Source organism: Microtus oregoni, unplaced genomic scaffold (assembly GCF_018167655.1).
Source record: "Microtus oregoni isolate MIOR12 unplaced genomic scaffold, Mior012 000005F_ref0000423, whole genome shotgun sequence".
Lineage (NCBI taxonomy): Eukaryota > Metazoa > Chordata > Mammalia > Rodentia > Cricetidae > Microtus > Microtus oregoni.
In genome coordinates, this window is record NW_024543064.1 from 6,721,178 (window position 1) to 6,863,765 (window position 142,588).

Consider the following 142,588-nt stretch of genomic DNA (forward strand, 5'->3'; position numbering starts at 1 on the left):
CGTCTCCTTCCCCACCACCCCACGTTTGACCTCCTTTGTCCAAAATTAGGTTCCCATAGCTTTGTGGCTTGATTTTGACATCTTCTGTTCTATTCTATTGGTCTAAATGCCTGTTTCATGCCAAATCAAATTGTGTTTGTCACTGTAGCTCTGTAGTATAATTTGAGATCAAGTATTGTGATATAACCAGCTATGTTCTTACCGCTAAGGATTGCTTTGGCTCTTTGTGATTTTTTTGTGGTTCTACATGAATTCTTAGGCTTTTTTTTCTAGATGTGTGGAGAATGTTGTCAGAGCCAGGCATGGAGGCACACCTCTTTAATCCCAGCACTTGGGAGGCAGAGGCAGGTGGATCTCTGAGTTCGAGGCCAGCCCGGTCTACAGAACACAGAGCGAGTTCCAGGACAGCCAGGGTTACACAGAGAAACTATGTCTCGGAAAAAGAAACGTTGTCAGAATTTTAATGAGTACTGCATTGAATGTCTGCTGCAGTCTCTGCAGCCTCCGTGGCTAGCAGAGTGACAGTCTGTGGGATGGGCAAGAAAGCAGTTTGGTTCAACATGACCAAATAACCAATTTGGGTTCAGACTTCAGAAATCTGACCCCTAGTGGTTTATTTTAGGCGTATTTAAGCACAGCACAATTTGGTGAAAACTTTTCTGGTGCTAATTAACTTAGCCTCACATGTACACATAAATCTCTGACGAACAAAGTAGGCTAAATAAAGACCAGACATGACTACATCGAAACTCTTTGTGAAGTACGTGGGACACCGGCCATAAAGATAGGTTCTATAGATTGACTGGGGGAGAAAAACCAAGCTCACCATAAGGATCTGGGAGGTTTCAGTGTGGTCTTGGCCACACAGAGAGAGCAAAGGTCACCAAGCTATTTAAACCACATCCACTCCCAGCCTTCTGGGTGGATAACAGAGTATGCATCCATTACTTGGAAGGAACAACCCTGCCACAAGTAACATTCCCGGTTCGCCTGGTGCTTAACTGTGAGCACAGGACTTCTGTACCCGCTATAACGATCTAGGTTAATTTTGGGAGTAGAGCCATTTTCATTACATTAACACTGCCAATCCAGAACCGTAGGTAGTGTTTCCATTATCCAGTTTCTACTTCGTTGGTTTCTTTTCTCACTTTTCCTTTTTTGTTTTGTTTTGAGATAGGACCTCTTTATGAAGTCCTAGAGATCTGTCTACTTCTGCCTCCAGAGTGCTGGAATTAAAGGCTACCATCCCCAGCTTTGGTTTCCTTCCCAATATGTTGAAGTTTTCAGTGTGTGTGTGTGTGTGTGTGTGTGTGTGTGTGTGTGAAGGAACACAAAGTGTGAAGACAACTCATGGAAACCTGGTTCTCTCCTTCCACCATATGAGTCCCAAGAATTGAACTCAAACCATTAGGCAAATACCCACCAAGTCATCCAGCCCGGTCTGATGTTTTCCTTAGTCTCTAAGGCCAAATGCTTAAATGCCTTCTGGTAGCTCAAAAATTCCACGGCTGCCACAGCCGCTCTGCTCTTTACCCACTTTTGATTTCTTATAGCTGTGTGTCTTCATGTGCTGCGGTAGAGGAGCTTCACAAAACCCTAAGATGCCTGGGGGGGGCAGGCTATGGGTGTCTTAGGTGTAAGCGACAGGGCGAGCTGGCCAGTGCAGGTGTGAGACGTAGGAGCTCCTGGAGCCCGACCTCGACCTCGAGTGACAGAGGCAGACGGTGCCCCTTCACACAGCCCCACTGTGGGGAGTGTCCAAGAAAGGATGTTCCAGGGACAGACAAACGGGCTTCCCCTCAATCATTTCTTGCTCTTCCCTCAGCTCCCCCTCCCCCTTGCCCATCTGCAGTCTCCAGGTGTCCTATCTCTCTTCTCTTCTCACCCCAAATGTCACTCAGTGGCTTCCTATAAGGATGTGTCCCCAGGTACCAGTCAGCTCCCTCAGGGTACCTGGGTCTTCTGCCCCTGCCCCAGGAGTTAGTGTTAGTGTTCAGGCATCTGCACTGGACTGCCCTTGGGGTCCTGACAGGATATGTCCTCAGCTGTAGTCACTAAGCGCACGTTTATTATGTTCGCCTTTAAAAGGTAGGCCTTGCTCTCTCTCTCTCTCTCTCTCTCTCTCTCTCTCTCTTTTCTCTTTCTCTCTTTCTCTCTTTCTCTCTTTCTCTCTTTCTCCCTCTCCCTCTCCCTCTCCCTCCTCCTCCTCCTCCTCCTCCTCCTCCTCCTCCTCCTCCTTCTCCTCCACTTCTTCTGTTCCTGTCACCAGAGGCTGATCTCCCCCCTCCCCTCCCCTCCCTTCCTTCACCTCCCCTCCCCTTACTCCCAGCCTTTTTCCCATTCCCTTTCCTCCAATAAAAACCCCTCCATGTGAGTTCCATCATATGGTATACGTGTTTCTCTCTTGTGCCATTTTTTAAAATTACAGTTTTAGTGAGTATATAAGAGAACAGAAGAACACACCCTCTGGCTCTCCCCAAATCTGAGTCCATGCCCTACAGTGTCCTGAGTGCCAGGCGTTGAGATTGCCTCATTCATCCCTTTGACTTATTTATCTGCCTTGAGTGAAGATGAAGGAAGAGAGAGAAAGGATAGCACTACAGACAGGAAGAGAAGCCTTGTGTCAGGGAGTATAGTGGCCATGGCTTTGACTTCCCAGCCCCCTTTCTCTCCCCTGATTTCAACTCTGAGTCCTTCTCAATAGGGTGGAAGCCCTAGGCCAGTTATATTTGGATCTTCTCCCCTGACCACAGATACCTAGGGAGAGGGGGTAGCAGCAAGCTGCTTAGCCTCCATGGGTGTCCTGCCCTGCCCTGCCCTGCCCAGTAACTTTCCCTCCATCCTGTCTCAACTGGATCTGAGGGAAGCTGATCCCACAAACAGTCCTTGGCCCTAAACAAGGTTTGAGCCATCGGTGGGCATCTGTCCCGTGCAAGTCTGCTCCCTGCAGGTCCTTTCTTTATTTCAGAAAGGAGAATAAGAGGCCCCAGCACTCCCGCCCACCAGACTCCCACCCACCAGGGCATTCCTATGAGGCCTGTGCCAAAGGCTGAGGCCAGGACTGAGCACTGTCCCCTGGCATTTTCTACCCGGAGTTGGGAGGGAAAGCGCATTTCTCTTTTTGACTAAGAGCTGGTCCCGTGTTTCAAGCCTGAAGAGCAGGCAGGCAGTCTCTTTTCTCCCCCATTGATTGCTGGGCCCAGAGAAGGAAGCCCAGCAGACAGGGGGCCTGAGGTCTCCAGCCAGCCTTTGGTGCCCAAGGCTCTGCCCACGCCTTCCCTTGCCTGTAAACCAATCCGTCCGGCTTCTTTCCCAGCTTAAACTGCTTTGAACTGGATTTTTTCACTCCTAAGGAAAGAACCCCTGGACAATAGAGCAGACAGACACAGAACAGAACATATCCCCAGCCCAGAGCAACACCACCAAGACACAGGAGAATGTTCGGGACTTAGGGTTCTTCATATCCATATTACATTGAGTTTATGTATTTATTTATTTTATTTTTGCAGGGTTAGGGGTTAACCCCAAGGCTGTGTGCATAGAGAAAAACAGATTTGTTGTTATTGTTTGCTTTTCAGACAGGGTCTCACACAGCTCAGGCTGGTCTTGAACTCACCATTTTCAGAGTACACATCATAGACACAGGCAACCACTCTTGTTTATGCAGCGTTGTGGATTAAACCCAAGGCTTCTAGCCTGTTGGGCAAGCATTCTGCCAACTGAGCTGTATCTCTAGACACGGAAAAACAGGATTCTAGTTTCTGTCTTAGAAGTCCAATGATAGCCGGGCGGTGGTGGCGCACGCCTTTAATCCCAGCACTCGGGAGGCAGAGGCAGGCGGATCTCTGTGAGTTCGAGGCCAGCCTGGTCTACAAGAGCTAGTTCCAGGACAGGAACCAAAAAGCTATGGAGAAACCCTGTCTCGAAAAAAAAAAAAAAAAGTCCAATGATATGGTGATCCCAAAGCAGGGCGCTGGCCACAGAAGGAAGAGGGGAAAGAAAGGTTGTGTTCTGAAGACCCCTGAGGTCCCGAACTGCTAGACAGGGTGGTTCCAGGTGGGCAGCTTGGGCTACGGAGGCTGAGAGAGGACAGACCCATACAGCCTTGAAGGCTGTTCAGTCCTCTCTGACCGGGTCTCACCCATAGGCTTGGAGACATGAATGTACAAGGGATGGGGGACCGTCTCCCAGACAAAAACCGTATCCAGAGTGGCTAGAAATGACTTTGCCCTAAAGCAGTGCTAGAGCGGCAAATGAAATTCAAATAGGCCTGGCAAGAAGGCTCACCATCGGTCAAACCTGACAGTGTTGTGTTCCCTCTCTGGAACTCGTGGAAAGGTGGAAGGAGAGAACTGACCCCACAAATCTGTCCTCTGACCTCCGCACATGCAAATAATAAAAAGTAAAATACAAAAACTGTATCAGAAAAACCAGCCTGAGAACTTGCCGAACACGCCACATGTGTGAAGGGATGATGTAGCCTCCCTGGACACTTGACACTGAGATGGGTGGTCCCCCTGACCTGTGATCTCACCCCTGATGCGTGTCAAGGGACTAAGAGGCAGAGAACTTCCTACTGTCCCCAGGGCTCCAGCTCAGCTCAGTCCCCCTGCTTGAGTCTGTCTGCTGGGTCACCACATTGCCGCCCTCTATCCCGTCTTGTTTCTGTGTCTCATGCCCACAGTCCGATCCTCTGCAGCTCAACTCCACTCTGAGGTGGACCCCCAGCAGCTCTGTGGGCCGCCAGCACCCCTCTAGCTGGGTTCATGAGCATCTTCTCCTTGGGGCTGAAGGAGCATGACTCAAGAGAACTGGTTGAATTTATTGCGACATTGTAGGAAGATACAAACATGTTTGGGGATGTTTGGGGCACGGCTCGCTTACACCAGGGGTCCAGCCCATGCAGCTGCTGTACGAATGCTCCGGGATCCAGGGGCGAGTGATCTGCCCATCAACACACCTTTTATTCACTCATTCATGGATTCCTCCCCCTGGAACTCTTCGGTTCAGGCGCAATGGCAGATGCTGGGTCCCTGGCTTTGAGGAAGCGGGCCAGGCCCTCCGTTTCTTTGCCACATTGTGACAAATCTCCCCAGTTAGGGGCAAAGGCCTGCTGTTTCTTGTCACATAACCTCCCTGGTGTGCCGTTGGGCACTCAGAAAGTGAGTCAGGCCTTTGGGCCAGACCACCATGCTGCCCTTCCCACGAACATTTCCTTCCCATGGGCTTGCTCAGTAGCGGTCTGGCTCATGCTGGGCTGTTGGCACTCCGCCCACACACCCCTTCTCCAGCTCCTGCCAACAGTGATTTCCTCTTCCCAGGTCCACAAGGGAGGATCAGCCTCGGCCGTGACACACTTTCTACGCTCTCCATCGGAAGCCAGGAACAAGGATGTGGGACCCCTGTTCGCAACCTGTTAAGGCGATAACACCTGGTGAGATTCTAAACGTGAAAGGTCAGAGTTCAGATCCCAGCTCCACTCCCTAGCAGTGAATGTCACGGGGTCACGTGACCACTCTGAGGTCCGTTTTCCTCCTCTGTGAACTGGGATAGTTTTTGTTTTTGAGACAGGCTCTCATAGAGTCCTCAAACCCGCTAGGAAGCTGGTGTTGAAGTCCTGATTCTCCTGCCTCCTCTTTCTAAGTGCTGGGGTTAGGGGCATGCACCACCACATCTCAGGCTCGCTCTGAGAGCCAGTGCCTTCAGAGAGCGCTCTGACGCAGAGAGCTGGCTTGTGGAAGCAGGTTCATGACGGAGGCACCTAGCCCCAAGCAGTTGATCCGGTCAGGCGACAGTGGCACCGGATTTCCTACGGGAGGCGCAGCTTCTCTTCCAGCCTTAGCTGTAGCTCTCATGTCTTCCCAAGCCGGTGTGGCCCTGCCTAACCACAGAAGGGCTTGGTGTCTCTTTGTGCCATTGGCCCCTCAGGGAGCAGGAACCCTGTGAAGCCCAGACCTGAGGAGGGCAGGCTGACATCCTGGAACCAGTGCAGCCCCCACCCCCCACCCCCCAACAGCTGCAGAGTGGCTTCTGGATGCAGCCACCGGAAAAGGTTCAGCCCACTCATGGAACGTTCCAGATCCTGGGTGGTCTAGTGTCAGGGACCCAGAGGCCAGAGGATCTGGGTTCAGATTGCCACCAATTTCCTGAAAGATTTTTTTTCTAGGGCTCCAGGCAAACCTACCAGTTGAACAGGAAAAAAAAACAGACCCCACACTTAAAACCAGATGTCAGAATCTCTCCCGAGCCACTCAGAGACAGGAGGCGCCAGCTCACCTCTTCTCCTCTGCAGTCCTCGCTGCAGACGGGGCCTCCACCACTAAGCCACACAGCAGACAGCTTAGCGGGCACCTAAAAATATTGCCTTGTGTTTTCCCCTTAAATAGAAAGGCCCTTCAGCTTGATCCCTGCCAGCCTCCGCCTTCTCCATTCTGGGTGGGCGCCCGAGACCTCAGCCAGATTCAGCGGTCCCCACGCTGTGCTGCCATGGCTCAGAGATGGAGCAGGGTCGGGTGGGGTGAGTCGTGGTTCTGTGGCTGGTCCACTCCTAAGAACTGGTTGGATAGTACAGGGTAGACTGGTGTTTGATTTCCCCGGCATCCCAGAGCATCATGTACCAGAGCAGCCCTATTTCAAAGCCCAGGGCATCCCATAGCACAGGTGAGAGGCAAGGGTTCAGGATTGGGGGGGGGGGGGGGGGGCTGTGACAATGGAAAGGGGACAGAGCAGCCGATGTGCTTATGGGAGCCTTGTCCAGGGCTGTCTGCTTCTTGCGGTGCCAGGGAGAGCCAGGAAGCCGTGCCCTGGGTTCTGAGCTCTGCCTGGCAGGAGAGACCAAGGGATTTTTTTTTTTTTTGGAGGAAGAGCCAACCAGGGGCCATGATAGCTGGGAACCATCAATTCTGAGCCCCAACAGTGCCTCTATCCCCTGACTGGAGCCAGCTCCATGGTCAGTGGTTAGGAGGAAGAGCAGGAGGCCAGTATATGGCTTGTGGCCCCTCCAGCAGAGCACACAGAAGGCCTGCTGCTCCCTGGGGAATGTCCAGGTGACCATGAGAAGGCCACCTCTGGGGAAGGGGACGGTTGGGGTTAACTTTTCTTGATTTGTGCTGTAAGCAGGACAACGCGGGCTGTTGCTATCTGAATGTTTGTGTCCTCACAGATGGGTGGTACCCTCATGAATGAAATTAGTGTCCCTATAAGAGAGGCCCGAGAGACTTCGCACACTCTTCCACTGTGCAGGCAGGTCACATAGGAGGTTACAACTGTCTGGCAAGCATGCTGTGTTTGTTAAGTGTTTGCCACCGTGTCATGAGCTGGGGTCGTCTGAGAAGAGGGACCCACAGCTGAGGAAACAACTCTATAAGATTAGCCTGAAGACTAGTCTGTGGGACAGATGTGGGAGGGTCCAGCCCACTGTGGGCAATGCCACCCCTAGACAGGTGGTTCTAGGCTGATTAAGACAGCAAGCCGGAAGAGTCACAGAGAGCAAACCAGTAAGCAGCGTTCCTTCACAGCCTCTGCCTCAGTTCCTGCCTCCAGGTTCCTGCCCTGACTTCCCTCAGTGATGATTCTAACCTGTAGGCCAGTTAAACCCTTTCCTCCCGACACTGCTTTTGTTCAAGGTGTTGATCACAGCTGTAGAAAACAAAATGAGACACGGGCCTTCCCCAGACAGGGCGATTTGGACTTCCTCCCAGTCCTTCCAGCCTCCAGAACTCTGGGGAGGAAATCCCTGTGGTGTTTTATTATAGACATGAACTATTTAAAATGCATGCAAGTCGTTTATTCATTTATTTGATTCTACAATCCCAGGTATCAGACACGGGGCCACTAGGAACACGACCTAACACTGGGCTATGTTCCTAGTCACAAATACTTATTTATTTATTTATATTTATTTATTTATTTATTTTTTGGATTTTCAAGACAGGGTTTCTCCGTAGCTTTTGGTTCCTGTCCTGGAACTAGCTCTTGTAGACCAGGCTGGCCTCGAACTCACAGAGATCCACCTGCCTCTGCCTCCCGAGTGCTGGGATTAAAGGCATGTGTCACCACCGCCCGGTACAAATACTTTTTTAAATATGAAAAAGATACAAGCAAAACGGCACCCCTCCTCAGTGGTTCCCTGCCCACCCCCAAACCCAGTTGCTACACCCAAGGGTGGCTACTAGAATTTTTTTTTGTTGTTCTGTTATTTACTCTCATATTTTTCAATAGTCTTCCTTGATTGCTCCTTCATAAGGTTTTTTTATTTTATTTATTTTGTGTGTGCAAGCCTGAGTAACGTTTTTGAGGAGGCCACAGGAGGCATCAGATCCCCTGGAACTGGAATGACAGGTGATGGTGAGCACTTGATGCCGGGTGCTGGGAGCGGAGGAACAGTCCGCGCATGCTCTTAACTGCTGAGCCGTCTCTCCAGCCCCACATTTTTGTTTTTGACATTAGATCTCAGGTAGAGACCAGGATGAGGTGCTGCCAACAGCTGGGATGTGAAGTGCCCTCATGGAGCCTTTTCTCTCTCTCTCTCTCTCTCTCTCTTTGGAGGTTGTGGTATCGATGGGGCAGTGGCCTGCCTGGCAGAAATGGGTTATTGGGTAGGAGCCTTGAAGCTGGTATCTGCTTCCGCTTCTAGCCTGAGCTCTCTGCCTCTTGTCCCACCGAGACAGCTTCCATATAAGCTCTTGCCAGCCGGGAACCAACCGATCCTACAGTCCTGCCTTCTCCACTGGGAGAGCCACCGAGACTGGGAGCCCAAACCAACCTTTCCTCCCACGCATTGCTTCTGTGAGGTATTTTACTCATAGGCATAAGAAAAGTTTTCAGTGTCTGTGCTGAATTTGAAGCTAGGTGCTGGGTTCGAAGCCACACTATAAGTTTGTCAGTAACTTGACTCGTGGCTACGCTAGTGATTTTGTCTGTGCCTCCCATTTCCGCATCCACACCAGAAGACTCCTGTGAGGGTTAACCAAATGAGGTTTCCTTTTGTTTTGTTTGAGGCAGTCTTGAACTGCTGATCCTCCTGCCTCTGATTCCCACTGTCTGGGATTGCCAGGTTGCAGTGGCTGGCCCTTTAAACAAGGTTTTTCTTTAAAAATTCATTTATTCTAACTGGGAAGAACCTGGGAACTTCAACCAAGGCTTTAAACATGCCACAGCCCAGAAGCTGCCTCGGGAGTACTGGGCATGGAGATGTCACACTGATGACGTCAGGCTGCTCCCTTCCTTCTTTGCCTGGCTGTCCCTTTGTAGACTAAGCTTATTCAGTTGAACGTCTTCATTAATTCATCCAATACTCTTTGAGTACAGTGGAACTGAGATTGTTAAGGAAAGAGTCACTGTTCCCTCAGTCCCACCCACTGGGGCATCTTCGTCCTCCACCCTGTGACTTCCTCTTGTTCTGGAAGGGAGCAGATCAGAGACTTAAAAGGCATACAAGCTCCAGGTTGTCCTTCCAGGTTTTCTGCCATCAGGACTTACACAGGGTTCCGCTGCCCTTTCAACTCAGGTCCAGGGTTGCTCATCCGTGAGTCAGGCTCAGATAACCCTGGAGCCCAAGGCCAGGAGAACCAGCTCATCCCCAGCTAGTCAGCACACGTGACAGAATAAACGATTGCTCTTATTGCTTTAGCGGCTGGGTTTGGGGGTGGTGTGTTTCATGGCAATGACAGAGATATCATGTGTCACACTTGGACCCAGATGAGCCTTGGGCATTTGTGGGAGGGCAACATAGCCCCTCATGTAAGAGTCCGATGAGATTGGGGTTCATCAGAGATTGCCTCTCTGACAGGTGTTGTGAGGGAGGGCCGGGTGGGAGAGCGTGGAATCGGGTGTGATCAAGCCAAGAAGGGCAGATGGGAGCTGGGAGCCAGAGCAGAGCAGGAAAGGAGGGGATGCTCCTGGAGAGAGGCCCGTGGCTGTCGTGATGGGAGGAAGCAGGAGGATGAAGACATGAAGGGAAGAGTGGTGGGGCTGGAGAGATGGCGAGAGGGTGCCAGGTGCAGAGGGGACAGAAGGCCAGCCATCGAGGGCCTTGTGGACATGGTCAGATTTTGGGACTCTGTTTTAAAAATATTGATTGATTTTTTTAAAGGTTTATTTATTAATTATATATACAGCTTTCTGCCTGTGTGTAGGCAGAAGAGGCCAGAAGAGGGCACAGATTTTAGTACAGATGACTGTGAGTCACCATGTGGTTGCTGGGGATTGAACTCAGGACCTCTGGAAGAAGTCTGTTTTAAAAATATTGATTGATTGTGAGGTGTGTGTGTGTGTGTGTGTGTGTGTGCATGCCCACACATTCATGCATTCTGTGCAATGAATATGGAGGACAACCTGAGGGAATCTGTTCTCTCCTTCCACCATGTGAGTTCCGGGGATCAAACCCAGGCCTCAAGCTTGGCACCAAGCACTTCACCTGCTGAGCCATCCTGACTGCCTTTGGCTCCATGCTAATAACAGAGTGGGACTGTGGAAGTTGGCATTGCAGAGACCATTTCTATTGCTGAGTGATTGAAGGACTGAGTTCCCAAAGGAAGGAGAATGAAGAGCCAGCACCAGACAGCTGAGGGGTGAGGAGGGCATGCATACTAGTTTCCTGTCAGGGCCAAAAGCAAGGCTGTCTCAGGCTCTAGAAATATTCCTTCCTTGCCACTTCCAACCCCATGAATATTGACAGTTTGGGTTTCTTTAGCTTCATGACAAAACAGAGAAAATCACAGCATGTACTTCCTGGGAGGGCCCTGTGGGAGGATACAGGTAACACACGTAATTCCTGGAGGTGGTAAGCATATAACAAGTGTAGCTAGAAAGAGATTTGATGAATCTGGACATTTTAATTACTCTTCTTCCATGCTGATCTTCTCTGGGAAGATTCAGGCTATCTTCAAGGAACATTCTAGAATGTTCTAGGCTGTGTGCAGAGGGTGATGGGACCAATGCTTCGAGCTCTTGGTGTGGGGTAGAACCGGAGCTGACTCAGTTTCATCTTCCATCCTTTTCCTCTTGCTCCATCCAACAAGCTCCCAGCATGCAGCAGGGCCTATGGCTCATGCCCAAAAGTGCCAGTGCTGAGTGAATGAGGAAACTGATTCTTGTTATGTGTGAGGATGAAAAAAAGTCCAGATCTGGGGGTCTGGGCTCATGATCAAGATACCTACCAAACACAGCAAACTCTGTGGTGGGGACTGGAGAGAGATCGAGTCGCTAGCTGCCAGAGGTGTCTTATCGTCTGGAGACCACAGAGTGGCTTTTCTAGATTCTTTATATGGAGCAATGGTTCTCAACCTTCCTAATGCTGTGTTCAGTACAGTTCTTCATGCTGCGGTGACCCCCAACCATAACATTATTTTTGTTGTTATTTACTAACTGTAATTTTGCTAATGTTACAAATTGTAATGTAAATATCTGTGTTTCCAGTTGTCTTAAGAGGTCACTGTGAAAAGGGTCATTCAACCCCCACAGGGGTTGTGACCCATAGGATAAGAAGCACTGATACAGAGTCTTAAAATTCTGAGCCAGAGTCCTGAATAGAGGTGTTCTCGCCCCAAGCTTCTAAGAGAAAGAAAAACAGACCATTGAACGAATACACCTAAAATGAGTCTTTTTTTAAAAAAATGACTTAATAAAAAAGATACAGCTGGGCAGTGGTGGCGCACGCCTTTAATCCCAGCACTCGGGAGGCAGAGCCAGGCAGATCTCTGTGAGTTGGAGGCTAGCATGGTCTACAAGAGCTAGTTCTAGGTCAGGCTCCAAAACTAACAAGAAACCCTGTCTCAAAAAAAAACCCAATAAAATAAAATAAAATTAAATTAAAAAAATAAAAAAGATTCGTGTGTGTGTTGCCTGTATGTCTGAACACAACGGTCAATCCTGGTGCCTTCAGAGGTCAGAATAAGGCATTATCCCTGAACCTAGAATTATGGATAGCCATGAGCCACCACCTGGGTGCTGCAGACCAAACCTGGTCTTAACCACTCAACCATCTCTCCAGTCCCATGAAGTGAGTCTTCATTCTCTCTCCTACTGTCTGAATGATGCTACTTGCTCTGTGTATTTGTACACCTGTGTGTGTGTGTGTGCCTGCCCACACGTGTGTGTGGTGTGTGCTCAGATGTGTGTAACTTGTGTGTAGAGGCCAGAAGTCAACATTGTGTGTTATTTTAAATCTCTATCTTATATTTTGAGACAGGGTCTCTCACTGAACCCAGAGCTCGCTGATCAACGTGCCTGGCCGGCAGGAGCCTCAGGATCCTCCCGTCTCTACATCTCCAGCTCTGGGGTACAGGTGTGCCACTATGGCCCCTTTCTTACCAGGTCTTCATTTGACCAAATGATCCAGCACCCCAGCCCTGAATGATCCCATTGCAGCCTTTCCCGTTTACATGGAAACTCTCTAAAGCCAGGGGCTTGTTCTGTTTTGTTTACCACTTACCAGTGTGCAGAACAGCACAAGAAGGTTCTGTGCAGGGCTGAGGTGAAAAAGCACTGGTTTTACCCTGTGTGATGGATCCTGAAGTTACAATACTGGCCTGCCAGGTAAGGTGTGCCTACTGGTGCAAAGTGGCACCAAGCTTAGAGTAGTAACCACTGCTTTCTGTTTGGACCCGAGGCCTTTTCCTCAAGAAGGAACTCATTTCTGGTTCTGTAAAAAACAAACATTGCAGTAACTATTGTCCCAGGATTCCCCCAGAAGGGGTTAAATTCCTATTCTCACAACTGAATTTAGGTTTCAGTTCTCAGAGAAGGGCAGAACAGGTGTCTCTCCCACAAAGAGCCATTTATCCACGATGCCCTTGTATTCAGGGACAAAGCCTGAGCCAGCCTCACATTGTCGCAAGAACAAATCTAGCAGCCCCTTCTGAGTCACATCCAAACTTGCTCAATTTTGTGCAAGTATGTCCAAAAATGATAAGACGAAACCTCAGTCATTTAAAAATATACTAATATAACTCTGTTTGTTAACTAATCATATTTGAGATGACCTAACTGTTCCCGGAACTCCCCTTAGCTGTGCTTAAAAAGAATCTGCATGTTCCCCTCAGGATTCTTGCCGTTTTGTACTGGTGAACGACCCCACATGCACGCTGGGATATTAATAAGCGCTCTTTGCTCTTACATACTATTTGAGTCTGGGGTCTTCCTTCAGCATCTCCTCAGACCCTACACTCTATTCCTCATCTCTTTAGGATTTTATGTAGCCCAAGCTGGCCTTGAACTCATTATGTAAAGGATTCTGACCTTGAACTTCAGATCTTCCTGCCTCTACCTCCCAAGTGCTGGGTTTACAGGTATTATGCCAGCAAGGCCAGGTTTATGTGATGCTAAGCACTCTGCCAACTGAGCTGAATCCCAGTTGCACTGAATGATTGTTTCTCTATCAACACCTTCTCAGAGTCTTAGGAACTCTTCAAGCCTGGGTACTACCCAAAACCTGGCATAGTTTAACGGAAACTTTTCTCTGAATGTTTGATAGAGCTATACTGCAATCTCACATTCTGCCAGCAGGTGTCACTGTTCAATAACATGTGATGCTGAACCAGCACCGTGTTCAATAACGTGGTCCTGCACCCCGCCCCCATGGAGGAGGTAGGTGGCTGCTGTGATCACTCCAGAATGCTACAAGTCGTCAAACTGTGAAAGGGCTGATGGGAGAGAGCCATGATGATCAGCCAAGGGCAAACACCCCCGAGGCACCGACAAGGCTGCCCCCCTAAATAGTTGTGGACTTAAACCTATAGGGCCCCAGAGCGGCCACATTTCCCCCCGCAGGCCCACCTTGTCCATAGCAGGTGGAAGCATCTGTGATTTTCAAACAAAACTAAACTTATCTGCAACATAATTCCTCTGGCCCTTAGGGTTACATCTTTACCGTGATTGAATAACGAGAGTGGCCACAGTATTTATAGCACCTCCCCTGGCACTTCCCTACCACCCACAGGTGAAGAGTGGGGAAATCTTAGGGGGATTTCGTCCAGACAGGAATGTGAAATCCCCCCAGTCACCTGTGACCACTCTCTTGTGCACAGTGAGGGAAAGAAAGATTCCTTCCAGACTAGAGGTTCATAAAGGTCTGCCTGTCGCTCATGCGGTCCTAAGCTAGGGGTACTGTGGATACCCATGTAACCAGCCCCTGGGGGTTTGGAAATCTTGCGATGCCTGCCTGGCCCGATGGGTGCATAAAGAGTGAGAACAGTCCAGTCGGATCACGAATTGATTCATATACTGCCCGTTTGCACGTAGGCATTACAGAACCTTAAAACTCGGAGTTTAGGGCGGTGGTGGCACGCGCATTTAATCCCAGCACTTGGGAGGCAGAGGCAGGTAGATCTCTGTGAGTTTGAGGCCAGCATGGTCTACAGAGTGATTTCCAGGACAGTCAGGGCTACACAGAGAAACCCAGCCTCTAAAAAAAAATTTTTTTAAATCTCAGCGTTTCAAACGAATTAAGCAAGGTTTTGCTCCTGTGATTATTGTTATAACCTCACCCTGCCAAACGTGCCCCCGCCCCCATTAATGAACCTCAACTCCCCAATGCAGGGCCTGGCACTACAGCAGCCCTCCGCAGGCTTTCCGTTATTACAATCCCGGCTTCAGGCCCAGCCTTTCCCAAAAACTCCTCCAGAGGGATCGAAGCTGTTGCTGCAGACGCCAGGGCAGAGGTGCCTGGCTGCAGCCTCCACCACCCCAGGGAGCCTCCGCAAGAGGGCGGGGGCGGGGGCTGCAGAGCTCGCCCGCCCGCCGCCCCGCCCCGCCTCAGCACCCTGTGCGCCCTGCGCTCTCGGGCGCCTCGCAGCGCTCAGCACTGGGAAACCCACGACCTGGCCCGGAGAGTAGAGGGGCCGGGCGGGGAGAAGGGGCGGGGCACGGCATGGGCGTGGCTGGCAGAAGACGAGAGGGCGGGGGTAAAGGGCGTAACCCGAGGGAGGGCGTGGTGTAAGGGACTCGACAAGGGGCGTGGCGGGCGTACAAACCCCGCCCCTGGCACGTCCCTCTGTCCCTCCACCCCCCCACTTTAGAGCGGTCGGTTGGTTTTTCTTCTCAGTGCACGAGTCGCGCTCGAGCGGCCCGCGCGCTTGCTGCAGGAACCAGCTCCAGGCGCTGGCGCCGGGGCCGCGGGAAGGAAACGATTTCGCTCTCTGCAGCAGCGGGCGCGGCCCGGAGCCCCGCTAGCGTCCAGAGCTCCAGGGGCTGCGGCCTCTCTGCGCGGTAGGTGGCGCGGGACGCCGAAGACCGGGTGGGTGGGCGCACGGTGGGCCTCTGGGACCCGAGGAGGAGGCAACGTGGGGGCCGCCGCGCTATGGGAACTGAGAGGGTGGGCGCGGGGCAGAGCGTGGGTATAGGGTGGGCACCCGGCGCGAAGCGCTGGCTCTGGAGCCCTGTTCGCTTGGGTCCCTGGAGAGGGGCCGGGCGCCGCCCAGCGCGCTGCTGCCTGTGCTGCTGAAGGCGGCTCCTGGAGGCTCCAGGGTCCCACCTGCGGGGGCGGCACTGGGCGGGGGCCTCAGTGGAGCGGGGACTGTCGCGCCGCGGGGATGAGCCGCGGCGGCTGCAGAACGGAAAGAAGCCTGGGGCGCGCGATAGTCTCCGAGCGCCCTAAGGTTCTGTTCTCGAGGCTGACTTTGGTTGCCCAAGTAGAGTGGACCCCTTCTGCACCGAGCATCGCTACCCTGCTGAGTTAGTTTCGCTTTTCCCGCCAGTCTGGGTTCTTATTTGCAGCGGTTACCACTGTCCCGGTCCCCCTCTTGCTGCGGCCCCGTAGCGCCTCTCTATGGGAGACCGCCTGGTGTCACTGCGCTCGGCGCCAGCCACCCCGGAGCCGCCGATGCTTCTCCCGGCAACCGAGGTTATGTCAGGAAATCGATGGAAACAGAGAAACAGGAGCAGCCTGAGTCGCTGGTGGAGCAGCAGGATGGATTGCCCCGCTCCTGCCGAGTGTGTAAAGAGTCGTTAGTTTCCAAGTTTACCAATGTGCGATGGCAAAGGCTCTGAATGTTCGTCAAATGTTGCCTTTAAAGATGCTGGCCGGCCAGGAAGTTGTGTGCTTTTGAGTATGGGCGTGTGTCCTCGTGTGTTTGTGTGAGTGTCTGTCAGTGTATCCTTGTGAATATGTGTTTTCTAAGTGTTCTTGCGTGTTCACATATTTCTGTGGCATGAGCATGTGTGTGTGTGTGTGTGTGTACGCGCGCGCGCGTGCGTGTGTGCCATCTGGGGTAACCAGTGGGGCTGGCCATTGGCTCTCCAGGCTGTGGAGTGTGACCCCCTTGCTTGTTTGGTTCTGGTAAGTGGGGTATTGCTGGAGTGTTAGCTGGCACCCATCCAGGGAAGCCCGTGAGTGCCATCTGACCAGGACTCTGGCTCTTCTTTCTCTCTTCCTCTCTTTTTCTCTGAAAGTAAACTGTGCAGTGTAGTGGTGAGCTGGCAGAGGCTGCTTCCTGAGTGAGTAATATTTAATTAAATACTCTAGTTAGGAGCATCAGAAGCTGCTCATGAGCTGAGTTCTAACAGGTGTTTATAGGAACAGTGCTGTCCCCCATGCGAAGGCTTGGTGTCCTTGAAGATGTGTGTGTGTGTGTGTGTGTGTGTGTGTGTACACACTGAGGTAGGATGGCCTGGAGGGAGTTAGCTTTCTTCGTATTTGTTAGATCTGAGGAGAGTAGACGGCTTTTCTAACTTCCATCCCTGGGAGGTAGAAATCATTACGCCAACATTAGTGGCACAGACAGAAGGAATCATGGAGTCGGGGAAAAACACTACATCACTTAGAGAATATCCAGCTAGACCAGCCCTTTCCCAGTAGAAGCCCAGTGGAGAGGTTGGGTGGCTTACCCAAAGGGCTATGGACCAAGCTCCAAGTCCTGTCCTGGCTGTTTTTGGTTAGTGTCCCCGGCACTGAGGTCATAGGCCAGGCAGCTGCGGAGTGATGAACTGGATTAGATCATTTGAACCATTTCTGCAGGGAGCTCTTCCAGTAGATGGAGGTTATCTGGATGGGAGGTGTGGAGTTGCTGAATCCAGAAACTTTACAAGTCTTTTTCTGACTTAGCCTAGATCCCACTTAAATCAGCCAGACCAAGCCCTGGGGAGAAGCCTCAGCTGTTAGAGTCTCAGGAAGGAGTGGTCTTGCCTGGGGCCCTGGGTGAGGTCACTTAGGGGGTAAATGAGGCTCCCTGAGTGTGAAGTTGTGCCAGCCAGGATGGACACACCCTTCAATGGGTTCCTCACGGCTACTATGTGAAACTGGGCCCCTCGGAATCAGCATAGATGTTGAATTCTCCTTGCTCCTAGGAGGTGCTGCAGCTCACGGAGATGTGGGTGTACCCTTCTAGAACCTGCCATCTTCTCCTTCCTGGGCGGATGAAGCTTGCAGGCAGAGGTATCTTCACTTTGACCAAGTCTTTGCTTCTCACCGGGTTCCAAGTTTAGTCTAGGAATTTCACACCACTCCCTTTCGGAAACAGGGTGTGGCCGGTATGCGTGAATTGATTCATCCTCGTGTTATGGGTGTGAAACACGTGACAGGTGTGCCTCAGTCTGTCTAGGTGTTAAGTGCACAGACCCTGCATTCACTGCAGGCCAGGTCAGTGAGCACAGAGCACATGGCTGTCTGACATCTAGGGCTTTCCGTGCACCCCTTCCCCCATTGGCATCCTCTCCATCGGAGAGTCTGAGTGATGCCCATGCTGCCAGGGCTCTGATACGAGCCTTTGTCTTACTCTTAGTGGGCAGTGGCTTGAGCGATGTCCTGGTACTCTGATTGAAGCCTTTGACACGTTAACTTGTCTACACTTCCCGGGAGCCCTGGACTGTGGGCTCTCCCTCCTTCCATCCCTCTTTGCCCCAGCTGGCAGGTTACGTAGTCAAGATCTGTTTGCCGTTGAATGGTGAAGTCAAAATTCCAGTCCAGACTTTAGTCACCAGAATGGCGTCTCTCTGTTCTGCCTTTCCTGTCCCCTCAGCAAGTTTGTGTTAACTTTTACAGTTTTTATTATTGCATGTTTATGTGTATATGGTGTGTGTGTGTGCGCGTGTGTGTGTGCAGAGGTCAGAGGACAACCTTGGAGAATCTCTTCTCTCTACATTATGTAGGTGCTGGGGATCAAACTCAGGCTGTTAAGCCTGTGTAGCTAGCCTTGTCTGCTGAAACATCTTGACGCCTTGTTAATTTTTTTAATGATTTATTTTGTTGTTATAAAAATAAAAAATCCAAGCATGCATCAGTGGAAAGGAAAATATACTGAATAGGTCCCCACATTCCCTCACCAGTTTCAAGGACCAACACAGGCCCTACATGGATGCCCGTTTGAGCACATGAATGTATACATACATGTTGGGATATTCTGAAGCAGAACTATGTTGTCAGTTTACCAGTAGCTACCTTTTAAGACGAACTTAAGGGGGAGAATCGGTTTTATAAGACACCGTGTCACTCCTTATGAGGGTAAGATTTGGGTCAGTGTGAAGGTGACGTTGACACTTACGTATATTCTGGTCAAGAGGACTGCACAGCCAGTCAGGGCCTCTGGGCAGCATCTTGCTTATTTAGCCTTGTAAATGTTCTGCGCGTTGCCTAATATTAAAAAGAATGAGTCTGAGGGTCATGAGGCAAACCACATCGGCTTAGGCTCCCTCGGCCTCCCTGAAGAGTTGGGCAAGAGAAGCCGCCGAGGCACAGCCAGCTCTGCCTGCTGTGGAGGCCCAGGCCTTGTGCAATGCTGGTGCCGGGGGTCATGGCGGGCTCGGGTGTCAGGGTAAGAGAAATGATTTGTCAACAAATTCTGGACCAGACCTCAACCCAAGCTTAGCTCTTCAGCTGGCAGTGCCGTCCGTGGATGGAGGGGGTCTGGGGGCCTCTGCTTCCTCCATGCAACGTCCGGGAAAAGAAAGGGAGCTCTGGGCCGGCAGGGCTAAGCGTGGAGGAGATTGGGATGTGACCTCACACTCAGAAAAGGACAGCAGAGTGGGACTCCAGCGACTCAAGGTTGGAGAGCCCTGCCCGTGACAAGGTCTCCAGTCTGCCCCTCACTGTGAACCCTGCTTACCAGGTTACCTGAAGCTGCTGGCTATGTTTTGGGCCACCTTGGTGGGTAAAGTTACAGCTTTCTGAGTTATTTTTCTTGTTGCTAAGACAGAATACCGGACAAAAGCAGCTTAAAGAAAGGGTTATTTCGTCATTTTGGGGAAGGTGTGGCGCAGAAGCCTGAGGTGTCTGGTCCTGTGGTGGTCACAGTCAGAAAACAGGCAAAGACGGTGCTGAGACTCAGCTCGCTTTCTCGTATTTCTTCAGCCCAGGAGCATCCCAGACATTGCCACTCACACTCAAGGTGGGTTTCCAGCTTCAGCTATACCTCTTTTGAAATACCCTCACGGCACACCCAGAGGAGCGTCTCCTAGGTGAGTCTAAATCCCATTAAGTTGGCGAGGCAAACTAAATATCATAGCACCCCTATCTTATGAACATCTGTGTCTGCTTCTCACCCCATCCCTAAGGAGCAAAGGCTCTTGCCCTTTGGGTCACCTTACCTGTGCAAGGTGACCTGCCCTCCAGAACAACTTATGTTCGCTGGAAAGAACCCACAAGCCTCTGGGGACGGACTTTGTGGGTATGGGGCCATGGTGGCAGGGGGCACAGAGTTGGGTCTGCTGAACTGATTGGTGCTGAGAGTTTTCATTTATTATTGCAGTTCTGAGAGTTATGAAGGACGCTAACAGGTTGACTGGCTGGCTGAAACATGAAAAGCTGGCACTCTGTGTTGGAAAGGAGATGCCAAATCTCCCTGGGTTTAATGGAGGAAAGAGTCAGCAGCTGGAAAGATTGGAATTCCAGAGGGGCAGGCAGATCTCCCACTTAAACCTCACCGCCCATCCTGGGACGGTCCAAAAGATGAACTTCCCACCAGTACTCTCGGAAATGGATTTGGGAGAAGAGATCCACCACTCCTGAAGTGCTGGTTGCTCTTCTCAGGCCTTACGTGGAAGCCTGAGAACTCTGAGATCAGTGGGAGTAATTGGATGGGGCAGAAGGAGGCCGAGTGGTGGCTCGCAGCCTCCAAAGCCCAGGTGGGTGTAATCAGTAATTATGGTAATGGAGGCGGGCAGAGCAGCAATCACAGGCGTCTGGCTCGTGCAGACTTATGGGGCTGGCGAGTTAATCACCATGTTCCTAGAAGTGAAATAGATGGGAAGCCTGCTGCATTCTTGACCGTGCAAGCAGAAAGCCTCTGGGGTGGGTGAACTGAAGACAGGCCCAAATCATAACAACGGAAGCGTGGCTCCTCCACTCGTTTCCAGCTTGAACCAGTTTTCAGGCCCTGAGCTCAATGACAGGGAGGCCAGGCCTACCTGAGTATACCCAGTATCACTCGCGAAAACTTATACTGTTAATCTTTTGGCCAGGCCTCCCGGAGGCCCTTTGAGCAGGATGACTGTGCACTGGGAGAAAGGAACAGAGTACCCCGGGCCTCCTGGATGTCGCCGTGAGCTAACTTGAGTCCAGGAGACTGGAATTGTCATTGTGGTCCTCCCTTCCGACAGGGGCTGATGGAAGTCATGTGATTCATGGATTTTCAGTTTAGATCCAACTCGGAGGGTGCTGTGGGTCCCTGAACATATCCTGTGGTTATTTTTTTCCCAACCCCAGAATGTAATTGGAGCAGAAAGTATAGCAGCTGGCAGAATCATCACATTGACTCTCTGACCTGCGGAGTCAGGGCCCGCTACAGTGACCAAAGTCAAATGGAATCCTTTAGATATGTGCCCGCCCAGGGAGATCATACATTGGAAGCAATGCCATCCCCTTTAGGGGGATTTCAGAGATGAGCACCCCCGTCAAGGGTTTGAGAGATGCCAAGGGTGACAGTCTCTCCACCCAGATCCCCATTCAACTCAACAAAGGACATGCAGCCTATGCAAAACACATATGGGTCTCAGAGAATAATACTGCCCACCATTAACTGGACCAAATGTCCACTCCAGCTCAGCTGCCATTACAGATGTGACCTTCTTGTTTAAGCAAATGCACACATCTGGTACCTGGTATATGGCTATTGACCTGGCAAATGCCTTTTTCTCCAGACCAGTCCATAAGACCTTCCAGACTTTTCAGTGGGCAAGGCCAGTAATACAATGCGTGGTTCCACCTGAGGGGCAGTCAGCTCCCCTGTGCTGTGGCACAGTTTCTTTCCTGGGGACAGTCCTGCTTACCTTTCCCTTCTACCATACATCCCACCTGGTAATGGTGTTGATAATATGATGCTGATTGGATTGACAGAGCAAGAGGTGAAAACCACCCTGGATTACTGGTAAGACAGCTTCATGAAAGAAGTTGGAAATAAGACCTACTGAAGTTTAGGGGCCCTTTGCATCAATGAAGTTTGTATGAGTTAGTGGTTTGAGGCATGCCAGAACACCCCTTCCTAGGCAAAGAATAAGTTGTTGTGCCTGGCCCTGTCTCCAACCCAGAAAGGAGCATAATGCTAGCAAGCAGACGTTTGGACTTTGGAGATAGTACATTCCTCGGTTGGGTGTGTTACTCTGGCCCATCTATTGAGGGACTCTTCAAGCTGCTGGATTTGAGCGGGACCAGACTGGGAGAAGGCTCTGCAACAGATCCAGGCTCCCCTACCGACTGCTTTTGTGTTTGGGCTGCTTGATCCAGAAGCTCCAGCGATCCTTGAGGTGTGGTGGTAGATAAGGATGCTATTTGGAGCCCTTGGCAGCTCCACATGTGAATCACTGCACAAGTGTTTGGGATTTTGGAGCATGGCCCAGCTGCTATCCCCAAATCACTACTCTCCTTTTGAGCCTCCCTTGGCATGCTGCTGGGTCTTACTGGAAAGCCAACCTTTGACCATGGGCCACCACTTTGTCATTTGATCGGAGCTACGCATATGAGCTGGTGTTATTAGACCACCCTAAGCCATCACGATGGATATGTACATGGGAGCAGTCTATGATCCAGCAAAAGGTATTTATATGAACCTGCGCGGTGCTGAAGGCTCAAGTGTGTGTCTGAGTAGACGGAAGACATATAGCTAGATATATGTGTCCAGGTAAATGGCCCCTAAAAGATGATCTCAATAAAGGGGATGTTAGTGTTCAAGTGGACAGGGATGATTTGTTTTGAAGATAACTGGCCAGCTTCTTTCCTATTGCCCAATGATGTCCTAGAGTAGCCGTGGTGCCAAAGAAGAACGCTGCGTGAGAAACAGAGAAACTGACGCTTGGGAATTATGTATGTAACATGCGTTCATGGTTTGTTTCTGCCTGGTGAAAGGGGCTGGCAGCTCCTGAGGAATGACATGTGAGGTTGACCGCTAGCTCTGCATGCACAGACATGCATGCATGCACACATATATCCATGAAAGTGCACACACGCACGAACGAACACACACGGTGTCTGGTGAGGAGGCTGAAGCTGGAAGGTCAGGGGAGGTAGCTGTCTAACCCAGACCTGCCAGTTGGGAGGTGAGCTGGCAGCACTTCTGGGGTACAGTGGGCAGACTTTGGGAGCTCATTGGACATGGAATGTTAAAGAAGGCTGAAGAGCTATAGTTGTTTCCGAGAAACCCGGCTAATTAGGTCATAGCGGATCCAGAGCCTAGAGCAAGGTCTAGAGACTAGGTCCGCAGAGGCCTTTTTATCCTGTCCTGGTGAACATGACCCAAGTAGACCTGTCCACATAGACAGGAAGACTTGGGGTTAGAGAGAGGCCTGGACTAGCAGCTAGGAACCGGAGCTTCTTTGTAAGGAGGTTTCTCTGTAAATAGATTGCATGGCATGAGGTGAGATGCCATGGGGAGATGGAGTCATGTTGGGCATCTTCTTCCAGAACTGGGCAGACCTGTGGTGGCTTCTCAGGCTGGGTGTTCCCTCCTGGTGCTCCTACTTGGTACTCCATGTCTGGGGAGTGACCACCCTTGAACATCAGCAGGTACTTGCTACCTGATGTGTGTCGGGGCCTCTAAGATGAGTATCAGAGTGTCCGAGAACCCTCTGGAAAACCTTTCTGTTTATGGTTTTATGCTTCTGTTTCCATTTTTAAAATTTTGAGAGAAAACTCTAAAATTGACCAACTTAACATTTCTTTTTTCCAGTCTTGGGGATTGAACCCAGAGCCTTGTGCGTGCTGGGGAAAAGTCTACCACTGAGCCACACTTTCAGCCCCTGGGTTTTTGAGACAGAGTCTTGTTTTAGCTTAGATTGACCTGGAACTTGTGATCCTCCAGCCTCAGCTTCCAGGGTGCTGGAGTTACAGGTATGCTCAGTTTGTATGATGTAGAAATAGAACCCAAGTCTTTGTGTATGCTGGACCAGTACTCTACCAGCTGGGCTAAGTCTCCAGCCAGGGGGAAGGTGGCTTTGTGGTCCACAAGTCTGGGTGCCAGAGAGATATGGCTCTGACTTCTTGGCCTTTAAGCGCCTCTCCAGCCTGGTCCTGGAACGAGAGGAGTAACACCAGTCATGGCCTTGCCTCTATTCAAAGGTCTCTGGACTGTGGTCAACACTCTGGCCTCTGCCTCCTAACTTCCTTTACCGTCCTAACCCCCCTAAGCCTGATCCAGCACCCTTGTTAATAGACCTACTCAGCAGAGGTCACCAATGACCTGTCCCCATGACCCACACATTTGGGGGTACCCTTGCCCTTGGGTCTCTCCTGCTGCTACCAGACCCTGTTTGCATCACTGCTGCCTGGCACCGAGCCCCGACCCTGAGACCTTCCTGTTCATCAACTGGCTTTTGGTTGCTGTGACAGCTATGTGTGAGAAACAACCCAGAAAAAGACAGATGGATTTGGGGCTGGTGGTTTCAGATTTTGTAGTCCATGGTCACTCAGCTCTGCTGCTTCTGGGCCCGTGTGAATTTGCACCTCTCATGAGCAGTAGGGCATTTGACGAGCAAAAGTGCACACCTCACAGCCGCTGGGAAACACGGAGACTGGCGTGCGGATGGCTACACCATCCTCTTTCTATTTCTTCCTGACAGCTTCTTGCATTCTTTCCCTACTCAGTCCGGCGTTCAGTGTGGGCTGTCTGAAGTCCCGGCTTCTCTAGAGATGGTTCTGCTAGAAGTCGGAATCCTTGTCAGGTGCCTCTGCTGGGCTCTCTGCTTGCCTCCCTCCAATGGCCCTGGGAGGTAGATACTGCTGCCCTGTTTATGGGTGAGAAGAGCGAAGTACAGAGATGTTCCCTGAGTGTGGACTCCAGGAATATGTGGAGCCCAGACACGACACATGCGCCCATGAGGAGGGTCCTGCCAGGCTGGGGAGTTTTCTTGGTTGGCGCAGGGAAGCTGGCCCTCATGGAGAAGTCTTAGAAGCGGCTGCATTACTGTATAGCAAGGTGGCATTCTCTGTCAGGCTCAGGTCGTTTGTGGGTGCTCTTGTACCCGTCTTTCACCATCTCACCTCAAGTTGTTTCTGAGATGTGTTGATTGATGGAGTTTTTTTTTTCTTTCTCAACTTGCCTGTTTTACCTTGCATATAAAATAAAACATAGCAAGTGGGGATCCTGGACAGTGTCTCTCAGAAGACCCAAATTCAAATCCCTGCTCCTTCCAACTGGCTGACTTTCCGAGTCAGGTCATCAACGCCCCCTTGGCAGCGCTGCCGTCCGTCCGCCGACCAAGGCGTAGGTGTCACTCTTGCCTCAAGTCTTTCTCTTGTGGCGTCTGTGATGATAAGATACTCCTGCAGCTGTTGTGGGCGGCCACAGAGGAAACCAGCTGTCAGAGGGGTTCGTTTGTTAGGGGATCACAGAAAACCTGCAGACCCAAAATTAACACAGGAGTCAGCGAGTGCTAGACTTCGTGAGGAGTGAGCCCTACCTGTCCTTTGTTCTGTGAAACCCTTCAGGGGTTTCTGAATGAGCCCTGGAGACAGGCAGAAAGCCCGCAGAAACGGAGTCATGTCGCTTGAGTCCTCTGCAAAGGAGGGAGACCTTCACATGCTTTCCGGATCCCAAGCTCTCCTCAGTTGGGCAATTTTAGGGCTCACAAGAACGGTTGGCTGTGTTTGTCTGGGATACAAGGAAATGGGGGAGGGGAGAGCTTCCTAAAGACATGCAGCAGTGTTCAGTTTATGGTAATTACCTATAGGTTATATATGTGTGTCAGGGTTCCTTTGAAAAGACTTTCCTCAGAGTGATGATCATTGCTCTGTCCTATGTGTTGACTCCTATGATCACCCCCCCCCCCCACACACACACACCATTTGCCCTCTAAGGTCCCTCAAAGCCAGCCTTCCTGCCACCAACCTGCTTTCAGGACTGTCTGGAAAGCTCAAGATAAAATGAACCCCTTTAAAAATTCCTTCATCATTCAACCACTGTCTCCTGAATGCCTGCTCTGTCCAGGCCGTCCTGGTGTCTGCACCGAGGGAGATGCCCAGACAGAGCTAACCCGGAGGTCGCGTCTGAGCCGAGCCCGCATGACTGGCTCTCTGTCTTCCCTGTAATGGTCTTGCCACAGCTGAGGTTTGCATTTCGGTCAGATGTTCACCTCGGAGACTGGCAGCCACAGATACCTTTAGTCCCCTGCCCTGACACCAGTGTCCAGGACTCCTGCTCACTCCCTTCTTCAGCAGGCATGGTCATCCTTCTAGGAAGGCCATGAGGTTCAGGAATAGCACTGGGGTTCTGAAAGATCAGAAGGGCTCTGGGGCCTTGGAGGTTTACACCTAGCATCCCCTGAACCTGCGTTTTTGGACACTTTTCCCCAGTTCCTACAGAGTCTTGGGGCCATTTGAACTGGAGGGGGGTACTTGAGCAGTTTAGGGGTCTCTACAAGATGAATTCCTTTTTTTTTTTATTTGAGTGGTAGTTTGCTCCGTTCAGCATGGATTTGGAGTCCATCCCCAGAGAAGCCGACTCTGAGAAGCCTTCTCCCCCCTTCTCTGTCTGAAATGCTTCCAGGAACCTGGCAGGAATCAATAGACGCAAACGATACCAGGGCCAGCCAGGCAGTGCCCTGCTGTTTCTGCAAGTTGCTGGGTGTCAGGTGTGACACATGACTTCACCTGGTGTGATTTGAGGGTGCATGGGGTGCTATGTCTGTTTCTTCCTGAGAAGGTGGGTTTAGAGTAACCCGAGGAAAAAGAGCTTTCTCTTTGGTACTGAGCCGTCTGTCCTTCCCCTCCAGCCAGGTGAAGCAGCTGTACTTAGACCTGGTAGAAACCAGGGCTCTATTTCTCTCTCCTAAGCGTGTCAGTGTGAGTTGCGACTCACAACCCTTCAGGAGGATCAGACTTCCTGTTGGTGTAGCTGGTTCCCTGCTGTCTTTCTGAATATTTTATAATGTGCACAGCGCATGCTGTTAGCACATGCCACCATCTCACAGGGCCCAGTATATGCAGTAGGACGTAGTGCAAGCCGTGGTTCTCAGGTCTTAACTGTGGTGTGATTTATGAGGCACAGTTTGCCTGCTCTAAGTGTCCACGTTGATTTTTAAGACATAGTACACAGGTGGGTAGCCATTGATGCGCTCTCTCTCTCTCTCTCTCTCTCTCTCTCTCTCTCTCTCTCTGTGTCTGTGACAGAGACAGGGTCTCTCTGTGGCTATGGCTGTCCTATAACTAGCTCTGTAGACCAGGCTGGCCTTGAACTCACAGAGATCCACCTGTCTCTGCCTCCCAGTGCTTGGATTACAGGTGTGCATCACTGCACCTGGCTTCATTAACATTTATGAGTCCGGTTTCTCCTCACAATGGCAGCATCCTTGCGAGCGAGGAGAGTCGGGGGAGACAGTTCTCTCAGGGTGCTTGGCCGCTGGCTGCGGTCCAGGTGGGCACTAATGTGATTTCTTGGACAAGCCACTTATGAACTAAATTTCACGTCACTTGAACAGTATCACTTTGACTCATCCTGTAAAAGTGGCACGGCTTTGGAAAGCCCCCAGGGAAAGCTGTCCCCAGGATGTGACCAAGGGTGGCATGTGAAGATTGTCCACGCTAGACCCATTGTGAGTTTGGGGTGGTCCTGGGTGTGAATCACTTATTTCCTTCCTGGGTTTAGGAAGGAGTCCAGTTCTTTGGTGCAGAGGGAGCATCTGTGTCTGATTTCCTTCTAAGTCTTCCCACTAAACACAAGATGCAGACTCTTCAGTCTGTTCACAGACAGCTAAAAACCAGCCAAGTGCTGCACATGGAGGTGCATTGCATGCCTGTCATTCCAGGACTTGAGAAGCTGAGGCAGGAGAATTGTAAATTCTAGGCCAGCGTGGACTACATAGTGATCCTGTTGTCAAAGAAAAGAAAAAAAAAATCAAAGTCGAAAGCTTAATGGAGTCACATAAGAATTCATGCTGACACAGTGATGTGGATGCAAGCAGTCACTGTTTTGTTGTATGTTTTTTTTCCATTTTTTCTGTGTATGTGTTGTGAATGCATTTTTATTGCGCACGCACACATGTGTGTTTGCGTGTGCAGGTGTGCACTCGCGAGTATGTATGCATGTAGAAGCCTCGGGCTGATGTTGGGAGCCATCCTCCATCACTCTTCCACGTTATTCCTAAGTCAGTTTCCTGGTCAAGCCCAGACTGCACCAATCTGGCTAGTCTTGCTAGCCCACTTGTTCCAGGGACTCCCTGTTGTCCCCTTCTGAGGATGCCATGACAGGTGGGCCACCATGCCCATCTGGCATGTATGTGGTTTTGGGGACCCAGGCTCTGATCCTCATACTCCCCCGTCCCCCCTAAGCCATCTTCCCCAGCCCCCCAGTGTGTCCTAACCCTCTGCTTACCACTGAGCTGGAAGCCAGTCAGGATGGGGGTGGTGAGACTCAGTCACTACAGAACCACAGCACAGCCCTGCAGTGGGATGTGCCGAGCTGTGTAGGGAGAGTTTCTGGCGGAGGGAGGCAAAGGGATGGATGATGCACATGACTGGGCCCAGGTTAAGGAGGAGGTGGGAGAGTGAGTAGCAGCGGGTTCAGCTCACCCACTCCCGATCCCCAGTGTGTGGCCCTCAGCAGATGTTGGTGGTGGCCACGTGAGCGACACCAGCATCTCAGAGGGGCAAAGAAAAGATCCCGAGGCTTGCACTTTCCCCAGACAGCCCTGGACATGTTTAGTGGTTCTGCTGGGCTGTCAGCAGATCCAGCCACGTCCAGCGAATCTTCCACATTCTCACGAATACCTAGAGCAGCTGCCGGCTGGGAAAGCTGGAAGGCTTCTCACAGCTACCCTCCGTCCAGAGCTGGGAGCTGACATCAGTGATTTACTCTTCTGCCTGTCTTCTACGTGTCTACAGGGACATCAGCCAGAGGTGATGCGGACTTGAGTTGGTAACCAGGAGGTAGAGGGAAGTGGGGGAGGGAGCAGGGTTCTCACACTTACTTCTGCTCTTTGTCTAAGAATTCACATTAAAACAAAACTGAGAAGATGGAGGCCTCGCCGCTGGGCTTCCCTTGTTAGTGCCACGTCTTTCTCTGAGAAAAACCAGCCCTGAGCGTCAGGCTTTAATTACCTTCCCGAGGGGCGCTTCCTGTGGATATTTCTAGTGATGAGTGGCTGAGACTGAGCTCCTAAATAAAATTAGGGTTTTAACTGGGTCATAAGCTCACATGCTCCCAGAGGCTGGGAAGGGAGGCAGCAGGGCGTCGGGAAGACTGAGGCAAAGAAGTGTGTGTCCTGGCTAAGGAGTAGCTTGACAGTAGAGCCCAGTGGTGAGGCAGCGTTGCCAAGAGTCTAGATTTGATTTTTTTTTTTTTAATAGAAACTTTGACACAGATGATTCAGCGAGTTTTGTTTGAGAAGTGCCCAAACTGCCCTGGTTGGAAATACAGTCTCTACGATGAGATGGAGGACAAGACTGGGGAGCCCATGGGGTCACACAGGGTCCAGGGCAGCTGAGATGGGAACTGTTTCTGCACCTGGTCCAGCCCCTGCCCACTTGCCCAGGTTGCATTGTGGGTAAAACTGAGAACTGACTCAGCAGATCCTCCTGCAAGAGCCGCATGCTGGCACTGAGGGGACAGCTGCCTACTCATGAAGAGATGGTGTTTGTGTGATTGTCTTCCTGGGTACCCTGCACAGAGCCTCTTAGGTCGGGTTCTCTCAGTTTTGGGGATCTAATGCACACCCCTGGTAGATAATCCATTATCTTTACATTGCAGATAAGCAAGCTGTGACCTGCTGAGGCTCCACCCCCTCTGGTGGGTGGGATTTGAGTACAAGTCTGATTCCCCTGTCTGCCTGTTAAATAAGTACGCAGTACTCAGTCTGGTGCCAATGACCTTGCCCCTGGGCCATGGCTGCGTTCTAATTATATCCACTGGCAGGCATCATCACCCACCACTTGAAGAGCACTGGGATTGGAGGTTGAGGCCCCCCTCGCTCCTCTCCTGTTGGGAACCTAGGGTACACAGGCTGCCCCACCTCTGAGGGCTGCTGACTAATTCTCTTTGCAAAGGGTTGTTTCACAGGCTTGCACTTCCAGTAACCACGTGGGTGGATTTGTTTCACTGAAGGGGAAAATGAAACAAAACAAAACATGGAGGGGTTTTCTTTCCCAAGAAGAGGACTCGGTGGCTCGGGGCATCCTGGTGCATTTCTGCAGCCAGCAGGGCCTCTTGGCAGCCCACTCCAGGGAGAAATCGCTTAGTCATTTGCAAGCGGATCCAGGTGCGGGGAGGTCAGGGAGGTGGAGGGGCTGTGGTGCACAAGAGGTCCTGCCCTGCCCAAGGAACCATAACAGCTGGGTGCTCCCTCCTGCTCAGCCCTGCCCCAGACTGCAGGAGGAGAACTGGGCAAAGAAGAAGGTGGCAGGTGAGACAGCCACCCTGACCCTTGGGGCTCATAGCACTCCCAAGGGAGATAGCCTGGCAAGAAGATGCGCTCAGCTGATGCAGGCCAGCTGTAGTTTGGAGACCGCGGGCGGGGGGGGGGGGGGGGTGGGAAGCGTGCCTAGGCTGCTTAGGTTCTGCTGGAGAGTGTACAAGGCAGTTCCAGGAGAGACTCGTGTGTGTGTGTCCACATGGATATTTCCACATAGCTTCATCCATGGCATCACTACACCTGGTTGGGTCCAGGCACTATCAAAGCAGAGCCTACTTCGGTGCTGGTATTGGCAGGATGCAAGGAGCCTCTGCTATGTCCTAAACTAAAGATAGAGCCCCTTTTAGTCGCCCTACAGTGAGGGAGCACAAGTGACGGCAGAGACTGATTGCTTGGGCGGCAGACATGGGAGGTTTGGTACCCTGTAGCACCTGTGTGTCCCTGTCTTAGAACACGGGCATAAACAGGCCGCACAGGGGCCACTCCGAGTGCAGCGGATAGTTGCTCTTCTCCAGGGTGGCAGCCTCTTGTCTGGATGAGGCCACAGGGGAAGCTGGGTTTAGTCTGTGTGTGGAGGAGGTTGATGCTGTTTTGAGCTTGGCTGGGAGTCAGAGCGATGACTGCATTCTAGCGTTGGCACTTCCTGCTTCTGTGACCTGAGTGTGCTGGTCACTCCTCTGAGCCTCCAGTTTCCCCCTGCGAAGTGGGAGTGTCAGAATGCCCCATGGAATGGGATGATACATGTAGGTGAGTTGCCTGGGGGTGCCCTGCCTATGGAATGAGGCAGCTTATCATAAAGAGGGCGGGTATCCAGATAACTCTCCCCAAATATAACACTAGTGGAGGTGGTAAGGGCAAAGGGACCAGCAGGGTTTGAGTTGAATTTTAATGGCAGTCAGGATTTACTCAGGTGACTATGGGAAAGCTATGTGGGGGCCGTGTCTCTGACACTGGGTCTTAGGTCTGAGAGGGCTGAGTGAGGGCCGTGTATATGCAAAATCTTCAGGGGTGTACCTAGGACTTGGATAATTGGTGCCTGAGAAATGTCATCGGAAAAGGCACTATGATGCCTGGATTTTCAATTTGATACTTGGGAGGTACGTGCGTGTGTGTGGGTGTGAATGTGTGTGTCATGTCTGTATGTCCGTCTTTGTCTTTCCCTTCCCCCTACAGGTCGATTGGTTCCTCGGTTCTGAGCTTTTTATTCTTCTCCGACCTCCCATTTATCACACTGCATATTAAGGGTGTCTGTGTGCCAGACTTGGCCATGAACCAGTCCCCTCCCCAGCCATAGGAAGCAGAGTGGACAGTTGTGGGCAGTGACAAGCCAGGTGGAGACAGGAAGCAGCTGCACTCTTTCCCCGTTTCCGGGCAGGTTAGGGAAGCATGGTGATTGTTCTGGGAAGCTCAACTTGGACAGCGCCTGGGTTTCCTGTGGCCAGTGAGGGTGGTGCCTTAGGGCTGAGGCTAGGGCTGGAGGTGGGCGTGGGCATTGGAGGCTTATAGTGCCCTGCCAGACCCTCAGCTAAGGGGGTGGCTGATGGTGATAGATTCCCCCCACACCCATGCCTATTACTGTGCCTTCTCTCTGGCTTTCTTGCTTTCTCCCTTGGCAGCATAAGTCCTGCCTGAGAGGCAGTGTTTGCAAGCTCTCTGAGTAGCAGGCAGGAGAGAATTGAAGTACTGGTGTAGCCGTTCTCTGCCATGCTCTTCTTCGTCTCCCCCTCCCCCCCCCCGCCCCGCCCCGCCTTCCCGTGTCCTGAAAACACTGTGAGCTTTGGTTCTGGCTTCTCACCTGGATCCTGGACAAGTGTCTGTGCTGCTTTGAGCCCTGCCTTCCACAGCTGTTGATAGGGGCGTGAGGCCCTTCTGCAGAACCACAGCTGGACTGAGCATAGACACAGATGTGTGGCTGATGCCTGTGGGCCACTGTACCATTGTTCAGACAATTGTACCTTTGTGAGTTGCTCTGCCAGATTCCAGATGCACAGCTGGACAAGGCAGGGTTCTTGGCCCTAAGGATTGGCCTTCCCTGGTGGGGACAGTCATATGAGCTGGTGATTAGAACACAGTATAACTGTGCAGAAGCCACCCTGGCAGGAGCCCAGCCTGCAGTGGTGCCCTAGAACAGGTCCTAATGAGGAGTCAGGAGCTGCAGAGGCAGAGTCTGCGGGGCAGCAGTGGGTGGACCTATGTAAGTCTCCCAGGCCACTGATCACCTGACTTCATAGCCCCGCAACACCAGCTCCCTTCAAGCTAACCCCACCACTCGGATATTGGAGTGCAGACCCCCTGCTCTCTTTTGAAGCTAAGTTGATATAAGGAGGTGTAGGGGCCCCCTGGATCATGTGGCTCAGGCTTTCTGGGGACAAGGCATAGAGACTAGATGTCCAGGTTGCATCTACTACAGTTTCTTTGCCTTCTTCCTGATCTTTCACGGCAAGAACTTCCTCCTACAGATAGGTGTGGAGATCCACTACTGCTCTGTGTTGTTCTTTGCAGCAGTGTGGGGAGCACTCTGGGAGAAAGACTAGAGGGTCATGATTAGCCATCGCCGTCTCTCAGGACAGGTCTGCCCTCTGCATGTTAGACACATCCACTGGTTTGGTAGCCAAGCCAGAGGCTTAGTTCCCTAGAAGATTTTGCCTCCTCTCAGGTTCCTCCCACCTCTGCCTCACCTCAGGTGCCTATGGGTGTGGGGTGGCCACAGGAGCCCCTTTGTCCTCAGGCATGATCAGTTTGTTTGGCATGCCTCAGTTAGTCCTTATAACATCGAGAAGTAAGTCCCCACTCCTTCCATCTCTGAGTGTTGTATTCAGTGGCACAGTAAGACCCTGGAGGAGCCGAGAAGACCCAGCTAGGGCTGTTGATCACTGTCCCTCAGTATCTGCCCTGAGGCGCCGAAGGAAGGGCCAGAGTACATTTCAGGTTCAGACATGGCTTAAGCACTGTCAGAGTTGCCCATATTATACAGTAGCTGGGACATGGCGGCTGCACATGGTGGGTACATGGTAGAAATGGAAATGAAGGGCTGAGCGAGTGAGTGAGCAAGGCCATCTCTTCACTGATGATGGAAGAGCTAGCACCTTTGATCTAGCCAGGTCATGCTTTATGAATGTCCACTGACTGGCTCTCAGGTGCTCCACCCATCATGTTCTGAAGCTGCTGTGTCTAAAACAGTGTCTGGCTTACCGTGGGATTGAGTCCCTCGACCTAGTACGATGGACAAGGTTGCCTTGGCTCTCTAGCCTTTGCGTTGCCCCAGAAGGATCAGGTCTGTCTCCTTCCTCCCCAAAACTGGCCTCTCCACACACACACATCCCCACCCTCCTCCTGAAGGTGGACTGAGGGAGGATCCCTGCTCGGCTCTCCCCACACAGGCTGACCATCTTCCTCCTGCAGGGCCGCTGTGTGTCTTACTTCTTCATGTGGGACTTTTTGTTTATCTCGCTGGTGGTTTGGAGACCGTACGTACATCCTGGGGTGAAATGAGAGGGACGGAGTTCCAGTAGACTCTCACTGTACAAGTTCAGTGAGGCAGGAGGAACCAAGCTTTACCAGGTTTCAGGGGAAAGCCCCCCCTCTAAAAACAGCCCCCCAATTCCTATGAACTGTTCAAATGTCTGAATTCCTGAGATCCCCACTCCCACCCGCTAGGCTACAGCAAGGGGAGTAACCTTGGCCATGATTCTAGGGATGGAGGCAGCAAAGTAATTGCTGTTACTGGAAGTAATCTTATTTCCTCTCGGCCGGCCTTCTCTGTCCCACTAGAAGAAAATTAAAAAAATAAAAACGAAATCAAAACAAAACAAAAACTTCCCCAAAACACCAAGCCGAAAGAATTCTTAAACCTCCCTAGTTTAGTCTGCGTGGTTGGTTGGGAAGGGCCGTGGAGGGGGCGGGCAGCTTAAACATTTGCATTCCTGGGGCTTAGCTGGCTCTTTGGGTGTAGAGTTTCTGGGTTAGTGGTCCACCAAGATGGAGTCAGAGCTCCTTACAAAGAAAGTGTGTGTGTGTGTGTGTGTGTGTGTGTGTGTGTGTGTGTGTGTTGGAATTTCAAATATCCTGCAAGGCATGGGTGGCCTCCTTCAGCACCAAGACCATGGAAACGCACTCTTGTGCTAGAGAGAGACATGTCGCCTAGTTGGGCCTTCAGACCCTTATAGCACGTTCACTGTGTGTTGGGGGGCACAGCTGAGAAGGGGTGAGAGGCTTTGGGGAAGTAACGAGCAGTGGGAGACAGACACAGTGTTGTTCCTGTCCTATCACATCAAAGGCCATTAGGGTTGGAGTCACCTGATGGTCACTGTAAGGTGCCATTGTCTTCAGGACCAGTCTGATGGCAGAGACAGTAAGATGCAGGTCCCATGACGGAGTTGGAGGGGGGGGAGATGGGCATGTTAGACAGGTGGGTGGTGCTGGACAGGCCAAGGTCATGGGGAAGGATTTTATGGACTGTGGAGGAAGACTATCAACCACCTCTGCTCTGGGTCAAGAGATAGAGTTCCTTCCACTGTAGGCAAGAAACTGTCGTAGGCATGGGGCTGCAGAGCTGGGTGTCTCCAGTGGTGGCCAGAGAGGATGACAGCCACAGGAGCAATGTGCCACCTATGATGCACCCCTCTGGCCTCTTATCCTATGAAGGAGCCTGTCTGGTATCTGTTTTATACATGGGAAAAAGCTGTCCATCTGTCCTTGGGAAATACACAGCCGGCTCATGTTGGACAGACTGGTGAAATGCCTCCCTCTGAACTCCCATCCTGTAGGAGGCACAAAGGGTCTTTATTACCCCCTGAGCCCCTGGGTTTAGCCCTGGAGATGAAGTCTTAACCCGTCCTGTCCCAGTGGCTTGTCTCTCATCAGCTCCTAGTACACACCAGGCTCAGGACTCAGTGGGTGCCCGCATTGTTTCATCCAATATTCAAGTCATTCCTATAAGACAGGGGCTGCTATCTAGTTTTCAGAAAGGGGAAACTGAAGCCCACAATATCACAGGTTATAGCTGACCTAGGGTTGCAGAGCACACTGAAAATTTTAAAGTTCATGAGTCTTTCTGATAATTGGCAAATTTTCCACAGACTCTTATCTGTTCCTGTTTGGAGAACTATCCATTAGCTGGACCCTCTGTATGGTGTGTTCACCAGCTATTAGCAGGTAGGATTGGAAGCCCCCACTGAAAACTGACCAAGAGGAAACATCTGTGAACAGGACCGAGGGGCTGTGCTAGTAAGCTAGGAAGACAGAGTGTAAAGGGGGACTGGGGAGTACTGTGCTCAGGGGTTCCGAGGCAGTCAGGGCACCTGCTGGTTCCATTGTGGTTGAAAATTAGTGGATTATTTTGGAGGGCCGCGAGGAGCCACACGCGGGTCCAGGTATTATAGAGGGACAGTGGTTTATGATGTTGAACCTGACTTTGGTGACTCTGACAGCTAGCAGAAGGCAGAGGTCCTTGGCCTGGAGGGCAGCTCTGGCTTAAGTCACCAGACACAGCAGCCTCTCTCCCTCACCACACCCTTCCCAAGGCTCTTCCCAGACACCTTTTGTTGTCTGGCTCTGACAGACGTCTGGGCTCCCAGGGAGGTTCCTGATGAGGGACCTTAGAAATAGGTCACTCCCTTCCCGTGTAGCCAGCACTGACCTAGATGTGACCTGCCCCGTGTCTCTGTCTGAGTGTCACTCTTTGATGCTGGCAGTGGAGGGGTCAGGTGGCCATCTCTTCCCAGCTTTGGCCTTTGAAGACTTTGTCATCTCAGCCACAGCACTCTGCATGCTCCTTCAGTCAGCCCCTCCTCCCCTCTGCCATATTGGAAAGGGGAAATCCAGCCTTGACCTCTTCCGCTCTCATGAGAGCCCTGGCTGGGCTGGCGGCTCCCAGTCTCTGGATGAAACAGTTCCTGCTGAGCCGAAGCCAAGGGTTGCTGGGGCTTGATATGGCCCCTCTCTGGCCCCCTACCCCTTTGCCTCCCACAGAATCCTGGGGTTTTCCATTTCTCCCTAGCTTGCTTTCTCAGTCCCCCAACCCCCAGGCCTTTTGGCTGGGGCTTTAGGAGATCAGCCCATGGATGGCAGAGACCATTCTTGGAACCATAGACCTTCCCCTGCCTCTCTCTCTGGTCCTAGTTCCTGAGGACCAGAGAGAAAGCTCAGGGGGCTTTCTTCTAGCAAGGAAAACTGAGGTATGAACCCCAAGGAGGGGGTTACTTTATCTGAGCCACAGGATTCCTCCCAGGGTATCTGGTGGCTCCATCTTGGTCATGATTTTTCTGTTTTCTAGGCTACTTCTCTTCCCTTCTTCTAGTTCCTACCTGTTTTATGTAGCTCTATTAGGACTTTTATTTATCCCTCCCCAGACTGTCTCAGCTTGTGGAGTGTGTGCGTGTGCGTGTGCGTGTGTGTGTGTGTGTGTGTGTGTGTAATAGCTTGAATGTGGAGGTTGGAGGACAATTTGCGGGGGGGGGGGGTTGGTTCTCACGTGCTATGGTGTGAGTTTCAGGGCTTCATGCATGCTAGCTTAAGCCCCTACCAGCCGAGTTCCATCCCCAGGCCAAGGGACACTAACTTCCGATAATCTCATCCCTATATTTATCTCAGTCAACCAGTCTGGCCCCCCATGATACAGCTGGACCAGACCCCAAGTGAGCAGGCTTGTCCTCATCACCGTGTGCACCCACTGTGAAGCAAGCCTATGGAAGCCGTGAATGACATTTTCAGTGGCCAGCAGTGTTGTTCTGTCTGCTCTGCTGTGTGCAGGCTCTGCTCAGCACATAGTAGGTCCTCAGTAAGCTTCTAGGGAGTGTGGAGATGCCTAGTGCTGGCTGCATATGCTTGTCTATCCTCAGTGTCTTTATGAGGAGGTGGGGCAGCCTAGGGGGTCTTGGACTGTACCTGCTGGGGAAGCTGGATGGGTGGGTGTGGGGTAGGAGTCAAGATAAAAACCTATTGTGTCCTTGGAGAAAGGCCAAACCTGGCTTTTCCTGACCCTGGATTAGCCAGTGGCCATCCTGTCTTCCCATAAAGAGAACTTTGTGTTTGGCTCCTGGTGGGAGGCAGCCGCTGGTCAGTGTCTCCTAATGACCAGAGACTCTGGAATGGGTGTGGCAGTCTTGAAGCCATGGTGCATGTACCATGGCGATAATTCTGTGACCCTTAATTTCTCAGAGCTGACACCAGGCTAGGCGGTCATGTTTGAGACAAGAGGTCTGTTTTCTCTGTGGGGAGTGGAGGTGGGGGGGGGGGGGAGAGCTGTGTGGCCGGATCCAGCGCAGATGCGTTCTTCTTTCTGAGAAGGCAGGGGCACTGGCCTCTCCAGCTGGTGGATGGGAAGGCGGTCAGGTGCAGGTGCCGCGGTTGGCTGTCCTGTCTGGAAGGAGAGTACTTGCTGGCTGTTGCTCCCAAAGAGAAGGTTTGTGTGGATGGAGGGGATATATTGGGCCTCTTCTGTGCCCAGTGTAGATGTGGATTCTCCAAGCTGGGACAGGGTGCCCAGAAGGACCACACTCTGTTGTCCAGCCCTCAGCTGACACTCTTGGTTCTGGGCCAGGGAGGAGTCAGGGAGCGAGGAACCGAAGCTGCTGCCTGCTCCCTAGGCACAACCAGGTCTCCCCACTAGAGATAGTTTTGGCTGCAGAGAATTGAGTCTGAGTCTCTAGAAATGGGGGGCCTGGAAGGCAAGCTGGGGCTAAAGCGGCATTTACAGCCAGTCAGTTGGGGACAGACAGAGGAATGCAGAGAGAGCCCTTCAGGACAGTGGTATATCTTAGGGAGGTGCTAGGCCCTGCTTTCCTGGGAGTATTGTGCAGTATTTGGGGGGAGCACAGTGTATCAGACAGAAAGAGCCTCTCATTCACCCCACAGGCATGTTTTATTACCACTCCAGGCACTATTCCAGATCCTGGGATGTGGTGGGCAAGATGAACTTCCTGCCCTCGTGGAGTTCCTATTCTGGTGAAGACTGTCTCAGGCTGCTGTCTCCGTGAACATGTTTCTGGAGAAGCACGGGCTGAGCTCCTGAGGTAGGAGGACTGGGGCAGACGTACCGGCAATCCCAGGTGATGGCTGGCAGGCCTCTGTGGTGTATTGCCCTCAGAGTGAGGCCTGATGGGAGAGGGAGAGCCCTCTGAATGAAGGACAACCCTTGGTGGTGCAGAGACTGGATGAGGTGTGGCGGGTGAGGAAGAGCAGGTGATGCGGCCCAAATAGAAGACCTACAGGCCCTGTGAGACACCAGGTCACGCCTGAAGGCAGCCACGGGAGAGTGTGGGCGATGGAAAGACAAGATCTGGTGTAGGAGCCACACAGAAGGACTGTGGCGTGAGGGACCCATGCTGGCCCTTAGAAGGAGCAGAGGTGGGGATAACAACCTGGTTCTTCCTAGACTGACCAGATTTCTGCCTTCAAACTTACACATGATGTGACATCAAATAAGGGTCACCAGGTGGCAGGTGCTCCATCCGGATGATTGTCTGACATGTGCTATGTGCCTGGCACTAACTTTGAGAAGGTTTAGTACCAGCAGTTACTGCACTCCGCTGCTGTGCTGAAGCAGGCACCAGGGGACGGGGTCCACGGCTCAGCACAGACGGGATGATGCGAAACAGGTCAATGACAGAAAGCTTGCAAAAGCCCATGAAGGCACAGGAGCGGTGTCACACGGGGAGACGCTGTAAGACTTTCCACTGTCAAAGGCTCTCTGAGGCAAAATTCTATGAGGAAACAAGATGTGCCTGGTGGAAGAAACTGCATGGGCCAGAAAGTAGTCTTTGTCAAGTTCAGCTTGGAACCATGGAAGAGTTCTCACTCAGCATGCCAGTGGCCCTGTGCTCAGTTCCCAGCACCATAAATAAATAGTTTAAAATATTCATAAGCAAACAAACTGAAAGCCCTCAACCTGGGAAAATGGCTCAGATGTTAAAGAGCTTGCCATGCACACACAAGAGGCTGAGCTTAATCCCTCAGAACTCATAGCATGCACCTGCAGTCCCCAGTGCTGGGGAGGTAGAGACAGGAGGAGCCCTGGGGCTTGTAGCCAGCCAGGCAGGCTCAGTCACTGAGCTCCAGGTTCAGAAGGAAACCCTGCCTTAAGGAGTGAGTAAGGAAGATGCTCAAGGTTGACCTCTGGCCTCCACGTGGACACACATACATACACACACGGGGACACACCCCAAAGCTTAACCTGCTTGTCAGCAGGGACTTTTCCGCATCAGAAGATAAAATCTAAAAAGGGGGAAAAATTGCTTTGGTAAACTGTAAGGTTACTTAAAAAAGAAGAAAAAGAAAAAACAAGGAGGAAGAATCTGAGCCCAGGGGTTCCAGCCCTGGCATCAGCAACTGTGTCCCTTGCTATTTAAGCATCTAATTTCATTCCTTCTGACCTCTTTCTCAGAAGGTCATTTAGGCAAAAGCCCCAGGATTGTTTTGACTGGTCCCCTATCTTCACTGTTCTAGGGCCATGTAAATCTCCTGATGCAGCAGTTTGGGGTCATGTCCCAACTCCCAGGGCCCAGCAGTCAATCAAGGCCTACATTGTGACTAGGGACAGGAGAGTCTTCAAAATCAGAACTGAGGCATATCACCAAAGTGAGACAAAGCAGGTTCTGGGCAAAGACATCAGATGCTCTACCCCCAGCTAAGTGTTGGGGACATAGATCATTCTCATAGGGTAGTCATGAAGGGAGGAAGGAAGGAATCTAAAAGGGATAGAAGGATGTCACAAATTACTGTTGACCACTGTCCTTGAAGTGACCCGTCCCTGGCAGACTTACAAAGGTGATCTACATACTTCATGGGTGACCGCCAGACAGTTTAACATAGGGACATAGGAGACTGCACCACGAAGATGCTGAGTTCTGGGGGCTGTTTGGGAGGGTCTGGGAGAACCTCAAGAGAAGGGCTCAGCACAGTCTACACCCCGAAAGCCGGTTTAGTCTCTGCCCCCTCCTGACACCCGTCTCCATGTGAAGCTACCTGCATCATTTTGGGTGGCAGAATGGAACCTGCCATTAGCATGTCCCCGCAGTCTCAGCATCCTGGAGAGGTCACACCTGGTTTTAACTTTGACATAGTTCATGGAGGATGAGCAGGGCATGTTTCTGAAAGCTGAGCTGCGTTGTCACTTGGGTGTTTTACTTTCTGACCTGCCATTGAATTTTGTTTCTCCATAAATCCTGGAGGGAAGTTAGAGCTGGCTCTCCTTGGCATTCCTGGCTCCTCAAGGAAGATGTCTGTTGTGATGCTCGGAAAGCCAACCGTATACATCTCATCGCAGAGTGCTTGATTTGTCAGGGTTAAAGGTCAATGTATCAAAGAGTGGTGTCAGAGACAGAGTATCTCAAGTCCAACCAGAAAGATCTGAGTCAGATAACTGGCCCAGTCTTATACTGCCATTGTCCCAGCTGTCCCCAAGAGCATGACAGGGCCAGCGGCTGACATCAGGTGGGAGTGTTCCCATGCAGGGCAGAATTTGCTATTCTCTGCTATTGAATGGTTGGGCCTCTGGTGCTCATGGGAAGAGAGTCCCCTAATGGTGATCAGAATCTACTCAGAACACCGCCAAGAGACTAAAGTCTCCCCTGCCACAGAGACACCCATGGGCCACTGAGATTCCACCCTGCACAAATTCTCAAACCACTGGAGGCGCGCACACACACCCTGCCAAGAAGAGTCCGGAATAGTGTCGCACAGTCCGCTCCATTGTGCTTTGCATGGGGGTCAGAGACATGATCAGAATAGATGCAGAGGTAGGAGGAGCTTGGCCTAGATAGCTCTGTGAATGGCCTCCTTGGAGGGCTGTGGAGATCCGGCACAGGAGCTGCGGGAAAAATCTAAGAGTTTTAAGGAGTTGGGATACCCACACGGCCCTGCTGCAGCAGCTGTATCTACTTACCCAGAGAGAGCTGCTGGCCAGAGGCACCCTGCACATTCACCCCCTGGAGATAAACAGCACCCTGGTGTAGCCGAGCAGACACAGCAAGCCCGACTTTCCAAGGGGCTTTCTTCATTCCTAAAGTTTAGTCTACTTTGGTTTATTTCAAAGATGTATTGCTTTTGAGTCAAAACATTAAAAATCCCCCTGGATGCATTATAGAGATTGTTGGCTGTGAGGGAAGAGGGTGTTGGAGGGAGGGGACAACTAGAACATTCTCTAAGCCTTTTCTGCCTGCTGCCCTGGCCAGCTCTCTAGGAGGTACCATGTCCCAAAGGCATCCCTTTCCCCATCTGAGGGTCTTTGCTTTGGGATTGGTGTTTCAGGGCTGGGTAATGGGGTGGTTTCTTGTGTTTAGAGGACTCTGCTGTTGTTTCTTAGCTGAGAGTCTAGCATGGCTCTTGTACACATGTGTAGTGCATCAGACAGGCTGGGTGACCTTCTGTGCCCTCCTGAATAGCCCTCACAGGATGACCCATGGGGGTGGGGAAGAAAATACAGCTTTATTTCTGTATAAATAAACTGTGCCAGTTTAAGTTTCTGGGGTGTGTATGTGTGTGTGTGTTTCATGATGTTTGGACTCTGTCAATGTAGCATTATTGTGACCATAGTATATGTATTAGTCTATATCATCTGTGTGTGTGTTTTGGGAGTAATTGTTTAAAAATGGACACTTTGTCACATAGGTATAAAAACTGGAAAACATGGTGGATTCTGGTGCAAAAGAGGCTCTGGGTAATGAAAGGAATGGGTGCTGTGAGTGGCCTAAGAAATTTGGGGAGATGCTTCTTCTGGGCAAGGGAAGCCGGACCAAGAGAAGGGAGTCTATGGGCAGAGTGACAAACAGCTAGATGCCACACTTCACTGCCAATGTAGCTGGTCCTCCCACTTGAGTCTGGGCCTGGAAGACCCAAGTTTGGGCGAAAGTTTGGCCATCTCACTCAAGGGCCAGCAACTTAGAGACTGGCTTGGCAATGGTGGTCCACCGCCGAGGGCAGCACTTTGTTACCAGTAGATCCCCAGACACCCTGCCTTCTGGGGCTTCATTCTTACAGCACAAGTACCTGGAGTCGAACAGTGTTGACTGGTTTAGTTCCCTGTTCAAACCATGCAGCGCTGGCTCCTGTACTGCCCAGAGGAAGCAGGATCTCTGCCTGCAAGAAATCTGGTGTGTGCACAGTGATGTCTCATTTTAATTTGGGGTTCCCCTGTCTGTAACAAGTCTTTCTCTGTCCCATCAGCCAGCTCCCAAATAATGAGACTTCTTATTAATTATGAAAGCTCAGCTTATAGCTTAGGCTTGTTCCTAACCAGCTCTTCTAACTTAAATTAACTCATTTCCATTAATCTATGTTCTGCCATATGGCATTACCTCTCTCCCACCGTGCATATCCCGTTTCCTCTCCATGTCTCCTTGCACCTCTCTCTGGCCCCTAGATTTCCTCCCCCTATTTCCCCTCTCTGCCTGGAAGTCCTGCCTATACCTCCTGCCTAGCTTTTGGCTGTTCCGCTCTTTATTAAACCAAGCACAGCCATATATCTTCACACAGTGCAAATATCCCACAATACCTGTCAACTTGAGTTTGAATATCTTTTCAAGCAAGTCTGGAGTCTGTTTGCCATTTGTTTTGTTTTTGTTTTTGAGTGGACTATCCACATCCTCTGGCCATACCATGTCTCTGTGTACCAAGAGCCACCCCCTGCAGTAATTTCACAAGCGAGGACTCAGGCGGGCAAAGGGGACCAATTTGAACTGTAGTGTCAGAGGGAACTTGACCCCTGGCCTGTGGTGGAGGGACGCCCAGCGAGGAAAACCTCTGTGTTAGGACTAAGGTGAGTCAGGGGTTGAGGACAGAAACTGACAGATACATAGAGACTGGGAGGGCAGGACGTGTCTGATTGAGTCCTTATGAGAGATATTGTTTGTGGGTAGATATGGAGCCACCAAAACAGAAGGGCAGCAGAGGCCTGCAGCATTGCTGGGGTGGGGCACTGGGCAGCGAGGGTGTGCGTCACGGAGAGTACAGCGTCTGTGTCAAGGACATGGCAAGAGTTCCAGATGAGGTTGAGAAGTATAGCGGAAGCTTTTCTTAGGCCGTTCAATGTATTGATTAGGAATCCATGACCTTGAAGGACAGCTGGACTGGGCCTGAGTAGCCTGCTTCTGTAGGCTGAGTGTGGATGGGAACAGAGGCCACAGGAAATGTGGGCAGCAGGAGAGGGCACTGGGAGCCAGAATAACATTGGCACTCACAGCTCCCTCCTGGGCGCTCTGCCTCAGACTTGACATCAATGATTTGTCTGTTTGTTTTGTTTTATGAAACAGGGTCTCTTGTAACCCTGCCTTGCCTTGAACTCTCTACATAGTGGGAGCTGGCTTCAAACTCCCGTCCATTCTGCCTCAGCCTACCCCAAGTGCTAGGATTATGGCCACCACACTTAGCTTCAGTTTAATTCTCTCCAACAAGTGGGTGTATTGGGCACCAGCAGCACCCAGGTGTCTCCAAGCTGCTTTCCTTATGTGGTCCTGGTTGATACCCTGTCCAGTGTCTCCCCGACAAAGGAGCCCTGAGCTCAGGAGAGATGTGAGCTTTTCACTACTTGAGGCTTGATTTTCAGTGTCTCAATCTGCTTTTTTTGAACTGGCTTCTACCTCCTGCCACTTCTGTCTCCTTGCCTGTTTAGTGAGACCTGCACCTGCACATGGGCTGCCCAGAGTGGCCCAGATTGGACCCAGATGCAGTCTGGGAACCGTGACTGGAAGGAAAGGAGGGTGCAGAGAGCCCCGGGGAACTGGTCACCAGGTGAATGGTGCCCTTCCCTCTGTGCTTAGCCTCCTGTCCTTTTCAGCACGGCTGCTCTTGGGAGGACAGACAATGTTGGCCAATGGTCAGCTTAAAGAGACAGAGGGCACTGCCAGGGGCACATTTCTTAGCAGTTTTGAGCATCTGTCCCAGGAATACCAGGATTAAAGAGCTCTTTCTCCATTGCTTTTAGATTTCTATGCCACAAGTTCTCCTTTATTTTATTTTCATATAAAATATGAAAATATAAAATTCATATAAAATAAAATAAGTGTTTATTGTGGCAAAGATAGATGACCTAAAATTTACTGTTTGAATCCCAGGCTCAAACCCGATGCCACATGCGTCCCAGGCAAGTGCTCTACCCCTGAACCCCATCTCCAGCCCCTAGCCATTTTAAAGAGTAAGCTCAGGCTGGTGAGATAGCTCAGTGGACGAAGGCATTTGACCCCCAAGCCTGATCGCCTGAGCTCAGTACCCAGAACCATGCGGTGAAAGGGGAGAACTGTTTCCCACAATGTCTGCTGACCTTCACAGGCCTGCCTTGGCATGACAGCCCCATACAATACACTAACAAACAAATGTGTGTGTGCGGGCTAAGTTCAGTGGGAGCAGTAATGTGCATGTCATCATGCATCTGTCACCATTGCAGCTCCAGAACCTTCTCATGGTCCCCATTGAAAGTCTGTCCCAGGCAGCCCTCACTCTCCATCTTCACCACCCCACCCTGAGCCCCAACACCCACCAATCTAGATCAGTCTCTGAATTCACCCTCTATGAGGGCCACGTAGAAGTGAAAACATACTACATTTGTCTTTTTGTGACTTATTTCATTTTCCAAAATATCCTCAAGGTTCGTCTTTGAGCAGATGTAGAATTCCCTGCCCTTCTAAGTCTGAATTGTAACTCACTGTACAGATTGCAGTTGTCCATCCATGCGTCCATCATCAGTAGACATACGGGTTGCTCCCACCCTTGGCTCTGATGAGTAGCAATGCCTTGAGCACGACTTTCAGTTCTTTGGACACCGTGATGGTTCATCTTCATTGTCAACTTGACTGGATTTAGAATTGCCATGGAAACACATGCTGAGCATGTCCACGAACGCATCTTCAGAAGAGCTAACTGAGGAGGGAGACCCACCCTGAGTGCAGTAGCACCATCCCGTGGGCCGTGGTCCCGATCTTAGTAAAAGGAGGTGAGCTGAGCCCGAGCATTTGTCTCTTTTAGTTTCCTGACTGTAGATGTGATGTGACTGGCCACCTCACGTTCCCGCCACCGTGCTTTCTGCCACTGTACCCCAATCTGTGAGCCGGAATGAAGCTGGGTTCTAGAAGCTGGGTTTGTTGGGCATGCTGGTACAGCAGCAAGAAGAGCACCTAATTCAGTGGGCTGCTGCTCTTATGCACCCGGTTGGGTGCTTCACAGGACTTGAGAACTAGTGCGCAGGGAAATGCGGAAGAGTTTGGAGCCGTGGGCCAGCATGCTGTAAGCAGTACTGTCCTTGTGGGGGTTTGGAAGAATGCAGAGAGAAATGTGGGCGGTGGAGACCTGCATTAGGAGGTTTCAGAGAGGAACAGATACTCTGTTGGGAAGTAGGCCTGAAGCCATTCGTATCTTACCCTGGCAACTAAAGTTATGTCTGCATTGTACCTGTGTCCTGAGAACCTGACTGAGACTTAGTGAGCCAGTTTATCTGGCAGAAGAAATTTCAAGAAAGGTTAGCATCTTTACACTGTGGCGTGGTTATTACTTCACCGCTCTCATTCGGTCTGCGGGTGGCAGGGAGCAGCAAGTGGAACAGAAAGGTGGGGGAAATGTGTGGATTGGCTCAGAAAGGTGTGTGAGAGAGTATAAAGATGTGTGCAGGGAGGGTGGGGAGAGGAGGCAGCTTTAGTTGTGACAGAGATGACTGCCATCGACGACTGACTACATGTTCTGCGCTGGGACAAGTGGAAACTGGCCTTAGGTGGAGACGCCGCCGCCACCCCTTGCACGTCGAGCCCTCATGTTGTCACAGCACAGATACATTTGAAAGGAGAGACCCTGAAGTGAGAATGCAGAGAAAGGGTTTTCTGCTCCAAATCGGCCACCTAGGCAAGCACTATCCTAGACTCGGCCTTGAAGGCACGCAGAGGCTATTGTGTTTGTGGTCCGAGGGGGTTAGGCTACGCCTTGGACTGACAGCAGAGCCTGGCACCGTCATCCGGCTGGTGTTGGTTTTGCAGTCACGGAAGATTTGAGAAGGTGGTCATAGGGATTTGCACCGAGGTTCCAGAAAGCTGCCGAAGCTAGGCAGTGCGTGGCAGGCTTAGAGTCCTTGCAGGAGACCTCTGGAGCTCATTGCAGACCTGAAAAGGTGAAGCCTAGGTTGCAAAGGAGACCCCAAGTGTGTTGGAGCGCTAAGATCATAGGACATCTGCCAAGGAAAGCTGCAGGCATGGAGTAGAGCTGGTCCGAGAGTCGGTGTGCCGCAGAACGGTAGGAGGGAATGATGACCTCATCAGCTCCAGATGTCAAACGCGGAGCCGCAGAAATAGGCGTTTGCCCTTCTGAGTCTTAGTCTGCTTTGGTCTGGGACGTCCATCCTACTCTCCTTCCTCCCTTTAGAGCAGGAATGTTTGTTCTCTGCCACTCTGTAGTGGACGATATATAACTTGCCTTTTGATTTTATAGATGGGTCTTAGAAGAGGTTTTGGATTTTTTTTTTTTTTTTTTTGGTTTTTCAAGACAGGGTTTCTCTGTGGCTTTGGAGCCTGTCCTGGAACTAGCTCTGTAGACCAGGCTGGTCTCGAACTCACAGAGATCCGCCTGCCTCTGCCTCCCGAGTGCTGGGATTAAAGGCATGCGCCACCATCACCCGGCGTGAGGTTTTGGATTTTTGAATGGTGTTGGCGCCATTAAAGACTATGGGGACTTTTAGGAATAGACTAAGTTCATTTCACATTATAAGATGAAGATGAGACATTGTCGGGGATGGACGAGCATGGCTTAATAGTGATGCTCCTGGGCGCTGTGTGGGCAAAGGGTAAAGTTGTATTGATTAATCATCATTGTAAACTTGACTGGGTTAGACTCACTGTGGGGACACACCTCTGGCTCTGTGAATGAGGGTATTTCCAGGAAGGTTTAACCAAGAAAGGAAAGTCTTCCCTGAATGTGGGTGCCACTATCCCATGGACAGGAGTCCCAGACTGAATAAGGAGAGAAAGCAAGGTGCTTAGGAGATGTCCCCATGGGTAGAAGTACTCAACACAGAAGCCTGAGAGACTTAGCTCAGTCCCCAGGACCTGCCCAAAGGTAGGAGAGAACTGACTCCACAGAGCTGTCCTCCGACCTCATCATGTGTGCTGCGATGCATGGACCCATAACCTAACCCAACATTTCTCTTCCCCTCCCTCCCTCTTCCTCTCTCGTCCTCCCCCACCCACATAGAATGATAAATAATTTTTTTTAAAAAAAGGAGAAGTGAGCTGAGCACCGGCATTCCTCTCTCTGCTTCCTGACTGCAGACGCAGTGTGACGCTGTCTCACGCTCCTGCCACCACGCCTCCTCTGCCACAGTGGCTGGCACCCTCAAACTCCCTTATGTTCCTGTCCTCAGGTGTTTTGCCCCAGTGGTGAGAACTAACTGTAGCCAGTAGCGATGTGTGCCCCACATGGAATTGCTAGAGACCATGGTCATTCTATCTTGAGGTTTCTAATGAACCTCCATAGTGTTTCCCACCACAACTGCATTATACAAAGCAAAGCATTCTAAATAGATGAGCCTTTAAAAAGATGATTTTTTTAAAATTGTGCATATGAGTATGCACATGTATGTAGGATCCATGGGTGTCAAAGAGGGCGCCACCCCCTCCCCCCTGGAGCTGGCGTGAGCCACCAGACATGGGTGCTAGAAACTGAACTCACGTCCTCTGCAAGAGCAGTGCTTTCTCTTCATCTCTGAGCCATCTCTCCAGCCCACGGTCTGACAGACGGTGAGGCAGCTTTGTGCTCTAAGACAGTACTGTTCCTATCCTGCCAAGTAGTTTGCACTAAGACCTAGCCACGTGGATGCCCGGTAAATAACGGTAGCTACCACCTCACGCACAAACACACGTCACAGATTAATGCTCCAAACTGGCCACGCAGAGAGCTGTCTGAGCCTGTGGCACCGCTGGAAGACCTACTCTGTGCTGGGAGTTGTCGGACCCCTGTGCATTCGCCATGTCCTCTGGTTACCTCAGCAGCCTGCAGGGGCTGGGAGTTCATCTTACTTTCGCAGGTAAAAAATGAGGCTGAGCTGCTGATGAGGACCCTCACTCTCAGACTGTTCACCTGAAAGACACTTTCTGATTCATCTTTCCTGGCTCGTGTGTGTGTCCATGTGTGTGGAGGCCAGAGGACAAACTCAGGTGGTTCCTCAGTGGTCAGCTACCTTGTGTTTTTTGTTTTGTTTCTTAAGGCCTCTCTGATGTAGCTGCCCCTGCCTTGCAAACACTGGGATGGAAGGTGAGCACCACCATGCTCGGTGGTGTTTTTTGTTTTGTTTTGGTCATTTATTTTGTGTGTGTATGTTTATGGACACATGCATGCCACTGTGCATGTGTGGAGGTCAGAGTTCAGCTTGCAGAAGTCACTTCCCTCCTCCTACCTGTGGGATCCAGCACTTGAATTTGTGTTGTTGGGGTTGGCAGTAAGTGCCTTTATCCACTGAGCCATCTTGCCAGCCCACCTTCTCTATTGAGATAAGTTCCCTGACTAGCCTGGAGCTCTCCTCGCGTGGGCTAAGTGGCCAGCTAAAAAGCCCCGGGGATCCTCCTGTCTCTGCCTTCCCAGGGCTGGGATGACAAACACATGTTGCCATGCCCAGCTTTTAAATGTGGGCTGTGGGCATCAAATCAAGTCTTCCTGCTTGGAGGGCAAGCACTTTACCAACTAAGTGTCTCCCTAGCCCCCTCTTGGTTCTTAACCTCCTTTCCCCAAAGCATAAAAGAAGGAAAATAGAAAAGGAAAGGGAGAGGAAGGTGGCACATCAGCTGTTTGTGATGGCTTCTCAGGGACAGGTCAGAGTACCAGTCTCAATATGTGAGCTCGATGGCTGGCTGGCAGGTCCCAGCTGCCATGTTTATGGACCTGCTGCCCTGCCCTGCCCTTTGCAACAGGGAGTGTGACTCTAACCGCTCTGTGGGGAGAGGACATGGTTCTCCAGAGTTCTGCTTTCTGGTTCCCACCCAGAAGCCCAGGGGAGCGAATGTACTAGTGGACTTTGTGCTGGGCGCTGTCTTCCCTGCCACTCCCTGGCTCACTGCCCGATGTCCAGTCCCTGCTTCCTGCTGTGATGAGGCCCAATGTCCTTGCCACTGGGCTCCAGACAGGGTTTCATATTCTTGCAACTTCTCCAGGGGGTTTCTGGTAGCTTCTGGCTGGTTGTCCTGGGAATGTGCTGTTTAAAATTTTAGCACAACCGTATCAAAATCTAAACTCTGACCTCCCCCCCTCCGCCCGCTCTTAAGTTCAGTGGCCTTCCTGTCTGTGACTGGGGCAGGATGAGGGGGCAGTGGATCCTCAAGTCCCTCTAAAGTAGCAGTTCTCAGCATATAGGCCATGACCCCTTTGGGAGGGGTCTAACCACCCTTGCATAGGAGTTGCCTAAGACCATCGGAAAACACAGATATTTACATTATTATTCATAACAAAATTACAGTTACGGAGTTGAAACAAAATAATTTTATGGTTGGGATCACCACAACATGAGGAACTGTACTAAAGGGTCGCAGCAGTAGGAAGGTCGAGAACTCCCTGCTCTGAGACAAACGAGGACCAGGGTTGAGTTCAAAGACTTAAGCAGTCTTTCAGTGAGGTACGGCCTCTGCTTTCTCTGAGGCAGACCCCCAGCGTGACTGGTGAAGGCAGTGGCTCGCTTGTGCCCTGAGCCCTTCCTGGGTCATGGGTCGTGGGTCATGGGCACAAACCATCTGGAGGATGAGAGAGTAGGATGGAGCTGAGAGGGGAGCGCGCGAAAGGCGCTGACCTCAGTCCCACCAGACTTGGACTTAAGTACTCCCGCCACTGGCCCCGCCCCCTCGGTTTTGAGGATCATTGCCTTACTATGCTCAGGATGGGGGTCTAGCTCCGCATACACTGGGAGGCCGCGGACACCCTGTGCATCCTCCAACCTCTCTGCCCCCACCTTCATTCTGTTTCCCGTTCCCTGTGCTCTGTCTCTCCCCTGGGCAAATCCCTGAACCCAGAGCAAGGTACTGTTCTGGTCAGAGAAAAATGCAGCTTCAGGGAGGCTACGGAGTAGGGGACCCAAGTGAGCCTGAAGATGGACTGAGGGAATATTTAAGAGCATCTTCCAGGTGTTTGGTGGCTCCTATATGACAAGAATTTGGACCTTGTCCAAGGTTAGAGCCCCTATACCCCCAACACTAGGCGGTGAATAGGGCTATTCTGCCTTCCAAGTCAAAGTGTGGGGAAGAGAAAGCATGGTTCACTAGCATGGGTGCCCGGAACGTAGTAAGGAATCGGGTGGAGGAAGGACAGATGCTTCTCCCTGCATGCTACCCTGCTGCAGGGAGCCTGGAGACTTGGAGAGAGGGTCTGAGGAGGGATGAGGTGTGTCACCCAGCTCTTTCTCGCTCCTTTTCTGCTTGAGCTTCCCTCCAGGGTCTACTTACGGTGTCTTAAGATCCTGGCAGTGGGGTGTCCCTACATGGGAGAGAGCATGCCCTAGGAGAGGCTGATTCTGAAGGGAAGGTTCTGGATGTGCTAGGACAGGAGGAGATTGGGGACCAGCGCCCTGACTGTGCTGGCTGCACCTGAAACCCTACTGCCCAACCTCTGAGGACAGTGCCGAGCCCTGGTGCAGTCCTGGCTGCTCCCCTGCCAAGTTCAGCTAGAGCCTGGTGAAAAGTGCCTTTGCTCCTCTGGTGGTGAGTTTACTCATCGGATGGCAAGCTGCTTGGCCAGGGGTGGGAGGTGGGTGGGGGGGTGAGAGGATTGGTCATGGCTGGCAGGCTGTGCGAGAACTGTGCTGGTCCTCAGCCTGCCCCTGCCTGGGCTGATATTTCTGGTGAGTCCCTTCTTGAGGTCTGATGGATGGGGGCATCACCTCTGCACCTGCCAAGCTTACTGGTGGAAAATGGTGTTGTGGACTTGGCTCAGTGCTCTGTGCCGTGGCCTGTGTTGGCCGGGACTCTGCAGTTACTGGGGTTCTGTGTGTTTCCCTGTCTTCCTAAGTGGGATGACACAGGGTCCCCAGGTCTTGGGAAATATTCAGAGGCATAGGAAGGGAATGAGTTACCTACTGGCCTCCCACTGGCTTGCAGCCTCCAGTTTTGGAGGGCCCTTAAACTGCTGAGCCGATTCCCCTGTAATTGTTCCCAGCAGTGAGGAGGGAGGCCTGCTAGGCCTTGGTGTTTGTTTTGCCTTCTGTGTTAGGCCAGTGGTAACCAAGGGCTGTTTCCCCTTGGTGACGGTGGAACTGGCTCTGGCCAGGAGTGATCAAGCAGCTCAGCACGGCAGGCCGGGGGGCCCTGTGGGGCAGCCACGTTCAGAAGGATCCCCAGGTTTTAGCCGCCTGATGCTGCTTCCATTTTGCTCTCTAATTCTCTCCCCCACCCCCTGGGGTGAAGACCCACAAGACTTTTCTCCTGGCTTTTTCCCAAGGCACTTGCCTGGAACATTCCAGAACTCTGGATTTTGTGGTAGGTGTTGGGAGACTGTGAGGCCACTTGCTGGCTGGCCACATGTGGGCGGGTCTTGGACAGGCTCATGGACTTCAGCCAAGATACAGGGTTGTGACTGACCACATGCCTAGGTTTCTGCAGGCCCAGGGTCCTGAGGTAATCCCAGGCAGAGTTTGGAGGAGATGGCGGTGAGGCAACCGTGGAGGCCAACCAGGGAAGGCTCTATGGAGGAGGCAGCCAGTGTAGACCTGAGAGATGAGCTTCAGCTGACTTGCAGGCCATTTAAGGGCAAAGACTTTCTAGCAGTTGTGGTGCTGAGAAGTCCCAGGGTCTACCTCGCCCACAGGAATCTAAGGGATATCTGAAGTAGGAGGACCTGAACGGACAGCTGAAGCTTGAAGGGTGGGCAGAGGGAGACTGGACCGTGAATAGGGGAGGAGCCTCAGGGTGGCGTCACCACGACTGTCCTCCCACTGCCTTCTGTAACGTCTAGGAACACAGTCTGTGCCCTACCCTGTCTACCTCTATGGGTCTTGCAAAAGGGCTGGCATCTCTGACCCAGGACAGGGAACATTGTCTGCCACCTCTGTCACATGGTCAGTTGTTTCAGGACCAGCTTCCTGGAGGAAGATGAAGCCATCCAAGCTTCCCCCTCCCAAAGAGCCCACACTAACAGTCCCAAGCCACCTGAGCTCATGTCACCTGAGGTCTGTCTGTTGCAGGTCCCCTCTGTGGGACCTTGGCTATGCATTTTCATGGAGCTCTTGGCATGCATATGGGCTTTGCTGGGTGTCACAAGATGCAGGATGTGCCAGGTGACTGGTCCCCTTCTCCTTTTTAAAGGGACAGTGTGCCTGTGTTGTATCCTAAGAGTCAGACTGGTCCACGTGCAGAATCTCTATACTGTCTGGTTTTCTGTTTGGGGGCCTGGAGAGGGTGCTGTCAATCAGGAGAGATGAGTGCAGGGAGGAGGCTTTGCAACTTTCACACGGGTTCCTGCCACCAGCCCAGCTGCCAATACCATTAAGCCTCAGTGATTCATTGTAGTGCACTGTGTTATGAAAACGCAGGTCCCAGCGGCTTGTTTTGTTGGCAGGTCCTGTCGCCTCAGCAGAAAAGAACTGCTTTTGATATGGGAACAGAAACTCAGACAGCAGGAGAGCTCGGCAGTGCCTTCGGTAGGAGCAGGGATTGCGGTCCAGCTCCAGCTGTGGGAACCTGAGTCTGGCAGGAAGGCCTGCAGGGAGGGCCTGAGGAGGGGTCTTCCCACAATTGGTCTGGTGGCAGCTGCCCAGCTGGGGTGTGCCAGGCCTTCCTGCTTGTGCCTGCTTAGTGACATGCATGCTGTTGTCTTGTGTCATGGGAACTCCAGCCGACTGCAGATGTACCTGTCAGAAGTTAGGCCTTGCTGCTTCCAGAGCTCTCTGCCAGCAGGGGCAGAGTATGCCTGGGGCGGCAGGAGCTGGGCCTTCCCAAGGCTGAGCTGGTTGCTGGGACGAGTGAGTGCTCTCCTCTGCACCAGTTGTTACCCTGGGTTGACCCATTAAATGACGCTCTGGCCACCTTCTCCCCATTCCCCTTTGTGCTCTCATGATTTGAGAACTGGAATAGACAGGCCCCAGATCCAAACTGCTTTCCTGAGAAACTTTCCTTGTGCTCAGTCCTTGACTTCCTGGCGTCAGGGAGCAGAGGAAGCATGAAATGAGCATCCCGGGCCAAAGAGATGGCTCAGGGGCTACAGGGGCTTGCTACCAAGCCCGAGGACCTGGGTTTGATTCCTGGGACCCGCATGGTAGAAGAGAAATACCTCCCCGTAACTTTTCCTTGGACCTCCACGCATGCTTTGTGACACTGCTGTGTAGCAGTTTCCTCCAGAGATGAAAATTTAATTCACCAGACACTGGGTGAAGTCCCCAGGGGCTCTGTGGCTGTTACCCAACCTGAGATGGCCCAGAGTAACACAGAGCTAAGTCAGCAGTTTAGGGCTGCTGCTCTTTGCCAAGATGGCTGAGTTTGGGGTAGGAGTTGGTTTTGAATTTGCATGTCTGTGTTGAAACCCTATCTCAGGAGACATAACCCTCCTCTCTTCTTTTTCCTCACTAAATCCAAATACATCTCCAATGTTAGCTATTTAGCTGTTTTTACGTGTGTGTGTGTGTGTGTGTGTGTGTATACAGGCATGTACATGCCTATTGTGTGACAAAACTTTTACTGGGGAGACGCAATCACCCCAGACAGGAAACCCATGACAGACCAAACTGTGGACACCACCAGAGTCCAGCTCCGTGAACTAATGAGCTTTATTGGGTTACTGGCAGAAATATAGGTGAGGAGTCACTTTCAGGAGCAGAAGAGACCCAGCTGCATCCCCAAAGCCCACCCATAGGGTTACAGCTCACAAAGCTGGGAACCTGAAGCACACAGCACAGTCTGCAGGCAGCTCAGCAGGCTGGAGAGCCTTCTTTCCAGGTGCCTCCCTCCGTTGGTCTAAAGCTCTTCCAGGCAGCTCTGCTGGCTTCTGTTCCTGCCAGGCAGCTGCTCTGCTCTCAGAGTCTTCCTTGCAGCTTGGCTTTGCCCCTCTGGGAGGGACTCTCAGGGGGCCTAGTGAATCTGATCAGTTTCAAGGACTTCCTGAAGCTGTTTTGAGTTGTTTCCCTTCCTGCTTAAGGAGCTTCCCTGCAGGGTGGAATGTTTTCATCTCTGGAGGAAACGGCTACACAACAAGACTACAGAGCATGCTTGGAGGTCCCAGGAAAAGTTACCGGGAGGTATTTCCTACCATGCGGGTCCCAGGAATCCAAGGACTCAGGTCCTTGAGCTTGGTAGCAAGCCTCTATACCCCCTGAGCCATCTCTTTGGCCCTGGACACTCATTTCATGCTGAACTTCCCATGAGATCCACATTTTACCCTCTAAGCAGCCAGTGAGGTTGGAGCATCATTGCCTTCACTTCGGTGCATGGGGGACCCAGAGCACAGAGAGGTGAGGAAATAAGGCCACTCAGAAGTTGGTACTTGACAGCCCAGCCCTAGACTGCACACATGGCCTCTATGGTTTGACAGGCACTTGGCTAAACCTTCTCCCTTGGTTGACCCTGTTTTGCAGCCAGCTTTCATGTTTGATGTGAGCCCAGCCCAGCTGGAAAGGGCCTCTGGGAAGTGACGGTACCTGTGCGAGGTGCCTGGGCTGTGCTCAGGCTCTTGGTGGTAATGGTCCAAGAACACATCACTTTGTCCATTAGAATGAGTTTGCGTGTGGGAACAAGCCTGGTTCGTCTGAGCGTGGGCGTGGCAATTCTGTGGTGTAGTTTTGCTGGCCAGGCTAAGACATTAGCAGCAGGGGAGCAAGCAGAAGCTGAGTAGCCAGAGTGATTTCCTGATACATCCCATGCCAGCATCACCACACTGTTGTAGTTTGGCTGTGCTGGTCACCACTCCCGAGTCCTCTGTTTGAGCACAGGCGGGAGACACAGGTACACATTCCGGATTCCACCAGAGAAGCTTGATTCACCGGTGCCTGCTCAAGGATGCAAAGCTGGCAGCCAAGCCCGGTGCTCTTTCCTTTTGCAGAGAGAGAAGTGTGTGGGTGCAGGGCCAGAGGATCACAGCAGGCAGGCTCTAGAAGGCTCTTAACTCCCACATCTTATACCATTAGCCCATTAGCTGTGGCTGGTTTGAAGCATTGGCTGCAAGCCAGTGCTTGGTCAGCCAGGTCCCCTGTAGGTTCTGGGTGTCCTTCAGCCTTGCAGCTCTGACCTACCCTCCTCCTGTGATCGTGAGCATGCAATGTAGCATGCTTTCATTTAGTATGCTTCAGATAGCCTAACATTAACCTGTGTGTGTGTGCGTACATGCGTGGCAGAGTACACGTGTATGTGTGGAAGACACAAGTCAGTCTGTTGTGGTATTATCAGGAGTTAGCTGCTTTGCTTTTGGAGTCAGGGTCTCTCCCTGGGACCAACTGATCAGACTGGACTGGCTGTCCCATGGCCTTGGGACTAACTGGTCAGCCTAGACTGGCTGGCCCCTGGATCCCCAGGGCTCTTTCTTCCTTGTTCCACGTCTGCAGAGCTTGGCTTTGTCCATGGTGCTTGGGGTTGGATGAGGGTCTTTATGCTTGTTCGCCAAGCACTTTAGGAACTGAGCTTTCTCCCCAGCCCACGTTAACCTGTATTTTTAAAAATGTGTGTGTACATGTACATGTGTGTGCCTATGTGTGCACTATGGTATGTACAGGTGGAGATCAGAGGACAACTTGGAGTCAGTTCTCTCCACCATATGGGTCCCATGACCAAACTCAGGTCATCAGGTTTGGTGGCAAGTGCCTTTACATACTATGCCATCTTGCCAACCCATTGTTAATCTTTTTAGAAAGCACAATTCAGTGGTATCTTGTGTACACACACATACACACACACACCCCGCATCCCACTTAGTCCCCAAACATTTACTGGCCTCTACAATCTGCTTTGGTCTATATGGATTCTCCCACTCTGGTCATTCCATAAGATGGAACTATAGGCTGTGTGATGGTTTGTGTCTGGCTGCTTTCACTTAGCCTAAAGTTTTCAAGGTCTAGTCACAGGGTAACATACACCAAGACACTGTTCTTTCATGGCCAAATAGCGTTCTATTGTATGTGTGAACTGCAGTTAGTAAACCTCGTCATCTGTTGATGGGCACTTGGGACCAGTGTTTCTGACAGGTGATGAATAGTCTGCCCATGCACTGGGCAAGAGGTCATTTGTCTCCCTCCTTGCTCCATTCTGCATGGGATAAGCTGGTGCATGGACATTTGCTCCCCAGAACCTTGTCTGAAGCGCCAGATTCATTCGTTTACCACCTTTGGACTGCTGGGGCCTCTCCTCTAGAGGTCAAGGTCTTTCCAGGCTAATGAATGGTCTTGGAGCAGGAAGGACAGGACACGTAAGATGTTCCTGGAGGCCATAGGAACTGAGAAGTTAAAGTTGTTGCTTTTCCCAGTGCCCTTGAGATCAGGGACTTGCCTCTCCGAGGCCTCCTGTTCAGTTCTGTGGACTGGTGCTGCGGCTGCTACCGTTTAGGATCCTTAACTAGTTTGTCGGAAGCAGCCTATTAGAAGTCTGTTTGACAGACTAGCTCAACAGAAACTCTCCAGCATCTTGAGCCTGCCACCCTGCAGTCCAGAGACCAGGAAACCTCTAGGCAAGTTGGGCATCTTTAATGTCTTCTACAAATGATGGCTGTGAAATGGGGGTTCTGAGAGCCAAGATTTTGAGGGTGAGAGTGAACTAAAGGAAATCCTTCCAGGTCACTCTGTTAAAGAAAAAAATCTTAACTGTATATGTGACCATCCTTACAAAGAACCTAGGTATCACTCAGACGTGATAAGCATCTACAAAGGGCTGTTTATACAACCATTAACACATAAAACCAATGAAAGAACTAAGATACGACTAGGAAAAACAACCCGTGTGCTGGGTGTGGTTTGACCTTTGGTTGTAAATGACTATCATTGTATCTGCACTCTAGAATGGTCCAGAAGGCAGATATACATGTCTTATGACTTCTTATATGTGACATTTGAAATAGTTCATTCATATCAAGGTAGAACGAGAGTTTTCTAGAAAGTGAAAGGAGTTGGGGAGAGATGGCTCAGTGGATAAAGTGCTTGCTACACTATCATGAGAACTGAAGTTCAGATCATAGTTACTCCCTGTAACCCCAGTGCGTGGGAGGTGAAGACAGGGTACTCCTGCACATTGGCTACCGTAGCCAAGTCAGTGAGGTCCAGGTTCAGTGAGAGAGACCCTGCACACACAAAGGGATGGCACACACACATACACAGAGGGGGGGGGGACATACTTGAATACATGCAAATCATAGAGCCAGTCCATTGAGATGGACTGGATATTCAAGTTTGATGGTGCACGCACAGCTTTAATTCCAGCATTCGGGAGAACTGGGAATCTGTACGGTTCCCAGAGTCTACCACAGCTGATACCTCACTTTGAGAGCCCCCTCACATACATAATTACAGGGAGCAACCATACAGCCTCTTTTGGGGGTGACTCCCACTGCTGCTGTTCTTGATCTAAGGGGTTCATGTGACTGACTGAATTCAGGGGAAGCAAAGGGGGTGTTATGTGAGGGGTCCTTCAGCCTCCTTGCTTTTTGCATGCCCTGTGCAGGGTCTCACCTCTTGTGTCTTCCCTCTGAGACACCTTCTTGAGAGCTGGGCAACTAGAGTTATCTGTGTGAACCATGGACCTGTGACTTTCCATGAACCCCTGCACTTGGCTTTCAGGTTCCTTGTTTTTAGGGATCTCTTAGTAAAGAGAGCTGGGAGGAGGCAGGACATTGTATGTATGATGCTTCTGCTGTGTGCTAGATAACCTTTTCCAAAGGAAGAGGTCAAGGTATCACCCGCTCCTGTACTAGGTCTTGGGCCCCAAAAGCTGAGTTGTCTTTGCTGTAAGCCTGCAACCTATCTCAGAGCTGTGTTAACCTCTTCTCAGATCAGGCAGCCCTGGAGCCAGCCTGGTGGAGAGCCAGGCAAGAGGGAGCCTAGGGATTGTTCCCCTGGGGAGCCTTCTCACAAGGGTATATAGGCTCTTTGGAGCCACCCAACCTACTTGGGGACTGTAGGCACTTACCTCAGTACCCCATTCCCTGCCTTCCTCTGGAGCTGGTAAGGGGATGGATGAGTAAGGGGCAGCCAGGCATTCTCTGGGCTCCCCCTGCTTCTCTGAGGCTGGATTGGAGGCACTCAGCCCCCTCTGCACCAGCAGTAGCAGCCCAGTCTGTGACTGACTTCCCTGGGCCGTATGGACCAGTAGCCCAGAGTCTAGACTGTCCCCACCACCCCTAAAGGTGCTCATGACAGGGTATGGCTGCCCCTCCTGCAGCGGAGCCTCTCTGAGTGAGCCGCAGACTAGCCCTCCAGCTCTAACTAGACTACAAGCTAACTGTTATTTTAATTTTTGGTCTCTGTATGAATGTCTCCTTGGTTTCCCAGGGGCACAGTGCAACTGCTGTGAGCCCTTTCTGAAAGAGCCGTGAGTAATCTGGGTCCTTCCGTAGGAGTTTGCGGCAGGTGCGTTTTTGCTCTTTTTGAGGCCAGAGGCTAGAGCTCTGGACTATGTGGGATTTTCTTTCCAAAATCGCCCATCAGAACTTCCCAGAAGGGCCTGATACTCTGATGGTTCTAGAGTCAGACTTAATTTTACATCCCTGCCTGAGAAGTCCCCTCAAGCGGGAGATTGGGTGGAGCGGGAGATTACAGCCACATGGCAGGAGTCCAGATGGGGATGGCAACTTCGCCCAGTCACCCAGCTTGTTGTGCATGCCCCAAGCACTCCCTCCTAACCCATCCTAGCACCTGTGTTCACCCGGGGCAGGCGGTCAGACAGCGGCTCAGCCTGCCTGCAGAGGCTGCACTGTGGTAGAATAACAGGCGGTTCTGCCCCAGGCATATTGCTCTTGCCACACTCTATACTGCCACTGCTGCCGTGTGTGGGGCAGGCAGGCCGCAGGAGGGAGGGGCCGGTTTGATCTGCAGGTGAAAGGAGGCTTTTATAAATAGGTCACCTTGTTCCACATCCTGAATTTCATTCTTTCTCCATCTTGTGTCAAAACAATGGTTTTACTGTTCTGGGGTCAGAGGTAGTGAGGGTGAACCAAGCTTTAGGAGGTGGGCATATGTCTGCTTACTCCCTGGTGGCCCTCCTCTGTCCACACCCATCCACTGCCGCCGCCCCCCCCCCCACACCTTGGCAGTGCCTCCTACAGTAAAAGGATAATTTTTCGCAGAGGTGGAACTCTTGAGCCGAGTCATTGGAAGGTCTTTGGGGAACGGTGAGGTCTGCCGGGCCATTCACTGAAGGGATAGGATAGGATTCCCAGTCGGTACTGGCAAGTTCTGAAATCCTGCCTGAGTCAAGTGTTGAAAGTTGTCCCCTCGGATGTCCCTCTCGTTCTTCCTCCTTCTCCTCTTTTCTAGAGTTGGTCTCTTGAGGCCAGAGCAGTCCTGGCTTTTATGAAACAGCAATATGAGGCCCATGATGGGCAGGACATAAGTAGAGCCCACCTGGCTGAGTCGCAGGATAAAGGAGTGGCGTTGGGGCAAGTGGCACTAGACAGCTGCCGCACTCTGGGTGGACAGAGTGAATTGGTGGCTTAGAGTGCAAGCAGCACCCTGGAGAACCAGTTCCACGTACAGTGGCCTAGAGCTTGACCAGGATTCTTAGCCTTACCTCTGCTTTCCTGTCAGTCACAGACAGCAAGGGTCTAAAATGAACGTGTCATGAATTTGCTAGCGCTGCACCCCGGGGTGACTACTGTAAAATATCTGGTATCTATTCTTCTGTGTAGTTCTCTATGCCTGCAAACAGACACACATACGTGAAGAGATTGTTTAAATTCTGTTTCTTTGGAGATGGGAGCACACACTGCATGTTTTATGATCTGCTTTGGAACAGCCTCACAGGACATTTTCACAGCCTGTCCCAAGCTGCCTCAGTCCCAGGACTGCTCAGCCTGTCCCTCTGCCCACTATGGACGAACTGGACTTTACGCTGTGTGAGATGTCTTCACTGCGGGCTCTTTTGTATAGCCTGGTTTGAAGTGGGGGGAAAAGGGGGGGCTCACAGATGAGGCTCCTGAAAGAGTATTTGACACCTGGTTGGAGGCATGCCACCCTACACAGCCCCTGCCAAGAAGGTTGTCCGTTTAGGAGTCTGTCCATCACACTAGCTGATAATTTCCTGCCAAACTCTTCTGTCCTCTGTGATTACGTGGATAGCAACAAGGGGTCCTTGACTAAGAAGAGCACAGAAGGCTGCTGTGGGAAGCTGAGGCTTCAGGAAGTTCCCGTCTTGTTAGAGCCAAGCTGTGCGTTTGAACAGCTATCACATGCCACCTGTAATACCATCATTGGTAGGCTCCTGGTGTCCCGGGCCACTTAATCTTCCGGCATCTAGTAGGGAGTCTGCATTGAAAGCTTTGTCCCTAACTGCTGTTGCCTCTCACAGTGAACCCGGGACTGAGCGATGACCCCAACTCTGTGTGTGGCAGATGTGGGGGGAGGGGTGGGAGTTCTTCCTTAGTGGAAGGCGGAAGAAATTAAAACCACAAGGTTTAGTGTGGTCTGGTGGATGCAGACACCCCTTCCTTAGCTCCTACGCTTCTGCTCTGCTTCACGCTAGCGTAAAGAAATATAGAATCAGTCTGGGGGTGTGTGTAAACAACAGGCGTGTGTGTGTGTGTGTGTAAACTGGCCTCTGTGTGTGTGTATGTGTGTGTGTGTAAATGGGCCTGTGTGTATGTAAACTGGCGTGTGTGTGTGTGTGTGTGTGTAAACTGGCCTCTGTGTATAAACTGGCAAGTATATGTGGGCCTCTGTGTGGGTATAAACTGGTAAGTGTGTGTGTGTGTGTGTGTGCGCGCGCATGTGTAAACCGGCAAGTATGAGTGTGTGTGTGCATGTGTGTGTGTAAACTGGCCTCAGTGTCGCATATCAGCTCACAGGGCCAGTGTTTAGAGTGCAAATGCCTTTGCTCTTGTTCGCCATGGTCCTGACCCTGCTTCTCATGTTGGTTTCCTTCTGTGTTTCTCTTACCTACCCCACCCTCCAGTCAGAGAGGAAGGTCTCAACATGTGCTTGGCTTTGATATTGGGGATTCCCAGGCTGTGACCAATACTGTGTCAGGTGGAGCGTGGCTTGAGCTGGGATATGAGGAGCAGAAGGGTCAGAATTGTGAAATTCTGGGATATCCCACCCATAGCCTTGGGGTTTACCCCAAGTCTGTGGCCCCCTTTTCAGTGTGCTTAAATTCAGCCACACATCCCTAACAAGAGAGTAAAATATACGGGCAATGGCGGGAGCGTGCCTCACCTGCTGTGACCCGTGAGGCTACTCACATGGCATTTCCCGAGTGGTCATCCAGGTAGCTTTCATGGCACACAGCTCCTGTCACTGGTCTTGACTCCAGAGGAAGGAGTTCTCTTCTATGACTCAGTACGCTCTCAGTGTGTTGTTGCGAAGAGTATTCTTTCTCTCGTGCGCAGCCTGCTTGCCCTCTGGTGATGGTTTCCCTGCTGTCCTTGGTTGATCTTTAATCTGATTTTATGTGGAGAAAAGCATTGCCAGGAGAATGACTGGCCATGTTCCCCGCTGCCCAGTAAGAGTGACAGATCTGTAGTTAGAGCTCCTACATACACACAACACAAGCACACACACTCACAGATGTGCACACTCCCTTGGCTGGGATGGGGTAACGACATAGCGTGTCTCCTCCTCTGCTGTCTCTGAGGGGTGTCCCTGATCCTTGGGACTCACCAGCACTGTAATTGTCTGACAACTGGCCGGTACTGTCCTGAGGACTAAGCACAATAGGATGTGTTCATTATTTGGGGTGGCCAAAGTTTCGTAGGGTGAGAGGGGTCCCAGCTAGGACTTTGTTTGGGAGTTGGCTGGCTATGAGGATGGCCAGCAGGTGCTGTGTGAAGGGCGTGGTGGTGAATGCCGGAGTTTCCTTTCTGAGCAGGTGAATTGCTAAGGGACTCAAGTAGGTGTCCAATTTCCAGGCTTCTGTCCTGGCTCCTTGCCTGGCTGACCATTACCATCGCTACACTCAGTGGCGCCCACGTGCGTACAGCATGCATGCCTGTCTGTGGAGGCATCCATGGCTGCCGTGAGTGGCGGAACAAGGTGATGGCTGTCCAGCCCTTCAGCCCTCTACTCAGCCGACAGGAAACACATACCCATTCCCTTCCCTCCCTTCACAGTCTGGTGTCTCCTGGGTAGGGACTAGGGCTGAGTCCTCCCACTTCATAGAGGTCTGCCATCTCTCTTGGTAACCTTAGGCCCTGGCACTCATGTGGCACACTTGAACCCCTTGAGCTTCTGCTTTGTTCCTAGAACAGTAGGAAATGGGGGTGACCTAGAGCCGGCACCTGTACCGGCTCCCCACTTCCTACCAATAGTACCCACTGCTGGACTCTCTGCTGGCTCAATGAAGCCTGTCTCATCCATTGTCAATCACAGCTCTGCAGACCCACCCATGTTCCTGTCACTCAGCACCCATGGATGCCACACACCCACCCCATCCCGAGCTCCATGTCCAGGTGCTTTGGGGAGCAGGTCAGCAGGTTTTCACAGCTTCGTAAGTGGGGTCAGTCAGAAAACTGTGGCCGTGGGGTAAATCCAGCTCTTTGTTTTCTTAGAGTTTTATTGGGACATAGACACACCCATTTATTTACACACTGTCTGAAAAGCCTAAAATGTTTACCATCTGGCCATTCACAAACCAGGCCCACTGAACCTGGCTCAGTAGAGTCCTTCATCTTAGTCCTCTGTAGGATGGCATTCCAGTGCCCAGATCATGGCCTGAGGCAGGGTCCATCTGTTGGGCCCAGGTGCGGTAACCAGGAAGAGCGACTCACAGTGATCTTTGTTCAGTGAATGAGCACATTCTAGAACATCAAAAGGAATATGCCAGTTGTGCCAGGCCCTCTCTCGGACATTGTCTCCATGGAGTTTCAGAAAAGCATGTGACACACAGATGACATTCACGTTATAAATGAACAAATGGGAAATTGGCAAAACCAAGGGTGAATCTTAGCTGGTATATTCAAGGCACAGTCATCCTGAGTGAGTTTGGGAGCCTTGGAGATGGGCCGGGGACATGTCCTTCAGGCCACAGCCCAGGGAAAGGTGAGAATGGAAGGGTACATCTGCCTGGAGTGTTTTTCAAAGTTATGTGTATGTGTGTGGGGCGGGGAATGTGCACATGAGTGCAGGTCCCCACGGAGGCCAGAGGTACCAGGCTGGCACCGCAGTCAGTTGTGAACTGCCTGGCATGGGTGCTGGGATTGGAACTTGGGTCCTCTGTAAGAACAGTGTGTACTTTTAACCTTTGAACCATCTTCCCAGCTCCCTCCATGGGCAGTTTTAAAGTGGACGAGAGAAGGGAAGCCGGATGGCTTTGGCACCCTTGTGTAGGCTAGGAGGTGGCTAGCTATGCACAATAGGACAGTGTCATCTTCAGCCAACAACCTGGACACACAGGAAAGATGAGTCAGGAGTGACTCGAGGATTGCCATGGCAACTGACCACGCAGAAGGTGACTCAGATGACGGGATGGTGGCGCACATACAGCAGAGGGCTTGGACCGTGTCCTCTAGCCTGCCCTTTCACAGGGTCATTTCACAATACTGTGGATACTTTCCCCGGTGTTACCCTCTCCAGTTCCTCCTTCCCACACCTTCCCTCCCATGGACACACACCTTCACAGCCGTTCCGTGCCTGGGGCTCTCACCCTTCCCACAGCTCAGCACAGAGTGGCTGGTAGTGGACTCAGTGGGCCCTACACAGACCTTGAGGAGCATGTGGGACTGACCTGGACAGATTGTGGACGCTCCACCCTCGGGCCACTCTTTCGATTGTTCATCTAAGGCTGCCAGGACATCCTTTCTCATCCTTGCTGCATGCTTGCCTGCTGCGGCCTTTGCAAAACTTCATTCAGAAGAAACAGAGTAAGAGCCATAATCTCGCTGGGGACTGGCAGTCTGTGGGCTGGCCTGTTTTTATACATAAAGTTTTATTGGAATGCAGCCATGGACATTAGTTTGCCTGCCTTTCATAGGTGCTTTTGTGCTCTGATGAAGTTGAACAGCTGTAGTCTGTCCCACAAAGCCCAAGACAGTTAGCATGGAGCCTTTACACAGAAAATTTGCCATTTCTGGTTATTTTCACTTGATCTCTACTGCTATGATAAAACACTCGGACCAGAAGCAGTTTAGGTGAGCAAAGCTCTGTCACTGAGGAATGTCAGGGCCGTAACTCGAGGAGTTTAAAGCAAAAAAAACACAGATGAATGATGGAGCCAGCAATGTGAGACCCTGAGTCATTTAAAGTCTTTAAAAGGTCTGATGATGTCGTCCAGTGGCAGAAGTCTTGCCTAGCGTGTACAAAGCATGGGATTTGTTTAGTTTTTTGTTTTTGTTTTTTTGTTTTTTCCCAAGACAGGGATTATCTATGTGACAGCCCTGGCTGTCCTAAAACTCACACTGTAGACCAGGCTGGCCTCAAACTCACAGCGATCCACCTGCCTCTGCCTCCCTAGTGCTGGGATCAGAGTCTACAAAGCAATAGGTTTATCCCCTGGTATCACAAAGAAAGATGAAAGAAATGAGGATTATTGTACCTAGACATTCTGTGAAGTAGGGTCACAGAATCCACGGGGCTTTGTGGAACCAGTGTAGTCCTCAGCTGCAAAGGGACATTTCGGGTCTAAGTAGATTTGGGCACAGGTCCTGCCTTGTCCCTGTAGAGATGTCTGTGTCCTTGGGATTGGGAGCTAGGGTGGGGTGTGCCGTGTGCTCTCTCTGGCACTAAGAAGGAATGACAGCCACAGGATAAGCACAATGGGCAGACGTGTCCACCTAGATCCATCCCCTGGGACTGAGCCTCCAGGAGACCTTTCCTCCCTGAAGGCAACATTCTCATGGCGGTCTTTCCCAGCTAAGAGGACAGCGGCTTATGCTGGTCCCGTAGTAGACCTGTCCCACCTCCTAGACCTGTGCTCACTGACGAGGACCAGTGCTTTCTGGTCCCCAGATGCTCAACCTGGCACCCCGCAGCCTTCTCACACTAGACTCCTTCCCACTTCTTTCATCTGCTTTATTCGGGCGTCCTAGAGCCCCTTGGGACAGGTGACTCAGCATGACCCTGTTTCCCAACACCCGAGTCTCAGTGGCCCTCACCCATCTTGGCTGATGCTCATTCTGTTAGATTATGGAGCCAGGAGGCTGCCCTCATTATCCTGTTGTTCATAGGCTCCTCTTCAAAGTGGGGAGCAGAAGTCCCTTCTGGAGGCCGAGGAGGGTTCTGTGGGTTTGTAAATATATGTGCAGTGTGTGTGTGTGTGTGTATGTATGTATGTATGTATGTACATGAGTTTCGAGACTAGAGGATGGCAGTGGGTTCTTTCTCACCTCTCCACCTTGTATGTTGAGGGTGTTTCTCTGAATTCACTGCTTTAGCTAGTGATCCAGCCAGCTTGCTCTGGAGGGAGCCTGTCTCCACTTCCAGGTGCACCAAAGTCACGGGGAGGGGCTGCCACAACCACCCAGCTCTTATGTAGGCTCTGAGGATCTGAACTCTGGTCCTCAAACTTGCGAGGCAGGCCCTTTAGCCTCTGAGCCATCTTTCCAACCCTCCAGGTTTGGGCGGCAAAGAGCACCTGCTCATGAGGAGGACCCAGGAATGCAACTGCTTTGCTGTCTTCCCTGATACCAAGCTGCGCAGGGACAGGTGGAGGAGGTGCTGTCAGCTCTACTCTTAGCCTCCTTCTCCTCTCAGTCACCACTAGAGATTGAGTAGACAGATGTTGTGAGGGCTCCCCTCGGTCCCACTTCCCCATCCTCGTTAACAGACCCTGGAGATGATGAAGTCAGAAAAGAAAGAGGCAGTGTGCAGTTAGGCCCCTGCCATAGCATCCCTGTTACCGTGCTGTAGCAGGGAGACCCAAGCGTGAAGCATTGCCCTCTAGGTGAAGGCTGACCTCTAACAAAGCGGTTGACCATCTGCAAGTTAGCCCAGAACCACGTGTGGGTGAGTGGATGAGCCTTGCCCTTCCATGTCCAACTGAGTCCAGGGCCCAGCCGAGGGCCTTGAGGAAAGCCTTGTTGATGGTGCTAGTCTGGGTAGGGTATGGACCTCTGGGCCTTAGCGCCTGGCCCAGTGTGTATGTGCACGCAGTTTCTCAGCCGACCTGCTGTCTGCGTCGGGATTTCCTCCCTTTCAGAGATGACTCCGCTGGAGAAGAGGGGAGGGTGCGCTCGGTGTCCTCATCTGCCTGTGCCGCACTGTGGGTTCCACACAGGGAGGCAAAGCTGTGCATGCCCTCGTCCTGACCGGGTTGAGGCTTACTCCAGCATCTGTGTCACCACTTTGGCCTTCTGGCTGTGAGACACCACCTAGAAGCCCCAATGGTGTCTCAGACTGGCCCAGCACACTGAGTGCAGGTTCCAGTCCCCAAGCCCACCTCTACCTCTCCACACAGGCTGTGAGGCAGATGGCCCCTTTTCCTTTGTGACAATATAGCCACAGGGACGGGGGCATTTCATTCTGCACCAGGGTTCCAAGCTGCTGAGACGAATTGGTGTGTGTAACTCTGTGTTCCTCTTTAATCTTTCCCCTTCTGCACCCCACTCACCCACTCTCCTGTTTTTCTTTCCATCCATTAGGCAATACTGAATGCTTCACAACCTTCGGAGATCGCCTAGCAACCGTCCTTAGGAATTCTGTCGGGCCCTGATCTGGAGTCAAGGCCCCAAGATTGATGAGTTTGCCTTGGGAGTCAGTGAAAAGGTGAAACCAAAGGTCAACATGGGTCAGAAGGTCACGGGAGGGATCAAGACTGTGGACATGCGGGACCCCACATACCGACCCCTGAAGCAGGAGCTCCAGGGTCTGGATTACTGCAAACCCACCCGGCTAGACCTGCTGCTCGATATGCCCCCCGTGTCCTATGATGTCCAGCTGCTCCACTCCTGGAACAATAATGACCGTTCACTCAATGTCTTCGTGAAGGAAGATGACAAGTTGATCTTTCACCGGCATCCGGTGGCCCAGAGCACAGACGCTATCAGGGGCAAAATTGGGTACACGCGTGGACTGCATGTGTGGCAGATCACATGGGCCATGAGGCAGCGAGGCACGCATGCTGTGGTCGGGGTGGCCACAGCGGACGCCCCTCTGCACTCTGTTGGGTACACAACCCTCATAGGAAATAACCACGAGTCCTGGGGCTGGGACTTGGGGCGAAACCGTCTCTACCATGATGGCAAGAACCAGCCAAGTAAAACGTACCCAGCCTTTCTGGGGCCGGATGAGACGTTCATTGTCCCTGACTCCTTTCTTGTAGCCCTGGACATGGATGATGGGACCCTGAGTTTCATTGTGGATGGACAGTACATGGGAGTGGCTTTTCGGGGACTTAAGGGTAAAAAACTGTATCCTGTAGTGAGCGCCGTCTGGGGCCACTGTGAGATCCGCATGCGCTACTTGAACGGACTTGATCGTAAGTGTTCCCTGCCTTGTCTAAAGCGGTGTCCTCCCACACATCCCTGTGGTCCTGGCTAGTTATGGAGTTATTGGACTTAGAATGTCTTCAAATCAATAGCCCAGTGTTTGTGAATCCACACAGGCCGTGTGTCTTAGTTTCTATTGCTGTGAAGAAACACCAGGACCACAGCAACTCTTGGAAAGGAAACATTTAACTGGGGTGGCTCACTTACAGTTTCAGAGGTTCCATCCATTATAATCATGGTGGGGAGCATGGCAGTGTAGGCAAACATGGTGCTGGAGGGAATAGCTGAAAGTCCTACATCTTACAGACAACAAGAAGTCTGGGTGGTGTCCTGAGTATTGGAAAATCAAAGCCCACCCTCACAGTGACACCCTTCCTCCAACAAGGCCATACACACTCCAACAAAGCTACACCTCCTAATATTGCCTCTTTCTACAAGATTATGGGCACCAAATACATTCAAACACCACACCATTCTTGACCTATGTCTGGCTAAATGAGAAATTCTGTCCAGAGCCTGCTGAAGTACCTGGCAGTGCTTCATGAATAAGCAGAGGATGGCTGGATGGACAGATGGACAAATGGATGGATGCATGGATGATGGAGCGGTCAGATGAATGGATGAATATGTCATGGTGTAGTGAGCAGATAAATTGATGAATGGTTTTTATTATTCTCTGATTAACATGCTTCCAGCCTTGAACTGTAGTTGTCCATATTCTAGCCCAGTAGCCAGTGTCACCAAGGTGAGCTTTGTAGCCTTGGGGATGCTCTGGCTTCTTAGATAAGTGAAAGCCAAGGACCTTTTTCAGTCATGACCCAGATTCTGAGTTTCTCTCCCAGAGCTCGACACTCCTTTGCACGGAAGTCCTGAGAAAGACTTGCTTAGTCTCAGAGTGGGAACTGCGCTGAGTCAGCAGTGACTTCTGCCTGTCCTTTTGGAAAGGGGTGTGGCCTTTCTCTGTGCTGAAGTAGCTTGCATGCAGCAGCATGAAATAGCTATGCTGGTGGCGGCAGGTGCAGGTCTGTAATGGCACAGCATGGGTGGGACCCGGAGCTGTGTTAACTGGGGTCCTGGTGCTCCAGAGCCACCTACCTCAGGCCAAGCCCCCTCTCTGGGAGCTCACTTCCTACAGGGTTGTCTCTGTGGTCTGTGTGTTTCATCTCCAGAAGGGGTGAGCCAGAAAGCGCCAACCACCCATGGCTGGTTTTAAGGCAGATTTGCCCGACCCTTCAATTCCTAGCCCCAGCCTGTGGTGAGTGATACATGTGACTCTCACTGATGTCAGGAGATAGTCCTCGACTGGCCTGTCATCTCTGACCCTGCAGGATCCCCAAAGTCTACCTTTGGGAGACACTGGAATGTTGAGAGCACCCAGAAACTTCTTCCTCTTCCTTTCCGTGTTGCCCAGACGATGACAGGGAGCCCATCACTGGGTGGAAGTGTCTGCAGTGCAGTGTCCCCGCCTGCTCCACCTTTCCCTGTGCAGCGCAGCATGAGGGGCATGGCACTCCTGGCGGAGTGGCCCAGCGTGTACCTAGAAGGGAACCTCCCTGAGGAAGTCATCTCAGGCCTGGACCGGGAACTGGCAGAGCCAGTTCTGGGAGTCAGTCTCCCTCGATTACAGAAATAGGTGGCATAAGTCCACAGCCAAATTTGCAGGGGTGGGCGGAGACTGGGACTGCTAGGCGCAGGTGTCTGGGCTGAGGTTCTCAGGGAAGCCTGGCTCTGGGCCTGCCCGCCGCCTCCCTGTGGAGGAGTGGTCAGTAACGCCGCAGGGAGGTTTATACTCCTTCACTGCAGACTGACAGATGATAGATGGAGGGTTGCCGGGCTCCTGTTGTCTCCCAGACGGATCTGGGCTCCATGAGAACTCCCCAACCTTGTCATTTGGGAACAAACAGGCCTGCCAGGGTTTTCATGAACCCTGAGGATTTGCATGGAGGGGCCTGGGGTGTGTTTGCCCTCGGTTTGCCCTCGACAAGCCACACATAGTGCACATGACATTTTCAGCAGTGGTATCCCAGAGGCCCAGACACATGTCCAGTGAGCAGATGGAACTCTGTTTAGCTCTGCATCAGGTGTGGGGGCTGCACGCCAAGCTAGCTCCTTTCCCTGTCGCTGGGACAAACACCCGAGCAGTACAAGTGAGGGAAAGAGCCTTGGCTCACAGTTCGAGGGGTCCAGTCCATCATGGAGAAGGCATGAGACAGCTAGTCACATTACATCCATAGTCGGGAAGCAGAGGAAGGTGAATGCCCGCTTTCTCTTTTTTCTTCAGTCCAGAGCTCCAACCCTACTGGCCGGGTGGGAGTGTGAGAACTGGAGCATCCATCATGGCAGCTAAGATTCAGATAGGCTCAGAACGTCACATCAAGTTACTTCCTGATCAGTGATCACACTCTGGATGCTCTCCAACCTAACTGAGTGCCAGAAAGCACCAAAACCCTTGGCTTCTCCTTTTCCATAGTCCTGGTTGTGTATGTTTGACTCTGGAAGATGCAGATAGGAACATGGATGTGGCCATTTCCTGGGGTGCTGAGCAGGACATCTGAGGGTGGCGTGTTATCATTAGGCCTGCTAATGCCAGGGGAGAGGAGGGAGAGATGGCACCTGCTTACACTGGCACCTCAGGGCATTGTTGAGAGGTGACTCATGCCTTACGAGGATCCCTTGGCTGATGGTAGGCAAGAGTGGCTGCCATGACAGTTGTCTGGTAAGAGATGACTGGGCTTGAGGCAAGGGAAGAGCTGTAGTGATGATAGAGAGAGGCAACCGTATTCTAGAATGCGCACCTCAGTAAATTGTATGTAGGAAATGAGAAAGCTTGCTAAGGATATGACTCCAGGTATTTGGCCTGAGCAGGTCGAAGGATATGTCTACAATCGGAAAGATGGGACATATCCTAGATGGGACAAAGCTAGAGGGAGGACCATGGACAGGTGGACCTACAAGCCTGGAGTTGAAGACACTGGGCGTTCTTCCATATATAGATGGTTTGGGGGAGTTGCTTAAGGGTAACAAGCTTGCCTAGCATGCACAAGGTTCTGGGTTCCATCCCCAGCACACTAAAACAATAACTACACCGTGACCCTGGATGAGAGCACTCAGAGGGATGGGAGAGCCGGACCTGAGGGCTGACGCTGGACTCTGTTAGAAGCAGGAGGCCCAGGAGAAGCAGGCCATGTGTGCAGAGCATCCCAGGAGATGCTGTTGTGTGCCAAGGGAAGGAAGGGTTTCAAGAAAGACAAAGTAATGGCAGGTCAGGAGTGCTGGCAGCTGTCTTGGCAACACCAGGCATCAGCCTGGTGCCTGATGGAGGAAGGATGCTATACTCATTTCCTGGGACTGCCGGAACAAATTACCCTGAGCCAGGCATCTAAAACAGCAGAGATATATTCTGTCACAGTCCAGGAGGCCAGCTGTCCAAGATGAAGTTGTCCAGCGGGGTCCTCGGACCTCTCAGAGGCTCTGGGGGAGAATCAGTTCCCTGCCATCAGCAGGCCTGACTGCTGTTACTCAGTCTGTAGCTGTCCTGCCCTCCCGGCCTCTCTCTGCTCTTGCCCAGTTCTCAGTGTACCCGCTCTCTTCTGCAGCTGCTCTGGCTGCCCCACCACCGTGGAGACTTCTCCTTGCTCTGGGGAGACACGTTACCCTGCCCTGCCAGGACTTCCTTCAGGGAGTCACTCCATTCACAGGAGACATTCTAGTGACTCTCTCAGAAACACTGGCTTTGTGAGGACAACAGGTACTCAGGGTTTGGAGGACAGGGACCAAGAGCACTTCTATCACTTGGAGAGATGTCAGTTGTCCTTCCCTGGTTCCTCTTGTGAGAACTGCTGAATACATTGTGCTGAATAAGCACAATGGCTACTTCCACTCAGAACATTCTAGAATATTCCCATGGGTATTGTCACTGCCAGCTGCTTATAGGAGTGAGCCCCAGGTCAGCCATAGGTACCGTGGGTGTGGGCAGCATGACCTGGAGGCCCCTCTGAATGTGACTTTCCTTGATCCTTAAAGTCATGGACTGGGAACTCAATACTTGCCTTTTTCTTTAAAAATCCCATTTGTGCACGTGCGTATGACTGCTTTAATGTGTGGAGTGCGTGGGTGTGCAGGGGTGCACGTGCGGGCATGCACTGTAGGGTGCACTGCATGGGTGGTGGTGCATTGAGGGGGTGCATGGGTGGTGGTGCATGTGCAGTGATATATTGTGGGGGTGCATCTATTGGGGTGCACTGCAGGGGTAAGTGGGGGGGTACATGTGCCTATGGAAGTCCACGATTGATATCAGGAAGCATCTTCAATAACTATTCCACCTTAATCATTGAGGCAGGTTTCTCAGTCAAACTCAGAGCTCACTGATGTGACTAATCTTTCTAGCTTGCTTGGGGAACCCGTCTCTATCTTCCAAGGCTAGAATTACAAGCAGACTGCGTTTGTCCCGGGGATCCAAATTCTGGGGCTCACATTTGCACAGTGCTTCTCCTGCTTAAGCCGTCTCCCCTGCTAGCCTTGTGTTTTTGAGGCTTCACTTGGGTCAGGTTTTTTTTCAGAGTACCCCAAGAGCCACAGGTTTGGGGCTCTGGGACAGTGCAGATCTGACTAGGCCACTAGGAAGCTGTTCCTCTTAGAAATGCAGAAGTTGGCATGTGGGCTCTTCCAGGTCCTCGACCTTCTGCTCCTGGAAATGGATTTGTTTTACTTCCGGTGTCACTGTTGCACATTCACCTTATCTATTATAAACGATAAATATCAGTGGCCTCCTGAGATAAGTGGCCAGAGGCCCCAGCCAGCAAGACGTACCCACCAGATCAGTGGGACAGCAGTGGACACTGGGCTATGGATGGAGCAGGGAGCAAGCTTGGCCAGAAGTACTGAGGTGGAAAGACTTCCTTGGGTCCTGGTAGTGACCAGCTGAGATTGGTCCAGTGTCTGTCTGCCCAGAGCAAGCTCTGTGGACTGCTTCTCTTACAAGGGAGGGAAATGGGACCTGCTTGTTCTTGTATAGAGTGCCTGTTTCACTCTGATTGTATTTGCAGCTCGATGCATCACCACAGCCATTAGCTGCCCTTCCTGTAGCTGGTCCGTATTACAGGAGCGCCCCACCCCCACCCGCCATGTGCCTCCTTTCTGCGTGGGTGAATGAGTTGGCTACCTCCTCCCGTCAGAGTCCTTGATCCCTTGTCCTTGGGCTCCTGATGTCTGTTTCCCCATCTCTACCCAGGCCCATAGCATGTACTCCACCTCCCATGGTGGCAGTGATGGCAGCTTCAGTGTCGGTCCTGAAACACAGGAGTTGGAGCAGGGTCTTATAGAGTCCTAGTCCTCTTGTTTGGGAATTTTCTTCACGGGGGGGTATCTGTGAGGTGACCTGAAATCACAATGCCAAGGGCTGCATGGTGGGAATATCAGCTGGGCTGGTGAGGCTCTTGGTTCATATTCAGTGACTCCCGGTGCTCCCGCAACAGCCCTCCAACCTGTAGGGAAGCCTCTCTACCTCCCAAGTGGGACTGAGCCACATCCTTCAGGCAGACTACAGTGGGCAGCCCCAGGCCCTTTGCCTAGTGACACCGGATGGTAGCGTTCCCAGGCAGAGGAGGAAGCACAGAGGTCCCCACTGTGCCATGCAGGAGGGCTACCTTGTAACTGCCAGGTCCTGGCCAAAGGCTGCAGTGAAGCCTTCTGGTTTCAGGACCTAGTTGGCCATGGATACATGGAGCTCCTTTACTTCATCCTCCTGCCTCCAGGCTCCTGGTGGTGGTGCTGCGTTGTCTAGGACAGGCTCTATTTCAAAGCTTCTCGTTAAAAACCATTGCTACTTGAGTTTCTCTCCTGAGAAACTGTGGCTGAAGTTTTCCGTGCATGCGTGCGTGCATATGTGCGAGCGAATGAGTGATGTGTGTATGTGTATGAGTGCTGGTACACCCATGCCACCAGATCACACTCCGGTCGTCAAGTTTGCAGCAAGCAGTTGTACACACCAAGCCATCCCATCAGCTCAGGTGTATTCTGTGGGCGGGTGTGAGTGTGGGTGGGTGCGTATGGACACACATGTATGTGAGTGGGTGCATATACACGTACATACATGTGAGTGGGTGCTTATGCACGTGTATGTGGCGGCCAGAGGGCAGCTTCAGGAGTCGTTCCTTGAGTACTCTCCACCTTGCTCTCTTGACCTGGGACTCCCCAGTTGGCTAAACTAGCTAGCTAGTGAGCCCCAGGGATCCTCCCTTGTCTGCCTCCCCAGCACTGGGATTGAGAATGTGTGCCGCCATGACTAGCTTTTCTCATGCGCTCTTGAAACTGAACAGGGCCTCGTTCTTTGATGGCGATCACCTTCTAGACTGAGCCATCTCCCCAGCCCAGTTTGTTCTTTTTCAGAACAGCTGGTGTAAGGTACAGCTTAGGTACCATTCTAATTCATTTGTCCGAAGCACCCAGTTGCTTCACTGCAATCAGCGTCAGACCGTTCTCTGACTCCCAAAGAATCTTACGCCTGTTAGCAGGTTCCATGTTCTCTCAGACAGAGAACCCAACCTTCAATAATGTTTAATGTTATTTATTCATTTGGTGATGAGGTCTGAGTCCAGAGCCTTGTACATGCTAAATAAGCACATGCCCTACCACTGGGCTATGTCTCCAGCCCAAAGAGGGGTTATTTTTTAATGTTTTGAGGAACATTGGTGAATGTTGAAATTCAGAAGAATGCACTTAGCGTTGCGGAAATGGCTGTGTAAAATGCGTGCCTTGCAAGAATGCGGACGTGAGTTTACTGCCCCAGAACACACATAAGACAGCCAGGTATGATGTGTGCACATGTAATCCCAGCACTAGGGAGGCAGAAAACCAGGCAGATGTCTGAGGCTAGCTAGCCAGCCTGTCCACTTGGTGAATTTCAGGCCAATGACTCTGTCCTCGGGAATGCTGGCTAAGGCTGCCCTTTGGCTGTCACACACATGCATGTGTGCCCCCCACCATGTTCATCTGCACACACATGAGCATGTATGTATACACAAAAGAATAAGTGCACACATTGATAAAAGAACCCACTTTTTCAATGGAGTGAGATATGGAGGGGAAGTTTTCGTTTCGTTCTGGGCTTTTTTTTTTTTTTTTTTGGCTCACAACAGACTTGCCATCAAGGGGTGGGTGTGGACCAAACCACAGTCCATTTGTTTGTGCTCTTTCTAGCCCCAGAATCTGGGGGAGCACTGAGCGGTCCCACGTGTGTGTTTGTGCCTGGTCCCAAGCAGAGTGAGAAGGGTCTGCCCACCCCCCGGACGTTCAGAATGCGGGAGAAAGGCTGAAGAACTCTCTGGGGTGCCAGTTGGCCAGGGCCTCCTCTGCAGGACGCGGGGCCTGGGCTCTCAGCGGGCAGGACAGAGGGACCTCGGAGACCACGAGGGGCAGCGGTCTCCTCTTTAATCTGGACCCCGGAAACAGCTCTGACTGGAAAGCATCCTGACTATGCTTGGGGCAGTGTAGGGAGGTGACCTCAAGTACTTTGGTGTTCTAGCTGCAGCTAAGCTGGTGTTTCCAATTTTCCCTGTCAGGCTGAAGGAAGCCCAGAGACCTGGGGTTCCTCCAGCTCTGACCTGTTGGTCACCATGACTCTGAACACCACCTTGGCTCTGCCACTGGGTACACATGACTTTGGCTATCATTTCTTTTTTAATAATTTTGTTTGCTCGTTTGTTTTATTTATTTCACATATGTGTGTACTTTGCACACATGTGAAGGTCAGAGGACAACATGTGGGTGTTGACTCTCCTTCCGCCATGTTCACCCTCCAGAGATTGATCTTGGGTCATCAGACTTGGTGACAAGTCTTTATCCACAGAGTTAGCTCCAGGCCAGTTCTCTGTATGTCCTGGGCAATACAGAACATGGATGCCAATACAGAACACAGGGTGCCCGGAATTGGATCCGAACCTCTACCTTTTCTATTCCGTACCGTCCTCTGCTTTAAAACAAAGGCAAGGACAGTACCTGAGAGGCTCTGAAGGCAGAAGCTAGGTGGCACACAAGGACCTCCCTTCCAGATCCTGCCTGGGGCCCTGGCACTGGAATGAGGGAGTGCTAAGGAGAAGAGACTCTCATTTGCCCTGGAGCCGTTCACACTGAAGGTACCTTTTGTCCAGACAGGGCACAGGTAGCCCCGCATGTGACCAGGCACAGCTCCTTCAGGTCCAGCCCCATCCTTTCCAGCAGGGCAAGCGTAGGCAAGCTCTCTAGATGCTTTCAGATCCCTGTTCTGTAAAGGGAACGTGAGCAGCAGAGGTCTCTCTGGTTATTCCGCTGTAGTTGGTCACTGTCGGGAGAGCAGATGAATCCCTGTCCGCAGAGGGCTTCTGAGGCTACCTGGCCTAATGCAGCTTTCTCTGCAGCCACCACCACAAGTCAAAATTTAAAATTGCATTTGTTAATGATCTGCTTGTTAAAATCCAGTCAGTTCAGTGCTAACCCTGGACATGCTGTAAGGGTTGTCTTGTCTGTTCTAGAACCTTCTTGAACTTTGCTAAGGTTCTCCCTCTCTTTCCTGGTTTTCCCAGCTGAGCCCCTGCCACTCATGGACCTGTGTCGGCGTTCGGTGCGCCTCGCTCTAGGAAAGGAGCGCCTGGGTGCCATCCCCGCTCTGCCGCTACCTGCCTCGCTCAAGGCCTACCTCCTCTACCAGTGACCCACATCCCAGGACCGCCACACCACAGCCACCTGGTGCCAACTCACCGGGCCGTTGGAGTCCACCGACCCCTGCGCCTGGGATGGATGTCCACCCCCAGCCATGGGCAGATGTGTCCTCTCATCCTACCAGCTGCCTCTGCTAGGTGGACCAATGCCAGCGGACTTCTCTCCTCCCTTCCCAACACTGGCTGAAGCAGCAGCATCCAGGCCCTCCCCTGAACAGATGCAGAGAATAAACTTCTATGGAAGCCTCTGTCAGGCTCCTGACTGCTCTCACGGAGTGGGCTGCTCCTACCCTGCAGCCCCCTGGGGGTCCTGGGAGGAGAGATTAGTGGGAGATGCCAGGGCTCCAGGCAGATTCCCAAAGCAGGAATGGCCAGGACAAGGCACTCAGATGAAGCTCAGGATGTCACATACCATGGACACTGAGACAGGACCCCAGGTTGGACCTCCCTCGGGCCAATGTGTGCCCGGCTTCAGTGCCAGCTGTCGGTGCTCCATGCCCTGTATTTATTCTTTAAGCAGTGACAAAGACCATTTATTTATTCCATTTAGAAAGGAAACCTGGTTGGGTCACCTCCCTTTGTGTGTTCTGTTGCTCCCACACACACACACCTGCCACTTCCCAGGAATGTGTATGCCACACCTGTCCCTTTTCCTGGGACATGCCTTTAGCATATGAACTGGCGTGCACAGACACAAGGGTGTCATTGTGTAGATCCCTTGACCCAGTTTCCAAAGGGCTCTGCACCAGCACGAGATCAGGCCCCAAGGAGAATTAGAAGACTGTGCAAGTCCGCACGTCCCCAGGTAGCTGCTTACCTTGGTCGTTCATACATCATTGCATGTGTCTGGGTCTCTTGTCTTCTGTGAGATTTGAATTTCGCACCTGATTTTTCTGGTGTTTCCTATGGGCATCCTTGAACTCCGGGCCTGGAGGGCCATCAGGATAAGCAGGGCGACTTGGGGTGCCCAGCCGCTAGGGAAGCTATAGGCAAAGCAGGATGAAAGAGACCAAGAGCAGAGTGGAGCATTGTGAAACCCCGCGCCTCAAGGCTCAAGAGCCATATGGAGCAGCACTCATGACCCCACCACACACACCCTTGAGTCTCAGGAGTGGGGTGTAAGATGGTAGCAGCTGATGGCTGCCTGTCCCCAGCAGCACCTTATTGGAGCATTCCAGCACCTGCTTCTGATCTCTTGCCCTTTCTTTTACTTTGAAATCAGTTCCCTAAATTGGGAATGTAGCCCAGTTGGTAGCGTGCTTGCCTAGCCTGCAGGAAGCTCAGGTTCCATCCCCCGTACTAAGGAAAATCAGGCATGGTGAACCACCCTTGATCCCAGAACTCAGGAGGTGGAGGCGGGAAGACCAGGAATTCAGCTGCGTGCTGAGTTGGTGGCTGCCCAGGGCTGTGTGAAACTTGTCCTCTTAAAAACAGAAAAAGAAAAGAAACCAACTCCAATCGAGTCTGAGCTTTGCTCATTTCTGCACAGGTACAATAAATGACTTTATGTTGAAAATGTTTAATATATTTACATATATATATATTTGTAAGCATCATTTTAAACAGCTGCTGTAGGTACCTTTTCCCCCCCAGTCTTCCAGTGGAGTCTAATTTTTAAAGCACAAAATTGGTGCCAAGACTAGATAAAGAATGTAAATTATTCCCTTCATATTTTGCAGTTTTGGAGTATTTTTGTTTGTTTGTTTGTTTCCTTTGGGGCCTGTCAGATTGTAAAATTTCACTTGTTCCTATTTTGGAGTGGGTCATGTTCATCTGTACAGATCCCAGCTTCTCATTTTGATCCAGCTGGACCTGATGGACGCTGGTGAATTGCCAGGCTCTCCTGAATCCACCATGCTCCATCACCCCAGGTCGCCACCCTCCCTGCTGTCCCATCAGCATAAAGCCTCTTGGCATGTATAGTTTGAAACCCCCGTTCTGTTCTATTTTATGGTGATTCATAACAGTAACCTAATAAAGGAAAGTTTGTTAAAATATGAAACCATTGAGTCCTTTGTGCCTTGTGGGAGGGGAGAGGGGCATAATTAAGCCCTCAGCTGGCCAGCGATACTGCCACTGCCTACTGTGTTGCTTGCTACTCCTTGACCTGGCCTGAGAGTGGGATGCTTGCCAGAGAGTCAGGGATCATCCTAGGATACACCTCACTTTTGCAGAAAGCTTGTAACCGTAGCAACTCAGCAAGCCTAATAGGAAGTGATTCCACCTGCCGCTGAGGCCCTCTCATTGCCTTGTTTAAAAGCTTAGGGTGGGAGTTGGGGAGATGGCTCAGCTTGTCAAGTGCAGTCACACAGCACGAGGACCTAAGTTAGGGTCGGAGGACCAGCCTAAAAAGCTGGGCTCAGCGGTATGCATCTGTACGAGGGAAGCAGAGGGAAGCCCCTGGAGGCCAGCCGGTGGTGCCAAATCCATGAGCTCCAGGTTCAATGAGAGGACCCTGTCTCAAAAACTAAGGTGGAGTGTGAGTGAGAAAAACATGTGATGTCAGCCTCCAGCCTCTGCCTGCTTATATGTGCACACAGGCAGCTCATGCACAAGAACTAGGAGGAGTACCCCAGTCGAATGGAGCTAGTTAGGACCAGCAACAGCCGGCACAGCACCCGCCGAGTCCAGTCCACAGAGTCGAATAGAGCTAGTTAGGACGAGCAGCAGCCAGCACAGCCCCCATGGAATCCAATCTCAACACTTAGCAGAACATTTTAAGCCTACGTCCCTCACATCCCATCGAGTACACAGTGGCATTGAAAGAACCTTGCCCAGCTAGTCCCTCTCGCCAGCCGCTGCAGATGGAGGCCCTGTGGGAAGAACAGGGAATTCTGACTTATTCAGAGGAACGATGAACAATACCGTGAGCCTCGAGAAGCTCACTGAACGAGCTCATACATCGTAACTGGTTTCCAGAGAACCGCTGAGAGGATGTGAAGCGTGTCGAGGGGATTTTGTCTTGAAGGGCATGTTGGTCTCTAGGGATGCTGTAGGAAGTGCCTGGTCAGGGGGCACAAGCCACTCAGCATGTCCCTTTCTGAGAGTCTCCCGACCCTTTTTCCTTAGATCCTGTGTTGTTAAATACAAGTTTCTGTGCTGCAGTTGTAACTTGGTTGGCAGAGTGCTTGCTTGCCTGACATGCATGAAGCCCTGCATTGGATTCCCCAGAACCATAGAAAATCTAGCATGGGCCTCCATGATGGCCCAGCAGATAAAGATGCTCACTGCTAAGTGTTTCGTCCTGAGGACCCATATGGTGGAAGAAGCTGACTGCCTCACATTGTCCTCTAGTCTCCCAGTGCACACTGCGGTGCCTGCAAAGAAGCATACAACGATTAGAATTGTAAAAACAAAGCACAGCTTGTCATATTGACAGATCCCTGTAATCTCAGGACTGGGGGGGGGAGGAGCTAGAAGAGCAAGAGTTCAAGGCCATCCTTGGCTACGTAGTGATTTGAGGCCAGCCTGGGCTACTTGGGACCCTGTCTCCACCAAAAAAAAAAGGGGGGGGGGAAGGGGAAGAAAAGAAGAAGAGAGAGAGATAGGGAGAGGGAGGGAGGGAGGATGCATAGTGCAGCAACCCGGCCCCCTAGGCTTCACCAGGTCCTGGAACCTGCACTCCCCCACGCTCCCCAGGTCACCTTGCTTAAGGGATGTGCCAATGCTCTTTGGAACTGTGTTCACACTTTCTCTTGCAAAGCTGCTAGGTAAAGGGACTCATATCAGTGTGGCGGCCTCTTGGCCCAGGAACTAGCACATGAAATCCCAGTCACACTGAGGTCCTGACACTGATGTTGTAACCTCAGATGCGCCTCTGTAAAATGGCAGTCACAGATGTAACCAGGGGCCATGGGGCTCCCAGAACAGGGCCTGGCCTCACTGAAGTCCATGTGCCAGCAAGCGCTGTAGAGACTCTCGTTCCCTGAAAGCTATGGCTTCCTATAGTGGGACTTGGTTTCTGGGGAAGCCAAGCATTCCTGATCTAACCTCCTAATTAGTCTTTCTTCTCAGGTAGTCAGCCACAAATCAAGGTGGATGCTGGGGGAGACTTCCACGCCCACCCCGGATGCAGGCAGAGGGAAGAGGGTGGCACTAGAGTTATTTTTAGGCGGGAGTTCATGTCTGGGTTGCAGTTGGAACCTGGGCCTCCCTTGAAAGGATGGCAGGGGTCAGGCATGAGGTAGGGGAGGCATCGGCAAAATGAGGGTCTTTGTGCTGCCAGGAGACTTCTGGGGGAGCCGGCCTTTGTGCTGAAAGGAACGGTTTTAATAAAACCATCTGTGCAGACTTGGCCCATCTGGTTGCAATTAATCCCCTGCCTTCGAGCAGGTAGCCGGCTCTCTGGCTTGGCCATATTGGGAAGCTGCCTCTGTCTCCATCCTGGGCAGCAGCCTCCCTCCCGCTCCTAGGCGGGATGAGGAATGTGGACTCCGCTGAACCGTAAACTATGCTGGGGAAGCTGGGGAGGGGGCTGAGGACAGAGCAATTCGTTCATGTTCCAGTCCAGACACCCAAACATGGTCGGGTTCCAGCCACAAGGAATATTTGAAATAAATGCACTGCGCAGGGCCAGGAGTTTGCTGTGTTTTCTGCATGGGGCCATGGCAACCGGAGAGGAAATCATGAGCTCGGATCAGGCTGGAGGATCAACAGATGATGTCCTGGCCTAGAAAGCCGGAGGAAGCAGCGCATGACTCCTAGGGCTTCTCAGGACTCTGCTGTGGGAAGCCAGGGCTGTGGAAAAGAAAAGCCTGTCCATCTTCCCCACGCACTCCAAGCTCGTGACCCTCTTCTAGACCCACTTCAGCTGTTTGCTATGGCTTTGCTAGGCCACAGGGATCTGCCACTGCCCTGAAGGTCTCAGCAGAGGGGATGCTCTCCGTTAAAACATAAAGTACGATAAAACAGGCTAAGGGCAGTGGCTAGAATTTAGCCGTTAGCTGAAGTATCCTTGGCGCTGACCTGCCCCAGGTCTGTCTTCCAGCCCAGGCCCAGCTGCTACACTTCTGGGTCTATATTCTAGGCAGAAAGGCAGGCTCAAGGTCCCTTCTTCCTCCTGATGCCATCTCATGGTGGACTTATGTCTCTATATATTTATGGGCTCGTATATGCCCATTATAACAGGTCCTAGCAGGGCGTGTCAGCTGAAGTCTCCAGATGCCCCCTTGCATCTGAGTCACCTGGGAGAACTTACTTGGAAAAAAACAGAATCCTAGCAAACTTGCTACGCCAAGACAGAGGATCTGGTGATTCTGATAAGACTGCCCCAGAGTCCCTGAGAACCCAGAATTCTGCACATAGCTTTACCTGAGCAGACTCCTCTGCCAGTCCCCCATGGTCCTCCAGGAAGCTGCAGACGGCCCTGAAGGGGCTTGGTGACACCCCTAGTGCAGAAGCTACTGTGTGAAGACTCTGCCAGGTCCATCTGCTTTGTTCCTGGCTCCTGACAAAGCCCCAGAGAGCTGAAGCTTAAGGCGACGATGCCAGCACCCCACCCAGGCTCAGAGGTCTAGTCTTGAGGATACAGTTAAGTGATCCGTGGGGAAGTACTGGAGCAGAGGTCAGGAAATGCCTTCCTGGAAAGCTGCACCAGGAGCCTGGTGACATTATCAGGTCTCCGAGCCTCTGCTCAGGCAAGGCCTTTCTATCAGGACTGACCCCCTCAGGAGCTATCCTTTTATTTTGCAATAAAGCTGAGGTCACGTGACATTAATTCACCATTTTAAGGTACACACATCAGTGGTGTTTAGCACACTCCCAGTGTTGAATATTAGCCTCCACCTCCATCTAAAATACCTACTATCCCCCTCCCCCCCCACACACACACCACACTCAATCACTCGTTTCCCCTTGCCTGTAGTACCTGGCAACCGGGCACCTACTTTCTGCCTCCGTGGATTTTTCTGTTCAGTGGACTCATGACACCGTGGGACCTTTTGTGTCTGGCTTCTTTTGCTTCCCAATGGCCTGTGAAGGGGCTTTGTCCCTTTTGTCCCCCACGACCTCCCTTATGACTACTCCTTTCTCCTGGGTCCTCAGAAGGGGACAACATTTCCTCGGGTTCCCTTCGGGATTCATGAGCCAGGATCTACAGACTGTTCAGACACTTGCAAGTCTAGATGTAGGAGACTAACGACATGGTTGCCAGCCACCCAGAGTCCCTTGCGCTCACGCTGTGTTTACCTAGAATGGCATCTTTCAGGGTCCTTGCCAGGACCCAGGAGCCTCAGTTTCTCTTTGAAGAAATGAGGACTAACATTAATTAATTAATTAATTAATTATAGTCTGGGAGCCAGGGGCAACAAAGGACCAGGTGATAAGGGCTTCTGGGCCTTGCTCAGTATCTCTGATTCCAGCTTCCACGTTGCATTCATTTCCTCAGGCTATATGACAAAGTGCCCTGCACTGGATAGCTAAAAATATCACATTTCCTCCCACAGTTCTGGAGGCCAGAAGTCTAGCATCGAGATGTAGACAAGGATGGACTCTCCTTGGACCTCCTGTAGCTCCAGATGCTTCCAGACTTCCCATGAACTTCCACTTGGTTTGTGTGTGTATGCGTGTGCATGTACATGTGGGCACGTATGTGGAGGCTGGAGCACAACCTTGGCTGTTGCCCCGCATGAGTTCTTGTTTGTTTCTTTTTAAAAAACAAAGTCTTGCCGGGCGGTGGTGGCGCACGCCTTTAATCCCAGCACTCAGGAGGCAGAGGCAGGCGGATCTCTGTGAGTTCGAGACCAGCCTGGTCTACAAGAGATAGTTCCAGGACAGGCTCCAAAACCACAGAGAAACCCTGTCTCGAAAAACAAAACAAAACAAAACAAAACAAAAAAAAGTCTCTCACAGACCTACAGAGCTCTAAGCAGACAAGGCTAATGGACCAGTGAGCCCCAGAGATCTACCTGTTTCTGCCCAGCTCTGGGTCTACAAGCATGTACCCCACTCCTGGCTTTGGTTACTTACGTTCTGAGGCTCAAACATAGGGCCTCATGCTTCTAAGACAAGCATTTCACTAGCTGAATTCGCCCTCCCACCAGGTGAACTAGTCAGCTGAACGAGACCCCTCACCAGCTGAACTAGCCCCCTCACCAGCTGAACTAGCCCCCTCACCAGCTTAACTAGCCCTACCCCTTCTCTCTGTTCTATTCCTGGCTTCTTTAAACATTTGTCATGGGACCCAAGTGAACTTATCTTAAGTCCTTAACTCAGTAGCATCTTCTGAGACCCCTCCCCTTCCCCAAATAAAGTCACATTCTGTACACATCATTTGGGGCCACCGTTCAACCCTCCTGCTTCTTAAAGACAGTTACTGGAATGGCTGGGAGGGCTCTTCCAGCAGCAGGTGAGAGATGCAGCCCAGGCTAGCCCACAGGGGCTGCTGCCAAACAATTCGGGTTCTCAGTCATCAATAGTCACATTGTCCTCCCTCCCTGACCTCCTAGGCCAGTTCTATGACACCGGGTTTCTGCATACTTGATCTGTATTCCATGATTAGAGCTCAGCGCAGGCTCAGGAGCTGTAGGGCCAGGCTCTTTCCCCTTGAGCCCACTATGCCACCATGGGTTGGAAAGGATGACCACAGCTCAGAAGTCTCTAGAAATAGAGGGTGAGCCTAAGACATCACACTTCAAGTGCCAAGTTCCCCGTAGGGACCTTGAGAGCTCATCTCCCTCCATCTGATGGGACAGGGTTGCCACGTATCCCCACGGCTTTTGCCTCGGGGCTGTGCACTGAGTTGATCCTACAAGGACACGGAATGTGAGCCCCAGGCTACTGGGGGACAGAAGGCACAGCTGGTGCCATGCCAAACTGGGGTGCCGTGGGTCAGCCGGCACCGTTCTCCTCTGTGCACATGGTTTGATTTACAAGAGGCCGCGAGCAGCTCCGACTGCAGACAGAAACTATTTGAAGCAGCTGCCAGATGTTGTGTCTGAGCCGGGTTTTACAACTTGCTTACTGGTGAGCAGCCACCTCCTGCTGGAGTTCAGCTGGCCCCAGCGGGTTCAGGGCCCTGGCGCCAACCCCACAGGCCTCGCTCAGCTGCCTGGAGGCGCCCTCCTGTTTAGGTCTGTTGCGACTCTGAGGGGGAGCCAGGCTGGGAGCCCAGTTTCCAAAGCATCCCACCTTCCTGAGGAGGTATGGCAGGTCTGATTTCAGGATGTCTCTCAGGAGCTCTAAGAATGCTCTGGAATGTTCTGTTTGAGCTCAAGCACGTGGGGCGTGGCTTGAGAGACGCGTACCGACAAGTCTGGCGCTTGTTCTGCTTGTACTGCATCCTGGTCTCTCCCGCTTTGGCCACCTGACATCAAAGGCACAGGGGACCAAGGCTGGAACCACAGCTCAGCCAAGAGCTTCTAGAAGGTTCCTCACGTAGTGCAAGAGAGAGGGAGGTACTAGTGACTACAACCTGTTCATAGAGACAACTGTGTCAAGCCTGGATAGCCCTAAAGGGGGTGGGCAGGCTCTTCTCCAGCATGAGACTAGTCGGGGGTCACCGGAAGTTGGACTGCATTTCTGCACCCTCCCGTCCGGGAGGCTGAGGCAAGAGGTGCAGACTCCAGGCTCATGATCACTTCCTGGGGCCACTAGGAAGCGTTTTCCCAGAAACTTTAGCTGCTCACAGAGCTAAGTGGGTGACAGGGGAAGGGTGGGGAGGAGGAAGGAGACGCATGATTAATCTTGTTGCTGTGAAAGCTTGCTTGTGTCCGTCCAGGAATCCTGGCTGGAGGCCGCCAAAGTGGACAGACTGTTCAGTCCCCTCCTGAAAGCGCCGGCAATGTTTTGTCCGCCGGGAAGGAAAACACCCTTTGCCTAAGCTAGAATTTGGCTCTGCCTCAGGGAGAGGCCTGGGAGGGCTCCATCTGAGAGGAATGTAGCTGAGGACTGGAGGGTTTGGGGAGCCCTGCTTCCCTGAGGTCCCAGGGGTGTCCTCAAGCCTGCAGCGCTCAGTAATGTCCCTCTGCGCTGTTACCCAGCCCCTGTTTTTTCTTCTGAATTCTGCAGAGAATTAGAAAAAAAAGGGAAGAGAAATACCCAACAATTTGTCTCTCCCTACAACCTGTGTTACCAGCCCTGGAATGATGGCGGAATTTAAGATACTCTCAGGCTGGTCCACAGCAGGGACAATGCCAGTGCAGAAGTACAGAGACTCAGACCTAAGATCTGAGTTTGGACTCAGAGCATCCATCATGTGGACCTGTCAGCTTCCCAGGGACCTGCCTGTGCCTTCAATAGTTTGGAGATAATGATGACCTCCAACCAAGCTCACAGCAGTGCCAAGATCAAAGGCAGTGTAGATATGGAGATAGGACCTGAAAAGCCGTGAAACCCACACCCTGAAGCCGGGAGATCATCACACCCCTGATTTCCGGGACAGTGGGAAAGGGGCACATCCTAGGAATGCCCACCACTCCCAGACAGCCCCTCCCTCTGACCCAGCACTTCCTCCTGGATCTGCAGCAGCCCTCCAGGAAGCTGATGGCCTTTCCAGCATTGCCCACCCTGACTTCCTGGAAGGATAGATTAGGGGAGCCGTGCAACCACCATGCCAGGGTCACCCCGAGAACATGCCAGCCTCAGAGACTGGGGGTCCCCGTCGGGATAGCCTACAAAAATGTTGTCAAAGACCCAGACTCCATTATGCCATTTGACAGACAGCTCACAGACACACCTCACCACGGGTCTGTGCCACACACATGTGGACACTAGATAGAGACTCAGAAACCCTGAGCTGGGCACAATGGGAGGACACAGACAAGCAGGGATGGGGGGGTGGGCCCTGCCGTTCAGTTGGGCAGGGATGCCTCCCTGGCATTTGGAAAGATGGGTAGTAGTTTTCCAAATGCACATTTCTGTATAAAATTGGTTGTTACTGAGTAGTTCTTTGTACGCTAATAGAGTTTGGGCAGTGCAGAACTAATAATAGTAGCACTGACAACAACGATGATGATGATGACGTCATCCAAGTACATGATGTCAATGCCTCCCACAGAAAACCCTTTGAAGAATATCAGCCCCACACCCTCAGGAGCCAGGGTCATCTCTGAGGCCTTCTGAGTCCCCTTCAGGTTCTGGCTTTTCTGAGTTGATCCCTTCAGAGCCACTGTCCTGAGAAAGGCCCTGAATTCTGACCCTTTTCTGCATCTGGCCCCCTTGCTCATCGGGGATCCGAGGGGTAGCCATGAGCCAGGCCAGGAAGGCTGTTGTCCCGTGGTGGTGTGTGGGCTCAGGACCGCAGCAGGCTTAAGCATAGCCAAGAGCCAGTGGGAACTTTTTCCTGAAATGGTCCTGGGCCCAGAGCCCATTAGGAGCTGGGGTTGGTTCAAACATGGATGCTAGCCTTAAGGCCTGCATCCTGCAAAGCCAGAGGACCCCTACCACCACACACACAGAGCCCGGACTAGAGACCAAGGCCAGCCACAGTATTGGGACATCTGTGCCCAGGATCACTTGGTGGCTGCTGCAACGAGAAGCTCAGAGGGGCTCAGTGGCTTTAGTCACAGTTCCTCTGCCTTCTCTTCCTCCCCTTTTCTGAGAATTCTAGAACATTTCTGTTTGGCATTTAGAATGACTGACCCCACAGGACTAGAAAGATGGCTCAGTGGATACAGTGTGTCTGTGCAAGCATGGGGACCTGGGTTCAAATCCTCAGCACCCACGTAAAAAGTCAAGCATGACAGTACACCTGTAACCCCAGCCTGAGGCTACACAGAGGCCAGAAGAGTCTGACGCAGAGGTTCTCAGCCTCCCGAACACTGCAACCCTGTAATACAGTTCCTCACATCGTGGCCACCCCAATCATAAAATTATTTTGTTGCTACTTCATAACTGTCATTGTGTTTTGTTATGAATCATAGTGTAAATATCTGATATGTGACCCCCACACACACAAAGATGTCTCGTCCTACAGAGTGAGCACCACTAATGTAGCTGAATCTGTGAGGTGCAGGTTCAGTGAGAGACGCCGTATCAGAAAATAAGGTGGAGGCGCCTTGTTATCAGCCTCCACACGCACACAAGTGTACGTGTCCCTGTTTGTACATGTGCACACATACCAACACGTAAACACACGGAGAGGCACACGCGCACACACAGCCTTAGGGAGTGCTAACAGGATCATTCCGACCTCTTCGCCTGTTGGCTCCCAGGTCTGGGAGGCCAAGCTTTCTGCAGACTGTCTCCTGGGTGTTTTCTACAACCTGTCCTGGGCAAGGTGGTCCCTTCCTCCTGCACTTACAGAGGGCATGCTCTGTTTCCTCCCCAAGGGCGCCTCTGCAGAGGGGCACCAAAACAACCAGGCTGGCCTCCCCAGGGCGCCTCTGCAGAGGGGCACCAAAACAACCAGGCTGGCCTCCCCAGGGCGCCTCTGCAGAGGGGCACCAAAACAACCAGGCTGGCCTCCCCAGGGCCACATCACTCCCTGCTTTCTCCATAAACATTGCTCTGTCCAAGACCAACGAGGACACCTGACCCGGCCGAGGTTACCCTGGTCTCCTGAGCTCTGGGTCGGCTGCCAGCTTATTTTTACGAGCTGTTTAATCTGCTCACTGTCCTCTGTTCCCAGTAGATGAGGACACGCATTCCAGGATGGCCTCGAATGATAACAGCAGCTGTCTAGACAGAGGCTGGCCCCGACACCACCATAAATAAAAGGAGCTTTGTGCTCCAGGCTCCCTCGCGCCTGAGCCCAGGGAGGGGTGAGCAGGCCCCCAGCGGGCTGGCTGCCACAGGGCTCACCCAGCTGCTGTCTGCCCCTGCCCAACACCCTGGGAGTCTAATAGAGTACCTAAGGCCTCCAAGATGGCAGAAAGCAGCCTGCTGGTCTGGGAGGATGGAGGCGCTGAACGTTGACGCTCTCTCAGCTCTGTCCGTCTATGTGGTCTGAGAGGCCGCTTAGACAGTGAACGCAAGGCAGTCACTTGCTGATTTAACTTTGAACTCCAGAGCTTGTGCTCTGCCCACGGCTCCCCAGGCCCAGGCCTCCAACCAGCCCAACCAATCCAGGTACAGCTGGAAGTTTCAATTCCCAGCCCTCACCTTTATTATCCGTGTGCTCCATGGTCCCCTTGCTTCCTGTGCTGAGTGTTCATTTGCTGGTTTGTCTCCCTCTCGTTCCTTGAATGCTACCTGAGACTCAGAGGAAGGCAGGGCTAGACTCGGGTCTGAGAGGAGCTGACTGGGCCCCATGGTTCAGAGAGCTGGTCACTGTGGCCACATGGATCAGATGTGCCAAGGATGTGCAGAAGCGTCCACGAGTATGTTCAGGCCAGCATAGAGCCCACTATTCCAGGTCCAGACACAGTTCCAGGTCCCCAAATCATCCTCTTGTTCTCGTGTAGATTAGTCGGTGTCTTCATTGAGAACAGCACCCTCCTGGGCTGGGCAGTACACGGCCTACCCTATGCCACTTCCCCAGGCCAGGGAATTAAGTCTCTGGAATAAAACGTTGGTTCTTCTCTAGGTCAGTGGCATGTTCCTTTCAGCCCCTCCGAGGAGATAGGAGAGCCGTGGGGTATCATGGGAGATTTAAGAGGACAGAGACAGTTCTTGAATAGAATCTGGATATTCGGTATGGCTGGAGGTGGGAGAGGTGGGAAGGAGACCGTTGGCTGGATTCCACAGACAGATGTCAGTGCGACACTGTGCGTTATACACATGCCTATGGGGTGGACCTTGTTTTCATTGCTAAAGACTTGGGACTAGATCTCAGTGCTCAGGTACCAAACACCCGTTCTTGGGAGCACAGCTTCCCCCGGGGGCTTGGCAGATCCATGCTGACTTCCTGTTCCTGAGCTCACAGGTCTCCACAAAATACGGTTTCTCAGGGAATGGGGCCCCGGGACAGCAGAAAGAGCAGCACCCAGATATAGCATACCTATGATGCACTGGGCCTTCCCCATCCCTCCAGCCACAGCCAGCGCAGACTGGGGGGTCCTTTTGTTTTACATCTTTGTCAACCTATTTGCTCTAAATGGCGTCTTAGAGCTGAAGTTCCCAGTAAGGAGTTCTAAAACCACACCATGCAGGTTCCTCACACTCAGCAGAAAAGGCAACTTTTATTTTATTTCTTTTTTTTTAATTTATTTAACATTATTTTATGTACATTAGTGTGAAAGTGTTAGATCTCCTGGAACTGGAGTTACAGACAGTTGTGAGCTGCCATATGGGTGCTGAGAATTGAACCCGGGTCCTCTGGAAGAGCAGCCAGTGGTTTTTAACCCCGGAGCCATCTCTCCAGCCCCCTTCTTTTTTGAGCTTTTATTCTTCTCTCGTACATTACATACCAATCACAGTTTCCCCTCCCTCCACTGCTCTCATCTTCTCCCCCAGATCAACCCCTCCATCTCCCTTTCTTTATTCCCCACCCCTTACATCCACAGAGAGTCCAAAATCAGGAGAGATTTCGCTGAGCTGGGGATACGGTAACGATGCCTAAGAGTAAAGCTGTGGGGTTACCCACATAACACCGTCCCTGTGATAGATTCCAGCCACCAGACCAGGAGTTCCCTCCCTCACCCATGGCGGCCAAGCAGCTTTGGTCCATGTCATCCCTAAGGCACACCCCCATTCTGGCTACAGGAAAGAGACCCAGAGGCTTCTGAGAGGCCAGAGCAAGTCAGGGAAGGGTGACAGTGCTCTCATCCTCTGGACACTGGTGCACGTACCTGACTTTTAAAAATAGTCCAGGAGAGATGGTGGGTGGGGTTGGGGTCAGCTGGGAACACGTGATTGCTGTGGGGTCCATGTGAAAAGGAAGCATTGACAGCAAGGAAATCAGCCCCTTCCAGGAACAAGGGACAAGGGGGAGAGATGGAAGATTGGATAACCTAGAGAGGACCAGGGCAGGATGGGTCCCTGTGTCTTATTAGGTGATTGGTCACCTCACAAAGGAGCAGAAGGGACGGGTGAGGAAGCAGGCAGAGCCCTTCCTCTGTTTCTGTTTGGAGATACGGTCTCCTGGAGTCCAGGCTAGTCGTCCTAGCTCACTACGTAACAGAGGATGACCTGGACTCCTGACCCTCCACTGTCTCCTCCTTAGGGTTGGAAATACAGACATGCTCTGGCTTGCCAGGTTCCTGCAGCGCTAAACAGTGACCTGGGACTTGGTGCTTGCCAGGCCAACACTCCACCAACCGAGCTGCGTCTCTAGCCCATCTAAATTACACGTGGATGCTTTTTATAACGGGACATGAGCAAACATCTGTATGACAGGCAACAGGAAAGGCCTGCTAGAACTTCAGGCTGTCTGTGCCCCAAGTCCGCTGTGCAGCACCAGGATATTCTATCTGAACCCCAGTGAGATTCTGGAAGGTTGGATTCCCATCATCACTCTACAGGGTAAACTGAGGCACAGAGGGAGGGGAGTCTTGACTCAAGTGTGCCTCGCAGCTGACAAGAGCGAAGTCAGCATTCCAGACAGAGATGGCTCTGATGCCCTGTCGTCTCAGCCCCTCTGTGTCCCGCACCGCCTGGCACTGAGCTGGCACCAAGCGTGTTTATTCAGTGCATGGCCGGGAGAGATCCGAGCCCTCCCCGCCCTGCTCAGAGCGGAGCTTCGTGGGGCAGCTTACCAAACAAGGGTCTGTTGAGGCCACGGAGCAAACAAGGGGATCATTGGACCGGCCACCCTGCCTTCAGGGGCCGCTGACTGGGCTGGACAAAGGGAGACGCCCAAAGTCAGAAGCCTGGCCTCGTGGCTGTCAGGAGCCAGGGGGTGTGAAATGGGGACATGGCCCTTCCTGGCCATCTCTGGAGCCCATCAAAGTCTCCCTTCAAAAAGGTAGTAGGGAAACAAGATCCAGGATGGAGAAGGGCAGTGAGGATGAGTTAGATCCTTTTCGTTAGACCCTTGGTGAGGGGCCCAGGATGCCAGCCAGATCTGCCGTCTGCTCAGGGTCTCAGTCACCATCCCTTGGGAAGGCTTGTGGTGTTGAGATGTCTGGGACAGAATAAAAGTGTGGCAGCCCAGGGTGTCCTAAGTCCGATGGGACATCAAAGAGCATGAAACTTGCCCCATCCCCACAGCCTCTGATCACCCTCTCCTTAGCCCTTCTGACCCTATATTATAGAAGATGAACCCCAGCTGCTGTGTTCCCTCAACACTAGAGTTGACCCAGTAAGCTTTCCTGTGCAACCTGGTTAAAACCACTCTTTCCAAAAGTCTCATCAGCACTCAAGTTTTGGGGAGCTAACTGTCCAGCCTGTGGCCCTAGCCATCAGCGTCTCCCTAAGACCATTGTTAACATCACTCGGAAAGAAGCCTGCTTCCCAGGGGAAGCCTGTAGCGGGATGGATCTCCTAGCAACCTTCTGGGAGCTATCTCAGACCAGCCCCTGTGGTCAGTTCCCCAGTTCTTCAGTGGGAAGAGGAATGGGAGACAGCGGACATGCTCGGTGTTGGCACTATATCTCGGTGTTCCAACAAGAGACAGATGGCTCCTTCGGGATAATTCAAAGATGGTTTCCTCACATGGTATGTGTAGGGCCTCAGAGAAAAAAAGGGGGAAAATGAGGACATCTGGAGCTGGCGACAGCAAAGCTGCCTTCTCTCCACGTTCCAAAGGACAATGGTGTGACCCACAGCTGAAACCCAGAAGAGCAGGCCACTCTGCAGGCAGCAGCAGCTTTCACGCATGGACCTCACCAGCTCACAGGGTCTGGCAGTCGTCTGGACTGAACCCCAAACATCATGCCCACCCAGTGCTCAGAGTATAAGCTGACATAAAAGCTGGCCCTCCTCTCTCTGTGCATGTAACAAGGTAAGTACCGTCAGGTGACGTCAACATTCAGTAACGGGTATCCCCATCAGAAGAGAACGTGGACAGATAGACAGAGCCAAAGGCCATGTGACGAAGGACGTGAAGATGGGGGAGATGCTTCTCCGAGCCCAGGAAGATGAGCCACCCGAAGCAGATCCTCCCAGAGCCTGGGGAGGGCCCTGGGCTTGGGGACGTGACAGTGAACTGTGAGAGCATGCACGTGTGCTATTAGCTCCAGGAAATCGGCGCAGGCCTCCTTCCCTCTGGCCTGTCTTGAGTCTAGCCTGAAGGCAGAGGGCATGAAAGTCTCTTGGTGTGATCTGCACAACACAGTTTCCAGACAGGAAGCAGGGGAAAGGGGGAGCCAGGTCTTGAAGGGTCAGAGGAAGACTAGAGGAGACAGCTGTTGTCCCAAAGGCAGCCGACCAAGATAGGGAGATCTGCCTTCACTGGTGTAAGCAGCACTCACCATGCTCCTGGTGCCAATGACAGTAACCATTTTGGCACTTTGATCTATTCTCTCCTGGATGCCAATCACGTGGGCATCTGCTACTACTAGATCTCCTCAGAGCCCCACCCGCCTGCTCAGCATCAGAGGGGCGTCATAAGGAAGAACAGAGTTCTGCAGCCACTCTCCAGGGAAACATCATGGGGACACTTGGATTTGCCAATGCATGGTGCATGTATGTGTGCATGCGTGTGCGTGTGCTTCAGTGGAAATACACTCGTGGGAAGCCACAGGTAAACCTTGGCATTTGTTCCCCAGGCCACCATCCACTTTGCTTTCTGGACACAGGGTCTTTCACCAGCCTGGAACTCAACAATTGGGTGAAGTCAGCTGAGCAGCCGTCCCCAGGGATCCACGTGTCTCCACTACCTCCCCACAGCAATGGAAGTAGAACCAGGAAGTGTGTGCACCACACCTGCCTTTCTTCTTGGGTTCTGGGGGTTGGACTCAAGGTTTCAATGCTTGCAAAGCAAGCGCTTTACCAATGGAGCCATGTCCCGCCCTGCGTCGGGTTCGTGTCTGGTTGGATATCTGCAGGAGGAATGTGAACTCCAGCACAAAGGCAGGGTATAGGGATCCATTTGGACTAGACAGAAGGACAGACAGACACAGTGAAGGCCACAGTGGAGACAAATGTGTTGGGAGCAGTGAGACCCCAGATCCTGAATTTCTTGTAATCCCCTGATCTGAGTGCCTACAGCTGCTCTGAGCACGAGACCTTCAGGAGTTCCTGGTGGCAGGAGAGTGGTTTCTGGTGGGTTTGGCTGGGGCGTGGCTATCTCTATATAATCTGCCCCTGAACACAATAAAGGGGCATTCTTGGGGAATTCAAGGATGACCCGTGTCACTGTCTCTCTGTCTGTGTGTGTTTGTGTATTTTAACCTCCAGCTCCCTTGCCCGAAGCTCAGTAACTGGGTGCCAGCGCACAGAGCACAGACATGGGGGGCGCGGTGTGCGGCACAAATGGAAGTCCCAGGGACCATAGGGAATCCTCTGCCTATCAGTCCTTTGACACACACCCTGGGTGGTCAGATGACAATGGCAGGGACTGTTTCCATACCAGTGGTAAGTGTCCTCCACTTTCTGGATCCAGGTGAGGGTGCTGCATCCTCAGTCTGTGTTCAGGAAGTTCTTAGCCTGCTCTTCCTGGTATTTCAATGCATCCATGTGCCCATATGTTCCCAGTCTATTTTGACGAGTTCTTGACAGTTTGCTTCCTCCTTTTAGGAGCTAGCCATCCGTCTGCGCTTTGTAGTTGCTGCAGGACGGGCAAGTCACGTCCACACGTGCAGGATGCAGAGTGAGCCTGCCTGTATCTGCACTGAAAAGGAGCCAAGGGCTGCCTGTAAAATAGGGTCACCAAGGACAAGGCTCAGTCTGAAAGCCACCCAGGGGTTCCAACAGAACCGGGGGACTTCTGACAGGAGGAGGGGAAGGAACACCAGGCCATCCCTGTGGGTTTCCTGTGACGACAAAGCTGAGAAATGACCGTGAACCCATGGGTGTGTGACCTCAGAGCTCTGGAGGCCAGACTGATAGAAGCAGGTTTCAGAAGAGCTGACTCCTGGAGCCTGGGAAGACGTTTATTTTCATTTTCTAACTTTGAGCAATGCCTCTATTCCTAGGCTCACACAGTCTCTTCTTCAAAACCCTAGGCGGGAACATCTCTGTGTCTCTTCCTGGCCCTCTGTGCGTGTCTCGTGTCTTCCTGTTTATGTCTCTCTCTCTCTCTCTCTCTCTCTCTCTCTCTCTGACATTTCCTGTCTCTCTCATTTTATATCTCTGTCTCTGACTGACTTTCTGGTTTGTCTCTGATGCTCCTTCCTGTCTGCTTCTAAGGATTCTTTGGTACACCAAGCCTGTCTGGGTAATTCAGGTTGATCTTACCACTTGGAGGTCCCTAATACCATCTTCAGAGTCCTTTGCCCTGTGGAATCATAAGGATGACTTAAACATCCTCACAGGGCAGTTGTCCTGCCCGTGACATCCCCTCTAACTAGCGCCATGGTCAGCCCCACACACTTACGCTGCAGCGCTGCCTTCCTCAGGGTCAGTTCTCGGGCCTCCTCCCAGGGCCATTGCCCAGTCAGCCCCTTGCAGTCGAGGATGCTCCAGCTGACCTTTGACGTGGGCACACGGGGCCCTGCAGCCAGTTCAATGGCAAACCGAGAACCCTCCCCAAAAGTCAACAGGAGTGGTGGGGCAGAGGCCAAACACAGAGGGATTTTGTCATTGTCGATCGCTCACTGTCCTAGCATCCTGGGAAGCCTCCAGAAGGTACAGCAAGGGAGGCCAGGAATGCAGGTGCTTCCAGAAGCTGGAAAACTCCAGAAAACTCTTTTCTCCGCAGGCCCCAGAAGAATTCAGCCTTGTTGACCCCTGCTTCAACCACTGTCTGCAAAAGAGAGAAAAGGCCCCCTCTGTCCTTAGCAACACTTGTGTGGACTTCAGGGGTAAATTCCAACCAGACCCAGTGAAGAGTTTCAAGGTTAAAAGGAAGAAAGAGAAAACCCTGATGTCTGTCCCCATACATGTCTGTAATCCCAGAATTCTGGGTTTTTAGCCACATAGCAAATTCAAGGTCACCCTGAGCTACATGAAGCCCCTGTGTCAAAAGACTAAACAAATATTAAAGGAAGGAGAGAAAAATTGAAGAGAAAAAAAAAAGCAGGTAGCTGACTTGCGGCGGGAGAGTGGCGGTCCCTGCACAGAGCTGGCATCTGTGTGGTTGACATACACCCTGGGGACTGGACCTTGACGACTGTCAATGTAGTCCTCGCCTTCCCTGGACAGTATGGAAGAGGCCCTCGTGGTCAAGAGGCTAGGCTTGCCGACAGGTCCTGGGATGTCCCCAGCAGCTGCCTAGAAGGGGACCATAAGACAAGGGCTGTGCAAAGAGCATGCCCGGCAGTGCTGGTGTCCCCAAGGCTGGCTGTCATTCTATCTCCTACCATCTTGCAGGCAAAACGTCACAAAAGCCCAGGGCCTCCCTGAGCCCTGTAGAACTGGGCTCCGGTGGACAGAGGCCTTCCCTAAGCTTGAGTGGTTGTCGTCACTCAAGCTTCTCTTTGGGAGGGATTCCAGAGCCCCGTGCTCTCTCCAGACCTTGGCCCAGCCAGACCAGAGGCTTTAAATGTTTCTCAATTAAGCCAGGGGGTCTCAAAGCATCCTTGAACACGGTGCACAAGCCAGGGCCCTCTGCGAGCTACTCTCTTGGCACGCGGCCCCTGGCTGAGGCCTGCCAGGCACACCCTTGGATAAGCCAGGTTTTTCCTGAGTGGAAGCCAGGTTCAGATCCATGTGCCCTGTGAGCTCGAGCAACTGGGCAGGCCATCCGGGTCCCACAGAAAAGGTGGGGAAATCTGGCCACTAGCCGGGGAGGGGACAACAGAGGATTCTGAGAAGCTTCCAGGCTTCATCTCCACCCTCCTGAGTCACACGGGAATATTTGAGACCAGGAGGCAGGTGGGTGGGGGTAGGGGGCCTTTTCCCAGCCCCTATCAGGGTCACAGTCCGGGCACCACAGAGGGAAAGCAACCCAGACCTGTGAACGGTGGCTGTGGAGAGGCTGTGGAGAGACAAGCAGAGGATACAGCTGCAGCCTCAGGCTAGACACCACTTCCTCCCCTCAGCCCGCCCTCCTTTCCAGAGATGCAGTCCCCCCCACAGATCTTGTGTTCTGGAAACACTGGCTGATCCCATCCCTGAGTGTGAGGGAAGTATCTGAGGTTCCTGTTCCCAGATGATCCAGGGAAGCCCAAGGTCTTGACTGAAGTGCTCCCTTCACTCCTCACCCCTCCCCCTTCCACTGTCCTGTCCCTGCCTGCAGCTTCTAAGATACTGACACCTTCCCTCATTCTCCCAAAGTCTAGCACCAATCCCAGCATACCCTGGGCTCAGGAAACACCCACTGGCTCTCCTCAGCTTCCCCACACTGAAGGTTGCCGCCCACCACTTTGACCAGCAGACTACAGGTTAGGAGCTAGATCATGGGCAGAAACTGGCAGGAGCAATGAGTCCCAGCAGGGTTACTGCATCCTGGGACCCTGCCTTGCCCCAGCACAGGGAGAGCCTGATGAAAGCCCTCTGAGACAGAAACCACTGCGCGCCAATCTCGGGGCTAGGAGAGTGACTTTCTGCACGCTGGTGTCGCCTCGAAGGTGTAAGAGGACATCAAAGATGTCAAGGTGCCCAGCCACCTCCATCTCTGCCTGAACAGAAGCTGGGACAGGAAGCGTTATGCCAGCTGCTCCCTCACACCAGGGATTGGAGATCCAACAGCTGGGGTTCCTCAGAGATTCCAGGCTAGAGAGCCAGCTCAGCAATGTGGATGTTCTCCAGGTAGAAAGCTTAGTCCACACTGGGCCAGAAGTTGCTGATGACTGGAATCAGCCTGGTCCACCTGGCCAGAGACAACACAGGTCTAAACCATACCAGCCTTGAGGAGTCCAATGGGGAAACGTTGGCTTTGCTATCTCAGGCTCCCATGGTAAAGGGAAGGACTCTTTCCTGCCAGAGCCGGCTTCAGAGGGATTTGGGTAGCTCTGATCCAGTCTCCTGGAAAAATCCCTCAACCCAGATTTGTGCAAAGTGCGTGGTGGGTGCTGAGATGCAGAAAGAGACCCAACTCTGGCTGACCCTGCCCTATAGGATCCTGAGGCAGCCAGGTAAAATCGGGCCAACGTGGCATGTCTGAACCAACATTGCAGAAGCCAAGGAAAACAGTTGGTGGTCAGCCACCTGCAGGAGGGTCCCTGGGGCTGTCCAGATGAGGCTGACTTTGCAGGGAATAGGCAAGGATGCCGAGCCACTTGGAGGCAGCAGCCCAGGCCCTGGCTCTTGGAATCTTCCTGGTACTTGGTGTGCCAGGCCTGGGAACACCAGGCTTGCTTGGAAAGCCTCGGGCTCCATGCCTTGGATGACTGCGCTGCACCTGCCTGGCCTTGAGCCACAGGAAGTGACTTGCCGGTGAGGTTCCTACAGGCAGCATCTCCCAGAAGCACACAAGGAAAGAGCTCGCATGGCTTGTGGCCACTGAAGTCAGGCTAGGTTTGGGGAGGGTGTGAGCCAATCCTGCTGGTTCTGATTAGAGGACTGGCTGCTCAAATGGCCGAAGGGGCTAGGGGCTATGCCAGGTTCACAGAGCAGATGGCAATGTTTTGTACATCGTCTCCTAGCAACATGGGCCACTGTTATGGGGAGGGGGTACCCTCAGGAGCTAGGGAGCCCAGCAGTTAGTTTCACTGCAAGGCTTGTGAATAGCCCGGCTGGGGCACACCTGTCCTGGGCTGAAACTGGGTGGTTCATTCGTGGTGTCTTACCCCACAGGGGGCACAGCTGAAACCTGTATTCTGGGCTAGAACTGCTGGCTCCCAGCCAGGGCTGGTACAGCTAAGGATCCCAAGGTCCTGAGGCCAGAGCCTGGCTGTGCACCTCACCTGAGCATTCTCAAATCAACCAAAAGCAGATAACTGAATCCAAAATCTAGATTAGGCAATGCCTTATCCACAGTCAGTGCCCAAACTAAATATAACCACGGTCAATGCATGGAACTCAGTCTGGGGTAGAGTGGCCTCTCGGTATACATGTTTAAAGAGCCAAACTAAGTGACAGCTAGCAGGCAGTGTCCCGTGCTCACCTATGCTGTGCTATCCCAGGCCCCAGGGTTTCCGGGTTCCTGCCCCAGGGATGCGGGTGGGGTGGTAGGCACGGGTCAGACAGTGTGTGTCTGGCCTTTGAATGCTTTTCCCGGCAGTTCCTCTGATTCACAGCTGTCCCAGGAACAGTCATGGCTGTGTCAATAAATATTGGTGACACCAAGTGACCTCTCCGTCTCGCAGGGCTGTTTGGGCCTTCCTGCCCCTCCAGAACCCTGTCCCGGCCATTGTTACTCTAGTCCGCATGTGAACCTCTGAGCCATGAGCTATCCTGAGGGAGAGAATGACCCCTGCAGGCTGAGAACCCAGAAAGCTGTGTCTGTGTCCCAGATTGGGGTCCCATTTTAAGCAGAAGCTCCAGCCCTCTGAGAGTTCACATCTCTGGGTACATGAGGGTGAGTGACACCAGGAGGTCCTGGTGCAGAAAGAGCTAGAAAGGTACCCAGCCTCCACTGTCCCCACAGCCCACCTCAAGTCCCCTGTTCCTCCATGTTGGTGATGGGGGGATGCATGTTGTGGCCCAACACAGACACTTAGCTGAGGTTAGCTACCTCCTTCCCTGCTTCACGCTCTCCATACTGAGTGCACCCCCTTTTCAGGACGACAGATTTTTAGCAGGAGAGGAAAAGAAATTATGAGCATACAGGATCTGTGTCACCTCCTCCATTCCACTCCAGAAGCATCATTAGTTCGGCTTTCTGTGGGCCAGGCACACTGGGATGTGACAAGCCTGAGCCCGTGTCCTCTCTCCTAACAAGAGCTTGTGGCAGGAGGGGAAGATGTCAGTGAGCAGGCGTGGGGCTCTGGTGGGGAAGCTTGGGGCTGCTGGAGTAGCTAATGAGGACTAACGGGACAAGCCACCGAGCCCTGGGGTTGGGGACTTCTGGCTGGAACCTGTGTTGAAAGCAAAAATAGGGCCAGCGACTCGGTTTTTTGGAGCTGTTGAGATATTCATTGTGGAGAGTGTGTTAACTGGTATTCCTGAAGCCGGGCGTACAAGAGACCGCCCTGGATCCTGCAAGGTGCTTGCTGTGTTAAAGAAGGAGGGTGTCTCACTCTGCACATGGCTTTGGAATGCTTAGGGGTATATGGATGGCGAAGTGCCCGTGGCTGAGTCCCAAGTCACTGTGCAAAGTAGAGAGGGGCTCACTTAGCTGCTGGAGCTGAGCCAGGGAAAGGGCAGAGAGGTTTGGGCTGCAAATGGCCAGCAGACAACAATAGTTCACTTCTCCAGAGCATGGTTGTGAGGTCTGAGGAGGTAGAATCTACAAGGTAGAAGGGATGATGTGGAAGGACAGAGAACTTCTGGTTTCTGATGTAGACCCAGGAAGACAGAAATGACCCTAGCAAGAACAGAAGTCTCAGGGCCAGTGAGATGACTCACTGTTAAAGGTGCTGGCCACCAAGCCTGGCACCCACACGGTCAAAACAGAATGCTGACTCCATAAGCTGTTCTCTGACCTCCACTTCATGGATGTGCCTCCTCCACCCGTAATAAAATATAAATAAAATTGTTCTTTTATTTATATAAAACACTGCTTGGCCCATTAACTCTAACTTCTTATTGGCTAAAAAAATTGTTCTTAAAAGCCCAGCTTCCAAATGTCTGTAGCAATAGGACCTCTCAGAGCTCCAGGAATTTGGAGGTGTGTTGGCCTGTAGCACCATGGAGTGTGAATTCTGTCCTCAGACATGACTGTGGGGGCACCACGTCCTTTGGCAGTGCCAGCCAGGCACACGGGATGTCCCAGATGTAAGGCTCAGTGAGGACAGAGATTGCGTCCTTTCCTCATCTTGATCTTATTTCCCAGTCCTCGCTCTGCCCCTTGGGATAGATGAGGACACTGTTCCCAAGGCACTTGAATCCACAGACTTGAATCCAAGGCCAGAATCCATAGACTTCCCCAGAGGCTCTCCACCTCCTATCCCAGGTAAGACAGGAACAGACCGGAAGCCACGATCTGGGTTTTTCTACATCCCCATTTATTTTGTTCACCTATCATGAGGGTCATGAGAGCAGCTTGGACAAGTAGGAGTGAGACGAGCCTACCTCGGGGGTTCTGAAGATCTGCTCCCTTCCTGGCTACCTGCAGCTGAACCTCATCTGAGGTCATCTACTAGCTCAGCACATAAAGATTATTAAGCTACTGTGTTCCAGGCAGCGTCTCAGATGCCAGAGAGATAAGCACAAACAATACAAGGAGTATGGTAATAATAATGTAAATAACTCTGCACATATGCATAAATATAGATTTGTTCCTCGAGCATTTGGCAAAACACCCAGCGTTCTACCGGGCCCCGGGCCTTCTGTAACCCAAATAGCCAGCTGTATGTAATATTATTCTCTTCAGTTGAGTTAGGACAACAGGGACTCAGAGAAAGGATCCAAGTGCCTGTCCAGGGTCGTGGTTTACAAGTAGCAGGGTCAGGATAAGAACTTTGACCTGGAGCCTGTGATCCTTCATATATCCTCTGAGGGCCTCAACTTACCTCTAAAGATTGGCGGCAGTTAAGAGTCTTGGTCAAGCCGGGTAGTGGTGGCGCATGCCTTTAATCCCAGCACTCAGGAGGCAGAGCCAGGCGGATCTCTGTGAGTTCGAAAAGCTACGGAGAAACCTTGTCTCGAAAATCCAAAAAAAAAAAAAAAAAAAAAAAAGAGTCTTGGTCAAGTCCAGTTCCATCCTTGGGAGCTTGGATCTTGGACTCACTCCATTTTTCATTCTAACCCTGGACCTCTCCTTTCATGCTGGTATCAGCCAGTGGTAGCCAGCAGCCAGTCCATTCAGCACATGGGAGAGGCGCCACAGCCTGAAGCCAGTTCGGGCTGGCTAAGGAATGGAGTTACCCCGCGGTGCAAAGAACAGATGTGCTTGTGTATATTAAAGACGTCCTTGTCATTTACATGAAGTTCAGATTTCTGGGTGCCAGGACAACAGCTGCACAGGCTTCTTATGTGGACCCTAGAGCTTGAACATCGGTCCCTAATGCTTGTATTGTCACTGAGCCATGCCCCCAGCCATCTTAGTGTAAGTTCTGAAGCTCAGTTTTTCTGAGAGACTATGCTCCTTCATGCCAGACTCAGACATCCAACCAGCATTTTCCATGCTTCCCCCACATGTCAGCTGCAGGCTCCCTGTCTCCTGATTCTCTTCACTCAACGGACATGCGGTTATGACATTCGTTGGTGGGGCTTAGCCCTGTGTCCAGCGATCTTGAGATCTGTCTCCGTGATGGGGCTTGTCAGTCTCCAGCTCCATCACTAACCCCAGCCTAGTCTGGAATTTCCAGGACCTGGTCCTTCTGCCTAGAACACGTTCCCTGAACTCTGCCTTTCTTCTATAAGCCCCTCCCCTAAATCCCAACCCTAAATCCCATCACACCTCGTCCTTTTTAAAATATATCTGTATTGATTCTTTGAGAATGTCATACATACATATAATGCATTCTGATCATACCCCCACACACTCACACACATACAGGTGAGCGTCAGATGTGTGAGGGAGGGGAGCAAGCTGATTGCCTCTTGGTGGCCAAAGAGTGGGGACAGAGAGAGAGAGCAGAGAGAAAGGAGGGAAGATGCAAGGGGATAGTGAATAGCTCCCACAGACAAGCACTGAAGGACCTGCTTCCTTGTGTAAGTTCACCTTCCTAAATCTCCATCGCCTCCCAGCAGCCCACCAGATTATTAATTCATCTCTGTGTTAATTCATATCCAAGGTCAGAGACTACCTTCATTGATTGATTGATTAATAAAGCAGTCTCATGTGTCCCAGGCTGGCCTTGAACTCACTATATAGTCAAGGATGATCTTGAACTTCTGATCTTCCTGTTCTGACCTCCTGAGTGCTGGGATTACAGTCACTACCTTACCCAGTTTTTGTGGTGCTAAAAGGGAAAAAATAGGGTTTCAGGAACACTAGGGAAGCATTCTACCAACTGAGCACTCCCCCCGACCTGCCCACTCTGATTTATGACCAAAAACACTCCCTGCAGGGAGGAGGAGGAGGAGAGCAAAGTCCCCCTAGCCAAGAAGCAACATCATGTTCAGGAAAGGAAGGTCAGGGACCACACAGTCTGGAGCGGATGCCTGGGAGATGCAGGCTGAGGAAGGGGCTCAGAGTAGCCACAGCCACAGCTGACCTTGGGATGTTGTCTGAAACTCGGGCGTGGCGAGAACGGGAGGGCTCAGGGAAGAGCCAGAGCAGGCTGCGCCACTTCGTTTACCAGCCTTGAACCCTGAACTTGGGGCTTTTCCTGGAATGGGCAGGGCCTGGTGTAACTCGAAATCTAATTGTTTTTATTTTTTTTTATTTTTTTTTATTTTTATTTTATTTATTTATTTATTTATTTATTTATTTATTTATTTATTTTGGTTTTTCAAGACAGGGTTTCTCTGTGGCTTTGGAGCCTGTCCTGGAACTAGCTCTGTAGACCAGGCTGGTCTCGAACTCACAGAGATCCACCTGCCTCTGCCTCCCGAGTGCTGGGATTAAAGGCGTGCGCCACCATCGATAATAAAAGCCGAGTCAGATATTAGGGGGTGAAAGCTGAGAGATCAGAGAAGCAGCGCAGTCGGCCACTAGAGAGACCTTTTACGTCTACCAAATCCTCATACTGAAGGGGCCATCCTGTCTCCACGAATCCTCAGACTGCATCTCAGATTGTATCTCAGTTTCGGTCTCCTCCCGCCTTATTTTCCTCTCTCTGCCCAGCCATATCGTTCCTGTCTCCACCTCCCTAGTGCTGGGATTAAAGGCATGAGCCACCACCACCTGGATCTGTTTCTGGATCAATCCTGTGTAGCCCAGGGAGTCCTTGATCTCACAGAGATTCCTCTGCCTCTGTCTCCCCGAGTGCTGGGATTAAAGGTGTGCGCCACCACTGCCTGGCCTCTACGGCTAACTGGTGGCTTAGCTCTGCACTCTGATCTTCAGGCAAGCTTTATTTGTTAGATCACAACAAAATATCACTACAGCCTGGAGCCATGGCCTGTTTCAGAGGTACCTGTTCCCTCCTCCACAGTCTGACGTGTGTTTAGCTGGTGCTGATTGTGCCACGTGCCTGAGACCTCCAGGGGAGTAAGGTCCGGATCCTATTTCATGCCGCCCTCACCTGGAGCAAAATCTCCAAGAGGTAAGATCATTGGCTTAGGATTTTTGCTGTTGTTTAGATTTGTTTTGTGTTCTTTTATATGTATGACTTTTGTTTGCAAGCATGTCTGTATACCATATTTGTAACTTGTGCCCATAAAAGCCAAAAGAGGTCATTGGCTCAGCTGGAGCTGGAGTTAGAGGCAGCTGGGAGCCATCAGGTGGGTGCTGGGAGCTGAACGAGGTCTTCTGTGAGAGTAGCAGATGCTGTTAAGTGCTGAGTCATCTCTCTAGCTCCTTGAGGTATTTTTGTGTAGAGTACTGGTTGGTTTTGGAGACATGGTCTTATATAGTGCATGCTAGCTTAGAGCATGGAGAGGGGCCTGCCTCGAGCTCCTGTGGGCTGGGGTGACGGACATGAGCCACCATTCCTGGTGTTGGCATTATTAGCCCAAAACGGTGGCTTGTGCCTCTCATCCTGGCACTTGGGAAGCTAACAAGAGTTGCTGTGAGTTTAAGCATAGCTTGGTCTATATAGTAAGACTTGATCTCAGACAAAACAAGACAGAAGAAAGTTGGGTTTGGGCATGGATTTTAGAACTTGACTATTATAGATGGCTATCTATTAACCCGTATTTCTTAATTATCCATTACATTTTTAAATGAGCTGCACAAACACAACACCTTAACCAAGAGCAGCAATATAACATATAACAAAATTGATTCTAAATTTGTATCAATAAACCAAGATCCATACCATTGCAAAGTATTCATCTCTATATCATATCCCCTTTATAGGGTGTTTGGTCTGCATGTATGACCGTGCACCACATACATGCAGTGCCTGTAGAGACAGAAGAGAGCATCAGATCCCAGGGAACTGGAGCTCCTAATGGCTGTGAGCTGCCATGTGGGTGCTGGGAATTGAACCCTGGTCCTCTGGAAGAGCAGCCAGCATCTTAACTGCCCATTCAGCTTTCCAACCCTCACCACCTTCCCTGGGCAGGGCCTCTTTTTGGTCTGAAATTCTTCAGGTAGGTTATCCTGCTTAGCTAGCAAGCTCTAGGGCTCTGCCTGTCTTCGCCTCCTGCACTGGAGGTCCCAGGGCACGCCATCATACCATTGTTTGTTTGTTTGTTGTTAGGATGAGTTCTAGGATGAAACTCAGTTCCTCACATTTGCAAGGCAAACACAGCCCGAGCTTTCCTTCCCCATCCTTCTTTCTCAGTCTTTAACCACATATTTTAAAGTCCCTTTTGCTGTGACGGTTCCAGAAGGATTCTAGTTTAAGAGACTAGGACAGGGTGGCCCTTATCTACCACGCGGGGTTCCGCTGGCAGATGTGTGTGAATGTGTTGGAGAGCGTAAAGATGCTGAGGGGACCTATGACCAAACCACAGCACCTGATTATCATGTCTAGTACAAGAACTCAGCTTGAGGGGCTGCAAGGATGGCTCAGTGATGAAGAGCACTGGCAGCTCTTGCAGAGGACCTGGGTTCGGTTCCCAGCACCCACACGGCGGCTCACAACCACCTGTAACTGTGGTTCCAGGGGATCTGACTCCCTCTCCTGAGCTCTGCAGCTACAAGGCTGGGAGGAGGAGGGTTTCTGCCGGCGTGGCTTGTTTCAGGACCGCTCACAAATGGGCGAGCCTCAGTGACATAAAGACCAGGCCTCCATCTTCCTGCACAGCAGGAGCCTCCCATCTTTCCGCTCGACAGCCCGAGAGTGTTCCGTGAGCCAGCCTGCACCATGAGCTTGTTCACTAAGGCAGACTTGCAGTCAGAGCTATAGCTGTGTCTGTCTCAGCGATTTCTGAAAGGGCACGAGGAAAGGGAGGGACACTGGGTCTTGGTTAGTCTCACGGAAGCATCGATGCCCATTGGCTGAGCCCCACCCCACATTTGTCTTTCCAGCGCCCCATTCCCTTGTCTCCAAGGAGGCCTGAGTGGGCCTGAAGCCCCAGAGATCTAACTATAACTAATAGCTGGGCCTTTGTTTCCCAACTGGCTTCTCTTTGTCAAGCAACTCTTGTAGGGCTTCAGCTCTGTAGGGCCTTGGTGTCTAAACCATGACTTTGAAAGTGTTCTCGACTTCAAACCAAGGCTTGTTGGGGGTGAGGGGTACAGCTGAGGAAAACCCACTTGTCTTCCCCAGGCAAGAGCCAGTACAAGTAAATTCACTTCCTCTCTCTCTCTCTCCCTCTCTCTCTCTTCCCCCTCTATCCCTCCCCCTTTCCTGTCTTATCTCTATCTCCCTCCCCTCTCTCACACACACATACATACACACAATAAAAATAAATATAATAAAGGTGATTTTTTAATTAAAAGCAGCAATAAAAGCATATTGTACATGCAAAGGTTTCTAGGAGATGCCCTATTTTGCAGGGAGTAGATTTTGGGTTTAGAGAAGAGAGCAAGTGCCTCTGCTATCACTGAATAAAAAAATCCGAGCATATTTTTGTGCCAGCCCCTGGGGATTTAGGGCAGAGAAGGGCTAGCCTGTGGGTGCTGCCAATGACTCCTCAGATGGCCATCCTAGAGCTCCCAACCCTTCCCACCCACTCCTGGCCTGGTCCCCAGGCCGGCCTCCCTCCCCTACCCACGTCCTCACCCCAACCCAACAAGGAGGGCCTGGCCATCCTGACCTGTTTTTGCCTTCTAATGAAACAGGCAACTCTGGGCAGCCCCTGCTGACTCCTGATTCATGCTCACCTCTGACCAAAACAGAAACGCAGCTGTGGTGCAGTGAACTGCGGGGGGCGGGGCGGGCAGGAGGCAGGGTACAGGCAGGGATGGAGAAATTCTGAATCACAGCACTGCACTGGGGGTAGAGGCAGTCATGGGAGTCGAGGGCATCACGGCTGTAGACTGAGGACAGGCCAGCAGAAACAGACACGGGGAGTCCCCGTCCCCACTTCCCCAACCTCAGAATGAGTGGCATTTCTTAGGAATCAAAGGGAGCTATCCCAGGGCCTTGAGGGGGAGCTACCATGGCCTGAAGGAACGAATGAGTCAGTAGCCCAATAGAGCCCCTAGTACCAGCACATTCTCTGAGAGATGCCTGTGGCATTGTCCCCACCTGGACAGGGCAAGCGCCAGCAAGCCCATCACATGCTTGTTAGGGCCCAAACTAACTAACTTTCTTTCTTTCTTTCTTTCTCTTTCTTTCTTCCTTCCTTCTTTCCTTCCTTCCTTCCTTCCTTTCTTTTTTTTCTTTCTATAAAGTCTCACTTTGTAGCCCAGGTTAGCCTTACAGCAGTTCTCTTGCCTGCCTTGGGATCACAGGAATGAGCCACCAAACCAGCCTGATCTTCTATTGATTACCCAACCCAATGATTCCAGACAATAAAGCTCCCAGGGGAGCCAACAGGTGCTGAGTAGAAAAGTCCCTGGGCAGAGTCTGCCAGAGTCTGGGGTAGTTAATAAACTGATTGCATGGAGATTATAAAAGAGGCCAGAGCAGGGCCTGAGGCTGGGCTGGGGAAGCCGAGCCTGGGGACAGCATCCTGGCCCAGGGTCATGAGGTGGTGGGCCCATGTTGGCCAGGAGTCTGAGCTAACAGCAGACTCTATCACTAAAGCCTGGACTAGGAGCCAGCCTTCCCAGGCCACAGGGAACTCCCAGGGAATGGGAACCTCAGAGCCAGGCAGAGCGACTCCAAAATTCCTTGGGATTTTTCTTCCCTAGTCAAGAGACTGTCTATTTTTAGTCGTGGAAATAGACATGCAGGAAGGGCTGGATGGAAACACGAATGCTAGCTTGCTTGTTTTCTTCTTTCCCTTGTTTGTATTGTTTTTGCCAAAAATAGGACATTCGAGATAAAAAAAATATTTTTAAACTATCATTAATCTTGATAGAAGTTATTCATATTTGGGATTTTAAAAAGTGGAAAAAAGAAGTTATCAGCTGCCAGGGTCAGTTAATCAGGAACATTTTGCTGCCCTGTTTTGTTTTCGCTTTCTCCTGTCCTGGGTCTTGGGCGGAGAGAGGTACTTTTCAGCATTGCTGTTGTAGTTAATGTTCTCGCAGAGTTTTCTGTTACCACAAAGCCATCAGTCTTAAAATGTCTACCTAGGGAGGTGGGGAGACGGCCCAGTGGATAAAATGCTTGCTTTGCCACAATGCGGGCCTAACTGTGGATCCTCAGCGCCCACGGGAGAAGCCTGCGGGGTCCCGCACACCTTGCCACCCTAGGCTTGGGGACGAGGACCCTGGAGGCTCGCTGGTGGGTTCGTCTTGCTGAACTGGTGATCTCCAAGTTCAGTGAGAAACCCTGTCTTAGAAACTGAGGTGGGGAGGACTGGAGACTCCATGGTTTAGAACATGTGCTGCTCTTGGAGAGGACCCAGGTTTAATTCCATGTGGTGGCATCGTAACCCCAGTCCCAGAGGATCTGATGCCTGCTCTGGCATCTGTGGGCAGCCAGCAAGCACATGATACACACACACACACACGCAAGCAAACCACTCACACACATAAAATAAAACGTGTTCTAAAATATAATGAAGTCCTGTGACTAAAAGTGTAAGGTGGGTACTGGTGAGATGGCTCCATCAAAGGCCACCTTCAGCTCCACTCGGTCCTCCTCATTCACTCCCTCATCCTGTGCCCTCTCCCAGGGACAATAGAGTGCAAAGGCCCCGACCAAACCAAGCAATTTCCTATATCTGTGATTTCCTGGTCTCCAGGAGCCAACGGAATGCCTCGTGTTTAGAATCTACGCAGCCAGTCGGATTCTATGGCAGTAGCAGAATGGACTAAGACACAGAGTTACTCTAAACCAAGACCCATCTTGACTGAGCATGGCTGTGCACGCCTGTAATCCCAGCACTTGGGAGGCTGAGACAGAGGGTCATGCAGTCCAGACCAGCCTGGGCCATATCTCAAGAACCCATCTAAAACAACAACAACAAAAGTCCCTATTTTTAATCGTGCCCAATGTTATTAAAAGAATGTGGGGGCTATCAAGATGGCTGAGCAGGCCAAGGCACTTGCAAGCCTGGGGACCTGAACGCAATCCCCACAACCCATGCAAAAGGTGGAAGGGAAAAACACTCTATAAAGTTGTTCTCTGGCATTCAGAGGTGCACTGTGCCTCTCTCTCTCTCTCTCCCTCCATCTCTCCAATGTTTTATTCTGAAGAGGAGGATGAGAGGGGAGGAAGGGGATAAGGAGGTTTCTTTGGAAACGGATGGGCATGCGATCTCTCCTGCCTCTGACACGTTCGTACAGTGTGCCTACTTCTTATCGACACAGATCATCTTGCCTGTGGCGCAGCTCCGTCTACATCAAATAGGTGGGTACAGAGAATTGTAAGTCACTTAAGGACAATCTGGGGGTAAGAATTGTAGAAATAAGCAACTTGTGCCTAGATCAAGAAGAGAGCAGCATTTTGTCTCCTGGGGGTGGGCAGACTTCCCGCTGGCAGGGTAGTGGAGGGCACCATCCCAGGGCAGGGGCCTGCATCCCTGGTGGGCATCTACGACCCATCCAGAGCATGGCAGCCAAACTGCATGCCCACTTGACTGCATCTAGAATTGCCCAGGAGGCTCACACTGGGCATGTCTATGAGGGCATATCTGGAGAAGTTTTTCCAGAGAAGTTTTTTCCGGAGAAGTTTTAACTAAAGAGGACAGGCCCATCCCTAAAGTGGGCAGCGTCTTCCCGTAAGCTGGGGACCTATGTATAGAAATGAGAAAATGACCTGGGCACCAGGTTAAATCTCTCTCTGCTTCCTGCCCTCGTCTGCCACCCGCCGCCTGCCCGCCGCCCGCCGCCCGCCGCCTCCTCTGTGTCTGTTCCCTCCACCTATGAACCATGTAAACCCTTCCTCAAATCAAAGCGCGAGGGGAAGGGCCTGTGTGGAGGCGCACGCACGTCTGTTTGCGTGTGTGGAGGTTGACCTCCTGTGTAGCTCCTCGGGCATATTTATCTTGGTTTTTGTTTTGTCTTGTTGGAGACAGAGCCTTTGTTTGGCCTGGAGCGTGAGCACTGACTAGACTGTGCTGACTAACCAGAGAGCCTCCGGGGGCCGTGCGTCTTTGCCTCCCCAGCGCTGGGATTCCAAGCACGCACCGCCACGCCCAGAGCCTTTGTTGTCGTTTGAAAATGAGGGCGCTGTAGATAAACCCAAGTCTCCCTGCTTGTGCGCTTGGGCGACAAACACTTTCCTGACCTAGCGGTCTCTCAGTCCTTCGGTGACTTTTGTCACAGCCATCAGACAAGCCACTGAGATGAGGAGGAACCCAGGAGGGAAGCAGCAGCGGGGTGCCAGGTGGGTCTGAGGAAAATGGCTCACTTGGAGTATCCCCACGTTTCCTCACCTTTTATTCATTAAGCGTCCAGCCTCCAACTCCAACTTGCCTGGGCCCTCTGTGCACAAATGGGAAGCCTGTCCCACCAGCCATGAGGCCTCAGGCCTCCTGTACAGTCAGTGTTGTTGAAAATTCACTTTGACGGGCTGAGGGTATAGCTAATTGGTACCCTGCAGAGCCCTGGCTTAAATCCCAAATCAAAAGCAAGACAGTCTTGATCAAACTAGTTTAAACCAGTACCTTGTAGCTGGATATTATAAATTTAGTGCCACTAAATGAGAAATCTAAGTGCATCTCTCTCCACCTTGAACAGACAGGAAATCTGGGTTTGGGGACAGAGAGTCCTAAGTTCGAGACGCCGCCATGCCTCTTGGCAAGGAGTTTAACCCCTCTGTGCCTGGTTTTCCTTATGTGTATCATGGGGATTATCAGGCAGCTAACGTCTAGGAATGGGAAAATTGAGCCCAAGCTTGTAAAGCTGGCTGTGAGGTGGGTGCTCCCAGAGTCCCACGGCAGAAGAACCAGGGCTTTTGGCATCATCAGGTGGAGCAGTTGGCAGTGCAGGAACTAGACATTGTCCGGGCCTGCATGCCCCTAAGCAACAGGCAGCAGATGTGTGAGTGGCCAGACCTCACAGGACTGTCTGAAATGGTGGCAGACAGTCATGTTCTTGTTGTACTTCCTCATCCGTACCTCTGCCTGGCAGAACTAGGAATATGTTCTAATTCGCCTCCGCTGCTATATTAAAACACTCTGACTGAAAGCAACTTGGGGAGGAAAGGGATTATTTCATCTTATACTCCCAGGTAACAGTCCGTCACTGGGAGAAGTTAAGACTGCACCTAACCATAGGACTGCTTACTGTCCCCATACCACATCGCCTCTGACCAGGTAACTCATTCACGGCCAAGGAAACACACCAGGAACCGTGCAGAACACAGGTCGCTACCTGGGACACTCACACGCTCACTTAACTAGTTTTCTTATACATCCCAGGCTGCCTGCCTGGGAATGGTGTTTCCCGCTGTGAACTGGGCCCTCCTGCATCAGTTAATAATAAATAAACATGTCCCCCACAAGCAAGCCCACAGGTCAATCCTCAATGGAGGCTTTCCTTCCAGGGTTGTGTTAAGTACACATCACTAACTAGGACATCACGATAAAGGCTAACCCCAACCTATACATCCCGGGCCTTTTGTTTATCTTTTGTTGACATAAAATATTGCTTTGAAGGAAATGCGATGGTTCATTCTGAGCTAAACATGCATGACCAGGGCCAGGGAATGCACGCTTTATCGCCTGCATGGGACATGTCACCACGGAAAAGCAGCATGAGCTTTATGATCAAAAGTAAAGAAAGGAGATGGGTTCGTCAGATAGGCAAAACTATATTTTTGGTTGTGAGCCTAGCCTTTAACCGCTGAGCCATCTCTCCAGCCCAGGAGGCAACTATAAAAGGTGGGAAATCCCTTTGTAGGGGTCAGCTTTGCCTTGTTGATGACTGAACCCAGAGCCTTATGCATGCTCACATTAGCCACATGCTAACATGCTAATCACATGCTAACATGCTAATCACGTGCTAACATGCTAATCACACACTAACATGCTAATCACATGCTGTGCCATTGAGTCATCTCTCCAGCCCTCATTTTTCCTTCTGAAACACTGTTTTAATTTTGAGGCAGAATCTTACTAAGTTTTCCAAGCTGGTCTTGAACTCAGGGCCCTCCTGCTTCAGCCTCTTTAGGAAGGATTGCAGGCCTGTGCATCCAGGCTCAGGTGCTATCTTTATGTGAGTTTCAGCTGCAGGGTTGGTGGGAACTAGGTGTCTGTCAGGCTTAGTGAAACCTTCCAAGAGTAGTCAAGACACGCTGGGTCAAGACACAGAGGTGACAGTGCATGTCTATTGTCCTGACCAGCTTATGCCAACTTGACACACACTGGGATCATCAGAGAGGAAGGATTCTCAATTGAAAAAAAAAAATGCCTCCATAAAATCAGGTTGTACGCAAGCCTATAGAACATTTTCTTAGTTAGTAATTGATGTGGGAGGGCTCAGTCCATGGTGGGTGGGGCCATCCCTGGGCTGTGGTGCTGGGTTCTATGAGAAAGCCTTGATGAGCAAGTCAGTAAGCAGCACCCCTCCATGGCTTCTGCATCAGCTCCTGCTTCCTGCCCTGTGTGAGTTCCTGCCCTCACTACTTTTGATGATCAACTGTTTTGCGGAACTGTGAGTGAAACAAGCCCTTTCCTTCATAAGTTGCTTTTCGTCGTGGCGTTTGCAGACAGCAGTGGTAACCCTGACTAGCACAGGCATTAGGAGGGACTGAAGCTGGCCTGACCTACTTCGGCTGTTTATCTGCAGCATTCCATCTCTCTCTAATCTTGATGTTCTAGGCAGCCAAGGTCAGGCTGCAGGCTCTTGAATATAAAAAAAGCTTTGTCACAGAACTTCAGCTCATAATAAGCATAAACATGTTTTTCTTTTATCATTATCATTGTTATTATTGCTGCAGGGTCTTGCTATGTCACCCAGGCTGGTCATACACATCCAGACTCAAGTTCTTCTACCCTGGCCTCCCAAGTAGCAGGGAGTACGGGCAGGCACTATTACATATAGATGGCTTCTATATGCACATTTAAGGGTTTGTTTATTTATTATTTAATTTGTATGTGTGTGTGCCTGATTGTATGTACATATATCACGTGCATGCAGCTGCCCAAGGAGACCAGAAGAGGGCATCAGATTCCCTGAAATTGGAGTTACAGTCAGTTGTGAGCCACCCATCTGGGTGCTGGGATGAAACCTGCCTGCTTTTTAAAGAGCAGTAGGATTCCTAAGCATTAAGTCACCTCTCCAGCCCCAGTTTTATGTTTTTAAAAGATGTAGACATCTGTAAAGTCAACACAAGGCCAACATCAAATCTCTTTGTTAGTTCCCTTCATGGGCAACCTGTTTATTTTAGTCTTGGAATTTTAATTGGCACACAGCAGGAATTCACATCTAAGCAAAAATGGAAATATTGGTTTGTATAACTGTAAAACCCATGGAATAGTCCTGCCTCAGGGATGGCTGGATCCAGAAATTCAAGTAATGTCATGAATGATCTCTACACACACGTACACACACACACACACACATACACACACACACACACACACCCCTCCCAAACATCTTTCCTCTAAAGCCAGCAAGATGGCTACCAGCAATCCTCAACTAGCATCCTATCTAGGTAGGCCAGGTTAAAGGAAAGAACCAGTCCTTTCCAACAGCCAGAAGAGACACCTTGGATGAGGGAGAATCCCCATCATAATGCTCTCATATCTTCTCAACCCCGTGCCCACCAGTGGGTGATAGAGCAGTGGGTGAAGGGTTTGGCCATGATGGGAGATTTGGAACTTGACAGAGCCGTCTGTGAACTCACAGACTTTGAGTCAGCTCATCTTAAACCAGCAGAGTGGGAAGAGCCTGTCCTCTCACCTAGAGATGGAGGCTGGACAGGAAGAGAGGAAGATGGGTGGAGGCTGGACATGAAAATGGAGGCTGACAGGTGCTCGGGTCTGCTGAGTGTGGAGCTACCTGCAGAGGCTGTTAACACGAATCCTGTGGGCTAGGAGGATGCTCCGTCGGTAAAATGTCTCCCTTGCAGACGTGTGGACCTGGGTTGAGATCCCAACACTGTAAAGAGTAGGACGAAGCGCTGGGAACCTGTCATCCCAAGGCTGTGGAGATGGGGTTCACAGTTTCATCTATGGTAAAAATCACAGTTTACATGCTATGGTGAAAATACCCTGCACCAAAACAACAGAAACAGCTTGGTGGAAAACAGGAGAGATGGCTTGCCAATAGAGGGTTTGCTTTTCTCGCAGAGTACAGTTTCAGTACCCACATGGCCCACAATCATCTATCTATCTAAAATCTTCAACTCCAAAGAACTTCATATCCCCTTGTCCCCTTTATGGCCTCTCAAGGACCCAGGCACATGTGTGGTACATATACATAATGCATATATATGTGTGTATGTGTGTGTGTTAAATCTTTTTTTAAAAAAAGAAATTTAGGGGAGAAAGGGTTTATTTAACTCACAATTCCAGGTTCCAATTCATCATCACAGCCACAGTCAAGATGGGAGGGTCTTAGAGTAGCTCATCACCTCCACAGCCAAGGTGGGAGGGGCTTAGAGTAGCTGTCACAGCCACAGTCAAGGTGGGAGGGTCTTAGAGTAGCTGTCACAGCCACAGTCAAGGTGGGAGGGGCTTAGAGTAGCTCATCACCTCCACAGTCAAGGTGGGAGGGTCTTAGAGTAGCTGTCACAGCCAGTCAAGAACAATGACAAAGGGATGCAGGCATGCCCACTGCTCAGCTCCCCATCACCAACCAGTCTTCCACAGTCCAGGACCCAACTCTGTAATGATGCTGCCCACAGTGGACTAGGTCCTTCCGACGTTAGTCAACAACCAAGACAGTCCTCCCCAAATCAGCCTGATTTAGACAAGCCTCATGGAGACCCTCTTCCTGGATTGCTTCTAGATTGTATCCAGTTGATAAGAAAAGCTTACAATTTCAGGACCTAGGCAACTCCAGAAAGTTGTCCTCTGACCTCCACACGAGCCATACACTCACTATAATTAGAAAAGAAAAGCAACCATACAGAGGGAATTCCTGGGGCTCACTGGCCAGCCAGTCCAGCAAACTGATGAGCTCCAAGTTCAGTGAGATGGGGAGTGATGGACATTAGCCTCTGGCCTTGACAAATGTGTGTGTGTGTGTGTGTGTGTGTGTGCATGTATGCACATTTACATGAACTTGTATCATACACACACATGAACATGTATCTCTCTCTCTCTCTCTCTCACACACACACACACACACACACACACACACACACACACAAAACCTTCGATGGTGGTCCCCTCCCATTCCCAGTTGTCAAGGAGACAGGTCCACCCAAGGCTGAACCAAAGACAATCCAGCCAACATGGAGCCTAAGAGTGGCCCATACTTTCCTCTGCTGACAGCCCACCTCCTCTCCCATGCTTCAGTCCCCGCCCTCAACCACTACCCGTCTCATGCTAAGGAAAAATCAAGAACTTCCTGTGCCAGGCTGCTTGCTTCAGAGCCTTCCAGCAAGCCAACTCAGACTTTTCAGCTTGCTCAGCTCTTTTAAGTCAACCCTTCACAAACAGCCCAGAAGTGGGGGCTGCGGCTTGATTCGAGGTTAAGCAAATAGGTTCCGTTTCTCCACTGACAATCTAGGAATGAAAGATTTCTTAAGGCAAATTCCCAAGCTATGTGCTCCATTAAAAAAAAATGCTGCCCCAAATTGCAGGGTTCCAGTCCGGTGTTCTCCATTTTCGAAGATATCTGGATTGGTTTTGCCTGTGCTCTGTAGAGCGCTGGGACCAATGGCGGTGTGGGCAGCCAGGCACAAGGCTTTGAGCTCTGTGTAGCCCCGACCTGGGCTTTTTTGGCAGGCAGCCTCCTAGCCCAGACCCACAGGAGCTCAGAGGGCCTGGAGCACTTCTTGGCATACCGAGAAATGCGCTCATCCCTTCCTTGGAAGGCCTAGGCAAGATGACCAGCTGTTTGGCTGCTCGAGACAGAAGGCTTTTCTCCATATGCAAGAAAAATGGGAAGGAGGAGGAGGCAAACGTGTTAAAATAGTAATGTGTTAGAGCCTCCTGAGAATACAAGGAGAGGGTTTCCTCTTCTCTCTAAGAACCATCCATCCTTGTGCCCAAGCTGGAAATCTAGACCAAGAGTTTCATCTAGGTGTGGTGGCATATACCTGCAGTCCCAACACTCAGGAGGCTGAAGCAGGAGGAATTTGAAGCAGAAGCCAGCCTACACCACATAGCAATTTCCAGGTCAGCCTGGGACACAGCAAAACTGTCCTCTTCATTCCTGGAAGTATCTTGAGAGTGAAAAGATGACTCCCAGGGAAAGTCCAAGACTCCCTCCCCACCCTCCATATCCCCCACCCCTGTGGTTGCCTGCTGGGGTTTGTAAAGAGTCTGGCCAAGGAAATACAGGAGATGTGTGTTCTCAAAAGCCCTGCCTGCCTGCTGGTGTCTTTTCTCAGGCATTGCCCCTATGGAGGTTGATCCACGAGGGATAACTTCCGGGACTAGGGTGATAACTCGGTCAGCAAAGTGCTCGTCATGCAAGCATGGGGACCCGAGTTCGATCCCCAGAACCCACAGGAAAAGTCAGGCATGTATTTGTAATCTGAGTACTGGGGAGATGAGGGCAGAAAGAGCCCTAGGGCTTTTGGGTTGGCCAGCCTAGTGTATTAGGGGAGCCCTCAATAGTTAGAGAACCTATCTCAAAAAAAAAAAAAAAAAAGGCCGAGGCTAGAGATTTGGCTCGGTGGTGAAGAGCACTTGCTGCTGAGGGCCCAGCTTCTCTTCTAGCACACATGGTGGCTCACAGCTGTCTATATAACTCCAGTACCAGAACATCCAACACCCTCTTCTGGCTCTCCAGACATGCACATACACACGCACCCAAACACACAAAAATAAAAAGTGAAGTATCTGTTTGAAGTTGGACAGCATCTGAGGAAGAGTGACAGACACATGTGCTGTCTCCCTGAGTGAGGCGGTGGCGGAAAATTGCCTGCTAACCCAATGGACCTTATAACCTGAAGTGAGGGTGGGAGGGGGAGAGCCTGTTACCGCGTCTAGCCACGCAGTCCCAGGGGCTGTTTGTTACTGCAGGATTGTCTTACATTCTCTGACTGATTCGGCTCGTGGCACACTCTGGGATGTCTGCCACATCATTCACTGAGAGAGAAAGACCGACTTGCATGAGAAAAATAAACAATCCACTTGGTTCTCTTCTGACCAGCAGCCTTCACCCCAAGAGTAGTTTCCAGATCGTGTCCAGGGCCCCCATGATTTCTGGAACACTCTGAGATCTGGGCCCAGTTCTGTGCTTTCCTTTATGTTTCCCTGCTGTGGGTGAACATTAAGCATGTTGCTCAAGGGGATGTGAGACAGGACAGGCAGGAAGGACCTACTCTGTCTTTCTTGAACAGGGTTTCATGGATCCTAGTTGGCCTCAAACTCCGTGAAGCCAATTGGGGTAATTAGCTGTCATTAATCCTTTACCCTGGGCTCACATACTCCCGTGCTACTGTGTCTGGATGCTTCAGACAGATTCACTTCATCTTCCCAGCTTCCCCACTATTCGGTTGTTGTTTTACTAAAAGGAAGAACAGAGGCTGAGAAGGACGAAGTGAACTTGCCCAACATTGCACAGATAAATGCCGGAGGTGACACCGAGGCTATAGCCTAATGGTCACTCTCAACTGTGGATATTCGTATCCTGGACAGGAGTACAGACCTATGGGCCTGCTGGGGGGAGGGGCCCTTGGCAAAGGGCTGTGTCACTGGGTTCCGAAGCTTACTGGACAGTGGCTGTGGTGACTAAAGACAATCACTGGCGATCATTAAGGACACTAAGCCATACTCATCCCATCCTAACCTCACCTTGGCCAGAGGAGATCGCTGGGAGCTTCCTTATCGAGCCTAGAGACCCCGAATGGCACAATGACACCCCACAAACGTTAGTACTCTTGCCGTACATTCTGTTCCGCAGGCAGGTGCCCTGCGACCATCATTCCAGCTGTTGCCTGCTCCGCCCTGTTTGCTTTGTAGCCTCCTCCTAGATACACTACAGTATTGCAAGGAGAGAGTGGGAGCCAGCATCACTGAGCGGTTGCTATGGGCACCATTTTGTCAAGCAAATACAGGCGCCATGTCTCAAGAGACCTTGGCACCCCTAGGAAGCAGGATCTATTGTACAGATAAGATAGGATGCATGGCTTTTAATGACTTGCACACAGGAGACCAGCGGTACAGCACTGCTTCAAACCCTTGCCTGTTAAAATCCAAAGCCGCGAATGCAGTGTGATGTTAAGCTGGGGGTTAGAACTGACTCCCAGAGATCATTGCCCTTCTTCATCTATTCCTTCAGACGGTGAGTGGTTTTATTACTTGTAACTTTGTGTGTGTGTGTGTTGTGTAGTGTATGCACCTGTGTGGTATGCACATGTGTGTGTGGTGTAGTGCATAAACCTATGTGCGGTATGCATTGTGTGTGTGTGTGTGTGTGGTGTAGTGTATGCACCTGTGTGGTATGCACATGTGTGTGTGGTGTAGTGCATAAACCTATGTGCGGTATGCATTGTGTGTGTGTGTGTGTGTGTGGTGTAGTGTATGCACCTGTGTGGTATGCACATGTGTATGTGGTGTAGTGCATAAACCTATGTGCAGTATGCATTGTGTGTGTGTGTGTGTGTGTGTGGTGTAGTGTAGTGTATGCACCTGTGTGGTATGCACATGTGTGTGTGGTGTAGTGCATAAACCTATGTGCGGTATGCATTGTGTGTGTGTGTGTGTGTGTGTGTGTGTGTGTTTGCTTGTGTGGGTGGCCAACACTGAAACATCTTTCCTCAGTTGCTTCTCCATCCTATCTCATTCATCACTCATTGAGACAGTCTCTCACTGAACCTGAAACTCACTATTTCACCTGGACTGAGTAGCCAGTGAGCTCCCAGGATCCTCCCTACCCCTGCCATACACACGCCACCAGCCCCATGCTGGGGCCAGAGGTGCGCACCATCACGCCCAGCCTTTATGAGAGCTCTGGGGACAAAAACTCAGTTCCCATTCACGTGCTGCCAGCATTTTCCTCACCAAGTCTCTCCCCAGCCCCTGCTCTATCATATAAATAATATCTTGCTGTTTGGAACCTGTCTCAAATTCTTGGACTCCAGCCATCCTCCTGCCTCAGCCTTCTGAGTACTGGGACCCAGGCAAATACTACCATGCCTGTCCTTTTGAGAGTTTTCTGGCTGTCTGCTCTATTACAGGCTATGGACTGGAGCTTGAGGCAAACTGGCCTTGGCTTCCTTCTATTCACCAGGGATGGACCTCCAAATTAATGGCGTAGCTGGAGTGTTTCCCATTGTCCCCAGGTCCTAAGAAGGCCAACCAGCAGCCTGTGGCTACTCCTCGGGAACAGGGGGATTGGAGGTCTTTCAGGGAGAATCCAGGTCTGAGTGTTCAAAAAAATCTCCGATCTGCCAGATTTCTGTGTAACTGATCAGTCAGAGATGAGGCCAGGTTTCCCGTCAGCTCAGCCTTTGTCTCTCACATGAGCCCGAGACAGACAAACCACAGCCACAGACTCAACCAGCTGTGGAAGCATCGAACAGGAAACCCCGAACATCTGGCGCTCCACTTCCTCTGAAGGCTGCGCACGTCTGGGTGCCTGTGTTCGTGTCTGTTTTCTCTCCTGCTGTTGGTTAGCGGGACTCAGATGCAGACAGAGCTGGAAACCACAGGCCTTGTGGTGACAAGGAGTCAGACACTGGCTCCCAGACCCCGACAGCACATGGCTGCTCCTCAGACAGTATCCCAGGCAGGATCCAGCCCGGGCTCCAGGCTACCTTCCAACTCCCAGCCGTAGTCAGCAGCAAGTCACCGTAGGAGCAGAGGAAAGGCATCCTTTCACTCTGGACATAGGTGGTTTTTCAAGCCGCTGTCTGGAGATGAGGTGGGAGGGCTCTGCTTAAATATAACTTGGCCTTCGTGTGCAGACTCGCAAAATGCAGCGTCTGGATAAAGCTGCTGTTATGGTAATTTGGGAATCTGTGGGTGACCACTGAAGCCCTGTGCTGAGCAGGGGACTGATTTCCCATTAGTGATGGTGGTCTCCCTGTAAAGACTGGCTTGTTGGGGCCTCCACCCCTTCCTTCCTTTTTTTCCTTTTTTTCTTTCTTTTTATGAGACAGGGTCTTATTATATAGCTCCAGCTGGCCTGGAACTTGCTGTGTAGACCAGGCTGACCTCGAAGGTACAACACTTTCCATATTTTGAAGGAAAGACATATAGGAAATGGAAACACTCCCAAAATCATAGCATAAGGTTTGAGTCTTTGTACCCTTAGGAGGTAGGCTTTGGAAATGTTCACAAATCCCTCACTGGCATACAGAGAGGGTCTTAGCTCACCTGAGATCACACAGCAAGTGAGGAGAGGCTGTATTGCTTACATATTATAGTTTCTGCTTTTGTATTTTTATACCGTTTCTGTATGCGGATGTGTGTGCCTCTGCATCTGTGCATGTTTCTTGTAGGGTTTTGTTTTTTGCTATTTTTTATGTTTGTTTGTTTTGTCCTATTCTGGTTTGTTTGTTTTAATTCTACTTTATTTTTATGTACTTGTTTTTGTTTTTTCTAATGAGAGGAAAAAAGGTTTGGATTTGGGTAGATGGGTAGGATCTGGAAGGAGTCGGGGGAGGGGAAGTGAGATCAGAATATATTGTATGAAAAAGTCTATTTTTAATGGAAAAGAAATAAGTAGGACTAAGATTCAAATGCGAGTCAGTCCCTAGCTCCCTGCCAGGTCCGGGATTACGCTTTATCTTTTAATGAGTAGTCATAAACTGCCCAGCTGCCCAGCACACAGCTGGTGCTCAATAAATACTTCTTGAGTTAATCACCAACTGCGCTATCATTTGTGACAGAGACAGTGCCATCCGCATTGGACGGACAGATGGACGGACGGACGGACGGACAGACGGACGGACACACACACACACACACACACACACAATATCTGCAGAAATGCACAGCGCAGAAAGGATGCTCTGTTGTTACTGGCATTGTCAGGGGCAGAGCCTGAATCCTGGCAACCCTGACAATGTAGACTCAGCATCCTGCCCTCAATGAGCCAGCTACAGAAACAAGTAATAGTGAGAGGCAGAAAAAGGAGATTCATTCAACGTGGTCACATCGGGGAAGGAACAAGGAGGTCCTGTGCCCCTTGAAGTCCACCTTGAGGATTTGGACGTAGGATTTCTTTTTAAACAAGAGGCACGGGGTATGTATAATAAGCAGTCCCCAAGAAGATGTGGTCCCACCCGTGAGCCTCTCCAGTCTCTTCTGCAAGGACATCTGAGGGGCCTTAGATCTCTGTGAAATCTCTCTCTGGGGTCAACGGCCCCCTCTGGCAGGCACCAGCCGGTCTGAATATCCTCATTCCTGCCAGGACCATTACTTGGCGCAAGTTCTCGAGTCCATGCTACCTGTGACACTATAAAGCCTACAGAGCTATGGAGCACGTTAGGGAGATGGCCTGCAAAAGAGAGCGTGCCAAGGCAACAGCAATTTGTGAATCCGTCTAGCAGTCAGACGGGCTAGGCATGATGGAGGCCCGCCAAGAGATAGAAGCGACAAGGTGAGCACAGCACTCATCAGCTAATCGGGTATCGCCTGCAGGCGGCTCAAAGCAAGCCAGAGAGAAGCTGAAGCATCTCGGGTGATTTCTGCGGCTAAGAGTAAACGAACCGGCTCCCCTTCCGCAGACACGCTCGCCCTAGACTGCAAACTAAAACTGAGCGCCGGCAGACCCGAAGTGGCACATGCGCAGTATCCCAAGCCATTCTCTTTTTCACACCTACGGAATCCCGCTCCTGAGACTGGGCTTATGTCACCCGAGCAGCGTGAGGTGATGGCGTCATCGGAAAGCGCCAGGGACAAAGTCGTTGCCGTGGAGATGATGCGAGTGTCTAACCATGCCCCCTAGAAGGGATTGGCTGAGGTTTCAAAAGCCGGTAGAGCGATGGTGGCGCACGCCTTTAATCCCAGCACTCGGGAGGCAGAGGCAGGTGGATCTCTGTGAGTTCGAGGCCAGCCTGGTCTACAAGAGCTAGTTCCAGGACAGGAACTAAAAAGCTACGGAGAAACCCTGTCTCAAAAAAAAAAAAAAAAAAAATAGCCGGTAGAAGCTCTCTCTCTAGGGCCCCCCTGTGGGTCCTGATCCCTTAGAGGGCAGTCAAACATCAGATATCCTGCATATCATATCATATGCACATCCTGCATATATATATGATATGTATATATCATATACATATATGTGTATATATACACACACATACATACATTATGATTCATAACAGTAGCAAAATTACAATTATGAAGTAGCAACAATAATAATAATATTATACTTGGGGTCACCACAGTTTGAAGAACTGTATAAAAGGGTCTCAGCATTAGGAAGGTTGAGAACCACTGCCCTAGGGCACATTCTACTCAGGCTCCATGCTAACTTGTATCTAGTGCAGTTATAAGGATGATTCCAACAACTTACAGACCCAGGATAAGAATACCAAAATCACTTATGAAGGCACACATGCACATACACAAATGAAACCCACACACATACAATATACACAACCCAAAACAAGAAAGAAGGACCAGGAAGACAAGTGCCGGGAGTCTGAGGTGTAAAACTATACTGTATTCGTGATTTACCAAAGTCTATTTGAACTCACTGACAGGATTTCCCCCTCAGCATGGAAACGCACTGCCTCTACCTCCCGAAAGCATTCTTTTGTGACTCCATCTCTCTCCCCATCTTCGTTTTCCTGGCTATCATGACTTCTTGGAACTTCTTATATTCCTCTCCCAGCTTCCACCTCCTACCTGACTGAATCCTCTTCTGTCTCCTCTCAGTCCTTGTCTTCTCTTTTCTACAGGAACATTCTCTGTAGGCATAATTTTCTGTCCCACCAGCCAGTTCCCAAATAACTACACAGAGACTTATTAATTATAAATGCTCAGCCAATAGCTTAAGCTTGTTACTAACTAGCTCTGACAACTCAAATTAACCAATATTTCTTATCTACACTCTACCACATGGCTCAATACTTTTTTTTTTAACACGGATTGTTCATCTTCCTTCTCCCAGCAACTCCACCTTCTTCATCCCAGGGTTCTCTCCCTGTCTGCAAGTCCCACCTAACCTCTTCCTGCCCAGCTTTGGGCCATTTAGTTCTTTATTAAACCAGTGAAAGCAACACATCTTTACAGTGTAGAAAAGATTATTCCACAGCAATTCTCTGTGGAACTTTCTGTGGTTGACTTTTGGCATCATACACCTGACTTTGTTCCTCCATGCCTGGTTTTTCTTCCCTGTTTCATTTGTTGGCTCAGACTCTTTCTTCTGACTTGTAAATGTATTGATGTGGCATATATCAGACAGACACATAGCACTGAATGTTTGTTCAATGAAGAATCTTCCTTCTTCATTGGCTCTTATGATGGCCTCATCTACATTGGTGGGTAAAAAACCATTTTCATACTGATGACTACTTATCTACATCCCTCCAGCCCAGAATGCTACTTTGTCTCAGAGAATGGCCCATCCATGCTTCTAGCTTCTCAGGCTCCAAACCTTGACTGCTCCTTCACCTCCACCCGTCACCAAATCTTATTGGCTGTCTCTTCCAAATAGATGCAGACATAGAGGCTGGAGCACAGTCCTGGGGGGAGCGCTTGCCTGGCATGCACGAATCTATGGGGTTGATCTCCAGCACAGAGGTCAGTCTTCAAATGTCAACTTCCTCTGACAGAGTCTTAGAAGACACCTCCCTTATCTCTCATCCAGAGAGTCATCACTGCCCTGCTTCTACATTGCCCCTAGTCCCTTCCCCCATGTGTGTTCATATGACCTCAGTAATTGTGTTCAAAGGCAGATCCTGTACCATCTCCGTGTAAATCCTCCCAGAGGTGCCATCTTGCTTAGAATAAAAGTCAAAATTTTGTCATAGCCAGCCATGTCCTATACGGCCAGTCTCCAAGCACACTAAAGGGCCTCTCTCTTCTTGATTCCCCCTTGCTCTTCTAATTACAGCCATGCTGGCCGTTTGCCAGGTTTGCTTCTACCTCTGCAAGGAACGCGCCTCAAACATCCATGGGGCTCCACCCAATCACTGGCCACTCAGGAAGGTGCTTTGCTGATTTATTATTATTTTAATTTTTAAAGTTTTTAGATTTTTATTAGTGTGTGTATATGAGTTCATGTGCATGTGATACAACCTGACAGGCTGGGATAACAGATCTAAACATATCCTGGTGCAGGAGAATTTTGTATTCTGTCAATTACATTTTAAATAAACGCCAATTGGCCAGTAGCCAGGCAGGACAACCAGACAGGAAGTAAATGATAATGATAATGAGAACAGTGAGGTAAGATGCCTCAGAGAGACGCCATGCTCCCCTCTCCCGGGCAGATGTGATAGCTCTGCTCTCTGAGGCAGCCAGCCACCAGGTCAGACATGCTGAATCTTTCCTGGTAAGCGCACCTCGTGGTGCTACATAGATTATTAGAAATGGGTTAAGAGGCTGAAACTAATGGGCCAGGCAGTGTTTAAAAGAATAGAGTTTGTGTGTAGTTATTTTGGGGCATAAGCTAGCCAGGTGGCCGGGGTGCCAGGGACGCAGCCCCGCCACTCCTATTACAACACCCTTAACCTCTCCTCTGCCCCACACCTTGATCAGCAGCTCTACTTTGAACAGTTTCACACAGAAATGTCCTGGTGCCTATCCCTGTGTGGAAGACCATGCAAGTGTTTCAGCCCAGTGGCCAAGAAACTCTTGAGCTGCCCATGTAGCTCAATTGGTGGTATGCCTGCCTACCGTGCACAGAGTCCTCAATTTGATCCTAAGCACCCCATAAATCTGGGGTTGGGGTGCATGCCTGTAATTCAGGATTCAGGAGGCTACAGTAGGAGCATCAGAATATCAAGGTCGTCCTCAGCTACATGGGGCAAAAAACAAAAACAATCTCTGTCCCCATCAAAAATAAGTTTGGGGGTTCTCAAAGAGAGGTGGTAGTGATGTGTCTTGACAAGGCACATCTACTCAGAACCAAGAAGTGCTGTTACTCCCAAAAGTCAGAGAGCAAGGCCCTGGGACTACAGGTGGTGGCTGGATTTGTTCCCCATTGGCTGGGATCCTACTTCACAGTCTTCACGATTGGCTAGTTTAAAGATTAGTACACAAGGGAAGCAGGAAGGGGTTGGCTACTTAGCTCCCTTAAGTTTGGTGAACAAAGGTTTTCCTGGGTAGGGGTGTAGAAATATTGGCATACAGGTGGGGGAGATACAATATCTCTTATTTATTTTGGGGTGGGGGCTCAAGACAAGGTTTCTCTGTGTATAGCCCTCGGATGTCCTGGAACTCACTCTGTAGACCAGACTGGCCTCAATCTCAGAGATCCACCTGAATCTGCCTCCAGAGTGCTGGAATTAAAGGTGTGAACCACTGCCACCTGGTGATATGCCAAAATTTTAATTCCTGGTCAGAAACACAAATTGTATAGTGTTTGATAGAAAAACTCATGATTAATGTTTCTCGTCGTCCCCTCCATTCCCCTGATAGAGAAGTGTCCAAGACAATCATAGTGACTGGAGACAGAATTAACTGATGGAATGTGCTTTGTGTTCAGCCAAAGAGATGTCTCTTACATCCCACCGGGCTTGCTTGGCTTCCAACACCGGTGCTCTACAGGAATGCTGAGTCTGTTTCCTCAAGGAGTGAAGCATTTGGCAGTAGCCATGTGGTACCCTTCCATGGCCTCCATGTCTTCTGCTCCCAACCCGCACGTCTCTCCCTCTTCCAAAAGACTATTCTTTCTTAATGGCACTTTTGAGTAATATCTTGGTACATAAATCTCCCCGACTTATCTTTAGAGGCGTTTCTATAAACGAGACTTCTGGGAAGAAGGATTTCTGCTGTTGAGTTTCCTAACTACCTTCCAGAGAGGGTGTTCTGATGTGTAGGCCCACGGGCAATTTACAAGATCGCCTGGAGTCTTCTCCCGCCCCAGCTACTCCAGGAATGCTCCTCCTTGTACTCTCGCCAATCTGATAGAGGAAACTGATTATCTCAGGGTTGCTTTCATTTGCATTTCTTTGATTACCAGTGAGACTGGCCTCCTTTCCAGCCACTTCCTACACTTCTTTAGTCAAGTTTCAGAGCTAAATGCGGGGCCTTGCCTGTATTCCCGTTCAATTTTATCTCGTTGGGATTAACTGAACATTCCTTCCTGTTGAGATAATTTTGGACCTCGGCGTTGCAATTCCAACAGATTGGCCACCCTTCCCAGTCTGGGGCTGTTAGCACAGTTGATAAGCAGCTATCTTTGGTCCCATCCAAGTTGTTGATAGAACGCTGAAGAGATTAAAGCCAAGGACAGAATTTCTTGGCACGCCACTAGAGAATTCTTTGGACTGACAGCGCCCCATCTGTTGATAGGATTCCACATGACCATGCTCTGGAGTTCTAGTGACATAAGGAGCCTTTACCATGGACATGGGGCAGGCCTGGACGCAGATTCCCCGTTCAGGCCTTATTTGCTGTGTGAAATGGTGTCGCCTTCCAGGGAGACGTGCCTCAAACTTCGGCAGGCTTTGTCACTGTTTTTGGTCCACAGGAAAATCTGTGAGAAGTAGTGGAACTATAAGCAGCATGGGTGCTCATGGCGTTCATTCTGTTAACAAAACTATCAAAGGCATCCTTTGGGTGTCATCATCGACCCTATCATCACCTTCCGTGGGCCAACCAGCCACGTGCCTAACCATCCGCTGTTGCCTTAGAATCAACCCTAAACTCATCAACCTTCCATTGGTCTCATTCGTGATTTTAAAGTCTAAAAATTTTAAATTGTGTGAGGATGTGGCTTAGTTGCTAGAGTGCTTATCCAGCATGCAGTAAGCCCTGGGTTGGATCCCCAGCACCGCGTAAAATGGGAGTGCTGGGGAGGTGGAAGCAGGCGGAGCAGACGTCCAGGGTTGTCTTCAGCTGTGTGGATGTGCTGGCTCATTTTACGTCAATTTGACACAAGCTGTAGTCACCTGAGAGAAGACGCCTCCAACAAGATTAGGCTGTGGGAGAGCCTTGGAGGATTTTCTTAGCAACGGCTGTGGAAGGGCCCAGCTCATTGTGGGTGTGGCCAGTCCTGGGCTTGGGCTCCTGAGTTCTATAAGAAAACAGCCTGAACCAGGTTGTGGTGGTGCAGGACTTTTATCCCAGCACTTGGAAGGCAGAGGCAGGCAGATCCCTGTAAGTTCAAAACCAGCCTGGTCTACAAAGCAAGTTCCAGGACAACCAGAGCTGTTAAGCAGAGAAACCCTGCCCTCCCCGCCCAAAAACAGAAGGAGGAGGAGGAGGAAGCCAGTAAGCAGCACTTCTCCATGGCCTCTGCACCAGCTCCTGCCTCCAGGTTCCCCTGCTCTGGTTGAGTCCCTGCTCTGACTTCCTTCCATGGTGAACTACAGTGTGGAAATGTAAACCAAATAAACCTTTTCCTCCCCAAGTTGCTTTGGTCATCACCACAATAGAAACCTGACAAAGACAGCCTGAGATCCATGAGATCCTGCCTCAAAAACAAACATCCTAATAATCCAACTTGTCTCCTTTGGCCTTCGTGGTTCCTCACAGCACCCTGAAGTCTCAGGGGTGCTCAGGCTTGTCCGTCCTAACCCTTCCCCTTTCGAATCACGGGTGAGAAAGCCTCCTCTCTTCCAGGCAGATGGGGGTCAGGGTGATGGGAGGAAGGTGCAGAAGGAAGCAGGAAGTGGGAGGGGTGGTTCATGTTTGTATGTTAGCACTTGGGAGACTGAAACAGGAGGTTTATGTAAGTCCAAGGCCAGCCTGGGCTACAAAGTGAAGCCCCGCCAAATGGTTTCTTCTCAGGGAGAAAGAGGAAACCACAAGAAGCCTTGACATTCTAGCTCCCACAGCCCTCCAAGAGACAAAATTATTGTCATTCTCTGTCACTAGTGTCACCCCCAAGTGGTTTTACACCCTGAGTTACTTCAGTATGGAGGCCAGACACAATTATTTGCAGGAAAGAACAGGAAGCCTTCACTCCATATAACATATGAAAATTAAAGGGGAAATTAGGTTCCTGATTTAACAGACATAAGGGCACCATCGCCTTAGCCTCATGGCTTCTTGTTTTAACTATTTATTTCCATTTTATGTGTATGAATGTTTTGCCTAAATGTATATGTATGCACATACTTTGTGTGTCCTTGGTTTCCACAGAAGCCCAGTGAGAGAGGCAGCTCCCCTAGAGCTGGAATTACAAAAGTTGTGAGCTGCCACGTGGGTGCTGAGAACTGAGCCTGGGTCCTCTGGAAAGCCGCCAATGTCTGAACTGCTGAGCCATCTCTCCAGCCCTGTCTTTTGGATTCTTATCGCCATCCCTGGAAAGCAGCGATTGGCTCACACTGAAATATCCAATCCGAGGCCACACGTGGCACAGGGTAGCTAGAAGTGCCACCTAAAGCAATTGTAAACTTGCTCCAACATGCTATTTTTATGATTTATTTTTTTGCTTGCTTGTTTGTTTTTGTGACTCAGCTGCAGGTGTCAACATCATGTGGCAATGACCGAAGGCTGGACATACCTGGTGCTGCTGGTCACCGTGTGTACGTAACAGTACAAGACGTCCGAAATTCCTTTTTATTTATTCTAGCTTACTGGTGGCAATGACAAAAACAAAGGTTGCCCTGCCCTGAGGGGTGGTGTCCTCCCTAAAATCCACGTGGGATTGAATCCCTGCAGAGTTGTTAGGCCTTTGGAAGGTGACTGAGTCACCAGACTGCCACTATGGGGGGGGAGGTGAGATGCTCTAGAGAAGGCCTGGAGGATCTGAGCAAGATGGCCTTTCCCTCCAGCCCGCTGTCGCACTGGGAAGCAGCAGGAAGGGCCTCACCAGACATCAAATGCTGCACGGTGGCCTCCATTCCCCGCCCGCAGAACTAGGAGAAATGGATTTCTAACGTTTATGAATTACTCGGTTGGTGCTGTTTTGTTTTGGTTTTGTTTTGTTTCAGCCAGGACAAGCAAACTGGGATCAAGGCTGCTAATGCTTGTTGATTTCCTGCTGTGCCGCGGAATTAACCCTTTAGTCTCGAGGCACAGAAGGGAGTGACCCTCCCAAACCCATCCTTCTTATAAGAGGTAGAGCTGGGACTTGAACTCAAGCAGTCTGGCTCCAAGTGGCAGGCACTACATCCTACTGTTCTACATGTAAATGAGGCTAAGGAAGGAATGATTAGGAATTGTTTGTCGGCTGGAGAGACAGCTCAGAGGTTAAGGGCTCATACTGCTGCTCTTGCAGAGGACCCAACTTTCGTTCCCAGCACCCATTTGGGCAGTTCACAGCCACCCATAGCTCTGGACCCAAAGGGACTCAGTGGCCTCTTCTGGCCTCGGAGGTAACTTACACATGCCTACAATTTTTTTAAAAAAAATAAATCTTTAAAACAAAAGAAATGATTTCTCTCCCAGGTTCTGAAAGTGGCCCAGATACAGTGGAGCACAACCTCTCATCTCCTGGACAAGCCACACGAATGAGCAAGGGAATGAAAGCACGAGTGCCCACAGCCTCTGACTAACCCAAGGGGAGCCTGTACACCTGCACCCGGCGGCCATGACCCAAAAGCAGGGCATGCCGACGCCAGCCCCCCAATCCCAGCCTGGACCACATCATCATGAGATCAGCTCCAGATGTGTCCAGACCTCAGCGGCAGCTGGTGGATTCCCAGTACCATCTTCCAGTTGCTAACCTTCACTGCTTCCCAGGACGACGTCCGAGGTGTCCGAACTAGAATGTCAGTACATTTTAATACAGATCACTTCAGCCACAGCAAGGCAACTGGCTTCTGACGAAGCTGGCAAGAGATGCTTGTGAACTCATTCTGACTGACATCTTTCGAGGGGCTCACGCCAAGTGCAATGGGCCGCTTCGTAATTGTGAAAAGATCTGAGCTGTTCCCACTCCACCGGGGTTAGGCCCACTGGTATCTGATTCAGTGTTTACTTCATGAATGAGGTCAGTTCCCAGCACAGCTGGGGCTCAGGAGTGGAGATTGGTCAGCAGACCACGGCCAGGTCGCAAATCCACCCTCGGGTGTTAGCCTTAGGGCAGCCAGCTTGTGGCTCAGCTGGTTTAGCCACACCCCTGCGTGTTTTCTGGGGTCTGCTCCCTGGAGAAACAGACCCCGGCCTGACGCAGCCTCCACAGGATGAAATCACAGTCAAGTTTCCCACAGGCTGTGCTTCCTTCCACCACCTGCCTCTTTGGTGTTGCCACGCTGTGCTCCTGGCCATCCCCTCATGAGCTGCAGAATTGCCAGGAAGCAGGGTAAGTTTATTTTAGTGCTTTTGGTTTTTTTTTTTTTTCCAGGATAGTTCTACATGGGTGGCATGAGAGTGACTCAGTGTCTTGGAAGCCACCTCCAAAGGTAAAGAAGTCCCCAGGCCAGAGTGTCTTTTCTGCCTGTTTCCCACAGACAAGAACAAACCAAAAAGCTCTGAAGGTTCGAAATGTACCTTTTAAGGACACCCATTGGGCTGGGGATGTGGCCCAGTTGGTACCCACTTGCCTGAAGGGCTTGAAACCTGGGATGGAACCTGTATTCCCAGCTCTCAGTACAAAGGCAGGAGGACCAGAAATTCAGTTGGCTACACAGTAAGTTTGAGGCAGCCCAGAATACTCAAGACTTGTCTAAATAAAAATGTCACAGAAACGCACGGACAGGGTCCAGACTTGCCTTTTTGGGGGGTTGGGGGACAGGGTCTCACTCAGTAAGTCCTGACTGGCAGTTACCAGCTTTGCTTTCCCAGTGTGCCACCATGCCTGGCCCCAGATTCCTTCGGACTCCTTTTTTAAAAGAACCCATTCTCCCAGTGACAGCATTAATCCACCGTGATGGAGGGGCACTTATGACCTACACACTCTTAAAAGCCCCCCTCTAACTGTATGTGGCGAGACACTCCGGTAACCCCAGGAGGATGGCGCATTTAAGGTCAGCCTGGGCTACATCGCGAGAACCTGTCTCAAAACTTGGGAGTTTCCCGCCCTCCGACACTTCTGCATTGAAGATCAAGTTTCCAATGTATGATTTGGGGGATGTGTTCCAAGCTCTAGCACACTCTAGGCAAAACTGTGCCTTCGCCCTCTTCAACCTCGTGGCTATTGCCCTCTGCCTTCTTCCATAGGGCAATGCACACGGCCCAACTGGAGCCTGCACCCCCACAGAATCCACCGGAAAAGAGCCAGCCACCCTGCAGCCAGAGCCTGCCCAGAGAGTCTCTTCTGTCCCCTCGGCTAGTCACCTGAAGCCCCCCGACTGCACCAGCCCTAGGCTCTTGTCCCTTGCTGCCACCTCACGGGTTCAAGCAGCACAAATACCCAAAACCTGGACCCGTGAAGGGGCCAAGGAGCTCTTCCAAGAAAACCCAACTGTCTTCATTTGAGAGTTTCGAGTGACCCCAAAGTAACCTCTTGATTTCTGTTTTTGAAGGGAAAATATTTCCAGATCTGAATGGCTGCAGGGCCAGACTCGGCATCTATGAGTCCTTCGTTATGTGACCTTAGCCACGTCCGCTAAGCTACTGCCAGGCCTGATTGCAGAAACGAACCCAAAGCAAAGACTTTGAAAGAAAAAAATCAAGAGTTCTGAAATTTGCCCCATCAAGTCTTTTGAAACAAAACTGTCCACATTTTTAAGTGTTTGACGTCATAACATTCCCAAGTAAGACAACATTTTGAAAAACAGTGGTTGTTGTGTGTCTGTGTGTCTGTCTGTCTCTCTGTGTGTGTCTGTCTGTGTGTGTGTTTGTGTCTGTGTGTGTGTGGTGGAATGTGAGAGTTTTAACATAGTCCTTAGGAAATCAACTCTTAAACTTGAAATTTGAAATTTGAGATGCGTGGACAGAATGGGCCACGAGGCTGCGCTTGCCCCAGGAAACCCATGTGCTGTTGAGACTGCCTGGAACTGTCTGGAAGTTAAATGTTAGGCTCTGAGAGAGGCCGGTCCTCAGAGAGCGGCTGCTGTTATTCCAAGCGCTCTGTAGGCAGTATTCTATTTAAAGTCCTCACACCTGGTGCTTGAATGTTTCTTGTTTTCCAGTGGGTGCCCTAGAGCCCCGAGCTTCTTTTCCAGCGTCAGGTCCCCTTTTCCATGTCCTGGCAGCTTTACTCGGCATGCTGACTGGAAAGGAAAGACCATTAGAAAAACAACAAGGGCACAGCCTTTTGCCTCTGTTGCTGAAACTGGTCTCACGTGAGATTAGATGACCCTAGAAAGAGTGCTGGGACAGAGGGGCCAGAAAGCTGAATGAAGAGTGTCCCTATTGTCACCCCAGAGAGAACACCATATCCACTCCCTCAGTGCCCTGCACCCCAGCATGCCTATCTAAGTAAACCCAGGTCTATAACCTCAATGGCCTCTGGAGAAGCAGGTCTTGAGAAAGGAAGGGAACCCCAAAATGGCTCTGCAGATGAAGGCCCCTGCCCCCAATGGTCTGGAGGTCCGAGTTCAGTTTCAGGACCCACAAAGTAGAAGGGGAGAATGAATTCCCACAACCTATCCTTTGGTTGCCACCTACAACGGCAAGTTGTCTGTCCTCTGACCTCTGCACACACACACACACACACACACACACACACACACACACACACACACTAAAGTACATTTTTTTAAAAAACTTGGAGGAAAAAAAGAAGGAAACTTGGAGGAGAGAACAATTAAAGGAGGCGGAGGTTGTGCACAGTGGCACCGGCCTATGTCTCCGGTACTGAGAAAGGGAGGCAGGAGGACCAGGGATTCAAGGAGTTCAAGGTCACCCTGGACTTGAGCAGGGTTGCACCCTGGGTTACAGAAGACCTTGTCTAACTGGAACAAAGGGAGGGAAGAAAGAAAGGGAGGAGGGAGACAAGATGAGAGGAAGGGAGGAGGATGGGGTGGGGGAGCAGAGCCCTCTGGCCTGAATTAGAGTCCTAAGAGGTGAAGGACTCCTGCCCAGCGTCCCAGGTCTCCCCTCGTTTCTCCAGGTCTCTCTTCCAACCTCAGAGGCTCCCCCCCTCCTCTGCCTCCCTCTTCCCATTCAGTCTCTCACCCTTGGGGGCTCAGAAGAGCAAGGATGACTGAGGGACACAGTAGGGCCACCAGGTTGACTGGATGCCTGTGGTTGTGGGCTGTGCACCGGGCTCTTCACGGTGGTCTCGCAGAGACATTCCAGAGATTTTTCACGTGCAAGCAGATATTTCCTTTGTGAGTTTCTAGACTAAATAAGACTCCCTGTGTCTAAGCATTGGTGTGCGCTGCTGACCTGGCCCTGTCCTCTGCCAGAGGGAGGAGAGGGGAGCCCTCGGCTGCCCACAGGCCTGGATACCCAGAGGAAGATGTCAAGAAAACGGTGTCCTAGTAAGAACACCTGTGCCGTCCCTCCTCCGCTGTCCCAGGCCCCTTCAAACACTGAGGAAGTTTGCTGGCAGGCCTTGGGACAAATGGGAACTTTTCTAAGAAAATGTGCCCAGCCCTCTGTCTCCACTTATACTTATCTGTGTACAAGCAAACTTAAGCCAGATTTACTTTTTTTTTTTTTTGCTTTTTTTTTTTTTTGCGCTTTTTTCGAGACAGGGTTTCTCTGTGGTTTTGGAGCCTGCCCTAGGACTAGCTCTTGTAGACCAGGCTGGTCTCGAACTCACAGAGATCCGCCTGCCTCTGCCTCCCGAGTGCTGGGATTAAAGGCGTGCGCCACCACCGCCCGGCCCAGATTTACTTTTTGAGGGGAGGGAGGGTCTCATGTAGCCCAGGCTGACCTCCAACTTGATACACAGCTGAGGGTGATCCTGAACTTCTGATCTCCTTCCTCGACCTCCCGAGTGCCAAGCGCCAGCATTACAGTGCCACCACACAGGGCTGATGCCATGGGATGGCATCAACTCATCAGCTCTCCACCAACTGAGCCTGCCACCTAGAGCAGTTTCCGAGTCACAGACAAGCGGAGCAGACAGTGGAGGTTTCAATTAATCACCCTGCACATGGCCTTCCTGGCCATCAACATCCTGCACCCTCAGGGACATCCCTTGCCCATGAAACCATGTGGCCACCCTGTTATCACCTGAAATCTCTGCCACATCAGGGGTCCCAGTCAGAGTTGCACAATACCTGAATAACTTACTTCTGCTTTGATTATGGCCTACAAGGAAGCTTTCATGACCAATAAATTGCATGAGCCGAGGCTCCATCCCAACCCTAGCCACTCCCAATCTGTTTCCGCAGTGTGTCTTTTCCAGAAAGTCAGAGTAGGGATTAGACTGTGGGTAGCCTGTCCAGACTGGCTTCCGCCACTAGTACCACGTGTCTTCTGTCTTCTTTCCCTCCTCCTCTCTCTTTTTAAGATAGGGTCTCACTATGTAGCCTTGATGGATCTAGAACTCACCACGTAGACCAGGCTGTCTCTGAAATCACAAAGATCTGCCTTCCTCTGCCTCTCAAGTTCTGGGATCAGAGGTCGGTGCCATCACACCTGGCTTCCTCCTCATCTTTTCGTGGCTGGACCTCTGACTTTGCTGTAGCGTGGAATAATAATTCATTGTCTCGATGTAGCAAGTTTTACATATTTCTAAGAAGCCAGGCTTGTTTTCTTTCTTTCTTTTTAAGATTTATTTATTTATTAAGCATACAATGTACTGCTGGCAAGAAGGCACTGGTCTCGTTGCAGATGTGGTGGCTGGGAATTGAACTCGGGACCTCTGGAAGAGCAGCCAGTGCTCTTACCCGCTGAGCCATCTCTCCAGCCCCCATGAGCTGCGTTGTTTTCACCCTAAGAGCGAGTGGCTGTGAGCCTAAAGTAAAGCAAAACAACAACAACAACAACGAAGTTGGATTTTTAATGCGTTTCATAATTTATTAATCATAATTATTTTATTATAAATAAAGAATTTGATATTATATATATTTAAATATTAAATATTGGAATTGTAAAGCTGCAATAAAGTAAAAACAACATTTGGCCTAAATATAATAACTTTTAAATGACATTTTTTTAAATATTTATTTATTTATTTATTTATTTATTTATTATGTATACAGCATTCTGTCTGTCTGTATGTCTGCAGGCCAGCAGAGGGCACCAGACCCCATTACAGATGGTTGTGAGCCGCCATGTGGTTGCTGGGGATTGAACTCAGGACCTTTGGAAGAGCAGGCAATGCTCTTAACCTCTGAGCCATCTCTCCAGCCCTTAAATGACATTTTAAAATTTATTCTAGGAGACTGTGTATGTGCTTGTGTACATGTGTGGGCACCCACAAGCCACAGTGTGCACGTGGAGGTCAGAGGACGCCTTGCAGGAGTCAGTTCTACCACGTGTATCCTGGAGACTGAACAAGGGTGTTCGGGTTTGGCAACAGTACCTTTACCAGCCGTGCTATCTCACTGGCTCAGAACACAGCAACGCCATCACTATGAAGGCTGTTATTACCGTCTCTGGCTTCGATAAGTAAACCAAGAGGCACAGAGGGAGCCTGACTCATGTGCAGTGTGCAAGTCCATGCTGTGCTCGCCGTAAGAACGGCAGAGTGGAGCACCACAGCCTCATGCTGGGAAGCTGAGCTTCCTGCCTCCCTCCCTCCTCTCTCCTTCTTATGTTATTTTAACTTGTTGGTTTGTTTGTTATTGTTGGGGGCACAGTTACACATGTGGAGGGCAGAGGTCAACTTGGTCTCATTAGTTCTTGCCCATCTGTATACAGGTCCTGGGGTCAAGTCCAGGAGGTCAGGCTTGCAAGGCAAGTGCCTCTACCCACTGAGCCACCTTTCCTCTCTCCTTTTGCTCCCGGGAAAAGGAGAGCCACTTACTAATTGGCAATATGAGAAAGAGCTGGGCGTGCTTGTCACCTTAGCTTCCTGGAAGCTGAAGCAGGAAGGAGGGGTAAAAGTTTGAAACCCACCTGGGCTACCTAGTAAGTTCCAGTTCTGTCAGTGGTCACATAGCAAGACAGTATCTCTAATTAATCCATTAATCAATTAGTTAGAACCAGCGTGAAGTCAGAAGAGCTGTGCAGGGGCTCACACATGTAATTCTAGCACTTAGAAGGCTGAGGCAGGAGGATGTCAGTTTGCAGCCAGTCTGAGTGGCTCAAAATCAAAATCAAAAACAGTAACTACCAAAAAAAATCTGTCTAGGAAGGTCGGCATAGAATAACCGAAACTAGAGTTCAGTTTCCATGAAATGGGAGCTGGCACCAAAGAGACCTCAAGTACTCAGCGGGTATTTCAAAGCCAGTCCTGATGGCATGCCTAATCTTGCACGCCTCACCCTACACCTGTGATTGCTCAGTGCTATCTGGATTTCCGGGGCCAACGCTGAAATCCCACCACAGCAACACCCAGGGCAAGAGTGACGCTCATGAACATGTCTGCACAGAGGTGTGAGAGGAAAGGGATACAGAGCCTCACCTGCTTGTGTTCGTGGCATCCCACGGGCATCCCGCGGGCAAGGAGGACAAGGAGGGTGATAATGACAATGGGAAGAGTGTCCAGGGAGCATCTCCAACCTGGTTCCTGTGGTTGCCCGATGGCATGGTCCTGTTGCTCAGCAACCAAGCACATCATCGCTCTGCCTCCTCCCTTGTCCATCCCCACTGAGAATCCACCTGGCAGAGTCCTACCAAAGGTTCTTCTTCCTGAAAAGATGGACTGGGGGAGGCTAGAGAGACACCCAATCGCTAAAGCATTTGCCGCACCAATATAAGCCTCCCGGAACCAAAAAACCCCACATGCCTGTAATTGCAGCACTGGGGAGGCAGAAACTGGAGGCTATGTAGAGTTGCTGCCCAGCCGTTCTAGACAAATCGTGAGCTCCAAGTTCAGTGAGAGATCCTGGCTCAAAAAATAAGGTAGCAAGGGATGCAGGAGGAGCATCCTGACTCTGATCCTGACTCTGGCTTCCATACTCATGTGCACACATGTAAACATGCACCCCCACACATATGCACACACAACCCCATACACACAAAAAGTAAGGTGGAGGTTAATTGAGGAAGACACGGATGTTGACCTCTGACCTCTACACACATGCTCCCCCTAAAATAAATAAATGAATAAATAGGTTGGAGGAGCCTCTTTTGCCTGGTTCTGTCTTGACTATGGGCACACTATTCGGAACAACAACAACCATGTATGACCACGATGTGAACCTAAAGCCCCTGATAGCCTAGTGCACAAAGACCTCCACCTGCAGCCCTTCTCTCCCCAAGTGTAACACTATAGGGTGTGGGGAACACCCAGAACACCAGCGAGTCAAAGGGGGCATGTTGTGCCTTTAGAATTAACTGCCGGTTTCCTGCCTTCAGCAAGTATAAACAAAACAAGATGTTAAGGAATAATTGCTCCCCCTTTAATTCTCGCTAAGGTCCTGAGGTAGAGAGCAAGCCAGTGATGTTCCAACATGGAGCTGCAGATCCCTTGAGCAGAGCCAGCCGAGATATGTCTGTGCCCGGTGGCGGCCCACAGGTGGAGGGTAGCAAGGCGACGTGGATGCTGAAGCTCTTCCCTTCCTGCCTCAGTCCTGCAGAAGATAGCAGAAAGAGACGACAGGAAGATGTGGCAGCACAGGGGCCAGACACCTGATGTTGGTCTCATAAGATCATGAAGTCCTGAAATCAGGAGAAAGGTGAAGGGCAGCTGCCCTGAGCCCCACCCACAGGGACTGGCGGGGGTGGGGAAGGGAGCGGGAGAGGATGGGGTGGGGATGACAAAGGATGCAGCTGTGTTTTCTGTGGGCCTTGAGGAAGCGCTGACCCAAGCAGCCCACCAGGATAAAGCACTAAGCAAACCTAGGAGCCTAGGGAGTGGGAGGGAGGAAGTGGGCAGAAAGCACAAGGAAAGTCGCTTTCTGGGGCTGGATGCTCAACATGTAAGAGCCCACGCTGTTCTTGCAGAGGACCAGAGTTTGGTTCCCACTGCCTACCCAGCAGCTCACAACTGCTGTGCCCCACCCTCCTCTGGCCTCTGGGCCCCTTGCATACTTGTGCACAGACACAAGGCAAGCAAAGCGCCCATACAAACACATGCATCTTTTTAATGATTAAGAAAAGCAATCAGACTATGCTCTGAAGATGGGCTAGCCGCTTTCCAATTAGCCCGCTGCTGTCCATACATCTGCCTCACACACCTGCTCCCCTCCCAGGTCCCTCTTTCCCACTCAGTCACGCTGGAGAGTTCTACACGCTCATGTCAAAGTAGCTTGTGGCATTTGGGGCTAAAGAATATGCTAGGAGTCATAGAGCAGATGATATGATTGTTGTTTGTTTAGGTTTGATTGGTCTTATATAGCCCAGGCTAGCCCTTGAACTACATGTCTGAGTTTGGCCTTAAACTCCCGGTCCTCCTGCCCCAACCTCTCCAGTTCTGGGATTCCGGGTTTGTGTCGCTACCCCCAGCTCTTACCTCTCCTGGGCTCCTTCTGAAGGATTTTGTGCTTCCATGCTGTTTGGTTTTGGTTTGTGAGACAGGGTTTCCCTATGTAGCCTTGGCTGGTCAGAGCTCAGTATGTAATCCAACCCCTATCTTGAGGCCATCCTCCTGCCTCAGTCTCCCAAGTGTTGGGATTAAAGTACAGCCACATTTGGCTAGGAATCCTTTTTAAATATGAGCGACAGCCACTCCTGGGTCATTCCCCATCCTGCAAGAATCCAGCTGGAGCAGAGGCTTGGCTCCCACTGTCCCGGGCAGTGGGAGCTGACTGGTCTGCCCTAGACAGTGTGGTAGCCACCACCAGGGCGAGAGGGCCGCTGGTCATCTGCCTGCCAGATTCCTAGGAATACTGCCGGCTTTCCTAGCCCGTGGGAAGCAGAGCCAGCCTGTGCCTGGAGGCCGAGGGGAGGGAAGTTAGGCAATATTTCTCCCTCCCACTGCCCACACAGCTCAGGGCTCCGGCTTCCCAAGTTCCCCCGATCCCTGTGCCAAGGCCTGGGGTATTTATAGTGCTGGCACATGCCGGGGGAGCCAGTGGAACAGCTGTTTTCTGATATGGGAAGAGGGAGCTATTTCTACTGCGAACTGTAGGGAAGTGAGCCGGAAGATGTCTGTCCCCCAGTGCTGGCCATGCTGGGGAGAGGGCTTCAGATCCTCTAGTGACAGCATTTCCCACCCTCACTGCCTAGACAGTTCATTCAGCTGGTGCCCCTGAGTGCCAGGTGCTGAGCGGGCCCTGGGAACAAGGCAGGGTAAGGCCTTGTCCTTACAGTGGCTGGGAGTAGCCACATCATGGAAGTCGAGAGCAACCATTCAGTCCTTCCGTTGCTGCAACATGAATGAAGGGGACACAGAAGAGTCAATGCGAGGGAGGCAGCCGCTCCTGCGGGGTGATGGTGGACTATGAGGGGAGGAGACAGTGGAGTGGCCAAAGCTTAGCTGGCTTTTCAGGACCAACAGGAGGGGTCCATGTGAGAGGGGCAGGTGAATGGAGATTGTGAGGCCTCCCGTGAACCTACCCATCCCTCTCCTGGGGATCGTAAAGGTGGATGTCTCTTCCTGGTAGCATCATTTGCTATGTGTGAAGATGGTACAGCCAAGCCAGTGGCCTCCCAGAGAGTTGGCAATAACACACACACACACGCATACACACACACTCGCATGCACACACACGCATACATACACACACACACACACAACCTTCCACTCTGTAGCACACACCTGCTATGGGAGGACCTTCTGCTCCTTCAGCCAATAGCTGCTAAGATACCAGCCCATTGGGGCGTGGTCTATTTATCTTTTAAACAGAGCAGCAAGCCCCAGCCTGCTTTCTTGGTTCCGGTGCTTGATTCCAGCTCCTGTTCTGGTGACTAGGCTCCTTTCCTGACAGTTGGTGCTTTATGAGTTTTATCCCCCAAAATAAATACCCCTTTAAATCCTAACAGGTGTGGGATTGTTTCACTCATTACACACCCATGCATGAACACACTGACACTTCCCACACACTCGAACATACACAAGTGTGTGTGTGTGTGTGTGTGTGTGTGTGTGTGTGTGACATCTCTACCCCTCACGCATCTGGTGAAGGAACAGGGTTCCACCTTTCTGCCTCTCCTTCCCCAGGTTCCCGTTACCCCATCAAGCTCCCTTAGCTCTCCCAAATGCTCTCCCGAATGCTCTTCTGGGCATCCTTCTTTACTAGCCGCATTTGGAGGAACTCCGTCACTGGTCGCTCTCCTCTGCGCGGTACCAGAGCAGAGTAAGCCCCATTTGTGTTAGACTGAAAGCCTTAATCATTGTCTCCCACCGACCCACTAACAGTGACCAGAGAAGAAATATATCTCATGTTGTTTCATGAGAGGTGATGCCCCAGTATCGGCAGCCTGATTGGAAGTGGTTCCAGCAGCTTTCTCCAGGAGCCATGGTTTAGAGGGGGCGACTTTGTTTTGTTTTAATTTTTGGTGGTTTTTTGTCTCATGTAGCCCAGGCTGACCTCAAACTTGCTATGTAGCTGAGAATAACCTTGAACTCCTGGTCTTCCCACCTCTGCCTGCTAGGATTCCAGGCATATGCCATCATGCCTGACTCACTGGGAGTTTCTTCAGCACCGCAGGGTAACGGGACCCGTGCTGTATGATGTGTGTGTGTGTGTGTGTGTGTGTGTGTGTGTGTGTGTGTGTGCTGGCTTTAGCCATAGATTGAAGTGGCAATCCAGAGGGGTTCCGTTCATAGTATACTGGTATCAGAGCTGTTGGAAAACCCAAAACCGGATCATCTTATCAAAGAAAAGCCATTCGTCCCTGATAAGATTGTTTGGTTCTGTGGTAGGGCTGGTGCGGGTTAGTGGTTGGCTTTCTGGTAGTGGGATCATGAGGCTCTCCAGTGAAGGTGTACCTCAAGGAAGAGCCCTTGAGCCTGTGAAATTCAGAGGCCAGGACAGCAATAAAGGAAGGTTGTGGCGCCCTCTGGTGAGTGTGAGACTAAATGCACCCAGCAGGCATCCCTCGGAGGGACTGAGGGACCACCGGGCCCCACCACGGAAAGCACAAGGCTCTTAGTTCCTCCTGTGGTCCCTCAGAGCTCACGGCTTTCAGCCATGTGGAGCTGATGGGGTCCACTTAGACATTATATAGATTCCGTCCAAGAAAGATGAGACGGAAGGAAAGTCAGGCAGCTAAAGCCCTCTGGTTCCCAGGGACTGCCCACAGTCACAGGGGGCTACCCGGACATCACCACAGGGCCATGGGTTTCCCACCAGGCTGCATCTGCACAGACCTCAGGGAGCTTCTGAGTTGAACCACATCTCCGTACGTCCACAACAAGAGTACTTAGGATGACAGAGCAGTCCCCAGAAGATGGAGAAGTTCTGAAGACTTGAGGAAGACTGGGGCTTCTGCCCCCCAACACCAACTTCCCCAGGGCTCAGAAGAAGTGTGCCTGAAAGGCCAAAACGGGGATATTATGGTCCTTTTATAACCCGGGTGATGTCTAAGGACGTCCCCGGGAGCTCTGCACGCATCCCTGATGCACTGCCATTCACTCAAGCCTAGACTGGTGAAGCAATGAGTTTATTGGACTACTTGCAGGACCATGAGTGAAGGTACTTAACAGACCGTGGATGACTCGAAGAGCCCCAACAGAAGCTCACGCGGCACATGGATGACGACTTCCCCGAAACTGCATAGACGTCTCCCCTTCAGTACCTTCCACCCCATCAATGCTACCGTCTCGGAAGAGAAGAGGAAGCTGGGGCAGAATGATACACAGCCGGGAAGGGCTGGCATTCAGGTAACAGTCTAATGTCTGTCCTGTCCCTTTGTTAGGGACAGTCCACAGGCTCAGCCAGCTACTCTGGTTAAGATGGGAACAGCTGTTATGATCAGGAAACACAGCACCCCACAACTCTGAGAGTGTTAGCCTCCTGTGTATACACTGGATGAGGACAGATGGGGAGACCATGTGGAGGTTCAGGGACAGCTTCTTGTCCTCTCCGGATCCTCTTGTCCTTCATCCTGAGATTCTAAGTCCACCACACTCACATTTATTTATCGTATGTGTGCATACACATCCATGCATGCAAGTCGGGGACAGCTTGGAAGAGTCAAGTCTTGGGACTGGAGAGATGGTTTGGTGGTTAAGAGTACTGACTGCTCTTCTAGAGGACCTGGGTTCAATTCCCAGCACCCACATGGCAGCTCACAACTGTCTGTAATTCCAGTTCCAGGGGACCCGACCCAATGGCAAAGAACTAGTGCACATAAAATAAAAAATAAATTTAAAAAAAGAGTTGATTCTCTTTTCCTACCATGCTGGGAACCAAACTCAGGTCATCAGGCTTGGTGGCAGGCGCTCGCACCTGTGAGCTGTCTCCAGTCCACACCCACTGTTTTAGTCTATTACAGCCTGCATTTTTAAAAGTTAATAATTCACATGCCATAAAAATCTCTCTATTAAAGGATTAACAGTCCCCTACCTTACCATAGTCCAAGTTAGAATTTTTCAAGTCTATGATGCTGTAAAAGAAATCTGCATTGGGTAGAAACCTCATTGAACTTTAAATTCTCGCTTTTCTCCAGGTGCTGAGCTGTGTTCTATGTCGGGGCTTTTTTACTTTCGATGTTTTCCACTTGAGTGGGTTTGCAGGGGCAAAACCCCAAAGAGTACCTGTGCACAGAACTAAGCGACCTTGGACCGTCCATTTTAGAACATCTTCATCACCTCGAGGAGGAATTCTGCAACTTTACCCCGCTTTGGTTCTCCTTCCACTCATCCTAGAAACCACTAGTTCATCCTCCTTGGATCCGCCCACTCTTCACACTTTATGTGATGCGGTCTTACTTTACGGTTTCCATTCTGGTTATCTTTAGTGGCCACCACACCTGGCCCTCTCGGTACTGTCTCACGGTGTCGGAAGGGAGACTAGGACTGTGTCTCTGGTGCCTGGCTTCTCTCCACTGCCATGCCCTTAAATGTCACTCCTGCCATAGCCTGTGCCCACTCTTCCTCTTTAGAGTTTAGTAACTGTCCACTGTATAGATAGAATTCATTAGCTTGATACTTCATTGGCTGATGGACATGGAGGTTGTCACCATTTCTGGCTATTGTATGAAACAGTGTTGCTATGAACACTTGTGTACAGTTTCCTTCAGGCGTCTGCTGTCTTTCCCTTGGATGCATGCCTAGGAGTGTGAGTCTGGGATGCTAGCTCTGTTTAACTTTCGGAGGAACGGCCAGGCTGTTGGGGCTCTCATCACTCTTCCAGAGCCCTAAGCATTGGCCAGTCACATTGTACAAATAACATTATTACTAGACCTTTCCAGGAAGAATTTAAACAGCCCTAGGAAAATGTCAGTTCTAGCTGGGAGGCAGCAGACCTGCTATGCAGAGGCTTTGAAGGCACCAAAGAGGGGCTGGGGGAAAATTCCGGGGTACCATCACTTCCCATGAGATAGCCATTGAGTCTGGCTCCAAGAAAGGGTATCAGTTTTGGCGACTATAAAGCCAACCAGACCCAGCCATTTAAATGGATGCCCTAGCAGAGTCCTGGCTTAACATGCACAAGGTTCAGAGTTTGGTCCCCAGGACTGAAAATTAAAATAAAAAATTGACACTCAGCACTCAGAAGGCTGAGACAGGAAGATGAAGGGTCTGAGGTCAACCTGAACTATATATTGAGAACTTGTCT

At 51.2% G+C, this 142,588-nt stretch overlaps 1 protein-coding gene across 2 annotated transcripts; it reads left to right on the forward strand.

Annotated features, from left to right (window-relative positions):
• The first annotated feature begins 15,027 nt into the window (after nucleotides 1-15,027).
• Nucleotides 15,028-77,934, forward strand: LOC121448738 (SPRY domain-containing SOCS box protein 1). Of its 2 annotated transcripts, XM_041652933.1 has the most exons (4): nucleotides 15,028-15,207; nucleotides 19,283-19,389; nucleotides 66,394-67,229; nucleotides 75,798-77,934. In XM_041652933.1, exons 3-4 carry the CDS (start codon nucleotides 66,536-66,538, stop codon nucleotides 75,923-75,925), a joined length of 822 nt encoding a protein of 273 aa, XP_041508867.1. In that variant the 5' UTR covers nucleotides 15,028-15,207; nucleotides 19,283-19,389; nucleotides 66,394-66,535; the 3' UTR covers nucleotides 75,926-77,934. The 2 variants fall into 2 exon arrangements, with proteins under 2 accessions (XP_041508867.1, XP_041508866.1); XM_041652932.1 differs by lacking the exon at nucleotides 19,283-19,389.
• Nucleotides 77,935-142,588: the final 64,654 nt, after the last annotated feature.

What these genes read in the sequence shown, in the direction of transcription:
- LOC121448738 (XM_041652933.1), top strand. Translation starts at nt 66,536, where the DNA reads ATGGGTCAGAAGGTCACGGGAGGGATCAAGACTGTGGACATGCGGGAC. An exon ending in CTACTTGAACGGACTTGATC is followed by an intron (nt 67,230 to 75,797) that starts GTAAGTGTTCCC and finishes TGGTTTTCCCAG; the next exon opens with CTGAGCCCCTGCCACTCATG.